This window comes from Hippichthys cyanospilos, chromosome 2, assembly GCF_059441005.1.
Source record: "Hippichthys cyanospilos isolate Australia breed blue-spotted pipefish chromosome 2, RoL_Hcya_1.0, whole genome shotgun sequence".
NCBI lineage: Eukaryota > Metazoa > Chordata > Actinopteri > Syngnathiformes > Syngnathidae > Hippichthys > Hippichthys cyanospilos.
In genome coordinates, this window is record NC_142370.1 from 17,630,725 (window position 1) to 17,768,598 (window position 137,874).

The 137,874-nt window shown below is 39.3% G+C and overlaps 9 protein-coding genes and 1 long non-coding RNA gene across 15 annotated transcripts in view; 2 read left to right on the forward strand and 8 right to left on the reverse strand.

Annotated features, from left to right (window-relative positions):
* pdyn (prodynorphin) overlaps positions 1-1,757 on the reverse strand; it is a 3,876-nt gene extending 2,119 nt beyond the window's left edge. The window contains exon 1 of the mRNA XM_088405252.1: positions 1-1,757. This exon is cut by the window's left edge and continues 910 nt beyond it. The gene's annotated coding sequence lies outside the window, so the exon portion shown is untranslated.
* Positions 1,758-8,746: 6,989 nt separating this feature from the next.
* LOC148427655 (uncharacterized) lies at positions 8,747-11,401 on the reverse strand. Its single transcript, XR_015864857.1, has 2 exons — positions 9,995-11,401; positions 8,747-9,574 (listed from the first exon to the last, which is right to left on the reverse strand). It is a non-coding gene; the product is annotated as an uncharacterized LOC148427655 (long non-coding RNA).
* Positions 11,402-12,280: 879 nt separating this feature from the next.
* Positions 12,281-23,460, forward strand: stk35 (serine/threonine kinase 35). Its single transcript, XM_088408083.1, has 3 exons — positions 12,281-13,059; positions 14,882-15,676; positions 21,470-23,460. Exons 1-2 carry the CDS (start codon positions 12,513-12,515, stop codon positions 15,622-15,624), a joined length of 1,290 nt encoding a protein of 429 aa, XP_088264209.1. The 5' UTR covers positions 12,281-12,512; the 3' UTR covers positions 15,625-15,676; positions 21,470-23,460.
* A 3,892-nt stretch (positions 23,461-27,352) lies between these two features.
* On the forward strand, positions 27,353-36,214 carry LOC148427657 (mitochondrial carrier homolog 1-like). 2 transcript variants are annotated; one of them, XM_088408724.1, is made up of 13 exons: positions 27,353-27,549; positions 28,567-28,651; positions 29,431-29,537; positions 29,614-29,673; positions 29,879-29,936; positions 32,345-32,396; positions 33,125-33,184; positions 33,279-33,372; positions 34,748-34,795; positions 34,882-34,949; positions 35,142-35,217; positions 35,292-35,397; positions 35,502-36,214. In XM_088408724.1, the coding sequence occupies exons 1-12, from the start codon at positions 27,394-27,396 to the stop codon at positions 35,355-35,357; spliced, it is 930 nt and encodes a 309-aa protein (XP_088264850.1). In that variant the 5' UTR covers positions 27,353-27,393; the 3' UTR covers positions 35,358-35,397; positions 35,502-36,214. The 2 variants fall into 2 exon arrangements, with proteins under 2 accessions (XP_088264850.1, XP_088264851.1); XM_088408725.1 differs by having other exon boundaries at positions 35,292-35,376.
* Positions 36,215-37,939: 1,725 nt separating this feature from the next.
* On the reverse strand, positions 37,940-45,690 carry LOC148427658 (serine/threonine-protein kinase 38). 2 transcript variants are annotated; one of them, XM_088408740.1, is made up of 15 exons: positions 45,633-45,682; positions 45,082-45,119; positions 43,933-44,070; positions 43,771-43,822; positions 43,553-43,675; positions 42,456-42,539; positions 42,260-42,383; positions 41,999-42,153; positions 41,709-41,811; positions 41,376-41,437; positions 41,120-41,237; positions 40,913-41,036; positions 40,760-40,855; positions 40,379-40,473; positions 37,940-39,642 (listed from the first exon to the last, which is right to left on the reverse strand). In XM_088408740.1, exons 3-15 carry the CDS (start codon positions 44,061-44,063, stop codon positions 39,506-39,508), a joined length of 1,404 nt encoding a protein of 467 aa, XP_088264866.1. In that variant the 5' UTR covers positions 44,064-44,070; positions 45,082-45,119; positions 45,633-45,682; the 3' UTR covers positions 37,940-39,505. The 2 variants fall into 2 exon arrangements, with proteins under 2 accessions (XP_088264866.1, XP_088264865.1); XM_088408739.1 differs by lacking the exon at positions 45,082-45,119 and having other exon boundaries at positions 45,633-45,690.
* A 2,530-nt stretch (positions 45,691-48,220) lies between these two features.
* On the reverse strand, positions 48,221-68,054 carry LOC148427659 (DENN domain-containing protein 2D-like). Of its 3 annotated transcripts, XM_088435903.1 has the most exons (17): positions 67,738-68,050; positions 66,459-66,522; positions 66,272-66,358; positions 66,093-66,158; positions 56,347-56,385; positions 55,973-56,065; positions 55,545-55,720; positions 54,283-54,395; positions 54,117-54,186; positions 53,968-54,045; positions 53,594-53,734; positions 50,592-50,740; positions 49,344-49,515; positions 49,185-49,235; positions 49,006-49,087; positions 48,682-48,927; positions 48,221-48,533 (listed from the first exon to the last, which is right to left on the reverse strand). In XM_088435903.1, exons 1-17 carry the CDS (start codon positions 67,762-67,764, stop codon positions 48,466-48,468), a joined length of 1,722 nt encoding a protein of 573 aa, XP_088292029.1. In that variant the 5' UTR covers positions 67,765-68,050; the 3' UTR covers positions 48,221-48,465. The 3 variants fall into 3 exon arrangements, with proteins under 3 accessions (XP_088292029.1, XP_088292021.1, XP_088292039.1); XM_088435895.1 differs by having other exon boundaries at positions 48,682-49,087; positions 67,738-68,054; XM_088435913.1 differs by lacking the exons at positions 66,093-66,158; positions 66,272-66,358; positions 66,459-66,522; positions 67,738-68,050 and adding an exon at positions 63,616-63,850 and having other exon boundaries at positions 48,682-49,087.
* A 5,882-nt stretch (positions 68,055-73,936) lies between these two features.
* igf3 (insulin-like growth factor 3) lies at positions 73,937-79,692 on the reverse strand. The gene is made up of 4 exons (XM_088407774.1): positions 79,528-79,692; positions 78,777-78,909; positions 77,440-77,645; positions 73,937-75,277 (listed from the first exon to the last, which is right to left on the reverse strand). The coding sequence occupies exons 1-4, from the start codon at positions 79,570-79,572 to the stop codon at positions 75,101-75,103; spliced, it is 561 nt and encodes a 186-aa protein (XP_088263900.1). The 5' UTR covers positions 79,573-79,692; the 3' UTR covers positions 73,937-75,100.
* Positions 79,693-83,496: 3,804 nt separating this feature from the next.
* lrif1 (ligand dependent nuclear receptor interacting factor 1) lies at positions 83,497-89,490 on the reverse strand. 2 transcript variants are annotated; one of them, XM_088409247.1, is made up of 3 exons: positions 89,207-89,490; positions 87,134-88,409; positions 83,497-85,888 (listed from the first exon to the last, which is right to left on the reverse strand). In XM_088409247.1, the coding sequence occupies exons 2-3, from the start codon at positions 88,349-88,351 to the stop codon at positions 85,193-85,195; spliced, it is 1,914 nt and encodes a 637-aa protein (XP_088265373.1). In that variant the 5' UTR covers positions 88,352-88,409; positions 89,207-89,490; the 3' UTR covers positions 83,497-85,192. The 2 variants fall into 2 exon arrangements, with proteins under 2 accessions (XP_088265373.1, XP_088265372.1); XM_088409246.1 differs by having other exon boundaries at positions 83,498-85,888; positions 89,196-89,490.
* Positions 89,491-91,287: 1,797 nt separating this feature from the next.
* On the reverse strand, positions 91,288-96,556 carry renbp (renin binding protein). Its single transcript, XM_088407761.1, has 11 exons — positions 96,412-96,556; positions 95,423-95,532; positions 95,237-95,312; positions 95,085-95,160; positions 94,010-94,188; positions 93,608-93,835; positions 93,398-93,479; positions 93,156-93,331; positions 92,020-92,151; positions 91,601-91,688; positions 91,288-91,508 (listed from the first exon to the last, which is right to left on the reverse strand). The coding sequence occupies exons 2-11, from the start codon at positions 95,521-95,523 to the stop codon at positions 91,435-91,437; spliced, it is 1,212 nt and encodes a 403-aa protein (XP_088263887.1). The 5' UTR covers positions 95,524-95,532; positions 96,412-96,556; the 3' UTR covers positions 91,288-91,434.
* A 1,488-nt stretch (positions 96,557-98,044) lies between these two features.
* On the reverse strand, positions 98,045-101,294 carry pex10 (peroxisomal biogenesis factor 10). The gene is made up of 6 exons (XM_088407809.1): positions 100,949-101,294; positions 100,740-100,820; positions 100,164-100,576; positions 99,770-99,942; positions 99,524-99,659; positions 98,045-98,401 (listed from the first exon to the last, which is right to left on the reverse strand). Exons 1-6 carry the CDS (start codon positions 101,058-101,060, stop codon positions 98,333-98,335), a joined length of 984 nt encoding a protein of 327 aa, XP_088263935.1. The 5' UTR covers positions 101,061-101,294; the 3' UTR covers positions 98,045-98,332.
* Between the last annotated feature and the right edge of the window lie 36,580 nt (positions 101,295-137,874).

The following is a 137,874-nucleotide window of genomic DNA, read 5'->3' on the forward strand; positions in this document are numbered from 1 at the left end:
TGCAAATTCACCTCATTTCCTGTATAGCGTACCACAATCTAACATATGAGAAAGACTTCCCTTAGGTCTCAACTGCACATATCCAAACATGAAAATGATGCTTGAATATTGTTTCAAAACACAGTAGAAAGTTACAGGAACAACAAAAAAATCATGAAGCAAGGGAAACACCCTCCAAAACCTTGCTTGGAGCCAGATGTTGAAGATGCCAATACCATTCAATAGTCAATGCACAACAATGAAAGCCTAGAAGAAGTCGGCTGAAGCAGAGATTTATAGATATTTGCACACTCCTATACACCTTTCACAAGCCTAAGAAAGTGCATAGACCTACGACTACTACAGTATTTACGTATAAGAGCAATGAACCAAGCTGGTGTGGTAACATTTCAGGTCACAAATCTAGAGGCAGACAATGTGAAAAAAAATGAATCATGTTCGGCCATAATCTCCACAAGATTCTGATGAGCATTTTTGCAAGATTAGAATTTAGATATCTACATGCTACTGTATGTTCGCTGTAAAGCTTTGCTGAAATCTCTGAGCAGTTTTTCACTGGGCAACAATGGCCAGACTGAATAAAAGATAGATGTGACGTGGCACATGTGTACAATAGATGTATCCAGCCGCCATTATCAAAGATACACAGTTATATGGGGACAGCTACTCTGTTGTCAGCGGGATGAAAGCATGCAATGTCAAGATACAAGATGCTTCCAATAATATGAAATCTCTCTCCAACGTTTTTACATGTGAAAATAATGGAAGAATCGATGCATCATGGTAATTGAAAGGAACCCCCTCAAAGGTGAGCTGAGGATGCATCCTGGGCTCCTAATAAAATGAATTACACAAAAGGCAGACAATGTTATTCCGTTGTTATTCTTGTGAATATCAAGGTAGTGCATATGCATGCACATACTCTAGTATATATTGTATTTTAGGTACTGTACGTACTGTATATCAAGTCTGCTCAAACGGGTACACGCAAAATGCAAGTTTCCCATTTCCACCTGTTTGTTGATATTTTTACCCTTCATATTTGCTTGTAGTTGCCCAGAGACATGCGTTCACACATGACATTGCACTGTAAAAATGGTTTAAGGGGAGCTTAAATCTGTCAAACACCTCGAAAAATTAATGGAAAGAGAAATTGTTGCCATCATCAAGTAAAATCTTCATCAGAGGGAAGTTTCAATACATACACAGTACTCTACTGGGATATTTGCTAGAAATCTCATTATGACTTGACATGATAAATATGATCTGTAAAGAAAAAAAACAAAAAAAAACAAGTCTAACAATTCTCATCCTGTTCACCTAATAGATATACAAGTAACCGCTTTGCCAGGGGAAAACAACAGAAGAGACAAGCGTCTAATATTGTCACGAATAACCTGCGGATCCCAAATGGGAATGGACCCCAACCAGGCACAAGAGGTGATGTTACAGAGATTATTAACAAAAGGAGCACGCAAGGCGTGAGATAAACAAAAACAGTCCGAAGGTAAAGTAGCAAACCAAAGTCACAAAGTACCAACACAAAGCGAGACGAGGACGTCTGGATCTAAAGTCCACGGGAAAGTAGGGCAGCAAGGAGGGCGTTCGTCCACAGGGGATGGCTGCAAACAAAGTAGCAACAGAAATCGTTCACAAGCCGGAAAACATAACACGCACAAAGTACAAACCAAGATGACTCGAGAAGGTAGGACGTGAGGTCAAGAGCGCTGGGATTCACGGGACAGCAAGCGAGCTTGGCGAAGGAATAACCCGGCAAAGGCTTGTAAGTGCCGGCCAGCTTATAAAGCCCTCTGACGAGGTGCGCAACAGGTGTGAGTGTCCGATGGCCCCGCCCCATGCGGAGGAAGGAGACTTAGTCTGCAAATCAACACTAACTAAAAAGGCAAAAAAGGTGACAAATATAATGGGCCATGCCAAAGTAAAATCAAGAACACCCCGCATTTGAGCAAATCTCTGACAGACAGGATTAATAATGTTTTATTTTATTGTTATATTTTCTCATTTGGTGACTGACAAAAAAAAAACAGCACCATTGATCCTGATTGTCGAAACTAAAGGTTGCAGCTAGGACTTGCTACTATTATTAGATACAGCAGAAAGTAAGTGATTGCAACTGCATCTGGTCTGTCAAACGTCTGTAAAAGACAATAAATGAAAGAAGCCACTCTTGTTGTTGTTGCTCATCTATCTTTTGATTGGATTGATTTGAGTCATACTTATATAATATGCAACATTTCTTTGTATACCTGCTATTGTTGTGGAGGACCCAAAAACACTACCCATCACTATACAATGGCAATCAAGCTATTCTATTCTATTCTATTCTATTCTATTCTATTCTATTCTATTCTAGTCTCTAAATTTCCTTGGCAACATTATTCTATTACTCCTTTAGCACGGGCCCTTTCTCAGGAATTGATTTTTGTTTGTGCGTCAGTCTTAATCTGCACTTTTACTTTGTGTGTGATCAGGTTAAAGAACACCAAGCATTATTTGGGCTGTGAGACTTATCAACAAGAAATTGGAGAAAGAAATAGAGTCACTACAATCTTTTGCAAAAGAGGGAAAGAGCGCCATTGTCTTCCGGTGTTCTCAGTCTCTCCTCTTCATTTTATTCCAAAGATTACAAAGAAGGCAGTTACAAGTTTCACAATAATACCACCATATAAGGACCTGTTTATATGTATTTGTGTGTTTGTGTGTGTGTGCGCATGTCTGCGTGCATGCATGCATGTGTGTGCGTGCATTTCAATAGGTATACGCAAGCAATGTGATTTTATGTGTTAACATATACATATGTTGCAGAGGGATGCAGAGGTGCAGGAGGTGTCTCCGCAATCTCCTATACCAGTATGAATGAGTCATGCAGTTTTTGTATGTACATAACTGAATACCTTCTTGTTTTGATTTTGTCAGTGGTAGTATGCTGGACCTGTGGTTAGCTGAATTATAAAATGAATTAGGATCAACATGAACATTCTAAACCATTTGAAACACCCATTAAAGCAGCAGAAGTGTCAGTAATGCAAGCGAAGATATAGGGCAACATATTACGCTTGAGTAGAACAACCATGACAGTGCAGTTTTTTCTGCCAAAACTAGGTAGCAAAAATAATATTGAACGTGATCATTTTTCCGTCTTACGAGTGCTACTCCGTAATGAGCAAGCAATGTGTTTTGCAGTCCTGATATCATTTAAGCGTCTGTTCAAGTAAGTTCCTTTCCCGATTGGCCTTAAACCACAGGAATAATTATTCTTCTTGGCACACTTGGATCCCCGCCCGTTCTCAGTGATGTCAAGTTAACACAACAGGGGCAATCTCTGCCATTGCCACGGCAACCTTGGCTAGCTGCTTTCTTTCAATTGTTAAACAGCCTTATTCCAATAATTACACTACACAATGTATGAAAGTGCAAATTGTAAAAGCAACAGCGCAAATATTCTCCTGCATATAGCTTTCATTCACATTCTGCACTCATTCCAAAGAACATGCTGGATTTACGTGCTTTATCGTGGCCGCACAAAGGCGCTTTTGTCTTTGAACTACTTCATTTTTTCTTTCATAAAGACTTTAGTGATGTCATTGACTTCTCAGATGGCAAACAAAGCAACTGTCTTAACGAATGCTCAATTCAAGTCACGTTCACATCCACAAATAATTATTCGAGAGTTTTCAAAGCAATCTATACGTCATACTTTGCAGGCATTTATGCTTTGTAACACGCTGTTACATTGTTACCATAGAATGGGTAAGTGGCTCAGTGAATGTTCAGAATGAATGAACAGTAATGGCAATCATAATGGTCATGAAAAATCAGTGTCCATTATTCACTTTTAAATTTGGGCCTACTGGTAACATTTTGCAAAACCAATTCCAATTCATTCGGGGTTAGGGTTAGATTCGAACTAGTACATTTTGCCATTCTTTGCAAGTACCGTAGTTCATTTGAAATTTGACGCCAGCAGCATGTTCCAAAAAAGCTCAGATGTGTGGCAAAAACGAGTGAGAAAGTGGAGAAATGCTGATCAAACACCTGTTTGGAACATCCCACAGGTGAACGGGCTAACTTGCAGACGTGGAGAGCCATGATTGTGTCCAAATGGACCTTTCCCGAATTGCTCAGTCATTCACAAGAAAGGTTGGTGTTGGGGCTGGGGACGGGGTTTACCTCTGTCGGCCACTGCGTGAGAAAATCGTCCAAGAGTTTAAGTATGATGTTCTAAATCCTTGTCTTTTAATTTAATCAATTAATGATGCACACTCAACGTGTTTAGTTTGCTGATTGGCTCTTGCCATTCAATGAATTTTAACGGTTGTCCATAATGTGAATTTAAACTGTTGTCCAATCGGGCTGCATATTTCCCTACTTCTGCACAACACAACTGATGGTCCCGACCCATGTGAAGTGAAAACCGTTTTAGGTGAGTACCACTTGAATATCAGCAGGGAAATGCCAAGAGTTTGCGATGCAGTAATCAAAGCAATGGGTGGCTATTAAAAAAAAAAAAAAAAAACTGCTACATAAAACATGCTTTTAGTTACTGAACCTTTTTTAAAGTACAAACAATTTCTTCATTCATAGTTTCGATGCCTTCAGCGAGAATCTACTCTGGAATCAGTAATGAAAATGAAAGAGAAGGCAAGCCAAACTTATGTCTTGTACTTTATGCTGCCATCCAAACAATGTCTTTTTCATGGATTGCTTATTTCAGCAAGACAATGCCAAACCACTTCCTGCACAACAGCCCGCCTGCAGTCCAGACCCGTCTCTCATCGAAAATGCGTGGTGCATTATGAAGAGTAACATACGACAACGGATACCCCAGACTTTTGAACGGCTGGACTTGTATATCAAGCAAGAATGGGAGAGTATTCCACCTACAAGGCTTCAATAATTAGTGCCCTCGGATTATTGAATATTTTAAACGGTGAAGTGACACAACAAGTCAACATAAACCTGTCCCAGCTTTTTGGAATGTGCGGCAGCCGTAAAATCCTAAATTAATGATGATATGCTAAAAAGAAAAATGTGATCTGTATGAACACAAAATATCCAGTTGTTGTAGTGTATTCAGTTAAATATAGATTGAATATAAATGACAAATTATTGTATCCCGTTTTTATTTAACACAACATGTCAACTGCATTGGAATTCCATTTGTATACATTCAAAGGCAAATTTTAAAACAGCCATAAATTTTGCTTACAACATCATTGGGTTCTGGTCTAGTTCAAGTTAGCTCATTTCAGGCAAGAGACAAGGTGCCCTCGACAGCACAAGCACAACATTTTTCACTTGTATTTGCACCCGTGGACAATTTAAGGGTCTTAAATGAACCAATATGCACGTTTTTGGAATCTGTGATTTTTTTTTTAAAAAACCAAATCGACACACGTATAATTTTGAGTAAATATGGTCCTAGGATGTTTAGCTTTTATCATCATAGAGTTAACCTTCCATAATTCATTGCACTAATACAGTATATGTGTCGGCACTGTTTCTGCGAGCTATTTCAACTTCTGTTAAGCGTGAACTGCCGTTCCAGCCCAAGAACAAACATTTTGAATCTTTTTTTTTTCTTTAACTTAACAACTAACTGATAACACGGCTTTTATTCCAACTGTATTACAAGATCTGCTTCCCCAAGTAATGCGTAATTGGCATAGTAGCAAATATCTTCAGCACTCAGCCTTGTCAGCCGTGTTTGCATTTACATTCCCCAGTAACCTGGAGACATCCGCATTTCACATTCAACATTAGCCTGCCACTCCTACATACTGTAATAAACACGCAAACACACACACCCCCGAGTCTTATCTTATTCATCATGGTTCTGTGTCTCAATATAAAATAAAAGCATACCTGAGATATGTATCGGTAAGGTCATCATGAGACAAATGTAATAGGGGCACGCAAGTGACCTTAGCGCCGAAGCTGGTGTTTATGTCACCATAGAAACAGTAAAGAAAAGCTTCCAAAGGCCTCCGAAATAATCCTTTCTGACGGACAAGGTGAATCATAATTGCAGAGAACCTGTTTTCTAGAAAAGAGTCTCAGGTTTTCATTGACGTCCTTCACACATCACACCCCGGCACTAGGCTAATAACAGACCTTGCGTGTGCACGAAACGAAATAGTTCACCATAGTTGTGCAGTGGCAAAGCTGGAAGACCCTTCATAGTTGGCCAGTGGCAGCCGTCATGTTGTTTGAGTCAAATTCAGGCTACGTTCAACCTCATCATAGAATTTCGACAGGAAATGATGGGATCGAGCATTATGCTGTCTGCATCATGTCACGCAAAGTGACATCTGTAACTGGCTTCGTGATCCTTGTTGTCTTGAATCCCAGAAAACCGTTGCGACAACACAAAGTGACAAAATGGCCTCCTTTAGATGGCTAATGATGGCTGCGTTTTGCTGCTTGCTACGTTGAGAACCAAATCGACCTAACTGAAGGCAAGAAAAGTCACAAGTGAAGACTTCAAGAGGTAAATGCATTGCACCCTCTGAATTAGCAGCCGATGATCTTGATTGCTGTGAGACAATGAAGATTAACGCAGCTTTAAGGCAGATCTGCTTTTTGAATGCTGTGTTTTGACTTTTAAAATTGACCACTGTGTGCCAGGCATAATGGCACACTTTTGAGTTTGTAAAAGTGGTTAAGCCAAAAAGGCACCACATTTGTCACCACATTTGGCTAAAATAGCTGCTTTTTGGGGGGGGTTGAGAATCCTGTACTGCATGCACTTGACAGTCACCTGCTTGTCATGTTCATTTAATTTCATGCAGATTTTCACTCAGCGTTAGTGTGCATCATTTGTTTCACTAAATATTGAGTATTTCTCTTCCACAGCTTTCTGTGGTTGCAATTACTTCAGGCTCTTGACCCCAGTTGATAGTCACTATCTTAGCAAACAGTGACTCTGCGACCTCACTAGTCTACCTTTCTGCCTTACTTCAAACAGCAAGGCAGACAGTTTTTTTTTTTTTTTGATGATCTTGCCCTGTTGTGCTCAACACGATATGTCTTGATTTCTGAAGGAGCTGTGGTTTTATGTGCACTTTCCATTCATATTCAACATTTTGTTGGGTTTTTGGTTTTCTTTATAACACATGAAAATTTTCCCTTCAAGAGTGCACACCCATCCATCCATCCATTTTCTTTGACTGCTTATCCTAACAAGTGTCGCAGGCGTGCTGGTGCCTATCCCAGCTATCTTCGGGCAGTAGGCAGTGGACACCCTGAACTGGTTGACAGCCAATTGGGGGGCGCACAGAAATAAACAAACATTTATTCCCCCAATCATACCTAAGGACAAGTTCGAGTGTCCAATACAGCTGCCATGCGTGTTTTTGGAGGAAGCCAGAGTGTCCGAGAGAACCCACACAGGTTCGGGGAGAACATGCAAATTCTACACAGGAATTGAACCCAAAAATCTGGGAACTGCGAGGCAGATGTGCTAACCATTTTCCCACCGAGCCGCCCTTGCCTACTACAGTATAAATACTGTAAGTAATACAGTGTAATAGTCATTACCTGTTTTCTTTTTGGACAGACAGTTTCAAATATGAGATGCTCCTTACATATTACACATTAGAAGTGTTTTTATTTTATTTTTTTGTCATTTGATCATTTCACTTATTGGTGCGGTCTACTGCCCAGAGGGTGTGCATCTTCTTCCCATGGAAAAAGCAAAAGCCATTGCTTCACTGCATCTGCTGACTTGCAGGTCTGTATGAATTACATTTTGAGTCTACTGGTAAACTCTTATTGATTTTCTTATCTGCTGAAAAGTGGTGAATGAGGTGAAATATTGCAGTACTTTATTCCCCTTTTCTGTGAGGACTGTCATGTCAATTTATTTTCATCAACTTTTTTTTTAGGTGTAGTGGAAAATGTATGTTTTGTCTGTTTTGCAAATGTGCTTTTATTTGCACAAAAGCTAAGAGTCCTCTCAGTCCATTTGTGCAGCCTCACTGAGGGGCTGTCACATTAATGCGTAACAGATGACTATGGAGTGTCATTCATTTTTGCTCATTTTTGTCTCCAAAAACCATAGCTGAGATTATTTGAATTCTACACCTACTGTAGCTCCCTTTAAAATGATATTGAATAAATAGTGGTAGTGCAAAAAATGACAACATTATAGTAGTTTAAGTGTTGCCAAGTTGAAATACCTAGTTTTGAAAAAACATGTTTAACGTTTTGGCACATTCATCTTTCAAATGTCCATAGCAACCAGTACCTTAGGAAAAAATATTGACCTAAAATTATCAGGAATTGTTGAATGAGCAGTGGAGCGTAAATTCCAATAGTGGGTGAGAACATCATCTGCGATTTGAACACTTTAAAAAAGAAAAAACAGTTAACCACTCAAAAGATGAAATTGGACAAAAAAGGTTCTTTGGCCACAACCCTAAAACAACTTTTCCTTACATTCCCGGGGCATCATCTTGCAAACTTTTCTTGTTTTAATGTTGCTACGTGTTTGTCTTTTAATGTCAAATTATCGCAATGAGAAACATGATTTGAGGTTTTTGTGTCAATTGAAGCATGATTTTCCATTTTGGTGTGGCCAATTGGTGACCAGAAAGTTTTATCGTGGATATTATATCTCAAATGCATTAGACCTCCAAAATCATTTTTAATGACATATTAATGGTTCTAATTTGTCCCGTATGTGATGTGTCATTAGTAGTACATAAATGACATTAGGGAGCAATTAAAGCATTTACTTGTTTATTACAATACGTTATATGAGTACCTGATTATTCAAAAGGCATTTCAAAACAAAAACAAAAAAACACTTTTATCCAAACAACTTGCTGTTCTCTCTGTGGACACACACACACTTACACAACTTGCTTTTTTATGCATCAAGGAAAGTATTAAATTAAAATTAAACAATACAAAAGAAGACCCTGGTTAATATTACACCACATTTAAGTGTGTGTCAAGCCACGGCACATCTTGGAGTCACAGGGAAAAACATGTTCAGCTCTGGCTCATGTTACTGATGTTTTGTTGGGTTTCTTTGTCATGTGAATTTGTCAGTATAAATCTGTCAGTACTGTGTGCCGCGTATTTCTTTCCACGGTATATCTCTCCAATACAAGACGATTCGATAGGGTTGATGCACTGCATAATACATTCTATTCCAGTAAAAAAAAAACAACAACAACAACAAAAACCATTTTGTTGTCATGCGCCGTATGGTCTATATATTTTAGTATTGGGAATTCAAATCTATTTAGTGTGGTTACGTAATAGATATTTTACTATATCTGAGATGAAGATACTGTCACATAAAGACCCACAAAGGTTTTCTTGTGTCCTGAGCTCGGATCTTTATGATCTACAATGGAGCAGGCACTGACAACAATATCTACCTCAATTCACCATCAGCAGTATTGGCCTTCATGTTGCCGCGGTAACGCTTGACGTGGAGCGCTGGTTGAGTCAGAAACTGAAGTGTGTGTCCCTGAAACTTGTGAAAGATATTCATCCCGAAGCAAAATAATGGCTGTGCTGAGCTACGGCGCAAGAATATCTGCAGGCAGACAAACAAAGTTGCGCAAGGTCACAGCCATGTGCATGCATATGCGCGCCACACAGACGTACTCGTTCGGCAACAGCGCATGAATATCCTCCAGGTGATCATGACATCTCGCACGCCCACATACAAATAATTCATATGCACAACACAATTTAGCTGTAATTTAGCGAGAAGAACGTACACGTAGGAACTTGAATAAAAAAAAAAAAGATTTTACTTACTTACCTTCAAAAACAAACATTCCGAAAAGTGGTATATAACATGAAAAGTCGATGTCTAAATTATACCTGTGAACCTGTGGCAGGCACATGTACAGACGTTTTTAAGTTTAAGTTGTTCGGGCTAGACAAAGGGGCACCTAAAGGGTCAAAATCATACAATTAAGAAAAAAAGTGTTTGATACATTAAACTCACCTTTTTATGTCTGCTAACGCAATTTTCACAGGCCACCAAAGGTGGTGCAGGAAAGCTTCAGTGGATCTGGGAAAAAAAGAAAACACCACCAACAAACAATACACACCCCGTGTTGATCAAGTTGCAGGTTTTGTTTTGTTTTTTGTACATACAAAACATTGCTCTTCACACTTTGACCACAAGAGGTCAGAAATATGCCAGCTAAAAAATGTAACGTGGTAATAACAGAATGATTTCCACTGAACTGCTGATGTGGTAGCTTGTCGTTGAAATGCAGCTTCAAAGTGTAAGTCTTCGTGTTTAATTTAAACATATAAATATAGATAATAATATATAAATAATTTGAGAAATAAGATAAAATACTTATGTATAGTAAACATTCCTTCATTATTGAAATGATCCTTGCAGCTCCCATTCAAGCCATTCAGCCTAAAAGCAGCCATTTAATTGTTGTAGACCACTCGATAGGAACGCTATTGAAAAGCATCTTAAAAGACTTTGGTGGAAAAAAAGATGAATAACTAGTTCTACTTAATGCAGGTGCAGTTAAGAACATAAACACACAAAAATCAGTATGTCACGAAATAGAAGGCAAACTTCACAATTACTGGTGGAGCTCCATAACAGTCAATCTTAATATTTGTGTGGGAATATAGATCTAACAAATTATATCAGCCAGTGGTAATTTACGTTGCCCACATTAGATCTGTTGTAGCAAAAGAAAAATAATTCCTCTGGGGATTTAAAGCTTTGCTGGTCTAACTAATTTTCATAACGTGTGTATGTTTATGCAGTATAATCCCTCACCACTATTCATGATTTATCTCCAATTTTTTACTGTCTTTATACATTTAAAATCTTTGGTCGGCCTAAATGAATGGTGATGAATTGTGGCACTTAGCATTTGGTAGATCGAGCTGCAGTAAAATATGAGTAAACTGAAGTGACGACAATGCAATGCAGGGTGATGTGTCAAGACTCCCCTCACACATGCAATAATCCCCCTTAATTTGCAAATTGGCCTCCATGTCACACAGAAAGTGTTGCACAAGTATTCATTCGCTGCGAGTAACGTCGTAAATAAGTGTTAGCAAATAATAAGATACGGTTAGCGAGAAAATATTCTCGGTCTAGAAAAAGAGTCTGTGGAAAGAATACCTGTATGTTGAGCTCAAGAACATTTAATTAAACGTTAATTCTCAACATTTGTTATAAATGGTTCGGGGCAGCAACGCAGACTGTCGAAGAACTGCATCGTGGGAAAAAGGTGGTGCTTTTTTGACATTTGGGATTCTGCTGATTGCAGTGAGTTAGCTTGGACTAACAAATACATCATCTCTGCATGGCTACTGAGCAATGACAATAGAACGTCTGCTCTACACTTAGTCGGCCTGGTATGCCGGACAATGACAGCCCCACAGTTGTCGTGTTGGAATAAACCCCCTGCTGGTGAAAACAAAACACAGCAAAAGCCACACAACATTGCAGTCGACGATTTCAACACGTTTCATTCACTGTTCTATGACTTAACACAAATATATTCTAGCATTTCAACAACATACAGTAGCCTGCATGCTTTCTTCTGAGTTTCACATATCCGATCTTGACTCCTTGCGTTTGGTTGACTACTTTTCTATTAGACTATTAGACTCCGAAGTTCAATTATAATCCAATGTATGCTGTTTGAAGCGCACACATTCGTTCAGAGGGATGTTCAGAGTGAAAGGAGCGTGAATGTTGCTCCACTCGGGCAACTGTTGTAGGGATAAAGTAACAACCAGTATTTTTGACAAATACGTGGTGTTAAGATGTGTTTGCAAATGTAGAGCCTAAACCGTAAAAGTGAACCAAAAAAAACCAACTAATGGAAGTCGAATAAATCTCCTTAAATAAAACAACGTAGTATTTGTATTTCGTTAATACTGGTACGTTCTGTACCCAAGCAGGCAATGTTGTGAGGGGGCGGGGTCCTCATGCCTTTGCGCACGTGCTCCCCACCTCTCGTGTTTTCCCACGCGGCTGAGATTCAGCGTGCACAAAAAGGAAGAATGGGACCGCGGTTTTTAATGGCATTCACAGTTTGCCCCTATTCCAGCCGTCGTGACAACATTTGGACAAAACAGTTACGTCGGATATGCTCCATGTGGGTTCTATTTTCAAAACAAATTGTCTATCCCTGCTCATTATACCGGCAGAATCACTGCGAGTGTGTTAAGGATGATAAACCAATCCGCATCGGTCTCTAGTGCTACGTAGGCGACAAACCACGCCTCTTGTTCTATGCTCGCTGGAACATTTTTTTTTTAGAAGCCAAATTACTTAGCAGTTAGCCCACTCGGTAGGCTTCAATGACACTTTGCTGACTTCAATATTTACGGCATCGCGTTGACACCTTGTTCGATCCTACCTGAACGTTACAAGACGGGCGTGAAGGCGTCAAATTCGACGAGTTTGGAGTTAAAGTAATGAAATGGAAACACGCCCACCATCCGTGCTCATTTCATACAAAAATTAAATAATGGATGCTTGCGACGGGAAAAAGAAGAGAAAGGTGAGCGACGGCGTCGGTAGGCTGGTTTGCCGGGGCAATGCGGCCGGGAAGCCGAAGAGAGAGGCGGCGAAAGTGCTCCGCTCCCTCACGGTGGAGGACAATAACAACTACGCGGAACCCATGCAGGAAGAAGACGACGACGACGACGACTGTTTCTCCATTAGTTTCTTCCGGACAGGTCGGGCAGAGCCTACAGTACTGGCGCCGCTTGCGGTGCCGCCCCGATACACCCTGATACGGGAGGTAGGCCGGGGTAGCTACGGGGTGGTGTACGAGGCCGTAGTCCGGAAAACCGGAGCCAGGTTGGCCGTCAAAAGGCTCCAGTGCGACGCCCCGGAAAACGTCGAGTTGGCTTTGGCTGAGTTCTGGGCCCTGACCAGCCTGGAGAACCGGCACCAGAATGTGGTCCAACTGGAGGAGTGTGTCCTGCAGAGGAACGGCCTTGCCCAGAAGATGAGCCATGGCAACAAAAGGTCCAAACAGTACCTGAGGCTGGTGGAGACCTCACTGAAAGGTACACAAATCACTGGCTTATTTATTTATTCAGCGTTTTTTACGTGGAAACCTCCCCCCCTAAAGCTTTATTTCAAACAAAAGCTGCTAACTTATAATCAAACAACACAAATGAAGTATCGTATTTCAAACCCAAGTTCAGACGGAAGCCATATACAATAAATATTACTGTAAAGCAAATACTGTGTCTATTGGATCCAGCCATGTGTTAATGCACAATACACGAAGCATAGTCACAGTTTTTGAAGCAATAAGTTCCCTCTATGCATGTCATGTATGTACAGTGTACATAATGACCACAAAAAGAACACAGTGTCTCCCCCCAGCTCTGAGAAGAACACAGTGTACTTTGCAGCATGTTGACCCAATTCTATCGTTGAAGAGTTGTTTGATTCGTCACTGTCAGATAAAATTTAAATCATTTATTATATGTGGTATAGGTTGTAAGTTTACGTACTGACTGTTTGCAAGTTTGACCTATTTAGCACTGTGCTTTTGTCCTGTCTCGATGGCCCACAATTGCCATAGCTTTGCTTTAGCTTTAATAGTTAAGTTCTTAATTCAAGATGAGTGAATACTGACGCCAGATATCAATATTAGGCCAGTGCCGGCCTTATTTTCTTTTTCTTGGTATCGAATGCTCAGGCTGTTACCATTACCAAATTTGACTTTGAGTTAAGTCCTACTCAACACAAGTTGTTAATGTTGGCACAGTTTCAGTTATTGCTTTTTAGAGCCAACTTTTTTTCCCCTCTTACATTCTTGCGCTTACCATAGACCTATTAGAAAAGAGATTGATGTCACCTGGACTGCTCCGACACATTTTTATTTTCTTGGAATATTTATGATGTAAATAAGAAGCAAATTATGAAGTAGTGTAAAAAGTAGAGCCTGGCCTATCAATCGACCGGTTGATTAACCCGATATATGGATTATGGTCTTTGAAATGTCGGCCAGAAGTAATCGGCCAAATGATTTTTGCCAATTGTTTTAACTTCTTACATTTAGAACCTCCATTTACAGCAGTTGTACATTCAGTAGGTAATGATTTATAGCAGATGGACACACGTAACACTGATGTCATTATTTATTACACATAAATCGATACCCTAACCCTTGTATCCCTAATTGTAGCTCATTAAACTTGTTGATAAGGTCATTCTATGGAGCCGTCATTCAAAACGAAGCAAATTTTAATTTTTACAAGCAATGCTTAGGTGAGTAAAGCAATGAACTGCCCTGACTGTTGTTCCTTTACATACACCCTAAAGTCAGCTTTTGTGTAAAAAACAAAAAACAAACAGAAAAACAACAACAAAAAATACAATGCAAACATAGTGCAACATAAATGTATGAAATGACACATTCAACAACTAGTAACACACATATATGTATTAACAATTAATATCCTTATAACCGCATTAATTGCACCATGCAACGCATTCTGGGAACTCAAAAGAAACGTTTTTTTTTTTTTTTAAAGGACAATGTGTAAGATTTAGACAGTTTTTCATTAGAAATGAATAAATTAAATGGTTATAAATTTCCAAAATTTGCAAATGTGTTCTTAATGACCAACGATATTTTTAAATATAATCGTAGGTGTAGTTATCATTAAAGTATATTACATGAAGGGTGGCACTTCTCTGGAGGCGGCCATGGCTGTTATAGCTACAGACAATGCTTTTGAATGAAAAACGGTCTAAATCTTACACACTGTCCCTTTAAGCCTTGAAAGGATGGCTATACCTTCTTCACCTGATCATGCACTCTTTAGTACTTTACTGTATAATTGATATGGCTATGTTTTTCTACCTGTGCAGGGGAACGCATAATAGGTCAACCATCAGAGCCATGTTACCTCTGGTTTGTCATGGAGTTTTGTGAAGGTGGAGACCTCAATCAGTACATCTTGTCTCGTCGACCCGACCCCCAGACCAACAGGAGCTTTATGCGCCAGCTGACAAGCGCTGTGGCTTTCTTGCACAAGAACAACATTGTTCATAGAGATCTGAAGCCAGACAACATTCTAATCACACAGAAATCTGGCACAGCAGTTCTTAAAGTTGCTGACTTTGGCTTGAGTAAGGTTTGCGCAGCCATGACTTCTAAGAACGCTGAAGAGTTGCCCGCAGCAGGTGTTGACAGCAAAGGGAGCAACCAGAACAACATTGTCAACCTTAACAAGTTGTGGTTGTCGTCTGCTTGCGGGTCTGACTTCTACATGGCCCCCGAGGTGTGGGAGGGCCACTACACGGCTAAGGCGGACATCTTTGCCTTAGGTATCATCATCTGGGCAATGATCGAGCGCATCACTTTCATCGACGTTGAGTCCAAACGGGAGCTGCTGGGTACCTACATACGTCAAGGCTCAGAGATTGTGCCCGTTGGCGAGGCCCTGTTGGAAAACCCCAAGATGGTCCTCCACATTCCTCAGAAGGCCAGGAGCTCAATGTCGGAAGGGGTGAAGAAGCTCCTCCAGGAAATGCTTGCATTCAACCCTCAGGAGCGGCCCGACGCCTGTCAGCTGGAGGTGCTGATGGACCGGGTCACGTGTGCCGCATGAGCGCCTCAGCTTCCCCTCGGACTAGTCAAAGAAGGGACCTCTATTTTTCCAGGTAAGATCATCACTCTCACCAACATTCTTTTTGTCACTTTTAACGATCAAGTATTGTCCTTGCAACTTATTTGGCTCTACAGCACAAAATTTGTTTTGGTTAGTTTTGTTTTAGTTTTGTTCATTTTTGTTCTATGCAGCCCCTTTAGTCTTATTGTGGAACATCAATTACGCAAGAATTTTCACCCTGTTTTAGTTATTTCAGCGGGCGGCCCTTTTGCCTTTTGCTGTCAACAGAAAATGCATCACGATTTCTCAGGGCTCAGTTAACGACCAATCCTGGCTCAACTTTCTAACGTCACATGACTAAACGTAGACAAGGGCTGATCCTTGTTTGATTATAACAAGATATGTTGGGGGGGTTACTTCCCTGTAAAGATAATAATGTTTCTTGTTGACCCCCAAAACACACCATGAGCATTAAGCTATACATTTTTTTACTGTCCATTCTATTACAACATGTAAAGCAAAATGAAAATCTGAAACGTTTGCTATGAATGATGTGCTGGCTGGTCCCTCTGCTTCATGGTTTGAACAAGTGGATCTGTTGAATCTGTCGGTCTGTGCTGGTTTAAAACTTCTGGATCAGACAAGCTTTTGTTCTGTCAATAAGCTTGTCCTCATTGTTGGTTATGTGAGTGTTGGACAACCTCCAACACCTGCAGAATTAGCTGCAGTTCCTCTCATGAGAGCTGCAGCTCCACTGATACAGCAAAACTGATTTGTGATTCATAACTTCAAATACTCAAACTGCAGGGTTTAGTACCAGTTTAAGAAAATGAGTGTTTTGTATTTTCAGCATCAGTATGCTATGACTGTTGTTAGCACTGGGTTTGGGTTCAGTATCATCATCAGAAGCTGACCTGACGAGAGTCACACAAAACTTTTTAAAACCCTGCAGTACAGTAGGTACTATCGATAGATGCTAGCTTTGTTTGCTGTACACAGAGGAGGAGTAGCTAGTGAAGTGATGCGATGCAGTGATACTTAAAATTGCCACAACACTACTGGCCTAAAGGAAATTTTGATCCTTGCAAACCAAGTTTATATTACAGTAAAACTGCTAAACCTGCTTTGAGTTAGCCTCATCAAGCACTTCCTTAGCAGGGGCCTACAACTGTTCTGTTAATAAACCTTGTTCCTTTATCCTCTGCAATAAAACATGGACTTTCCTTTGCTTGAAAATACATTTCAAAATCAACTTGCAAAAGATGCAATTTACTCATACAAAAAAAAAAAAATACTGCATTACCAAAGCAATGAAGAAGGGCTAGCAGATGGGTACGAACTGATCCCGAGTGTTAATGGCTGGGCTTTCACCACATGCTCTATTCTTGTGTGTTTGTGTATCCATGTGTGTTCATTTTATTTTGCAGGGTTTCAGGTAGAAAAAAAAATCTTTTTTTTTTGGGTAGTGATATTTTTTTTTCGTAAGTCATTTGAGGGATTTGCTCTTTAATTGGTGTTTTTTTTTTTTTTTACATATGTCAAGCGGGCTCTTTGCAAGTACATGTAAAATCTTTTTTTTTCTACAAGCTTCTACAAAATGTTATTGAGAAAGTTGGGTGCATGGCTTTCCAAATTAAAATCTAAGTGGCAGTTTAACCGCTAGAAAAAAAAAACCCCACACACATTCATATAATATAGAATACATTATATATATAATACCCTAGCTCTCAGATCATGCCACAAAACCCATCGAACCCCTCATTGTAAAAAGCCTTATGACATAACACTTCACAACACAACCGTCTGTGTCATTCCTGATGCACTTTGAGCACGCCATTGTGTGCTAGAATCTAGCAACTTCAGATTAGTTCCCTCGCAGTATGATGAGAAAGCATGTTATGCAACGGGCCTTGCATGGCTGCAACTGGTTCACTCAGAAACATGTCATCAGCGCAAAAGGGATTAGGACTGGAAATGTCAATGGAGGGAGGTCAGATGTTTATGCTGCCCAGTGGTATTTATGTCACATGTAGGTTAACTCAGGCTATAGGTGACGGTACATACTGTAGACCTTTTATATATCAGTAATGGGATTTGAAGAATGCAACGGAATGCAACATTTAATGACAGTATGTCCAAACAACATCATTAATTTGCACTTTCCAGTCCGGTTTAGCTGTTTAGAGTTATTGTGGATAATTTTCTCTGGAAACACTTATTACGTTGTCTGCTAATCTGCTGTTCAAAGTTGGATGCACTGCTATTTATTCCAGCCAGACCTCTTTGAAAAGTCTACGCAATCACCCAAGCACTTAATTCTGGAGTTTCACAATACTTTTTAATTTTAGGTTGGTTTAATCATTTGCATGGCTTCTTCTGTTTATTACTCTTTGTCATCTCTTGATGTAAATGATATTTCTAAGAAGTGTAGCATATTCACTGCCATAGAAGCGATGATTACTGACTTAATTTCGACTCCACGACGTGTTTAGCTGGACTAGCTCGGCACTTGAAGCCTAAGTAGCACCAAGTTTGCTTTAACCTCGTGCTAACTGCGTGCTGGTGACATAAACGAGTGGTGCTACGTTACTGCGTTTGCATCCAGCCTAGCGAAGCTTATTTGGACCGTAAGATAAACTTAAAAATATGTGATTCTCAGTTTTGATATTCAGCGTATTTTAATGAGGTGCAAAATTCTGATTCAGCCCCACCAGTGACAGCCTCCCTCATTATTGCAAAGCTTAAGAAGGCAGTGTCTGGAACATTTTGTGCCCTCGCTGCCTGCCAGCCGTATGGCTTCTCTGCAAGCCTGGCCAGGGCCACTTTTAAGCCCTTAGCCATGTCCACTTACATACATTGTTGCCCTTACTTGGGAATCCTCTTTTTTTTTCTCTGACAGCAGTATTAAAATTTGCCACTTTCAGATGATCTGTCTTTTGTATGTATGAAATGATAGGCTGTTTACGGCATTTTTCACCTTTGGAAAGCATTCTTACACCATCTGGTCACCATACCACTAAACCGCATGCAGTTTAATAAGGGCAGGACAGCAGGTTTTTTTTGTCTACAGGAAATTAAGTTGTTTTGACAAGTGCTTGAAGGCATACACGAAAACACACTATTTTGTAACAACGCTATCAGTCAGGGTGGTTGTTGCATCAAGACTGAGAAATGTCTCATAAAAACACAACTACATTTGCAAGGTTTTGGGGGTATATGTGATGACTCCATTGACAATTATGCAGCAATACAACACAATATGGATTATATTGCCTCTGTTGCTTAGATTTTTAAGGTTGAAAAAAAGTATTTCCTTATGTGTCCAACTTGATTTGCACGAAGAAAATTGTCACAATTGAATGCATTATGTTTATTAATAAAATACAATTTGCGAAAAGTAAATCAACTACAAGTCATTTCCGCTGACTTGCTGTTGTCTCATGTACAAACTGTCACTAGATTTTTCAATACCCTTGTGATACTATCGCTTTACCTCTGTTACAGCTGCCATATATATTTGTGGTGGCCGTGATGGCTCTTATTGCCTGTAAGTTCATAACACTATGCTAATCTCTCGCACGGTCATGTACTTGGTGTCTTCTGTTTTTAACCACATGGAGTACTCATGCAGACAAAAATCATTTTCACATATGAATTATAAATTAGAAAAAGGTGTGGTCACCATCTGTTGTAAAGCACATTAAGATGTCTGTATCCTCAAGAAAATTTGCTGATTGTACGTGTGACTGCTTCACACGAACGGAAAAGTCAATGAAATCGATTTTAAAGTTGACATTTGTTCACATTCGTGCTCTAAGCAATGCCATGTTTACATGAAGCATTAGTGCGGTTTTTATGAATCAGTCACCAAAAACAAGTGCATACCTTGGGTAAACAAGTGCACACCTTGGGAAGGAAGGTGTTAATAATCTGGCACAGGGAGCATGGTAAACAGAGAGTTAAATTTGGATAGCATCCTGCCAGTGCGTGTTTTAAAGATGAACATGCACCAATGAACTTGTCTGCATGAGTGAAGAGAGAGCCCAATCAAGCAGGAGGTACAGTTCACAATAGTAGGAGTTAAGTTGATGCTGATCAGGATAAGCAGTATAGACAAAGTGAATGGTAGAGATGAATGTATGTCATGCAAGGCTTGCTTTGGGCCAACATTATGTCAGGATTCCTGTTGAAAAAGTAATAGGCATCTTTGCCGTCACGCACCTCCACTTACATAAGAGAGAATTTAACGAGAACGGCATCCATGAAGAATGTGTGTTTTTTTTTTAAACATGCCACACCCCCACAAATACACCCTGAGCTTGTTAAAAAAAAAAAAAACAGGCCATCCAGTAATCGCTCCAGTAAAGTCCCCCAGTGTCTTGGCCCTACAGGAAACCAGCCCCCGCCACTTACTCCTAAATACCAGTCACCACAGGTTTGCACACTGTTGACTTTTCAGATTATGCAACAGCAAATAGCTGATGGTTGACTTCATCATCCCCAGAATTTGAAGCGTTGACGTTTGACAAGTTTTCTATGTTTTTCTGAAATACACATTAGATTTTGGTTTCGTTTCGTAGCTGCCAAACGTACACACGTCGGTCGTAGTGTCAAGTCTGACCTGTGATAGGCAGCATGGTACTAGCGGGCATTGCCAGTATGCGTAGACCCAGCCTTCGGTAACTTTTTGAATGGTGCTTTTTGTTTACAGCAATCGAAAAGCTCCACCTTAGCACTGACATAACCACTTTCCATGTCCCTGCACAGTCCATCATCACCAAGATGCGCGTGTGCTGCTAAACTGACCCACTTGTGTTCAGGCCATGTGCTGCTGAGTTATGCAACCTGAAAGAGGAACACACCACTGGCAGTCTGAGCTGTGGCCTGCTAGCTGCTGTCTTATTCTTAGAGCGCTCAACAGAAAACATTAGATCAAGCAGTCAAACCTGTTTTTTCCATTGTCTTTGATTAGGATTGATGTTATTGCTATACAGTACAAGTGCAGAGTTTGCGTTCATTTCAATTTGGAAATGTATTTGATGGCCATAGAACTCATTTTAAAAAATATTCAGTCATCCTACAACAAAAAACTTCATCACTTAAAGCGGAAGTTGAGGTAAAAATTTCCATTTCTATGTCTTCTGTGTGGACCCAGTAGTCTAAAAACGCGATTCAGATTACTATTGCACGTTTGGAATATTAATTAAGAAGTCAAATCCAGCTGGTATACGTCAAAGTGGGCGGCCATTTTGTCACTCGCTGTCGATTTGAAAATGACATCGCAGTTGCGCAGGTTATGGCCAGCTTGCTAATGTCACGTGACCAAACTCGGGAAAACAGGCGAGCCGTGATTCGTCATACCCTGAGCGTTGAGCAACTCTGTCATTTTTAATTGACAGCAAGCGAAATATTGGCCCCCAGGGGGTGGATTTTGCTGCCATATTTCAAGACATATTGTTTGAGAAATAACTTGTATCTTTACCTGAGTTTTCTTCGCATGATGTCTCATAATTGCATAGAAAGATATACATTCAGCCGCAATATGTTTTTACCTTTGAATTATTGGGGCATTTTGTGGCTTATTTCGGGAAATGGTAAACCAGTGTTTTTGCACCAGTCCCCGATCAGCTCAAAACCATATAACTGATCCCAATGCACCCAGTGCAGAAAAAGAAAGTCCATCACCTTTCACGTTTGGTCAAATTGTCGTGTCAGAAATAGTCTTATTGAGAACTTGAACTTTTATCCATCTCATTCTTGAGACACTCTGCCCATGTCAGAGACATGACCACTCATATAAACAGTAGCTCCTCATGTTAACCATCATTATCTTCTGTTTCTGCAGATTTTGTTTACCGTACGGATGTGGACTCTTGACAGAGAAAGGGAATCCAACGATGCGAAACTGTGAAAAACACAGCACCTTTATTTTGTCCTGATGTGGTCAGCTTCCTCGGTCGGGGACCAGTATGCACCAACTGTCTTCAAACACCACCCATAATAAAACATTTTCATATGTAGCTGTTGTTTTCTTCCTTCTAGGCTTTTTTTATGTGAAACCCAGCATTAGCACAGGTAATCTACGTTCTGGGATGACCCGTGTCCTGTGGTGGCAGCTTTGTTTCTTTAGTGAGTAGCCGATGCTATCAGATTCCCAATGATGTGCCTTAAACAGGTTCTTCTAACACCGTAACACAGTCACATTCTGAGTTCTCTTCACCCGGCTTTTCCACATGGATAGGGGAGTAGGCTGTAAGTGAATGAATGGATAAGTAATTCAGCATATGAGCACTGTGGAGCAGGGGGGATCAATCTGTCTTATCAACAGTGGTAGATCCCATGCCATTGTGTGACATGCAAAACATCAAAACAAACAAATAAAAAAAACAGGAAAGCCAACTGCTGATCCGCATATGTAAAAGCAATTCCCGATATAGCCGCGGTAAAATAATTACAATGCCTAGTTCCTAATTATTAAAGCAATAAAAGTAGTTTTACTAACAGTGATGCATTGATCAATACATTGTAAGACTATCTTGTGTGGTTTTAGGCTCATGTAGTCACTAGCTGATCTTTGGGAGCTGCTGATATTACTTATGCCAATAAACGTGCATTGTACTCACTTGTGGTTTTGAGCTGTATTGGCAGTGCATAGCTCACCAGTAGTGTTCTGCGACGTGTCACCCAACCACATACAAAAATTAGACTCCGGGAGGTTGGCTGAAAAGATCTATTTTTCAAGCAGATTTTTGCGCAACAAACATTTGGGGATCCCTGCTGTAGAGGAAAATTTGAGTCTGCAAGCTCTGAAGAGCTCAGCCAATCCTTCACTTTCCAATGTGCATCTGACCAAAGCATGACGTAGCATTTCAGTTCAGTCACCGTGCAGTAGTGTTGGACTTCAATACTGTATATGAGCCTTTGTGGTGTGGAGCTACCTCATTAGCAACACTCTTTACCTTTTCACCCAGTTAGTTTAAAACCACCTCAGGTTCTTGGCACGTTAGTCAATATTAAACAAGCATATGACTAGTTTTCTTGTACAGATTGAGCTTAGCGATACTTTAGAGCTCACTAACATCTTTATTGACGTCAACACAGTCACCTCATTGTAAGCTAGTTCCTACAAGGTATTGTTCGTGCATAGGTTACCTAATGGTAAGACAATCTCCAAAACAAAATCTTTCTCTTAGGGCAGTTCGCAAGCAATATGTAACAAAGTATGATCACGCTCCATGAATTAGTTCAAAGTCAATCAAATCAATCGGATTACTCTTGGAATTACTTAAATTATTAATTGTAATCTTCCACATCCAGTGAAGATAAAACAAAGACATTCGATTGTTGGACTTTTATAAGAATGTCATTTGAGACGTTTGTTTTCAACAATGTAAAAAGTCCAAATATTACTTTTATTGCAATACAGCAATGTTGAGAAATGTAGGGGGGAAACTACATGTTTTTACATTAATCTTTTTTTTTTTTTTTTTTTTGCGGTTGATGCACTGCTCAAGTGTGACAGGGGGTCCTGAAAATCTTAAACTTGAATTTAAAATTCTGTTTCATTCAGGTTCACTTGAAAAAAATAAAACCTCACACTATGCAAAATGTTTCACATTCAATGGGAACAATTCACAGATGCTGTTGTATGAAATATGTATGAACTATGTGCATTTTCCCCACCGTGTACTGAAATGTGTGTTTTTTAAATACAGTACATTCAAGTGTTTTTACTGAAATTGATGGGAGCCGTTTACTGTAGATGTTTGTGCTTTTTGTTTTCCTGTAAATATACGTGGCAAGGTTTCTTGAAATAAAGATTACAAGTTGTCTAGATGTCGCTTTTATATTCCTGTGTAACTGTCTTCAGGGTGGTCTAAACCCTGCCAAAGAGCAAAGCTGAGAACAGGTCAGGTGCTCTTGAGCGAAACACTTAGTGTAAAGCTTCAACCGCTCCTCTGTGAGCTCTCCTGGTCCACTATTTGGACACTGGACCTGGCCTCTTGCATTCACCATCATGGTAGCATCAGTATACATGGATGAGACTACGCTAATCCTAATCCACAAGCCTTTAATCCACTGTGAGAATATTCTGTGGGAAGAAAGTGCGTCATTGAGACCTGTCCTGGATCATGACCTCAATTGTGACGTTTACCCGCTCGTCCATACTAAAACCATGACCCAGCATAGATCCCAGGTCAAGAGTTTCCTGCCTTTGACCTGTGCGCTGTTTGTGACAAGTTGTTGGCTTTGTAGTGGCCTGTGGACTAATGCATTGGTTCTCAACCCTTTTTCAACAAAGTACCCCCTGTGAAATATGTTTTCAGCCAACTACCCCATAAGCAGTGCAAAGCATTTTTGGGTGAAAAAAAAACAAAAAACGACTTAAAACATGCCTTCGGCGTTTGATTTATTAAACTTAAGAACCTTTCAAACTTCATTTGCATTGGTCTACAAAAACCAACCAACAAAAAGAAATAAATTAACAAATATTTGTTCACAAAAATAATCAACATAAAATGTCAGACCTGTTGTCAAAAACAAATATTTTCCACAAAAAAAAATCAACACAAAGTGTCTGACTTTTTCTCAAAAACAAATAATTATAAACGTTTGCAAACAATAAAATATTAACCAGAGCATCATATTTGGGGATTACAGTAGAGATATGTTCACAAAATGAATCATTAATTATGATGAAATATTTGTCTATAAGAATAATTTTATATATAAAATATATATTTAGTACAATTCAACTTAAAATGGAATCAACTTTTACTATGGTTATTATAATTATTATAGTTATGATAATTATATTTATATCTAAATCACATTCCAAAAACCTATGTGGTCTTTTAAGGTTTATGTGGTATATTGGATCCTCCCTCTACCATACTCCAGTCCTCAAGGGCAGGCATCCTGCATTGTTTTCCAGGCTTCTCCCTCAAACCAACCTGATTTCAATTGTCAGTTCATCAGGAAGCTCTGCAGGAACTTCAAAAATGATCTTAATCATTTGAGTCAGGTGTGTTTGAGAGCTGCATCAAAAACATGCAGGATTCCTCACCAACTGGAGTTTGACACCTATGCTTGTACCTGGGTCTATTTGCTAGTGTGATTGGTGTTTTGTCTTTGTGTGCCCTGCGATTGAATGGCAACGAGTTCGGAGTGTACGCTGCCTACAGTCCATTGACAGCTGGGATAACCTCCAGCACGCCCGTGACCCTGTGAGGAAAAGCGGTTAACATTCTGGATGTATGGCTTATTTTAAGAAGTACGTTATTAAGGAAACGGGATGCCAAAAGAATGCGCACGCTTGCAAAACCGGTTTTAAGTTTTACAAAGAAACAAAACATGACACAATAATGCGTGGATGCACAATAACGACATTAACCGAATGTAATGGTTTATTCGTACTGAGCCACTCACGAGTTTTTCAAATGTCTATCTTAGTCTTGCAATACACGAATCCGACATTGGCTATAAAATAATTATATTTTCCAAAACGGATGCAACATTGACCGATCAAAAAAAAAAAGGTGCGAGGCAGTGAAATACCGTATTCGCCTTTGTGTGAGTTACCCGGAACACAATGTCCGAGCCTGCCAGCTGTTGACTGTTTGGGATTAAAGCGCCTTTTATGGAGCAGTGCTGCCCCCTGCAGATCATCCTCATCCTCAACACCATCATCATCATCATCATCAGTAAAATAAACCAATTACATATTTGGTCAAACAAAAGTACCCTGTGTGATACATTGTATTACAGTTTAAGACAACGGATATAACAAGAGTCTTCGTAATGCGATTTTGGTGATCTTTTTCTCACACTCAAAGACTCAAAAGAAATAATTTGTACTTTAACATGTCTTACAACTTGTATGTGCACCTGTGACAGGTGACAAAGTTGAAAGAATTCTGTATAATGCATGTTCAGATGCTTGAATCCATCATTTTCTGAGTGCATCCTCCACCACCACACAATGGACTCTTCCCGTTTGCAGATCAACAAGGCATTTTCTATATAAATGGAAAGATAACAGTCTCCCTTCTCTAATCCATCACACATTAAACCTAATCTCCTAGCAAATAAAATGAGATTTTCTATCCACCTGCATTGATGGCGAGTCTTTCTGATTTAGGATATGGCTCATCTCTGCAGTTCTCAAACAGTTCTCAGTGCAGCCTCTGCATTTACTTTCAGCAGAGGGATAGATGATGAATCGATCACAGGAAATGAAGTGAGGGCGCGGCTTTTGAATGGATTCCATTCTAATGTAAGGTCTTATCCAGGGATCTCATGTCTGATCCTACAGACCATCTGAAGTGTCATATCTCAACGAGTGGAATGCCTCCTTGGATGCAAAGCTTTTCTTTACACACTTCCTTGTTCCAAGGGGTTTATTTGGATTAAGGCAATAAAACTCACTGCATTTATTAGCATCTAAGGTCAAGACACAACACCACAAGCAATTGATGAATCCAATCCGCTTTGGATTATTCAAATGGTGCTGCTTAGAGAAAGCAAAACTAATAGATTTGGCATGGCTGAACTGGGTGTGGCGATGCTGCTATGAACACATTTGTGACTCCACAAAGACAAGGGCACCTTGACGAGCTGACGGCGTGTGCCTCCGCTGATTGGACATCGCCAGCGCCTAATTGGCCGATCTGTCGGACATGAAAGGGGCATTTCAAAAGGTCTGATAAGATGTAATTGCAACAAAATTAAGCATAAAGGCAGTGGCGAGATGATTGCTGCTTAGATGACGAAATGACACATCTAAGCTTTTGATTGAGACAATCCTGATTGCAGAAATATTAAAAGGATAAATCTATTTCATGCATAACAAAGCAAACAAATAAGATGTGACTGACTAGATAGCAGGGACATTTGGCTGGTTCCTTGATTCTGCCCTTGAGATGGACATAGCATGAATTAGGGTGACATGTGACGCAAAATGGTACGCGCCATCATTTACCATGAAGCATCTCATGCATATAAGATTAAATGGTTCCCATTTTTCAGTATACATTTTTCACATTTTTGCCTCACACTTTTGGACTAGTCATCTTGTATGGAGTTTGCTTGTTCTCCCCGAGCCTGCAAGGGGTATTAAACATGCTAAATTGTCCTTAGGTGTGATTGAGTTGTTCGTCTCCGTGTGCCCTACTATTGGCAGGCAACCAGTTTAGGGTGTCCCCTGCCTGGTAACTATTGTAATATCTCTCTATACTTGGCAATTTTATTGTAAACATTTGTCAAATGGGAAATGGAAATTCCTGAATAAAAAGTTGGAAACGTTTGCTCAGGTTGAATATGTGTTTGCTAAAATTTAAGCAAGACTTACATTTGGAACATGCGATTAATTATTGTGGGAATTATTTGAACAGAACATTTTGCAACTACGGGAAAAGTAGGAATTTTAGTCATGTCAAAAATAGTTCTTGAATGAAATAAGTGTGGTGAAGATGATCTGGTGAGAGTGTTGGAGAACTGGAGAAGGAGAAGAAAAGTCAAAATTGGTTACACCAACAACAACAACAGCAACAACAAATACAACAACATTATTATTTACAGCAACAACAACAACAACAACAATAATAATAATAATAATAATAATAATAATAATAATAATAATAATAATAATAATAATAATAATAATAATAATAATAATAATAATAATAATAATAATAAATACAGCGGAAATGATTACCAAGCGAGGAAGCGTAACTTCCGTCGTCTACTTCCCTATCAGGCAGCTAGCTAATGATGCTTTCGCAAGGGAACATTCCCACGCAGATAGGCGATGTGGAGCCGGACACGATCCCGACAGGCGCGGATATGGATGCGGCAGTTCTGTTGCTGGGAGCTGGGATGACGGCCGCCACACACCCATTGCTTTATGTGAAACTGCTCATACAGGTAGCGTTAGCTGATGGAGCTTATGCTAACCAAGTGGTCACGTGATCAGATCAACCCTCGGCGCTCAGCTGCACATTTATTTAAATCATACCCACCTTTTTATTCCGTACAAGATATGACATTTCAGGATTAACATTGATGACGACAACGACGCCTTTTCATTCAAAACGCCAATTCTTAAAAATGTTCCGTTTTTTTTGTTTTTTGTTTTTACTTCTCATGTACTAAAACACGCAGGAAACATTGTTTGGTTCCATTCATTTCAGTTTGTTTGATTGCTGATCTGTATTGTATTGTACTCATTTAAATGAAAACAATTCCGATATTAATTGGTGGGCTTAAAATATTGATTTTTGAACTTACTACTTTTAAACATGTAGACTGTGCCGAATGATGTAAATATTCTTCTATTTTATATGCCATATTGTATTGTATATTATTTTTGTTTTTTTCCCCCCTCTTGAATCAATCAGTCCATGAAACAACCTGAGACCAAATCACCCAGGGTCTTCAACACCATCCATGCATCCATTTTCATTCTTCCGTTATCCTCACTAGGGGCGCTGGCTTACTGATGCTAATTCCAGCCGTCTTCGAGCAATAGGTGGGGTACAACCCTGGACTGGTTTCCAGCCAATTGCAGGGCAGTGATGACCAACCATTCACACACCCATTCACACTAAAGTACAATTTAGAGTGCCCAATACCTCGGATACTCTAAGAGAACATGCTAACTCCACGCAGGAAGGCCGGAGGGAGCTGGAATTGTACTCATTATGTTCGAACTGCGAGCCGCTATTACGTTTTGATAGCATGCCCCCCCCCCCTAACAACACAGCAACGGTTGCCTTTTTATTAAATCCCCTTTGTGTCTCCTATTTACAATAAATCCAGCTGTTATACAAATTAAACAGTTGGCTTAAGTGTTGCAATGCTGTTCCTAGTGTTTTTCTATTACATCACATTACATACTGTAGAACAGACTTTAACACACACTTGTATATTCTCTCTTATCAGGTGGGACATGAACCTCTCCCAGCAACTGTGGGCACAACGATGTTTGGAAGGAGGGTTTTATACTTGCCAGGCTTCTTCTCCTATGGTGAGTGGGCATGTGGACTTTAAAGTGTTTAGGTGAGATGAGTAAAAGAGTGTGGAATGTTTTTTTTTTCTTTTATATATTTGAAGTTTTAAATGGATGCAAAGGAGGCATGGTGGCAGATTCGTTAGCACGTCTGCTTCATTGTTCAGAGATTCCGGGTTCAATTTCAGCTTGCCTGGCCTACCTGTGTTGAGTCCGCATGTTCTCCTCGTGCTTGCGTGGGTCCTCCCGCATTCCAAAAACATACCTGGGGACCCTTATGTGTGATTGTGAGTTTGAATAGTTGTTTGTCTCTGTGTGCCCTGTAATCGGGTGGCAACCTGTCTAGGGTGTTCCCCGCAGACTGCCCAAAGATGGCTGTGGTAGGAACCAGCAAGCCAGAGGCCCTAGTGAGAATAAGCGGCTACAGACAATTGATGGATGGAATAGAATGCAAGTCTAATAAATCAGCTTAATGGTCTGTGAGACAATGTGGAGAAGCACAATCCAGGGAAGATTCTTATGCACAGAAGGAGTGACTACTACAGAAAGGAGCAAACCTAAAACGAAGAAGTACTTCCGTGTTGAACAGAGTTATCTGTCAAGGTAGTCCCGTTCAAGCTTCACAGAGAATCCTCATATACTAGGAGTGAAAAGTTCTTTGTTCAAATGCAGATGTTCACAATATACAACAAAAATGTGATGCTGATGCTTGCTACTTTAAATACGTATTTTCCATAGCATTTTCCATGTCAATTTGATGACGTAATGCTACGTATAATTGCGCAATGTCTTTGCAGCGCAGCACATTGTTAAGGTGGATGGAAAGCGAGGACTCTTTCGTGGCCTGTCACCGCGTATCGCGTCTATTGCAATCTCTACTGTCATCAGGACCAAAGCGAAAAAGGTACCGCCTGGATACCCTCCTTTGTCTGAGCAATCCACAAAGTGCATGTTGTCTTCCTGTTGTATTTCCTGAGCAGACGGAGATTGCATCCAAGAAGGATGACAAGCAAACCCCTCTGAGGAAAGTGATGGAAGAGGTATAGTTTGAGACAATGTGACAAAGGCTTTACATTATTTCATATTATCAAAATGACGATGACAAAACATGTTGCTGACAACTTTATTTTCTTTGTGTATATTGTGACTGACTGTTTACCACCTATTGTATGTTTGTTTGCTAGTGTTTGCTTGCTTGAGCTTTTGGTAAAAATGAGCTCTCTTCCTGTTGTTTAATCTCTGTAGACCTCTCACGAGATGTTCATCCAGTGCCTGTCCAGAATAGCCACTCATCCCTTTCACGGTAAGACGGAATGATGAACTCGTGCTCTGTTTCCAGTATTGAAACAAGTGAGCAAGGCTTAAAGCCCTTACAGTGAGACTTATGAGAATACTTACAAATAATAATAATAAACTAAAGTAAATAAGAATTTAAAGAAATTCACCCAAGACATGGCTGTAACCTGGCACCCGGGGCAACACAGTTAACTTACCCGCTGAGTGCAAACCATTTGTATATATGTGTGTGTTTGTATATATGTGTGTGTGTGTGTGTGTGTGTGTATATATATATATATATATATATATATATATATGTATATATATATGTGTATATATATATATATATATATATATATACACACATACATATATATATGTATGTATGTGTATATATATATATATATATATATATATACACACATACATATATATATATATATATATATATATATATATATATATATATATATATATATATATATATATATATATATATATACAGTGGGCCCCCGGGTTACGAACTTAATCCGTTCAGCGGCTACGCTCGTATCTCGAATTGCTCGTATAGCGGGCAATCCAGACCCATGTTAATTCGTGAATGCGTGCAACGCGCGCAGATGCCTTAGGTAAAATCATCACGCTGTATACATACATTAATATTAAGTGACATAATCTACTGTTCAGTTGCATTAAATAACAAATACAAAGGAAATATGACTTTTACCTTTGGAAAGACGTGACTTGTGCAGAGATAAGCAGAGATGAGCAGAGATGAATGCTCGAAGTCAATACGGTAAATCAGATATGCTATTGGTCTTACAGTGTCAAAGTAACTTTTTCAGTCAGGGTTTTCTCTACTTCCTTCCATCCCAACCAGCTGTGCCATCAAGCTAGATAAAGGCGTTCGGCCAATAGCATATCGGCACTTCTGTGATTGACGTGTGACGCCGGCCAATAGCATCTCCGTGAGTGAGACCGGGTGACCTTAATCGACCAATAGCATATTGGCGTCTCCTTGACTGACTGATAATTATTCGCACTTTTTTTTTAAACGGTTGGAATGTATTGACATCTTATTGATAAACACATTTAAACCTGTGACGATTTTTTGTCCTGCAATCGGCACACTTAATTTCATGTCAGCTGTTTTTCCCGACGTGAAATGAGCTGGGTGGAGGCGGAGGGGAGGTTATGTGTGTTGTATTTACTAGGCACCACACTTGTTGCTTGTTCGAGCGTCAGTTCATCGTTGGTTACAACTCACAGAATTGCAAGATTGGCGCTGTCCCAAAGCATGTCGGGAGGTCGCCGACTAACATGACATGCAGTTTTGTCAAGCAACCATTATATGGCACTGTAATACCAGCCGTAACAGGGTGCAGAGATTAACCTCTTGAGTTAATACGGCAACGCTTATAGGCTATTGGTCTTACAGTGTTACAGTAACTCTTTCAGTCATGGTGCAAATCACGGAGATACTAAAACATCATCCTCTTATTTCTTCCTTTACCGCTGCTAGTAATTTTAGAAGCTATGTCTAACAGATAAAGTTTGCAAAGTCTTCAAAACATTCCGTTTTTCACTCATTTTGTCTACTTCCTTCCATCCTGTCCCATCAAGCTAGATAAAGGCGTTCGGCCAATAGCATATCGGCATTTCTGTGATTGACGTGTGACGCCGGCCAATAGCATCTCCGTGAGTGAGACCGGGTGACCTTAATCGACCAATAGCATATTGGCGTCTCCTTGACTGACTGATAATTATTCGCACTTTTTTTTAAACGGTTGGAATGTATTGACAATTAATTAAAAAAAAACACACATTTAAACCAATGACAATTCTTTGTCCTGCAATCGGCACATTTAATTTCATGTCAGCTGTTTTTCCCTTTAGCTGTACAAACACTACACTTAAATGGTAATATATTTAGACACCGTGAGTGAGACAGTCAGTGTGAGATTGTAAGAGCAATAGCGTTCACGTCACCGCCATAAGTACCTGTTGATGATTATAGATGACGCAACTGCTGAATATATTGACGCAGTTAGGCGAGAACATTTCTACATACTCAATGGATGAATAGTCGGAATGCTCGCAAGACGAGAGGTTTGCTTGTAAGCGGAGGACAAAATTCTCCCTGATCCACGCTCGTAAGGCGAATTGTTCGCAAATCAGGATGCTCGTAAGCCGGGGGCTGACTGTATATATATATATATATATATATATATATATATATATATATATACACATACATACATATATATATATATATATATATATATATATATATATATATATATATATATATATATATATATATATATATACACACACACACTATTCTAAAATGTATTTGTGCATGTACATTGCATACAGGCGGACAGAACTGAAGTAAACGTGCTCCTTGACCCCTATCCTTTCTTCTTCCAGTTATTTCGGTGCGCTGCATGGCCCAGTTTGTTGGCAGAGAAGTCAAGTACAGGTAGGACTTCATACTAAATATTCACATATCATGTCAAACCTCTGCAATTTCATTTTGTACAATTGCCATTGAAAATGATGAAAATGCCGATGAAAATGGTTTGATAAATTTGATACACGGAAGCTTGCCTCTTGTGAAAGTTAAAAATACTAATGGGTTGAAGAATTCATTTGTGCAGTCAAGAGATTCCAATAAGAGACATAACTCAATCAAAAGCAGTTGTTAATTGATCTAATTTATCTCTTTAATCTCACAAAAAAAAAAAACCATCTTGAAAAACGTCCTCACCCAGAGTGTTTTTGTTTTAGATGTACAGTTTTATTGTGGCAGATCAAAAGAGGGATATACAAGAGTGACAAAAAGTGGCTCCAGCCATTTATTTACTTTAACAGATGGAGTTGTAACATTTGCCATTGTAACCATTTAGTTCAATGACTGATTTATATTATTTCTAGATCATTTTGGTGTTCAAGAATCTGACATTGTATGTCATGAATTAATTTAATGCTTGTGTTTGTTAAAGAAAAACAGACTGGAAGAGGACTTTGAAAAAAAAATACAGTAAAGGCTTACTGCATAGAGGAAAAATAAATTACACCATTCCTTCGATTATTTTTTAAAATCATTCAGCTTTATGGCTAACACATTAGTAGCTGTAGGAAGTTACTAATAGCAGTTATTTAGAAGCCATTTGGAGGATGAATGTAAATTTTCCGCTATGTTCCCAGTGGCATTCTCAATAGTATCAGCAGGATTTTTCAAGAAGAAGGATTGGCCGGATTCTACGTGTGAGTCCCATTTCACTGCGAGTGCGTGTATGTGTGTGCGACTTAGCTAGCGAGCGTAATGAATGGAGCGCTGTGTGGGTTGTTGTGTCCGCAGTGGTTTCATGCCTCACATGCTGGGCGAGGTCCTCTTCTTGTGGTGTTGCAATCTGCTGACTCACTTCATTAACACCTACGCGGTAGATGACAGTGTAAGTTGATTCCCTTCACGTGCACGCCATTCAGATTTTCACATTTGCCTTCAATGTATACGTATATGTGAAGATTCTTGTCCAAGTGTGCATGCGTTCATCGCAGCCTCTCAAATGAGCTTTTTTTTTTTTTTTTTTTTTTTTTACCCGAAGGGACACGCGGGCAGGTTGTTGCTGTTTTATACCGTTAAGCGTCCAGAATGGCATCTTTTAGTAGTCTGTGCTACATTTTATAGCACCCGTGTGATATGTCCAACGAAATGGCCGGTAAAGATTCTGCTCACGTTTTCTCTAGCGTTTACCTACAGACCGATTCTCTAAGAGAAAACATCTATAACTCTTACTTTTTATAAAAAACAAAACAAAACAAAACAAAACTTTTTTTTGGGGGTCTAGACATTCAGTCCCAGCCATTTATTCTTTTTGTTTTAGTGTTTGGCTAAATGACGGTCTAAAAATGGCTGGTACTAAATGAATTATGCACTTAGGTAAAATAGATCACTTTAGTATTTTATAAACTAAAGAAATTGATTACTTTAGGTACTTAAGTGCTTAACTCGCTCACTCCCAAAGACATATTTTTTTTATTATTTATTCTTTAGGAGTCCACACATTCTATCTCAGGTACTTATTTATATTTGTTTCATTTTTTTTGTATTGTTTGGCTAAAGCAGGGTCTAAAAATGGCTGGTACTAAACTAGGAAATTAGGTACTAAAGTCTTACCTAAAGTAATTGATTATTTTAGTACTTAATTACTAAAGGAATCATTTACTTTAGTTCTTGTTTACCTTAAGTAATCGATTATTCATCGTTGGAGCTTCGGCGCGTTGTACCTAAAGCAATAAATTACTTTAATACTTAATTAGCTAAAGTAGTACTGAGTAGCCATTTTCCAAGCGATGGAGCCTCCTTTAGCCATTGAAAGAAGTTGTAAATGACCTGGGATTGAATTTATGGACTCTTAACACCAAAACCAAACAAAACAAACTTACATCTTTGAGATGGAATGAGTCAAGTTCTAAAGTAATCAATGACTTTAGGTTTTCATTTCCTAAAGTCATTGATTACTGCATGTACTTAAATGCTCAAGGAATGTACTTTAGCATTTCACTAGCTAAAGTAATTGATTCCTAACCCTAAAGTAATAAACTCTGTACTTTAGCACCTAAAGTAATCACTTTAGTACTGGATTACCCAAAGTCAATGATTACATTAGTTCTTAATTCATTCATAAAAACATAAGTGCTTGAATATCTGGATTCTTAAAAAAAAGTATAAATATGAGATTGAACGAGTTCATGACTTCTGCAATAAAAAAAGTTCCATTACACTTACTCTCTTTAGTTTTTCTTGTTTTTGTTGCGTGCGTGCAGTTCAGCCAAGCCTCTGCGGTGAGAAGTTACACCAAGTTTGTGATGGGTGTAAGTTGCACATTTCTACGCCACACGCAAAAGTGTTTGGTGTGCGACAGACACAAAGCCAAAAGTTTTTGTTTGTTTTCTTCCAGTTTGCCGTGAGCATCCTGACGTATCCGTTTATGCTGGTGGCCGACGTTATGGCGGTCAACAACTGCGGGTGAGTCTCCCTTGTCTCACAGACACAGACAATATCTTTGCGCGTTTGACATACTTGACCGATAAAGATGGTTCGGATCCGGATCCGGCGGAAGCGACTTGCCCCCCTCCTCTCTTTTGTGCGGTTAAATGGCGTGTGGTCGAGTGGACCTCCGCCTCTCACTTTGTTGTATTGATGTCCATTTGTTGTTAGTTTGTCTGCCGGTCTTCCTCCGCACTCGCCCGTCTTCACGTCCTGGCTGCACTGCTGGAATTACCTCAGCCGCAGGGTACTGTCTTCTCCTCATCTTCTCATCGCCCGTTGGGAGCCGCTTGTGCTTGAAGTCAAGTTTCTCATTGCCAGGGTCTCCTGTTTAGAGGATCCAGTTTCTTCTCTCGCCGCGTTCCCGCGCCCGCCATCCACAACTGATGTCGTCATTACCGCCAACGTGATCTGAACCGTCGTTATTGTAACTATATGACATTCCAAACGTTTGCCGTATTGTGTGTCGACAAAATGATGCCGACTCACAAAGAATAGGATATTTATCGATGTTTTGCTTTTCCTTTTAAGGAACGGCGAACGAGTGGCAAGGCCGAGCGCCTCGCACTTCTGAGGTTGGGAGGCTATACACGGGTCTTGTTCTCCCTGTGCTTGAGTACGTTTTCTCCGGGGTTACTCCAGCTTCCTTCCGCATCCCCAAAACATATGCACATTATATTTATAGCAAGCTCAATATTTTCCAAAGATTTAAACGTGGTTATGAATGGTGATCATCATGCGCTTTGCGATTGGCTGGAGACCAGTCCGGTTGCCCTGCCATCCATTTTTTTTGTCAACTGCTGCTGAGAATAAGCAGGAGCTATTATAACGATATGTTGAAAAGCCTCCTTTTGCTGTCAGTTTCAAGCAGTTTACTCTTCACTTGGGCGAAATGCTGAACATGCCGTTCCACCGGTCCTCAGGAAGCAGAAAACCATCCATTCCCATGTGTTGCATAACAGATTTGAAATGGGATTTAACTTTATGACTGAACAAAATGTGCTCTATCTATGTGGGCAGTGACGACAAAGAGGAAATGTGAAATGTTTGAGAAGATGGACAATAACCCCTGCTAGCTAAAAGCATCTACTTGAGCATGTTGGACTATATTGCTTGGTCTGCATGATGTGCGCATTTGAAGTGGTTGGGACCGTCCAATGTTTTGATCAAATGACACTCTGTTAGAATAAAGATGTAGTTCTGGCAGTTGAGTCAGAAATCCAATAAAAATCTGGTCAAATCTTCTCATTTCACCTTAACTCAGTCAGAAACTTTCTTACGTGAAACCTGAAGAAAATTAAAAAAAAAAAAAAATACTCGTTTCGTTGTTGAAGAAAAACGGTTTTGGTCTTCGCTTTAAATTACGGCCGCAATATGTACACCGAAGAATTGCCGCTTTACTGGTGTTACGTGAATGCAGCACTATGGCGTCAAATACAGACTATACTTTGCAAGCCGAGATCCAATTTGAAATTGATTTCAGACCGAACACTCCCTCGGCTGCTCACAAGAAGCGAAGCAAACCAACTTTCAAAACATGATTTTGATTACTTTCGTACATGGCGGCCTTCATCTGAGCGGCGCCCTCCTTGTAATATAAATAGCGAGTACTGGACCTACAATTATACATTACTACTAACACCACATTTATTTACACCTTATTGAAATTTATAGTAAGTTTTTAAAATGGGAAAGTCCAAAAATTACACACCGGGTCTTTTAAGCGAGTAGCCTTTTCAATGAGAAAAGGCACTGCAACGACGCACCACTGCCACCTAGTGGTACGTTTTTTTTTTCCGTACAGCAGTTAGTAGAAAATTGCAGGCAAGCATGTCGCGACATGCTAAATGAACTATTTCAACATGCTGGCACAACCTGCTCAGCTTTTATATCACCTTTAGTAATAGCCAACCATCCCTAAAGAATAATCTGTTCAAATATGCGGTGGGGACCGAACGTTTCGGGAATCCTTATTTAAAAAAATAAAAAGCCAAGGGGGAAAAAAATCTAAAAGGCATCCGATTACAAAGACGTGATGTCCCAAATCGTGATATTTTTGGTTGGCTCGGTGGAGCAGACGTCCGCCTCACAGATCAGGGACCCGAGTTTGACGCACCTCGCCCCGCCCTTCCTTTTTGGAGTTGGCGCGTTTGCGTGGGTTCTCCCCGGGCACTTCGGCTTCTTCCCACACTCCAAAAACATCCATGGCAGGTGTATTGGACATACTGAACTATCCTTAAGTGTGATTGGGTACGTGGACAGTTGTTTATCTCTTTGTGCCCTGCAATCGGCTGTAAACCATGTCCCCCGCCTGCTGCCCGAAGCCACCAGGGATAAACACCAGCAAGCCTGCGAACCTTGTGAGGATTAGCGGCTGTAGAAAATAGATGGATAGATATTTTTGGCGTTGTGTAGTAGCCAAGGTGTGTGGGAACATTTAAGGAACACAAAATCAATCAAATGTTTGCAAATTTTGGACGCAAACTTGATGCCATATGTGAAAGAGATGATAAGAGCGCCCGCTGATAAAAACAAACATGAAAATTTCAAGGAGGGTTACATAAGAGGCCTGGAATGGGTTTTACGTGGCCTTCACAATTTCCCGACGCAACAACTTAAAATCTAAGGACAGACCTGAAAAAAAAGCAAAGGGCAGTAAAAAGTAATCAACTCTGCAGGCTGCCTAAACTTTGTAGACACTATTTTGAAAATGCAATTGAAAATCAAACCTTTAGGGAAATATTACAAGAAAGTCTAATCTGTAATTAGATAGATGTCGAAACGTTCAATCTGTACTAGCATTTTTTTTCAGTCACCTTAACGGTAATTGATGTACCGGTTGTTAAGGAGACGACATGGGTACACGCAGAGCAAATCATTGTTGCGTAGGAGAAAAAAATAACAATAGGGCACAAAGTGGTTTAAATAATTATTATAATGTACATCCACCCCCCCCCCCCCCCCCCACTCATACTTCAAGATGACTACAGAAGCAAACATACACACAAGCATCCTTTGCAGCCACACAGTTCTTAACACTCACTATGGCCTCTATTGCTTTGAAGGCGACTAAGCACAACTACTCCAGAAACTGATGACTTCCTTTCAAAAAATGTACCCTGCCTAAAGGAAAAATGTCCACTGAAAGCTTTTTAAAATGCATTGTCCTCATTGTCTTCATCATAAACATTACAAGCGAAAACAAACCCTTACACAACTAGATATGGAAGCTAATTTGTTCTCAGAAAAATAGATTAAATTTTGCACGGATAATGTAAAAAGGCAACGCGATGGTACAGTCAAAAAATACTTTGCAATGCTAAAAAGTCACACGAGCAAGCTGCGGGTTCTGAATTTTGAAACCGTGATGATGCCTTCGGAATCGACGCTACGGTTTTGAATTGCATCATTTCAATCAGTGAGACCAACCCCGGTTTGTGGAAGAGCACATCCGACGAGTCCCACTTGTAAAATTGAACAAACCAGTTATTTTAAAGATGCGACCAAAACAAAAAGAAAAAAACCCCAAAATACAACTTGTAATGTCCGCTCGGGGACTTGAGTGGGGTAAGCGTTACAATTCCTCCCATAGCCATTCGACTCAAACAATCAGCATTCGGAATTACTGTCGTGAATAAACTCAAGGATTATTACACATTATGACTTACATTCATTTTAGAAGACAGCATGTTGGATTATTGTGGATGTTGGAGCGGTTTAGCCCGCTAATTACGGATCAAGAGTGAGCAATACGCCCGGGCCGAGCGCGTTTAAAAATAAAGCTGGCGGCACCGCTCCACTTTCAACTAAACGTACAAAGGCCTCGCTCGGGTCAACAGCAAAGCGGTCAGATTGCTGGAGTTTGCTCGAGAACGGACGCGTTTACGGGGAACTCTTCTATCAGCTTCCGTGGGAATGCTTTTCATTTCACCGTTTGTGCGCGCGTGTGTCTGCAGAACCCTCCCGGGGGTGTTCCACATGTGAGGCCTGACTAGATCACATAAGGTGCTATGACGGCGGGCTAAATATGCAACGTTAAATTCCCTCTTGTCATCATCATCAAGCAATTCTTGTTAAAATGACCATTCGCGGTAACCGTGCGGGGACACGAGGGAGAGGTCCTCGGCGCAGTCTTTGGTCGGACGCTCTCGGTCAACGCGATTGGACAAAATCCCTGAAGAGAGCACTCGACGCCTGTCGAGTGACTAAATGTGTACAAGTAAATGTGTACAAGCGGTGAGAAACAAAGAGGAAGAGCGATGCCGGCTTTGAAAGAGGGAATGCCACGTCGCTGGTGTCGGAGTTCAAAGCAAACATCCCGCCTTGGCCGCCGCCGCAACCCACCGGCGTTTGAGTCAAACGAAGACGAGAGAAGAGAACGCTCGAAGGCCGGGAAGAGGGAAGACGAAGCGGGGATGGAGCGAAATGAAGGCAGCGGTTTTGACGGCGCAAAGCGAGGGACGGCGGCGGGCCTTCCCCGAACAAATTCCTCGTCTCCGGACCGCTTGTCGGCGTTGGGACGAGGACGGGCGGCTTCATCTCTTGGCGGACTTCATGTAGGACGGGATGGCTCCTCGGGCGGTGAGGCCTTCGAAGCGCTTGTAGGTGTAGTTGATGAAGACCCAGTCCTTGTTCTTCAGGCCCGCGTCCGAGTGGTTGGACACCTGCGTGGCTGCGGGGAGACACATTTACGTCACGCCGCACGTCGTAAAATGAAAAAGCAGGAGGACAGCTAAATTCTTATTTAAAGGCAGTATGGCAAGTGAAAAGAAGGCGCCTTCATACATTCTATTTTCTTGACTATGATTTTTTTTTTCCTTCCCACTTTTTGACATGATTTCTTTACACATCAAAATCAGATTCCAATTTCAACATCCATCCATTCGTTATTTCAAGCGTGCATCCTTATGTGCTGCAGTCTATTGCAGCTGCGACACCATGGGGGCGCCCCTTTTTTTTTTTTTTTATTCCAAAAAGTCAAATTTTCATCAAATTTTCTCTTGACTCATTCAATCCTGAAGATGTGTTAATACTTTACAGAGCCCAGACATTCAATCCCAAGTCTCTTTTTTAGGGCAGTGTGTGAAAATAGCTGGCATCCAATGTGTTAATCAAGCTTAACTTCCTTCAAAAGTTTATTTACCGTTCATGTCTGCACATTTACTTTGTTCCAATTTAAAATGGAAAAAAATCAAATAAAAATCAGCTTATTCAATTCGACTTGGGAAGCCTTTTCAACATTTTTTCCGCCTACGTAAAATCCCTGATTTTGCACCCACACACACACGTGTCATATTAAGACACGTCTAATACTATTCACTCAATGTCAAGGAAAAAGAACAGTCCCCTTAACTTTTTTTTTTTTTTTTTTTTTTTTAATTGGACTCAAAGTAAGAACGCAATCCTACCCGTTGGTGTGAGGATGTCCGAATCGGGGAATTCGTCAAAGTTTGAAGTGTCATCGATGCTTTTGATCTCAATGGGGATGGCGGCAGGCCTTTCTCTGCAGATTCATACAGATTGTCGCGGTGGTTCATTTTGTATCATCCCACAACTTCTTCAGGTTGTCATTTCAAATGTATTACAATACCGTTGTGCCTCTTTCTAAATTCCTGCATGTCTTTATTCCCAATCTTGTTTATATCATGGAAATGTACTTTCAACATTCTACACTTATGGTAACCAATCAAATGCATCTCTGGTCAGTTGATCTTTACCACACATTTATAGTTTTAGCTACGAATGAGGAGGTGCTAATTACCGCTCCCATTTTAAATGAACAGTCACACCTGATATGGTCATAGTCCACGCCTTCGAAAAAGGGATTGGACTTGATTTCCTCCACGCCGGCAGCACCAATCCTGTGCTCTTCTTCGCAGCAGAACCTTAAAAAAAAATCTCTTTTTATCAGCACATATGAAGTATTTCCAGTTGTGACCTACCTGAGGATGAGGTCTTTGGCCTTTTCGGAAATAGGCACTTCTGGGGGAAAGGTGAGTGTTTCCCGCCAGTTCATCACTTTCCTGTACGTCTCCTGAGGCGTCTCCGAGCAGAACGGCGGGTAACCTGAACAAAGTGGAGACCGCGCACACAATTGGCACCTCATCTGGCCTGATGGGTGAGCTTCAGATGCTAATGGTAGCGCTTACCTATTAGCATCTCATACATGATAACACCCAGACTCCACCAGTCACAGAGCTTATTGTATCCGTTTTGCATAAAAACCTCCGGAGCAATGTAGTCGGGTGTTCCCACGGTAGAGAAGGCCTGAAAGAGAGGAGGTCCGAGTGAGCCCCAAATAATGACAGGAGCTGAATTTCAAGTTCTGTCTCCTGCAATTTGCTTCCATTGTACAATACTCAATGGAATATGATGTCACTGGTTCATTTGCTTCCTTCTTCGTACCAACTGCCTCCTATTTCTCTTCCAGGTCTCCGCTTTCCTCTTGGAGTTCATGTTTTGAAATGCTGTGAAAAGATAATTGATCAGTTTTACAATGTTTAAAAATGGTGCTAACATTTTATAGAATGAGCGGAACAACACCGAAGATGTGCTTAAACTTAATTGCTCAACAAAGCAATCTGCATTCCTTACATTCCTTCCTTCCGTACAATTATTGGATTTGAGAACCGTTTCCGAAATCTTGCACACCATTTCCACCCAATTCGAATAAAATTGCCTCATGACCCAATTTGGGCACAGACTCTGGAAAAAGAAAGCGGTTGCCCGACTGCTTACTGAGGTCAGTGGGCAAGCTGTGGTTCAGGTTCTTGTAGAATTCTGTACGATGTGCTCTCTTCAGGCCCGTGCAAAGTCCGAAGTCAGACAGCTTTACGTGGCCCTGAAAAAACACACACACACACACACACACACACACACGGAGCCTTTCTTAGCCACGAAAAGACTTTCCTTTTTTCCCGTTAGGCAAAGGCGATGAATTCACCGCTGCTTGCATCAACAAGCTCATTGCGGAAAGAAAGGAACTAGTTGAATGGGCCAATAACAAAGAAAAACGACGCGCAACTTACCTTGGAGTCAAGCAGGAGGTTGTCCGGCTTGATGTCTCTGTGGATGAAGCCCAGCTGATGAATGGAGTCGATGGCCAGCACCGTCTCTGCCACGTAAAACTGAGTGGCCTCTTCCGTCAGAGTGTCCTTCTTCATCAGGAGGGTCATCATGTCTCCTGGAAGAGTAACAGCGCGACCACGTGCATACAGTACTTACTAACTGTCTTCACGTTTGTGTAGGTCCTTTGTTTGCTTGTATAGTGTGAGCGGCAACACTCATACCTCCAGGCAGGAACTCCATGATGAGGTAGAGGTTCATCTTATCCTGGAAGCTGTAGAACATTTTGACCACCCACAGGCTGTCCGCCTCCACCAGGATGTCCCGCTCAGCACGTATGTGACCCACCTAATATAAGCCAACCCACCGCTCAAGCCATTAACACCAAATGAGGAGCAACCAGTGGCACCGCGACCTTACCTGTTCTTTCTCCAGCATGTCAGCTTTGCGAAGGATCTTCATGGCATAGATGTGGCCGGTGTCCTTCTTTTGCACCAGACGCACCTGCGAGAACGCAAGACAAAACCGCTGCTGATAAAAGCCTGGTGAACACTTGAGCTGAGCCTCTTGTTTTGATTTTTAAAGGCTTATCCCCCAAACTCAACAATCAGTGGCATGCTACAAGTCACACAAACCGGAACTGGAGCTCGAAAAAAAGCATTGCATCCTTGTCACTATATTCCCTGTGCTCCCAGAAGTCAGTTCTTCAGCGCACTGCGCAAAACAAGCGTGCTCCGTCCGCATCAGCACCAACGTCATAATTGTTTTATGTTGTCAGTGTGCAGCATCACCATCAAACAAGTTGCCTCATGCGGATCCGCTCCTCTGTGGTGACAAATAATCCCTAGTAAACCATATTAACAAGTAGCGCTTTCCACCAGAGGCACATGAGAGGACCCTGAGCATGCTAATCTCTAATGTGAAATGCAGATTCTGGAAATAACCAAAAGAAGTGATTCAGCAGGCTTTCCACAGAGCATTACAGAAATAAAAGTATTCAAAAGGACTGCCAAGCTCACAAAATCTGTTTCATGTCCTTGCATTATTAGAGCAATAGCTTTTAATGTTTTGATGGTATGATGCTATTTTCTGTCATGGTTTTAAATGTTGTGCTGGTTGTAAATTGTGAATATTACCAGGATGCTTAATTTGCTTTGAAAAAAATGAAAAAAACATAACAGCCCTTTGAGACTTCGGTGATTTAGGGCTATATAAATAAAATTTGATTGATTGATTGATAACAGGGATAAAAATGGCAAAATTTGTCCAAATTGCAAATTTACTTCCCTGGAATCGTGCAGCCTGATGCCACCTCTTCAATTTTTTTTGCAAGATTTTATTATTTTTTTTTTTTATTGTTCAGCACTAAACTGCAGTCAAGTGTCATTTGTTTACATCGCCACTGTTCCCTGGAACGCCTGCCCTCCCACCGCTGACATAAATGGCAGAGGAAAAATCGTGACTATGTAGTTCTATAATGGCTTCCAGGATTCAGTAGTCACAAACAGGCATTTTACCTCTCCAAATGCTCCACGTCCAATCACCTTGAGTGACTCAAAATCTTCCAAACCCAATCTGGTACGCTTCAGACGAAGAAAGTCGGTCTCTTTCCTCGCATGTTCAGTACGTCGACGACTTTTCTGCAAACACAACATTGCCATCATTAGAGAGGAATACAATAGCTTGACATTACTTCTAAATCTACCATTTAATATTAGATCAGCTCATAACTCACTTCTTCATCAGCTAAGCCTTCCTGATCCATCACCTTCTCCAGTTTCTTTTGCCTGTGTCACAATTTAAATGTACCATTGTTTTTTTTTAATGATTATTTTAGTTACTTCAACCAGATAAAATAGCTTACATTGAAAGAGACAGGTTACCCTGTCGCTGTTACCTCATCTCTCTCTCCTCATGCTGTGCAATGAGGTTGCTGTAGAAATTCTCCAGAGTTACCTTGGCCATGGTGACACGTTCCTTTGTATGGTTACTCATGGAGGAGCATGAGCTCTGGCCCGTCATTGCCATGCTTTACCTGAAACGAAGCACACATACATACGCAAATCCGATGTTAAATGATCAGCAGCCGGTGTCTTGAACCAAAAAGCCCAAGACTCATTGACTCTTTACCGCGTTACATCTGAGAAAACGAGACTATTAAATCATACGCAGACGATGCAAAAAAGAGGAAGGAAAGCGACTGACATTGTGACAGCAGAGTTATGAAGAAACAATAAGGAAATGTGCAAGAATAAGGTGGAGTCACTCATTGTACATTGTTACAGGAGAAAAAAAAAACTTGTTTATGAAAAGAACAAAAACAGCCTTTAGTCATTTGATCAAGTTTGATTCTTATTCCTCCTGCTGAATACGATGAAAATACATTTAGAGGCAGCTGCACTATTTTGAACTCATTTTACACGTGAAAATTAAACGTATATAGAAAAACATGATAGGTAAAAAATATTTTCACTGACTGCGGTAGTCATGGACAGGTGAAATGATAAGAGCACAATGGTTTATTAATGTGTGGTTGAATATTACTATTGAAAATGTTGACCAATATTGTGTGTAAAATAGCTCTCTTTTAGTACAGGTTTGTGACTGGAGCGTCTAATAAATTATTCAATGTCATTGGGACAAATACCCATTTTCACCTATGAATTATTTGGATTGTCAATTAGGCTAGAATAGCCCAAGATAGCGTTGACATGTCATAATGACAGCATCAAAACAGTAGACGAATGTAACTGTTCAGGCAAGACGTAGAAAGAAAAAAGGAATAGATTTTGACATGGGGATTGTCCTCGATGAAAAACAAAACTAACAGAAGCCATTCTGCATTCAGGACTTTGGATTTACACATCTGGATTGGTTGTTGTGAGAAACATTTGATGGCATCGCAAAATAATTTGGAATGACAACATTTTACGCATCTAAAAGTTTCTGTCACGCAAAACATTACACGTGCGTGGGGTTACAAACGTTTGAACGGAGTCAAGCGTGACTAAAAGCAATAGGACAAAAATAAAGAGCAAGCACGTACGTGGACACGTAGCGTCAACTCCGACGCTGAGGGTATAGCTAGAAGAAAAACATGGACGCGCATGTGACACCAAGCAAACGACCACGTTTCAAATGATAAGCAATCGTGTATTTGAATCGCCTCGATGCCTTGGAGCTACGTTTCAGAGATTAGGTGTTACATGCTAGCCTTAGCTGCTTAGCTTTCAAAGTTCTATACTGTGCCAAGTTTTAAAGAGTAAAACACGATGATCCCTAATATGCATGTCAGACATTTTCATCGTACACGGGTTTTACTGCTCGTCCATCAACGGGGTAATTGCTTTCAAAGTTTCGAAAACTCTTCTTTTCCATGTTACGAGAGAAAACACCTTGATGGTAGTTAGTTGGCTAACCCTCGTTAGCCACTCATTTGCTAAAGTAGATCGAGACGTTTGACTATTGAGACACTTTACAAACGAAACTCGCTTAACTTGTCCGAGAGCGATACAATTTTGACGTATAATCAAAATACGATAGTGTTTTTCCCCCTTTGATCAAAAGTTGAAAGGTTAGTCTTTGGACGTCAATTACCTTTATCGGAGGTGTTGCGGTTGCCCTTCTTCCTCTACTGAACAGCGCCCAATGAAATATCCAGCGTGGTGTCAGTGGGACATCTAGTGGCCAAAATCTCTACCTCTTCGCAAAGATTCTCCAAATGCGCCATTTAACCGATGCGTTTGTCAATTTAAAATCTGTTCTAACTCAATGATTAGTTTTCACGTTTGAAACATAAATTAATAATTTCGTTTGTTGCCAGTTACATTTATTTTATGCAATGAATAAAATCACAAAAATAAAAACAATAACTGGATGTGTAAGCCAGGAGCACCCTGAAAGTTCCAGTGTTAATACAATTATTTTTTTCAAACTCAGACCTTTACTCGCTCATCAATTCTGAAGCATGTGCCAACGATTGCATCAAGGAAGTGCCAGGTGGTGCCGATCTGAGGGCTTCTTATATTCAGCGATCCCATAAACCTTATGGTAAAACTATGCAACGATATAGCACTTTTGTTCCCGAGGTCCACAAGGCTCTTTTCACCGACTACGCATTTCTACACGCAGCTTCAGGAGCAACTGGGTTCAATGTTTTGCTCAAGGACACTTTGCCATGTTCACAATGGTTGGAGGATTGGATTCACAATTTCTCAAGCACAAAAACAACCAAGAATCTGGGTAACATGAAAAACAAACAAAGCAAAAAACATGCTCTGCTGGGGAGGGCTTCACAAACATTGCAGTTTCCAAAGTGCGAGCATTCCAAAGTGGAATGATTACGAGATGGCAGGTGAGAGGAACTGTTGGAGGTCAAGGCCAGCTTTTGAAAACAAAGGAAACTCTCTGAAATCAGATCATAGGCTGGTCAGAGAGGCGACTCACTTGACTTTGAAAGACCTGCAGGAAAATATAGTAGACTCAGGAGTGATGGTGCAGCCTTGCACATGGCAGACCATAGAAGAGTGTTCAAAAAAACCTTACCTGTGTCCTCATTATGCAACATCAAAACTATGCAACAAAAAAATCTATAGACGTCTGATGACTTTTGGATACAACTGAGGTGCACTGATGAAGAATTAACTCATTTGCCACACTAAGCAAAGGTATGAATAGAGAAAAAAGGGTAGCATTTCATGAAAGGAATACGATGCCAACTGGTAAATGTTAGAGTGGAGTCCTTATGCTTCGGGGTTGTGTGGCAGCCAGTTGGACAGAATTCCTGGCTCAGGTGGAGGGAAGAGCGGGTTCCATTAAATACCAGAAAATCCTGGAAGAAAACCACAGTATCTATTAATAAGAAGATGAAGCTGAAAAGAGGATGGCTGCTTCAACGGAATTCTAAAAATACTGCAAAAAATCCTTCATGGACTACCTCAAGTAAGGTGAGCTGAAGCTTTTTGGAATGACCTCCACTGTCTCTACGTAGACTTGTGTGACTTCTGGGTAGATTTGAAAACAACTGTGCATACACAAAAAGTCAAGAATATTGGAGAACTGGATGTCTTTTTTTGCAAAGTGGAACGTGGGAAAATCTTAAACATACAGTAGACTCCAGAGACCTGGCTAAAGAAAGCGTTGAGAAGCTGTGGTGTCTTCCAGACGGATTGTTAAGTACAGAAGGTACTGACACTTTTGGGTGCACCCACTTTTGGTTTTCCATTTTTGTAATCTTGTTCAGTTTATAAAATAAACATCAATGTTTCTGGATTACGCTTTTTATTTTTGAACTTGATACCAGGAGCGCTTTAACTGAATATTATTTTCTTCAATACAGTATGTGATTTTAGTGGACCACTGTACCTTTTTGACTTGTGTTTTCTTAAGGCTTTTTTTAACACCTAATTTTTCAGTTTACGACTTATTCTGGCTTTGTAATTTGAAATACTAAGTATCTTTTGAACATTGGCTTCAAATACCCCCCACCTCATTTTTCCTTCATTCATGTTAATCAACAGCTATTTCAATAACATACGAGATAATTTACAAATCAACATTTTGTTTTATTAGTCATGCAGTAGCTTCCCCTGCCAACTATGGCTAAAACACTACTAAATATTCTATCTTGCTTAAGCGTGACCGTTTAGTAATCGGTGAGGGGTTAGAAATGTGAAAATACATCATCTGGGTTCCCAGATTCAACTTTCCACGACCCGCACAGGGGCAGAACTGGTGGAAGAGAATTAGCACTAAGATTTGCTTGTTTCTTGTGCAACTCTGGATCATTGATGGTATTTCAGCCACATCCTGCACATGTGGTATTTGTTTTTCAGATGTGTAGTTGTGTGCCTGCAAACCGCACTACAAGTACATTTGCTTCTCACCCCTGATGCTTCCGTGTTTTTTTTCTTTCATGCTTGCGCTCTCATTTGGGGTTTGTAATATATTTCTTAGCCTTACCTATTGAGCCCTGCCTCCATTTTGGATGGAAGAGAGTGATGAAAATCCAGGGTCATAAGTGAGATGTACCACAAACGTGGAACTCGGTTAACACGAAATTTGCCTCTGTTGGAAATACCATCAAATCTTAAATATGTGGTAGTTTTCATGAGTAAATAAGTCAGCAAAGAAAAAAAAAAGGGAAAAGAAATGCCAAAAATGAAACATTCTGGATTGCTTCCTGATAGATTTTATGCAGATGGACTAGAAAAACAAGTCTTTATTGGAAATTATTTCCTCCAGAAATAGACTTTAAACCAGTGTGTTGACAAAGTAGGAACAATAACATATGTCATTTTTTGGGGGGCAAAAAATACACACATATACATATATATCTATATATCTATATATATCTGTATATATATCAGACAATGATAAAAACAGTGCAACATTCACTATGTACTCAACTATACACACTCAATGCGACTAACTAGTGTTTCTTGGACTTTTCCTTTTTCTTCTTGTTCTGGTATTCCACAATCTTTTTGTGAAATATTCCTACAGGGGAAAAACAAAAACTTCGTATTATTTTTACAACCAGGAAATGTACATTGAAGGTTACTATGCCAAGCTTCTTGGATCATTTCAGCAAATAAATGTTATTCAAACGGAATGCATTGAAACGAAGCCTCGTGAAGAGTCTTACCTTGTTGCGGTCCCGTCTGCTGTTGCTCCACTTCTTGGATGAACAGATCAAACATCTGAGTCTGGATGAACTTCTTGACAAAGTGTCGCGTGGTCTTTGACTCGATGGCTTTGTAGAAGCTCCTTTTCTCAAACACCCTTTGCTCTCCAGAAGGACCGCATTTCACATATGACATATAATGACCGACTGTTTTCACAAAGAACAACAGGAAGGCCTCCGATACCACACGGTTCAGATCTTCTGTCGCTGGAAGAGAAGGCACAATGTCTTGATGAATGAACGGTGAATTATAGGTACCACCTGTAAACACGATAGTTGACCTACACGAGCCCTCCTTTCTCTGACTGAGAGCCTCTCGGATTTCACTTTGGAGTTTGGGGGGGAGAATAGCGCGCTCATCACCGATCTGCAACAATTTCCCAGCTTTTCATTTTATTCGTGAAAGTTGAGCGCATTACTTAAAACGCGGTCGACAACAAATAAATCCAAAACTTGTATCTTACAGAGACAATGAAGGTTTCCTTTTTGTTCTCGGATAAATCTACTATCAGTAGCTGTGAAAACAGAAGAGTACAAGTGTCATTTCACTGATTCCATTACAACAACAACAGAACAACTGCTTTTGTCGATGAAAATGCAAAATATCATAGTGTCCAGCTCACATCACTTTGGTCGGTGACCAGGTCAAGCAGGCGTTTCTGTACACCCAGCAGGTATGGGGTAGGTGCCATCACAACATCGATTAGGATCTCTGGAACTATGGAGATAAAGGTGTGCTGCCAGGTAAAAGGATAAAGAAGGGCTGCGACTGCGTGAATGACCTGGGATAACGTGCTGCCAGGAAAAAGATCAAAGAGGAAAATATTACAAAAAAAAATATATTTTTTTTTTTCATTAACACACCACATTTGAAAAGGCAACAATGGTCGTCATTATCCTCAAATGTGGATCGTTTCAATGAGGAAAAAAATATTTTCGTTTAGTAATAATCAAATGCTAGTTTAAATTCTAACTTTGAAGAAGTCTGCAATGTGCTTCGTTGAGCAACGCTTGATATGATATTGATCTATCAATTTGCTGTGGTATAAACAGCATACTAGTAGCAACTAGCAAGCATTTGTTCATCAAGTTTAGACAGCACATTTTAGGAGTGCTCTTCGTGAACGTCGGGGGCTGTTTCCTTAAGTTTCCCCACGGGGGGTTTTCAGGCAAACAACTAGCAAAACTAGTTTTTCTGGTTTGTCTGTGTTACTCTGACAACAGCGCAGAGCAACAGTTTTGATATGCTGCACACAATATCAGGCTGTTCAGTTAAAACGTATTTAGCATTTCTTTTGATTCGTGGCAGCTTTTGCTTTTAAGGTTTCAAAGCAAATAGCGGTGTGAAAAAAATGACAATTTTCATACAGAAGTCAAAAACAAAGATGAGAAGAGATGAGATGTGATGAGATGTGATGAGATGAGAATCTGATGATTTGATGTTGTGTGTTTTTTTTCCCTAATAGTCGCTTGACGGACCAAATTTAAAGAAGCTACCTTTTCAACATTACAAGTCACACACCACTACTGCAATTTGAGTAAATGTGTCTAGCTGTCTATTTTGTTTGAGCGTCATAGAAAGAAAAAAAAACATGATTAATTACTTACAGTATTATTTCCCAGCATACCGATGGATAACTTTTTGAAATTAGAAAAGACAGCTATAGAATTTATCAATTGCACAAAGGGTTTCGTCAGATCAACGTTCGCTTGTACTTAGTAATATCTTAACGATAATTCAACCTCAAACACAGACGATTTTAACAAATTAGGTAATATTACTAATCAAGTTGAAAGATTTATATGAAGATGTTTGTGTGGAGTAAATCATAGGGGGGCGTTCAGTCGAGTACAAGGCAAGTGCATATTACCCCAACTCATCAGCAATGAAAACGATTCGTCTCTCAAGCACCGCTGCCGCAAACACCAGTAACACCTCCTCGTCTGTAAGGCACCCAAACAGCACTTCAAAGTTGACGTGTTCCAGCCAGGAGTCCAACGGTCGCGTCAGTCTGATAATCTGGGAAGGGAGGTGGCTACTGTCACTGATATGGCATGCTGCTAAATTGGCATTTCACTGACTTTCAATCGTCACCGAGGCCACTCTGTCATTTCCCATGACTGTGTTTATTCTCAGGGCAGCTGCAGGTCTTTTCTCTATTGTCATCATGTTATGAAAAACACATGCAAGATGCATATTTGGTTTTGAAGGTCTTCCGCCTTAGGTGTAGTAATTATAGCGCACTCATTGGCAAGCATCAGTGAATAACTGCAATGAGTGAGAGCTGCTGAAACATGGAACGTGGCCTCATGCTCATAGGCGCAAGTTGAGCAATGTAGGGCAGGTTGAGACATAACTCCGAACAAACACAGCCACCTTAAAGGTTGCGTACTCTCAAGTCATTACAACAGCTTAACCTCTCATTTGTGATAGATGCATGAAGACCATTTTGAGACTTACAAGACCAAAGGTTTTTATGAACCTAATTTGAAATTAGACCTGGGCCAGGGTTCGGCAATCTTTAACATTCAAACAGCCAATTTGACCCGGTTTTCACTGATAAGACAACACTGGGAGCCGCAAACACTTTACGACATCTGAAATGAAGATGTTAATATAGATGGGTGGGAGCGGTGGAATCAGTTCTGTGTTAGCAGCTTTTGTTCACCATGGTTTTACTTTTCATTAAAAGGAGCAAGCATACCGAACCAACGTCTGAATCCATCTATGGTCAGAAACAGGGGCATTAAGATGAGATCTATTCAGTGTTAAGAATTCATCAAGCGCTCCAGTTTGTATTGCTTACTTTTTTGTGTTATCCTTTTTTGCTGCTTTTAATCTGGACGGCCGCGCTGTATTTCCTGTTTACGTTCTCTGTTCATCATAGCCAAGGTTGTTACTTTCTCGATTTCAAGAAAAGAACTAGCGGACTGACCAAACCTTTGAGTCCATCCTCATTCACATGCGGGGGCACTAAGACGACATTTACTTTGTGTTTGCGCTCTTCAAGGGCTTTAGTTTTTAACGTTCAGTTATATCTTATTTTAAAAATCTGTGCTTATTATTTGGAAGGCCGCGCTAAACTTTTATTTTCTCTTTTTACCTTTCCAAAACTGACTGGCTGTCTTGCGTCACCTTTTTAAGTCCCAACACACTAAACACGTCCCGTAGTTGTCTCCCTATCACCTAATCATGCAAACTTCATTGACCGCAATTCAAACGCGTCGCTTGTTACTCCATCCATGTAGTTGATCTGAACCAAGCATTTTTTTTGTCTCTTCCCCAAACCACGGAAAGCCACAACATGAGAATGAAAGAGCCGCATGTGGCTCCGGAGGCACAGGTTGCTGACCCCTGGCCTGGGCGATATCTGGATATGTTCAATTACCGTATGTTTCTGACTATAAGTCATAATTTTTATCCATGATTTGAGACCTTCAAACCTGTCAAACTGCGAAGAGAATGAGACGGCATCAACCTACCAACCGCTGCTGTGGAGGAGTTGTTTAAACAAGGAAGCATGTATGATATGATGGAGAGTGATCAAGGAAGCGCATTGCACAAAATTCACCGCCCTTACGGATACAAAATGGGAAAGACTGGAGCCGAAGTCTCACCTGCATCAAGATAATGCCTCAAGCCAAAGGTAATGGACAGGGAATCTTTTTTTTTTTTTTTTTTTTTAATCAGAGATTTTATTTTTAGGCAAAATCTCCAAGCCCAACTTGAAATTTGATTTGAATCATTGCAACTAGAGAACATAATTAACTGAACTAATTATTGTCATTTTAATCTCACTTAAGAAAAAAATGTAGAAATGCCCGTTTATTTGTGATTACATTGTATTATTGTGACCAATCAAGTGTTCTCCAATTTGTTTTGTCATAGAACTTGTGCATTGTGTCTTGTTTGCTATCGGTAGCTGTGGCTGCAGGCGCAGCTGGCTGCTCTGCATGTATGTGGTGAGCTAAACTAGAACTGCTTCTGTGGTAAGCAAACTTCTTCTTACAAAGAATGCATATCCTTCTAGCTTTATCAAAGATGCCAACAGGGAGTTTTCTTCAAGTCAAATTTACCATTAATCTGGATGACAACATTCAAACGCTCTTCCGTTTTAACGTCTTCCTGCTGCTTCCACTGACCACAGCTTATGCCAAACACAGTGACAGCCAATCAGTGTCCTCTTGACTGAGATTGATCTTTATCTTCCAAGCCCCAAACAACTCAGGCACAAGAAGCCCGACGCATAAAATCAGATCTAATCAGCATACAGAAAGTGATATCAAAAATTAGAGTAACACGATAAAAAGACATACCACTTAGAATTACGACAGCAATTAATTGTTTGCAATTAAACTTATCTTGACACCTTTAATTCAAACATTTAAATAGAAGTCTGTGCACACCTGTCAAAGTTTGAAAGCACTTTTAATTCAGCCTAAATAGCTTAATTGCATTTTTTATCTGCATCAAAGGCACTTTAAATGGTAGGAGCGTGCTAACTTCCATTTAACACAGATGGAAATGTGATTGGTCCATTCTGAACAGTCACAATACCAGTTATAAGAGGATGTGCGCAACAGTGCGACCACATTATTTCCGTCATGTAATTTGACTTCCCCTCTTGAAAAGATTTAAATTGAGTTGGATGGCGAGCAGGTCACAATTGTGAAAAGAATGGAAAAAAATGCATCTGTCTCATTTATCAAATCACCAAAACCTAGCATTTGAACAAGAGTGTGTGGAGTTTTAATATCCACTGCATATTAGATTTTTAACATTAGGACAAATGTAATAATCACACTTCACACACTTACTGTAAGTACACAGATTTCAGATAACTGCTAGGGGAAGGCGTGGTATTGCTCTGACCTCAGTGCCCGACTCAGGAATGAAGCTTTTAATCTCCACAGTGTTTCCCGGAGCTGGGAACGGAGCCTCCCGCAGCTTCTGCATGAACGGGTAAATCATAGCCATGGAGATCTGCCGCCTCTTCTCCACCTCATCAAAAATCTGCTCACAAAGTCAAAAGAACAGTCATGAGACAAACTGACAGTAGATATTAGAAAAACACATGGACGGATAATGTGCTGGATTTGACATATCATTGGCTCTAGGCATACTTGAGCATGAAATCATGATACAATTGTGGCGCTATCAACTGAAAATTGAGGTATATTTGGAACGCAATTAGCGTTCATGAATTGTTTCTACTTTGTCTTTTGACAAACATGAGCTGAAGTCACCTTTGAAAACAGGCCAAAACAAGCCAAGCCGCTGATGATACAGTAGGCCTCAGGCGGACGAGCCCCCTTCCCACCAGGCTGCGTGTTGGAGAATGAAGTTGTTAAGCTAGATCATAACTACTTCCAGTTTATTCAGTCGACAGGCTAACCAGTAGACGCCTGCAGTATCCGTTTCTTCGGCTACCGTCAATCTCCGTTAACACAAAGGAGAAGGTCTCGCTGAAAACACGTGAGAAATGTTGTGTAACATCAAAGCAACTAAACTAAATAAACATTCGCAATTTACTGTCAGAGTTGGTGGGGTTAGAGTTGTACCTGTGATATTCCGTCAACGGGGCCCATTTGATACCCTCGGGGAAGCAGAAGAGCGTGATCGCCTTTAATGTTCGCTCCTCTTCCTCTTTCTGAAATTTGGCCATTCCATCCCTCTATAAACACACACATGACCACACAGGCATCCATATACTAATTCATTCATGTTGTCTTCTTTCACTGGGAAGCCAGTATTAGGAGTAGCGAGACAGAGCCTCACCATAACCAGCCGTCTGCATTTATTTATTTTTTTTATCCCCAATATGCACATGATTAGTATCGATCGGCCCTATGGAATCAGCTTGGTAACAAGTGGATATATGGCGACAATATGACGGGATAATATGACGAGATAAAATGTCTCATTTTACTGATATACAGTCCACTGGAAAACTGACAAAAATACAGTTTCTAAATCAAAGTTTAATTATGACTCATATTTTTTTGGTTATACAACAACAGTTAGGTTAAAATCAGGGCTGAAACTTTCAAACATTTTTAGAATCAATTATTCTATTATTTCATTGAATATTCAGATATTTTATTTTGCATAAAAGGGTAATACAAATATTTTTGGCCTGCAAGTATTGTTTGTTGACCAATTATTGTTGATTATTTGGTATTTTTAGTGAAAAAAAGACAACAAAAACAAATAACCAACAATTGAACAATATCACACGAAAGGGACTGTTTTTATTAACCTTTTGAAAATGACTCAGTTGCTGGTTTTCGGTCTGTTTTCCAAACTCAAAACAGAGATGTCTTATTTTGGTTGAACATAAAAGACAATCAGTCTGCTTTCACGAAAGACTACAAAAATCAACAAATAATAAAAGTTGAGAAATTCTGAAATTCAAAAATGTATACAATTAAAGAAAATGTATACAATTAAAAAATAATAAACAATTTAAACAAATTCTTATCAACTCCTGGTAATTGTCCTTGTATGTCAATCTTTTTCCAAATTTGTAAACGTAAATTTGTTGGCTCAATAGTAACTGCTCATTCACTGTTGTGAAGAAGAAAGAATTCATAGGTAATTTGAGTATGCCACATTTAGATCAGTCGACAAGATCTTTTTCCCCCTGTGTAGATTTCAACGTATTACACATGAATTAATGTATTCTGTAGCGATGGGATTTCATTAGTCTACCCCTCTACATGTCACAATGTGTCTCTCAATATTTATTTATATCGTATTCATGTTCAAAAAAGCTTATCATTCCAACCCAATTCAATTTATATACAATATTGGACAAACCGACCTTAGGGAATTGGTAGGTGATTTGAGGTTCGTAGCTGTTGGCATCTTTGTTCTTCTTGAGGCTGACCACCACCAAGTACTCGAAAAAGTATTGACCGCTGGCAAAACGTCGTTGTTTAGTTGCTTTGTCTTCTCCGATCAGGCCCAGTGGCTCTGGATGATCTTGGTCTTTCAATTCTTCAAAAACATTTGAAAATGGCACATTTCTTTATTTGGGATGAACTGCTTGATTGGTTCATGTAAGATAGCCATAATCATTTTGAAAAAGTTGAGCCTTCTCCCAAGGGCTTGTAAACCGTCTACACAGCATTATTTGTTTTAGGTTTTTGGTGCAAGATGGCGGTGTTGTATTATACCTGTAAATCCTACATAGGGGTAAGTCATCAATTAAAAAAAAAAAGAAATGACACATAATGACGGGACACGTACTATCTCTTTTGCCTTTACGGAAAGAAGACCACATGGCACTTAGCCTCTTGAGTGCTTTTGGTCGTCTGCTCCCATCTTCACCCGGGATGGTGCCTGTTGTGGAAATCATAGTTTATATATATATATATATATATATATATATATATATATATATATATATATAGAAAAAGTTTGTCATTAATTATTAATTAATGTCATTAATTGAGGGTGCGCCTTATAATCCGGTGCGCCTTATACATGGAAAAAGTTTGAAAATGTCATTAATTGAGGGTGTGCCTTATAACCCAGTGCGCCTCAAGTGCGGAAAATACGGTACATATGATCTATGTTTTGTAGTATATACTGTAAAATGTTTGGATGGATGAATGACTCACCAGCAACATCTGAGATTAAGCTACCTTTGGGTGGCTCGCCTAGAAAACACAGAAACCTCAGGTGAATTTCAGGCGGATTAAAAACGGCTTGTTTTGTTGCTTAACTGTCAGAGCATATTAATGCATCTGATATAATTATTATTAGACTAATATGGATTTTTCTAGGCTGATGTAGATGCAGCTTTTCTGGCAACAACAACAACAAAATACAGAGCATGTTTCCTTCTAATGCATTTCAATAGGTGTTAATTATTTTCAGATTTTTACTATTGAATTGCAGGGGTCAACAGTAAAGATATTATAGAAGACAAAAAAACAAAACAAAAAGAAAATCACCCCCCCCCCCAAAAAAAAAAAGAAAGGCAACAACAACAACAACAAAATACAGAGCATGTTTCCTTCTAATGCATTTCAATAGGTGTTAATTATTTTCAGATTTTTACTATTGAATTGCAGGGGTCAACAGTAAAGATATTATAGAAGACAAAAAAACAAAACAAAAAGAAAATCACCCCCCCCAAAAAAAAAGAAAGAATTTTTTTTTCAGTTCACAGAAGGCATTGGTAATAATTACAAGGACATTAATTCTTGTCATGTCTTTGTGCTATTTATTTATTTTATGGCACCAAAGGTTGTGCAAGTTAAAGGTCACAAACATTGAACTTGCAACGAATAAATGATAGACCAACAGAATATTAACTCACTCTGAGGTTGAGTTGGTTAAATTCCATTTACTTTGTTCAGCCAACATTGTTCATAATAAATAATAATGCTGAGCCAAAAAGAAGTAGAACAGACAAACTGTCGAAGTGCGTTAGGAAGGTCAATAGGGTAAAAGCAAAGAAGCTTTCTATATGGTTTGTGTGTTACGGCTCTGACAAGATTGATGGAGGCCAGCAGCGGGAGGTGATTCATTTTACCACTGACAAAAAACCTCAGTCGTAAAGAAGCACTGAATACATCACTACTAAGCGGGATAGTAACTTCAAGAGAGATTTGTGCTGTCTCCGTTAAAAGAAGCCTCTCCCGAGCTCTTCTGGGCCTTTCAATGTATATTGTTTCATTTCTGACTACAGTCAATACACATTCAGTGAGTGTGCATGAAGGTACAAGCAAGATTTTTTTTTTTTTTAGGGTTGCTGATTATTAATGTTCACAGGAGTTCCGTTCTAGCGTAGTATGTTTGGTTAATTGATGGGATTTTATTATCGAAGAATGTTTTTGGAGTCATGGCAACGTAGTACTTCACTGGTTTGTCCTAATAATTCTTCAAGTGTGCTTCAGTGTTGGCATGCTGCTGAAACATTTGTTTACTTCAGACTTCAGGGAAAGAATTTTCATACTTGTGATGTATTCACATCCCGTAGGATTACAACCAACCACCAACTCATACTTTAAATGGTAAAAAGACAACGTCCGACGTTGTTTTAAGGAGAACCAAAACAATTAATGTAGCTTTATAGCAAACAACAACCTAAAAGCTTTTAATGATGCTAAGAAGCATGTTTTCGGAATGTGGGAAGAAAACAGAGTACCCAGAGAAAACAAAATGCCTTTGAAGGAGAAAACTGAACACAAAAGAAAAATGTCCTGGAATATGTTCATTCACTGCAGATAAATACAAAATAACATTTTGCTGTGATTGAACTCGGCAGTTTATACCACTAGTCTGAAGGTGGGATATCCAATCCAATCAAGCGTAAAGCAATATATTTCAGAAAAAAGCAGTCAATCCTCCCAAATCCTCTAAAGGCGAATGAATACCCTCATCTATAGGAAAACTCTGGTCACGCGCAGAAACCTGAGTCTCTTCGACGAAACAAGCTCAAAATTATATCTGCAAGTAATCCAGTGACTACTAGTAATGTACAAATGTTGTTTGTTGACAGTGAGCTGATTCAGTGCGGGCTTTCCAATGAAGTGAAACTGCTCACATGAAATGGGTGGTGATGGCAAGAGATGACTCATTCCAAACAAGCGTCATCAAGCACAGACTACAACCTTAAACAAATGTTAACTATAGACACCTCCACAACATTTGAACTGTATTTCAATGGAAGGCAACGCGGAGCTCTATGCGGACAGCAAAGTCGGGTTGGGGGGGGGGGGGGGGGGGGGCAGTTTGGGGTAATATTTCATTGTAAAGTGCTATATGGTTGTTTCTAAAAAAAAAAAAAAAAAAACCTCCAGAGAGTTAAGTATGCGTGAATCACATCGGTGTGTGTATGCTCTTGGTACATGCTGTTTGATGTGTATGCTCCCGAGTGGGCATGGTTGCAGTCTAGTACTGAGGGAACACACACTGGGTGGGCATTGTGGTGTTTGATTGGTCAAACTTAATTTGGATGATTGAAACAAAGACTGTGTGAAGTTTAGCTTTTGCTTATTGTTTAAGTCTAAACTGTAGAGTCATGTTTAATAATGTTTTTCAGAAGCTTAAGTAGTTTTCTTTTTAATTATTTATTTATTTATTTATTTTATTTTTTGGTAGTAGGTCGACGGAGATTTAATTTCAGGGGAAGGGGGCAATAATGATGTGAGTAAGTGATGGACTGACGATTGACTGACATAGTGACAAACTGAGATTTACAATTTTAGGCTAGAAAAAAAATGGCGGACCGATGATTATGGATAGGGGGCAGGCCACTAACAACTGACGGTCCAGCAAAAAAATGTAAAATTCACACCTCTGGTTATTTGTATGCCCACACATAATATTTCAAATTCAACTCATCAAATCCAAAAGACTTACTTATATTTTTAAGTCCACATGTTCTATATGAGTATACAGTATAGTTTTTAAGTGTTTGGATAAAGGATGATCTAAAAATATCTGGTGTGATATTAATCAAGTGGTCAAGTGATTGATTACTTTAAGTAATTACTTTAGGTATTGAGGTAATTGATTACTCTGGTACTTTGGTACCTAAGGGTAATTGATTACCTACTTCAGGTACTAAAATATTAATGTAATTGATTACTATTTAATTCATATAGTACCAGCACTTTTTAGACCCTCCTTTGGCCAAACACTTGAAAAATATATGAAAAAGTACTTGGGATTGAATGGCTGCAAATAAAACAAAACAAATAAAAAACAGAAACAAAAATACACGTTTAGGCTTGAATGAGTTCTATAATATGTTCTATGCGGCCCCAATAGTGTAAACTCATATTCTGATTAATATTGCGTTACTGGAATGTCAGCAAAATTGACCTGCTTTTATTCAATTCAGAGGGCAGTCATTTTGGCACATGCCCTTGATTGAAAACAACCAATCACGGGGCTCAGCTGTTTTCCAAGTTTGGTCATAGATGTTCACTAGCTGAGGCAGGATTGGTTGTTCCCTGAAACCTAAGCAATTGTGGCGTCATTTTCATGCTACGGCCATTGAAAAGATGGAAGCCCCCTGAGATGGATATGAACTTTATTCTTGCTTAATTAATATTCATCAAAAACAATATTAAATCAGAATACTGCCTTTGTTTAGATGAGTGGGTCTGCGTAGAACGTATTGCAAAGAATGTCTTTGGTTTTACTTTCACTTTAAAATCTTGCAATGTTTTTGCTCTGTACAAGTCATTTTGTTTTGACTTCAGATTTCTTTTAAAATCGGGATAGTGCCAGTCATTTTGGTTGTGATAATTGTTGTTTTAAACTGTTCATAACCTTTCTTCTTTATTGGACACATACACAAATTACCAATAAAGAATGAAAAGCAGGTCACTCACGTTGGGACATTGTGTGAAATATAAATGTAAAAACCCTTAAATTAATCAGTTTAAAAATGAGGTATCTTGTCCATGTCATGTATTTATTGGAAAACATGGTAATAAGATTTTGCAAACCACTGTATTCTGTTTTTATTAACATTGTAAACAATATCTCGACTTTGCTGGAATTGGGGTTTGTAGTAGGGCTAGTGAAAGAAAAAAATCAGATGAGGTAACCATCACTGAATAATTTTGAACTGGGCATGATAAATTGCAGTGGCATTATGTAACATAACTCCGAATACAGCAAGGATTTCTCAAGTCTGAACTAAGTGGATCATCACCAATGGCAAAAAAAAAAGAAGGGAAAAAAAAGTCCTGTTTAACAGCCTAACACCCAGAGGCTCTGGAACAAGTCACAACAACGTGCTGACAATTCTAAAGGAGAGGGAATATCACAATCCAGAGCAAATCAGTCATAAAAAGACTGAAGTCACCTCACATGGCATTACTTCAATACCAATTAACAAAAAAAGAAAAACAATCTTTGTAATCAAGTGATATATCAAAAAGCTTTCCATAATTTTTCTTCATAACTTTTCATTTTGCATGTCAAAACATTCAATTGTTACACATAGAAATGAAGAAATTCACCTGGCTTTGCAGTTAAAAAAAAAAGCAACAATGAAGGAGGAACCAACAAATACCAGAGGCTCAAGCCTAACTCAATCACTTTAAGTTTATGGCAGCATTGTTGGTGAAATATAAAAACTTGTGTCGGCGTAAGTGCACGAAAACCTTGGAAGCAGAGTTTTTTATGACATTAAATTGAGCCCCTCGTTCATTATTTGTAGTCTTTTTGGCATATACACACATTCATAAACTCAACAGAACACGGATGCAGCATAACTTTGGACAAAATTAACTAGAGCTGTGTCGCGTGGAAAAGGAAAAATAACTACTCGGAGCGCGTTCAATGTTACACTGATGAAAATCTGAAACACACTGACCTTAACCCGCAACAAATATATAATCTAGGAATAAATATGAGGGAAATATGAAACATTTAGGAAGATGAGATTTATTCTGTTTAGCTATGGTTTTTACATTGTTGCCAAACTGTTGGCGTGACTTAAAGATGGTAACATAGAAAATACCAGAATTTTACGCTAAACTTAAGGGTGCGTAAAAAGCACAGGTTCGTCTTATATTTGGAGAATTACGCCATGCAGTATATCATTTTAATGGAAAGTGTCGAATTGGAATATACCAATTAAAAAAAAACTACAAACGAGAGGTTTATTCAGTGACTATATTCCAATCCCACGTTCTGATTCTGAAATAGATGTTAATCGTTGTAAAGAAGCAAGATCATAAACATGAAGCTTTGACACAGCATGTTTACATTGCATTGCACCTACAGTATTAGTGTCCAATCAGATTGCTCTGATATCACACCTTGCTTTTTTTTTTTTTTTTTTTAATATCGTGATATTGTGCTTAAAGATGGTTATCCACTATTTTGCCCTGCTTGAGGAGGACACGGAGACACGTTCACCAACAAATGAGTGCACTGAGTGAAATGACTCAGTCATCTTCAATGATTTAAAAATGGTCATCTATTTCTGAATAAAAAGCTAGGGTAAGTGAAACGTCACAAGATTTTTCATCACTGCACAGCTCTAGAGCTAGTTTTTTTTTTCTTTATTTGGCTTTTTGGGCCATAGATACAATGGAATACACAGGAGATATCCAATGCACAACAGTGAAACGCACCATCGGATGTTGTGAGAAGGCCAGCCAACGTTTCAAAATAAACCTTACCTTACCAAATAATGTATGCACATGAAACCTCAAGAACACTTTTATTTTGAAGCTCTCCCCAGAAGCATCTCACAACAATGATCACTTGACTTTCTAATGCACAAAATGTTCCTGTGATGTCGTGAGTAGCAACTATATTACACTGACATTTTATTGTACGGCACCTGTTGCCAGCGTCTAAAGCAAAAATTTGCTGCAAGATATCAGTTCAAGAGTGCCCCTGAGAGCACTTGGATTTTTTAATTGCCGAAAATGAGTGCACACTTTGATGCTAGCATCCTGGCAAGGGTTTGATACCGATCCAGCCTGTGTGGAGTTTGCGGGTTCTTCCCATGGTTTTCTCTGGGTACCCTCCCACAATCCCAAAAACATGTAATGTAGGTAGGTGTATTGGACATTCCAAATTGCCCTTAGGTGCATTTGTGAGGGTGATTGGTCGTTTGCTTCTGTGTGCCCTGCAAACGGCTGGCAAAAATTCAAGGTGTATCCCGCCGAATGCCCAAAAACAACTGGGATAGGCACCAGCACGCCAGTGAGGATAAGCGGTTAAGAAAATTGATGAATGGTTGAAAAACAAAATACTCAATAAAAGCAGCCCTACAGTAGAAATACAGCATGCTTTTATGTGTTTCAACTCACATGTGTGGCATTATTTTGGTTTTCCAGTTTCAGATAAACTGTAAAATATTGGCATATTAGAAAAACACAGTTTGTAAACACTGAGAAAAACTACACCAACCACTTAACCAACATGAACTGCACACTTTTTGTTCAACTTGCTAAGCTGCAGCTAAAAAATGAGCAGGAAATAAAAGTGATTCCAGTTTATGCTTACATTTGTATACAAAACTCTTTTGTCTCGTTCTTGTGAATTTAATCTTGTGAGAAATTCCGTCTCATGGAATTTGTGTCTTGTCCCATCCCTACAAATCATATATGTCCCACGTAAAATTGAGAGTATGAGCTGCTTTTTGAAAGTGAGTATAATCTTCTTATGATATTTTTTTTGGAACTATTATACAGGGAAATGTATAAACTGTACAACCTGTGACTGCATTTGATGTCACTTCAACTTTGACCTCAATAATGTTATTTTAAATAAAATTGAATATTCTGAAATGTCACATTTTTGCATTAATATTACAGTATGGCAAATTTCATCCTGATGTCATTTACTTCTGATTAATATTGTGTTACTGGAATGTCGCAGCACAAGAAAATTTGCAATTACCATAAATTGCTTAGTATCTAAATTGTATATTTTTCAGATAAAGGCATTATTCGTGCTAATACTTACTTTAATCATGACTCAAACGACTGCGTTTTCGTATAGAGACGAGGGGAGTCGAGCGGCTCGACGCGTGCAGATTCCGTTTGCGTCGCTATTTAGAACAGAACTCGGTCGTAAAACGAGAACCACTATGTTTTGCAGTTTGTATATTTTACGGTATCTGTCTTGATTATATTTACCAGTAATACACATAGCGAAAGCATAGTTTGTAATATAAACGGATGAGATGTGTCTTTAAAACCCTAAAAGTAATCTATAGCTAAGACGCCGAACTAAATTTCTTGTTGGCCACATCAACAGATAAAGGTGGCGTTCAGCTCATTTTTTTTGGCCTACTGCGGCTTTATGTTTTAGTAGTTATTTTGTTTTGTTTTGCACAAGCGCTGACAAAGAGAAAGAGAAAGCAATCATATCAACAGCATTAGTTTGTATCAACTTACTCCATCTGCTTCTGAAGTTCGTCAGATGGCGTCCTGTACGTCTTCTTGTTACCGTTTCACTCATCGCTGCTTCACTCCTTTGCGACAAATTTTGAGTGGTATTTTGCATAGAAGGGACTAAACCAAAGTAAGTACCGCATGTTCTCCATTCCGGTTCACGTCAAAGTTCACAATCATGGTTGTGAGTGTGCGTACTGTATCTCGCCGCCTCGTGTAGCATTTGGGCTCAAGCGGTGTTGCCTTCACAATCAACCTGCTGCTGTGGGATTTCTCACAATCAGCCACCAAATGACCTTGGTACAGGTGCAGCGGGTACCGTTTGAAATTGACCGGTACTGTTTGAAATCGACTTGGCCGCTTTTTTTTTTAAGTTCCTACAGCTTAAACACAAAAGTGAAAGGCGCAGCACACGCACTGCAGTGATGGGAAGTCCCTTTATTTAAGTTCATTTCCAGGACTCGGTACTTTTTAAGTATTTCCTCCACCCCTCACTTTTCTGTAGCCGCTTATCATTTTTAGGGTCGCAGGTGCCTATCCCAGCTGTCTATAGGCAGTAAGTGGAGGACCCTCTGAACTGATTGCCAGCCAATTGCAGGTTACAAGAGACAAACAACCATTCACGCACTCTATCACACCTAAGGCCAATTTAGCGTGTCCAATTCATCTAAGTATTCATTTTACTTACAAATTTTACTACAACATTTGAAAACATTTGACATTTACTTTGTACTGCAATTGTAAAAGCTTTTTGTAAAAGCTATTTTTTTCAAAAATCGCAGATGATAACGAACTAAAAAGAAAGGCACGTCATGAGTAGAAAACCACGTCATGGTGGAACTCTTGATTAATTTCTATTTGGAAACCTTAAAGGTGGACAAAAAATAACATCGACATGTAGGAATTAAGAAAAGCAAGGTATTTCCCATCTATCGTCTTCCTTAAGACTGCTAGTTCTTGTTAGCTACAAGAATGATCCAATTCATATGTACTGATTCTCTTGTGTCAGGCTAAAAAAAACACACATTTCTCAGTCCAAACATAATACAGTAATTCAGCAATTGCTGTTTGTCAATTCATAACATTAGCAAAGCTATTAATTTGTTTTCAAACTGCATAAACGTCAAGCTAACACTAGCTTGATGTTAAACAATATTGGTTTGTTTTGTGTGTGTGTGTTTTTTTTAAAGCTATCCAAGCTATTTCTCTAGAACATTAATGCATTTCAGTCTGCAAATGAATTGAATTGTAAAACGTGCCTTTGCACTGTAAAGGTAGAATGCAGTGCACCATGTGAGAAACAAACAATGACCTTAAAACCAAGGTACAATACATACCAAACAGTGATTTTTGGCATACCTTGACACGCTCAGTGATTATGCATTTATTCATGTGGTTTCAATCGTTATAAATTGTCCCCTGAGGGCAACTATAACAATGTGACTGATGACAATGAGTTTGACAGCCCTGCTTGAAATATTCTGTATAGGTGAGGATGTGTGTGTGAACGATTGCTTAAAGTGACAATATGTAAGATTTAGATCGTTTTTCATTAAAAACGAATACATTAAATGATTATAAATGTCAAAAACGTGCAAAAAAAGGTGTTCTTAACGACCAACAGTATGTTTAAACTATAATTGTAGGTTTAGTTACGATTTAATCATATCACATGATGGGGTGGCACTCCTCCGGAGGTTGCCATGTCTGTTATAGCCACGGACAGCCGGTGGGGGATGGTATAGCTGCATTTACCGTAATGCCCCTGTAAAGTTCCTACGGGTGAATGCGAAAAATTACACATTATCCATCCGTTTTCTATAGCCGCTTATCCTCACTAAGGTAGCAGGCTTGCTGGTGCCTATCCCAGTTGTCTATGGGCAGTAGGCGGGGGACACCCTGGACTGGTTGCCAGTCAATGGCAGGGCACACCGGGACGAACAACCATTCACACACCCAATCACACTTAAGCACAATTTATTTTGTCCAATACACCTGCCATGCATGTTTTTAGAGTGCGGGAGCAAGCTGGAGTGCCCGAGGGGAACCCACATGCAATCGGTAAAGACCAGAGCCAGCTGGAATTGAACTCGGGTCCTTTAACTGTGAGGCAGACGTGCTAATCACACAACCACCGAGTCCCCTATACTGAAGCCAATTTCTCATGTTCACAACAGATGTGTAATTCACAACAAACATGACCTGCTTCCCATTGAAAAGTGAAAATTCAAGGTGTTCATGGTTGAATTTGTTGATTTCATACTCAAATTTGTTGGTGGTGATGCACCATTGACACTTTCATACCGCCCTCCTGCAAAATCTGTGCAATAAGAGTAAAGATTTACATTTAGACTCTTGACCGTGAGCGGCAGACGGACGAATCACAAGCTTCACCAACACTCTGTTGTCAACTATCAGACTAAAAAACATTTATGTGTTCAGTTGATTGTCTGAAAAAGTGCCAGATAATTTTGGTTTACCTGTTTTATTGATTTGCACCTGAGTCCTTTGCAATTGTGAAGCAGCAGCTCCATCTTGAAATGTCCCTATGAAATTTAAGAAAAAAAATACCATTCAAGAATTTGAAAGCACTTGATCCTAGTGGTCTTTACGAAGATGGTATTATTTTGTGTTGTAGAAAAGAGATAATGGCATTGACCTCTTCTTGAGAACTCTCTAGCTGATGCAAAAGACCATGCACCTCTTTGCCGTGAGACTCCATCTTCATCAATATTGGTGTTCCTTTCTACAAGGAAGAGCTACCATCAGATGAAACTGGATTTTCTTGATGTGCGAAAAATTGTGTGCAGTGACCTGTACAGTCAGTGGTTCCCTCACAAGCTCACTTTTAATGCGCAAAGATGACAAGCTGAAGCTCCTCCTCCGGTTTCGGGGCAATTGCCCAGTGTTCTATAAGAACATAGAAAAAAAAGATAATATGGTGATTTATGTGTATATGGAAAAAAAACAACACATGGCAATATTTTACATACAGCCAATGGTAAACCCTCTGTGAAATGTCATAAAATGAGTCAAAAGTCCACTTAAATTGATTTCTATAGCCCATAATCACAAAAAAGGGCTTCACAGGTCCACCATATACCCTGATCTAAACTCACGGAATGGCAAGAAAAATACACACTCACACACACACACACACACACACACACACACACACACACACACACACACACACAACAATCAAACAAAAAACACCCATGGTTAAAACAATAAAAAAAGAGATATCTACTGTTATCCCAAAACAGGACACTTTATGTTTAATATTTTTCTGTGGACAAAAATTGATTTATAATTATTTATTTTCTGGACCAATACAAATGGTTTGAAAGGGTATAAAGTTTAATACAATTTTGTAGTTATTACATTTAAGCCAGTTGGATAAGAACCAATGATTTAAACCAGGGGTGTCACACCCAGTTGATTCATGGGCCAAACTGTACTTCTATTTTCTGACAGAAACTATGAATGTGAAGTCCTTTCAATTTTAGATGTGATTGTCACATATATACCGAGTTTTGAGATCAGAGGTCAATAAAAACTGTTCCAAGGAGGGAATGGTTACAAAAAATGCTTGTTGTTTTCACAAAACCCTTTTTAAAGTTGAAGATAACTTGCAAATTAGCTAGAACCTTAGAGTCATATAAAATGATGTGGCGGGCTGGATTTGGCCTTGAGTTTGACACTTGTGATTTAAATAAATACATGATTTAAGTGGACCAATTTCCAGTTACTCTCTGAGACAGATAATGTTATTCTATATTCATTCAATTATGTTCCTAATATGTTGTCTAAGATGTTGTTTGTTCAAGTCATTAGTATTGCAAAAAAAAAAAAATGACAGAGTATGCGGATTCTATTGCTATGAGGACTCAGCGCCAGTCTCAACCTCTGACATGTTTTTGAGTCGTCCACCTATCCACAACCCTCTCTGGTGCAAAATCAAGACTGCGCTACTGCTGCTTTTTTTCTGTATTGTGTGAAATTTGAGTTGGGTGCTGAAATGTCAAGGGTTCAGATCCTTAACCCATAACAGATTGAATTTAGGGCAGCTGAGAGCAAACCTAGCTCAATTCAAACAGCAAAGTGTGCGGCACTAAAACTCACCTCCCGTGCGTGCTGTGATGTTTCCATATCTGAGCTGCTTCAAGAGAGTCATCAAGAGGATCCAAATGTAAATACTGTCATAGACCTGTTACACGTGTTCTTTGCCGAAACACAGAATACATTGTTCTTTTCCGCAAAATGCAGGCAACGGTGCGCCTGCTATTAAGTACACACATATGAGGAAGTGCACTTGTTGCCGTTGTTGGACTTCAGCATCAAGCTGGGATTTCCTTTTTCACTGTTAAGTCAAAGTACAGTGATTAGTAAATCCGTTGAGGCAGGGCTAGTCCGTGGTGAACAATTATTGTTGCCCGACTGGTTTAACTGACTTGAGGCAGGCACAATGAAGTGCCCACAATGAAGTACAACACATAAAAGAGCTTGGGTAAAGTAGAGGGTTTCTCCCTGCCTTGGGCACACCTGGGCCGGTACAGCTCAAAAGAAAAACAAAACAGGTGTACGACTGCAGAGATCTGTCTGGATGAGGATGCATCAGACAGGCTTGGATGGAGGCAATTGATTCGCTGTGGCGATTCCTGAAGGGAAAGGCCAAAGGGAGAATAAACGTCAATAAAGATGATTCTGATCAAAACCAGTTTGCAATAAAAAAAACACAAACAAGCACATACGTGTGATGATTCAAATAAAATAAATACATATCTTTATTTGCTGATATTTTTAAAAACGAAATAAAGTGGAGAGTGATTACTGTATGTTTCAGTTTTGACCAGCACAGGGCAGCATAGAGCTGCATTCAAAAGCATTGGTTATTCATCAATTTTCAACTTGAAGTAATAAACATAATGTAGTCTTTTATCAAAATGGGTTGTCTATCCATCCATCCCCACTACACAAAGTCTGAGACCTTGCCCATAAAGCTTAGGTGAGTTTGGGGTTAAAGGGACACTTGAATGGGTCAAGCATCGGCACATATCATAGGATGGAGAACATAAATGCCTACGCTAAAATTATACCTCAGTAAAAACTCAGAATGAGTTTTTGTGTGTCAGCTTCTAACAAATTGTGGGACTCGCCCACATTTAGAAGAATCAGTGTGATTCCAGTCAAAGTCACTGAAGGGATAAGGCAAACATTTTAATGTCTCCTTGCTTGTTTTTCCTATGTTCATTTGTCATCTAAAACAGTGAGCAATTGCCACCGAAATTCATATGCACATTACCACAGCGGTCCACTTCAACTTGTGAGCAATACAAAAACGTTCAGCACAATATTTTGGATAATTTTCTTCAGCAAATGTTAGTTCAGATGAGGAAAAAAAAAACATCATCAGGTGATGAATCTTGGAGAAGGCCCCGAAGACATCTCCGTTGGACAGAGTGAGTTTCTCGGGTGACAAAGTGACTGAGGAGAGGGAAGTCTGAACTTTGCCGCTAAAGCTGCTGATCCTGCTACCTGACCTCGGAAAAGCATGAGAAAGATAATGGATGGATGGAAATATTTTTGATCGTTTTTATATTTTTACACATCGAAGTGGACAAGTGAAAGGAATGAGCGTGCGAATTCAGGTGGCGATTAGTCACAGTTTTCAGAAAACTCGGAACTAGGAATTTGATCTAAAACCAGCCATCGGCACAGCATATGCCTTACAGAAAAGTAACGTGATGCGGACTGCCACCGTTCATCGGAGGCTACAGAGGAGCAAAGCTGATTTGTCCATTCCAAGAAGATGCACCTCCGTTGTGCGGGGCCAATGTTTGCTCGTTAAGCGGCTGTTTGAGTGAGGCCATGTCCAAATAGTAAGCTGTTACAAGCTTCAGTTGTCTTCACAAAATTCTAATGTTGCATTTTGAAAAAAACAGCACATCCACACGCAACTACGTTGAGGATGCACACACACTCATATAAAGATGTCCACGTTTGATAATGATAGATCCCTGGTTTATGATATTAGTGGCCATGTATGTACAATGGTTTTGAATGGGCAAATTTCGTCCTGTTAATTCCAGCACGTCAAAGGGAAAAGGGAGGCGGGGAGGGTGTTAGGGGAGTTTTTGAAATTGTTAATATTTTACTGATTCCCCCCAAACAAATTGCAATCAAACTAAAGCTATATTCCTGATAATAAAATACATAAAGTTTACTGGCTTGACCTCATTGCCATCAACCACAGTTCCGACGAACAGCACATTCCTCACATCACTCGGTCTATTCAGTCATTTAACAACATAGCCGGCCCCATTGCGTGCATTCGTGTGAGAGAGAGCCACGCAATCTGGACCTCGGAGAAACAGGTCATAAACAACACGAAACATGTAGCTTGCATCTAATCACAAAGTCCTTGCCCTAAATGTTCGATTTATCTGTGACGTGTATTGCTGGTGTGATTTCAGCATGATGAAACATTGTTTGTCACATCATGTTTTGCAGATAGCTCATTAAGGCTAAACTGCTAACACAGTACAGGACATTAGTAACAATAATTAGATAGCGATAAATACATTAAAAATCACATATGGCGGCATTTCATGAATAAGGGCTTGTACAGTATCTGTCACTCTCTCGTGGATGACAGGCAGTCCAACTCAGCACCTATGCACACAAGTTTCTCTACGCATGAGGAGTCATTTTATTTTTAGGCGGCCTCCCCAGCACATGACAGCAAATATGGGAGTGAGCCTGATACTACAGACCTACAGAAAATCTGAAACATCTTCTTCCATACATGATCTTCACTCTCCTCCCAAATGACATTTTATCATTACATTAGTTCGTGTTTTTTATTTTGAAAAAAAAAAAATCTATCCATCAGCAATCCACACGTGCAGGTGTTATGATTCCTACTTTTTATATATTTTTCCAATTACTTGGCCAATCTAAAGTGTGAAAATGCCTTGCTCTTGCAATTGCAATTTTTGGATTCTCCTTGAAAAGAGATGGTATTTTAATTTTTATTTTTAGATGCGACGATTCCATCCGACACCAGGGATATACAGTAAAACTATGGCATCCGGGAACTAACATTTTGCAATATAACAATCCTATTTGCAACATTTATTATACTTTCCCATTACAGAGTGGAAATGGAAATAAAGAATGACATAAAACTTTTGTGATCCAACCTATTTTTTAGTGTACACTTTTATGTTCAATTGGTCTCAGCAAGACAGTAAAGTTAATAATCTATCCAACATGATACCATTTAGTTCCCTCCAGAGTCCAACTCTCAGGCAACCATTTGAATGAATCCTTAAATTCTTATGTCATTCTCAGCAGTAAAAACTAAGATTTTGTCCATACTTATTTGTTACCTGAATGATTTTTCATGGCAAATATATTTAAAAACACATTTGCGACTTGTTGTTTATTGAAAATGACTTCACACAGATTCAGAGCTCAGAAAATATCCAATCACAACTCAGCTTGTGAACGTCACCTAGCCAAATCCAGAAAACAGGTGAGTTGTGATTATTTCAGATATGAGCACATAACTTTCAGGTGACAGAAGGTGGAAAAAATGTTTTTAAAGACATCAATTATACTTGAAAAATTATTTAAATTAAGTGTAGACAAAATGTTACGTTTTCAATGCTGTAAATTGCAAAAAGAGTGAATTATTGTTTTAATTTTGTGCCAGTGAGATGGCCTCCAACTCTTTGTTGCGAGGTCAATGCTATCGTAATAATCCCTTTAAACACTGGCTTCATATATTGTGTCAGTGCACCATCTCCCTTATAAGTAAATGTCTTCTCTATCAGGAAAACAAGGTTTCCTCATTTTCTCCAGTTACTTGCATGTGTAAATATTGGCAAGATCATCAGGTAAGGAAACTCGCAAAAATGCCAGTTGGACAAGAAATACCTAAAATTGCATTTGGAAAATTGAACAGCCCGATCTTTTTTCATGGCTGACAGGACCAGCACGATGTAAATTTAAGACACACAACAGGTGCAGTGAATCACGTGAAACAAACACAAAGTGTTCCCTGATATTAGAGTGGCATGAAGACACATAGACATCACGTCCTGACGAAGACATTCCCCACTGCCTTTGTGTTATTGGTGGCTTCATCTCATCTTTCTCAACCCATTGTTGAAACAAAAGTGAGCAGGTGGTTGGAGGATGGTTTTTCCCACTGGCTGAACCATTTGTGTATCCTGCAGATAAGGAATTTCGGAGCTACACCACAGACAAGACAGGACTGGACGAGTATTCTCTCGTCTCACTATGAGGGACAAAATGTGAACGCATCGACGTTAAATTGCTCTCTTTGTAAATGTTATTAATATGGAGCAGAATACGTCCTTGAAGCGATGCTGATACGACAGACACCCACAAAGCGGTTGATCTAAAATACAGCTCACAGCTACAGCTGATTTGATCGTTGTTTATCATATGATTCTCTCGTTCTCAGGCTCATGGGAATTGTGGATTTAAATTTTTGTTACATTTTTACTTTGAACGTAACTTGGGAAGAAAGGGACATACTATCTTCTCTGGTCTCATCAAACCAACACTGAAAATTGTGTTCCTTCATTATGGACCTAGGTCTCCCCTCGCTTGAATGGAAGCTTTTCTAATCATGATTTTAAATCACACCACACCCTCTTATAGTTCATATTTTTTCTGTTAGTTGTACGTCACAGCAAGTAGTAAAATCAAATAATTACTGTCACAGTTGAAGCAATATTTTCATAGTTAAAATTTTAACCTCTTGCATGCTTTCTGTATGCTAAAAAAAGATCTGTTTTTTATGCATCAGGCCTCTTGTGGTAGAATTGTTGGTGCTTTGGACGAAAAAAAGTCAATCACACCCTGAAGTGGTCACTGTTTGGCTATCATGGTGTCTGACATAACCCGATAGGCTCCTGTTGTGGGTGGAAGGGCAGAAGGAAGACACGAAAATAAAAAAAGCAACATTGGGTGATGGAATGGTGAATGTAACTTTAAAAACGCCCTGGTGGCAATTTTGATAAAGGTGGATTTATTTGCATTCTTTGCTTACCACGGAAGCAGCTCAAGTTTAGCCTACTACATGAATGCAAAGCACCCAACTGTGAGTGCAGTCACAGCTAATAATAGCAACAAAGACACAAATGTAGCCAGCCATAGCCAAGCTCTATGACAAACTCAATTGGAGAGCACCCCACATTTGAACATGTTTGTGACAGACATGATGGACGATGTTTTATTTGAATGTTTTTTTCTCATTGTTTGGTGTTTGACAAAACCCAAAACCAAAGCATTCCTTCTGATGGTTGAAACTAACAGTTGCGGCCAGCACTTGGTAAATAGCAAAAGGAAAATAGATCAATTTTTAATCCTTTGACAGCACTAATAATGAGAGATTTATCACAATATTAGTATTTAAAGTAAGTCCTGATTTGTGTTTCACACATTGTGTTTTGCATCTCATATGACCACCCAAACAAACCCAATCAATCCCCATTTTTGCTATCTTTAGTACGCACTACAGGTGAGTAAAAAAAACTAACAAAAAAAAAAACCCATGCAATTAATGTAAAACTGCCACTGTATCAAAATAAGTTGTTTTAGTGACTTATAATTTTTATTTTCAAAATTCAATCCATTCCATTGCTATGGTGCGACTTTTACATAACCTTAATCAGGTTTAAGGGTTTAGTCAGAGACTTAATCAAAACACTGCTTCCCTTTCATATCCCTAGCAATAACATTGCATTAAAATGTACAAAACTACAGTATACCGCTGATCCTAGACCTGTCCCTGCACAACAATACATGTATATATCAAGAATTGTAAGTACAGCTTTAATAAATAAATAAATATGGTAGCTCATTGGGTATTGGCAATTTTTAGTGTAGACCAAGCGACCAAGATTGTAAAATTCTTACTTAGATTTGTTGTCTGCATTAAAAGTTGACCATAGACTTTAAACATGGATAAGGGATCGCAATTCTCTAATTTTCCGAGTATCGCGGCTTTCTAACAACTATACTTCTTTCTTTGCTAAGATGGCCTTCCTAACTGCGAGGGACTTGATAACTTAAGTCTCGTTATGAAATGATGAGCTGTTTTGCGTGTCACTGAGATTCAAAGTCAAAACATTAGGTCAAGTTGTGGTAAACAACATATTGTTATGAAGTGCCCGGCAAAGTAAACACCAAAACTTGTCATGCGGGAAGTTGCTCAAAATCAAATCTCTCAATCGTGATGTTTTAATTCATTGTTTTGGTGATAAGAATAAGATCAATACACAACCGACATCAACATCTTTTATTCTCAGCAGTTATATTAGTGCATATATTGTCTAAGAGAAATAAGTAGTGTTTTGATATACACGACACAGATATGGACTGAATGACAAGGTCTACAAAGTAGAGAAAAAAGGACTGCATAAACAATAAAATAAGATAAAACATTTGAGTTACGGTACAAATAAGAAAATTAAGAAAAAGTGCATGTCATAATAATAAGCAAATGAAACATGTTTGAAAGACACTTACGAGTGGGTAAATATAGTAATAAATACACAAAATAGGAAAAGACCAGCAGCTAAAAAAATTATTCACGAATAACTAAACCCGCAATCCTGGAAGGAAGTCTACTCGAGCCACTCCAATGTGGCAGGTGTCAGCTACGGGGAAAATGGGGAAATGTATGCACTAAATGGTCAATGTACCACTTGTAGTTGATAAAATCTGACTGTTTTAGTCAGAAGGAAGCTAAAACCAAAGTTTCCAACCCCAATTAGCGCAATATTATATGTTGTGTCATCAAAATAGATTAGTTAAAGTGTGTTTACTATTACTAGTTGCCCACATGGTTTACTACATATAAAGGGGAGGTCAAGTCAAGATTTTTTTTGTTTACAGTAATGTGCTCTTTGCGCCACAACAACTCGAAACACTTTAATCAAGCGGTAATACACACTTGTTTTTAATTCATCTCAGTGAGTGGCCAATTTGCCAAATGCTGTCATGTGAAATGACCTCACAGCTGCTAAGGTAATGAAAAATCACCTTATTAAAGCTATATGACCAAACTCGAAAAACAGGTGAACCATTATTGTTTTTTACCTGAGCCCTGAGCACCCGTGATGTCATTTTCATTCGACAGCAAGCGGCAAAATGGCCGCCTTCTCGTATTCCCCAAATATAATATTCGTAAGAATTCCTTGTTCAGACGAATGGGGATGCGGAGAACATGCTGTTGTTTTCTTGACTTCCTCATTAACACACACGGAAGTCATTTTCACTAACTTAACTAAAGTGTGAAAAGTCTGAAACAAGCAGCAGCGTTTTCCAAAAGTACGCAAAAGTCGCACATGACACAAAGTCAAGTCTCAAGTCAAGTGTACAAATAGAGTCCATGAGACGGGCTTATTCAAATGGTGGCAGAAGAGCACTGGGGGAGGTGAGCCAGTTAAAAGGATGTCCTTGCAGCGGCCATGGAGAGGGCCTCCCTTGTTTTCTGCTGTCGGTTCACTTTCTTGAGCAATGAAGGCTTTATACTGTTCCTATAAGCCTCTCTCTTTGGACTGTTGGGTGGCCCCAGGTGCTGTAAAAGCCTTTTCTGAAATACTGCTTGGAACTGATAGGCCTGCAAGACAAAGATAAGCAAAAACAGAGCGTTTCAAGGACTTGGTAAGCAGCGGCTTCTCTGCATCAGATGTCCTTGGTCCTTTGTTTGACCTGAACTAATTTGATGGGTTGGCACTGACTTGTTATGGTTCAGCACCAATATTATTTAGTGCACACGTTTACTGACATGCTTTTATCTGGTAAATGATTATTTTCCATCAACATGATCATTTCATCATACAGATGTCATTGAGATGTGTTTCGCTCACTTATTAAGAAGGAGGCTTTGGATCAGTGAATGTAAAGAATCAACAGCTTTACTTTCAGAGTTTTTTGAAAATGAAGTGACACATTTGCATAGCTTGCTAATTGCAACTAAAGTGATTCATAATTTCTATATGAGCTGTTTCTTTTAGAATTTTTTTCAGCAGGTGTGTGTGTGTGTGTGTGTGGGGGGGGGGGGGGCAAACAAAGAAATGCTCAGAATTAAGTATACTGTATTTCCATTCTGAGCAAGATATTTATGTAAGGGCTGTCCACTAACTTTTGCACTCATAGCACGGGCACTGCCAACTTTTTCAGTTTGTCGCACAGGCTTTGGTCACACACTTTTGCAAGGTAATTAACCGTATTTGCTGATATATAGTCGTCCTAATTTGAGTGTTGCAATTCCTTATGATGGTAAGATTCAAAGTGACTTCCAATATTTTACTGTAACAAAAACTGTTTGCAACAAGCAATGGCTGTCAAAAATAATTATTTCACATAACTTTAAAAACTGACAATGGAGAAAAAAAAGGGGGGGCCAGCTCCAATGCAGTGTTTCCCGACAAGATGTACGTGAGCACATTGCAGGGGACACAGTATGTATGTACTCATTTAGGTTTGTATGGCATAACACAGCTCTGAATACTGCTGTTGTTTGGTGTTCTCATACCTGTTTAAAGGACCATTTTAAAAGTGTCGATTTTTTTGTAGTAAGTCTCATAAGCATTATACAGACCAAAGGCAGTTTTTTTCTTTATTTTGATTCAATGATGTAACAACCACGACAATGCAAGACATAAGCATAGTTAATTGATTTGGGTATCGTAAACAGAAAGTATTATCAAAGTATTTTAATCCACACCATTCAGCTTGATACAACATATGTCAGCATTTATAGATTGAAATACCACATTGTTTAATATTTGCAGGTATTGTTTATAGCATTGAGGGACATTTTCTCACTTTTAAATGTTTGAATGCATTCGAAAGCACCATGTTGGTGGCTAGTGCTAATGCTGTAGACTTGTGCCTTATCATTTAAAGACAGCGGACTTGATTCATATTTTAGAGTCCCGAATCAGTGACTGAATATGATTTCTTTTAACGGTGGTGTTTGATGTTGATGGATCTGTAATACGATGGCAATAAAAATGGAGTTGCAACGAATCAAGCTAGCCACTCTGATACAAAGGGGACTTTCAAAACAAAGGTGTCCTACAGCTATTGCATTGACGTCCACGTATGTGTTGTGGTGTGTTTATTTTGAAGCTGGCCTTGGCAACACACCGTTTTCATGTGACTCAATGGTGTTTTTTCCTATTTTGACCAAACTTCTTTTCACAGAGCGCATCATAAATAAATATATGAATCCTGTCACATCCGTGTACTGCATATGTTTGTGTTGTATGAAAACAGAACATTATTAAACATGTGCTCTTAATTTAGAAAATAAAACCCCTATTTCTCTGAGAGCCAAAAGAGTGCTGGTGAAGGTAACAAACAGCAATGCACGTCAGGGGCTTATTCAAGACAGCACGCGTTCGCCAAATGGGTGTCAAACATTCACCCACAGGTAAAATATCCATTTTTTTTTGTCACCAGGAAGACAAGAGCAGTACAGGTGAACATCCGGTGAACGTTTGCAAACCTTGAATGAACCCTGATGAGATTAAAGAGGCCACTAACTTTGCCAGAACTCACCAACATTTGCCCTTCAGTGGAATAAGGACTTGCTTTATGATCAATATTCTTTACCTACATGACACACCCAACCACTGACTCAAAATCAATTTGTGTTGTGCTTTCATGCACTGTCATGGGATATTTGGAGATATTTTTAGTTTTGAGACATAATAAATCTTTACTTGTTTCACGGGAAATGTGTGTTTTACAGTCAATAAATTCAGTTCTTACCGTGTCAGTTTGTTCTGCGGTGACGGTTTCCATGCTTGTACTTAAGCTTTTGCTTGTGCTTGGCCATGCTGTAGTCTGCTCTTGCGTCTTTGCCTTAGCACAGTATTTCTCCAGATGATGCAAATCACAGCCATTTGCCCGACAACATTTGTCCACGATCCCCTTCCCTCTGGGTCTGTAACCATAACCAGACCATGTACCTTTACCTGTCATAATAGAGGAGAAAAACAAACCCATTAGGGTCAGGTATTAAAGTCTGCATATCATCAATATCACTGTTATTAGACTACTAGGCTGATTTTGGTAGAGTGCTGAGTAGCATAATAATTCAAAGGAATGTTGTCTTTGTGGAAATACTGGTCATGTTTACATGCAGTTATTTACTTACAGTAATTACCCGAGTAGGACAATGCCGAGCAAAAACCATCATTCTAACCCAAGTGCTTAGCAATCAAATGATTTAGATGTCGAACTGTAACGATTAGTCAGCAACTAATTCTATAGTTCTCACCAGCAAATATTTGCCTGCTTCTGCAGTCCTTTTATCTATGTAGACTTATTGAATCAAAGTAATATATTTGCTTTTGCTTTGAAAAAAAAAGAACAATTTTGCCCTTTTTTCCTTTTTAGTTGACTCACGTTATGTGGTCACATTTATGAATGATAAATGATACTTTCCATGCTGATTCAATGTTGTAAATTGCAACAAAACTGACACCGAATGAAATATTTCACAGGCAACCAAATTCAAATAGGGTCTTTATAAAAAGGCTTCAGCGTTGAGCTATTGCTGTCCACTCAGAGTTAGTATTAGCAAGCGCACTTTCTCCCTTTTCCCTGTACCTTTCGATGAAAACAAAGCTGGTCTCAGATAGCAAAGGGTTGCAACAATAACACTATCAAACAATGTGGCACTGTGTACTGCTGGGTATGCTCCCATTTTGAAGTATTGCCACCACTTTGATACCAGATGGAGACAGCGGCCTCGGGCAGAACAGGAGAAAGGTAATTAGGTGAAAGGGCTTGCCGGTGTCTTTCAGTGTGCAAATATGAAATTAGCGAGTCCTCATATTAATGAGTATGGGTAAATATGTAATGAAGGTAACACTATAGAACACCTGACACACAATCTAAATTCAACTGTGCTTTGTAAGTTGCTCTAAAGACCTAACACATAGTGGACACCTGTCGAGTTAACAACCAAGCAATAATTTGAACATATGTAAACAAGACACAAAATATAGCAAAATTCTTGACATCCCTTACCAGTTGTGTGTTTTGATTCCACCATAAATTATATGTGGATATAAAACTAATAAGCCTGAAGATGCACTTACCTAAGTAGAGTCCTCGATCACCACAGACAAACAGGAGGTCGCTGATGAGTTCCGAGCCACAGCGAAGCTTGGCTCCCTCCGAGCACAGAGGCCCGCTGACCAGGCACATGGCTGAGCAGAACATGCACAGCATCTGAGGACAACAGGAGAAGGTGTTTACCCTTTTTTTCCGATCAATTACGTGGCAATTGCGATACCACATTTATTTATTTTAAATGGGATTCTCATGAACCTGTCTTGTAAGATTTGACTCTACTACTTTTGATGTTGCTTTAGATTCCAGTTCCAACACTGTCACGTTTTGTTTGTGTTCTCTGTATGACTCTAACATATTTTCATTTATGTATAATTTTCAACAGCGTATCCAGCGGATATGGTAGTTATGTTAAAACACCACAGATCAAAACACAAAGAAAGAAAAGAACTCGCGCTGCAAAACGGTAACATTTTAGACACATAGATAAGGACATCGTTTGGACATAATCTACATTTTGTGACCAAAAAAATGGAGCAAAAGACAATGATTACATTCATGCCGTTTAAACATGCAAATATTTTATTTCAGTCCATATTTTTGACTTTTGGTTTGGATGTTATAATTCAATAGTTGGATCTCTGGAAGATCACTTTAGATTCTGTTTTGAAACAGAACCAAAAAGTCAGCTCTATACTGTCTGTATATGCTCCACCGACTACAAAATACAGTTTGTTCGTTGACGTTCATATTTCACAAACAAAGACAATCTTTTACCTTCAATGGCAGTGGTCTCCCTAAAGGACACGGTGAGGCTTTCATCCTGTCTGTGCGGGGCCACTCGAGCGCACCTTCAGTATTATAGTCAGACTAGAAGAGGAGGAAGGACAGCAGCGCACAGAGATGGCCTCCCTCCGCTGCTTTGCAAGTTTGTTTTCAAATCTCATCTGCTTCTCATATCTGATAATTCAACATTCTGTTACAGGGACTGGACTTGTTCGAAAATCTTTCTTGCTATCATGTTGATACAATGGATATAAAAAGTTAACAAGTCGTTGTGTTAAAATTTGTTTTGAGAAATCACTGACATGAAGATTAATCATGTAGGAGCTGTTTCTGTTTTGGACTTCAGATTAATTGTAACTTCGGGGATGTCGGGACCGCAGACGTCCCATTGTAATAATGATCACCTTGACTAAAACCCCCCACCATGAGTCTGGCTCGGGAATGGTCTTGTTTAAGTGATGTGCTGTGCTAGACCAATTTGAAGCATTTGGAATGTTTGAAAACAATATGCAGGACTGACTGTATTCCTCCAGCTCTGTATAATCACGAACAGCAGCATCGAATAACAGTAAGCACATCCCTACCCTTTTTGTAAATATTTGTGCAGTCCAGCTATTAAAAATTAATTTAGATGTGTAATTGAGTGATCTAATTAATCTCATTTTAATCTCACCTAAAAGAAAATTTCTCGCCCAATTTTTCTTTTTTAAATTTAGCGGTATTATATTACTATGGCAGATAAAAAAAAGAAGATAAACAACAACAAAAAGTGGCTTCAGTCCTTTATTTTCCTTAACAGACGCAATTGTAGCAATTTACCATTTGGCTGCAACCTTTAGTTTTAACCCCCAGGAAGATTAGTGCTGTTTTCTTTTGTCAGTTTCAAAATACAGTACTTGGAAATGAACATTAAAATAAAACATCACCCATCCTGCCCATCGCAGACTTGCTCAAATTTGGGGTACGTATTCTTGAATTTAGTTTGACAAAGAGCTTTGCTACGGCTCGCTACGTTACCATCTTAGTCGCTAACTTTAGCTGTGGCTACTTGCTCAAAGTGTCAGTCTGGGCAGTTAATTTACCATTAATCGGGTTGACAACTATCACATGCTCTTACATTTTTGCGCCACCCTTCTCCTGACAGCCAATCAGTTTCCTCTTCGATATATTTTTGTTTTTCAACACCCAACGACTCAAGCACAAGAAGCCTAATGTTTAAAAATAGATCAAATCGGCATGCAGAAAGCATACATTTAGAGTTTAAAAACTAGATGATCACAATTAGAAAAATGATTGAACTGTGACTGAATCTGTTGATGTCATGCAAGTACTTTTTTTTTTTCGCAAGCTTTTTGTTTTATTATAATATGGTCATTTCTTCATACTCTCCTACAATCAGTTGAATGGATTCTGAGTAAATATCACTATTGCACACCACTTGCACAGTAGCACGTCCCAAGTGTTTTTTTTGTGTGTTTTTTTTGGGTTTTTTTTTGTTTTTCGACAAACACAATATTAACACTGATAGTTTCCGTATTGACCACATGTGCCAAACTTATGGCTTACTGGCCTTATTCAACCCTCTGCATTATTTTATGTGATCCAAGAAGGCAGAAATTTTTGTAGATTTCTCTCAAAACTATTTATCTGCGCATACATATTTTCGTTTGAGTCAAAGCAAAATTAATTTGTCTTTTATAGCTTCATATTTTGTTAATAAATTATAGAATACATTATTTTACTGCTGAAAATGGCCAAATTAGTTTAGTATTCCTTAAAAACCAAGGTACAGTAGCTCATAAAAGTCTATTCAAATGCCATAGTGACTTTGTTACTATTGTTTAGCAGAGAAGAAAAAAAGGTAAATAACAGTAAAAATTAAATCAAAGAAGTTGCTCAGTGTGCTTGTTAAATTGGAGAAAAGGGCAGGTTCGTATTAGATTGTCTGCCTTGCTTCTCATCTCTGACGATTATTTGATTGTTTATGTTCTTAGCTTGATATCTGTTCGAGTGTTATTGAAGATTCGAACAAAGGCATTTTATCTAAGGATAAAAACCACAAGACCCAGTGTGTGCTCTTAAATCATGCTTGACTCAAATGATGACGTTCAACATTCGCACATCGAACAACATGTCAAACTTGTTTCATTAAATCCGGACTAAAACAAATTCTCAGTTCCTGACTCAGATATACTTTTTTTTTCACATTCCCAATGCTATTTTGAATATATAAAATGTTTTCAGTGTTTTTAAACCATTAATCCAATGTGAAAGTTATTTTTGACCAATTATCGTATCTGCCTAAAAATTTTAGAACATTTAGCTAGGTGCCAATTGAAAGATTGATGTGGTAGCAGTACAGAAAATGTTTTGTGGTAAAGGCTCGTACAGTGGCCCTGAAATGCAAATGACACAAACAAAAAACTAAGCAAACAAAAAACAAAAACACCTTCCAAGAGAGAAGCACACAATAAAAAAAGGAGCAAACAGGAAAAAGGTGCAAACAAGAAAAAACAAGCAAATAAAAAGAACCAAACAAGAAAAAGGAAGCAAACAAGAAAAAAGACGTAAAAAGAAAAAGACACAAACAAGAAAAAAGATGCAAACAAGAAAAAGACACAAAACAATCATAAAAGACGCAAACAAGAGAAAAGAAGCAACGAAGAAAAAGGACACATGCAAGAAAAAAGAAGCATAAAAGTGAATGGAAGCAAACAACAACAAATAGCAAACAAACTTTCGCTACTGGAAGTGGTTGGTGTGGGTGGGGGAGACGGGTGTGGTCTCACTCCTGATTGGATGACCGGGGGTCACTTGAGTGGACGTGATCAACAACTTCTCTCTTGTAAGGTGTTTTTTTTTTTTTGTTTGTTTATTTGCTTACCTTTTTTTGATTGCATTGTCTTCCAATCAGTTTTTCAGTGTTGTGAACAATGCCACGATTGAGGTCTCAGAGACCCTCTTTGCAATATTTTAGAGGGGACAGTGGCATATTAGGAGATAAAGAACATCAATCAAGCAGTTTCAGAGCAAGGCAAAGGTTAGTGATCTTTTTAACAGAGCATTGTCATTATTTATGTTTTACAACTCCAACATTGAGTTCATTCATCCCCAGCCCATCCGACTTGATCACCCGCTATTTAAGTCCTTCCAGACGCACCAGATTTAAACACCGTACATTTCTCTCGCTCACTTTAATGTTTGTTTTTCAGTTAAGTTTAACTGCTTTGAAAGCAACCTTCACCACCTTGTGGAATATTTAGGTATTTCATCTGTTTTTAAACCCAGGGCAGGTGAGTCGCAGCCTTCAAAATCTTATGCTCATTCAATCTTGAGTCAATTGCAACATTTTCCTAAACAATTAAGGACCCTATTACATTTATAGGCTTGGTGTGAAATACATACTTGTGTGTTTATTGCGTATGTAGTTACAGCCATCTGTCAGCCCTGTGCCCTTACTTAACATGCAGCCCCATATCATCACCAGCAGTGGAAGATTTTTTCTTCCGGCATCCTTCATCATAAATCTCATTGTAATAACACCAAAATAACCACAGACAACGGAAACTCCAAACAGGTACTCTCACCATCTTAGGCTCTGTTGGGACATAAAACTCCACTCTATCGAGAGTGCAATTTTTTTGTTTTTTCCTGAGGACACAAAAGACAGTCAAATGGAACTTTACGAGAATTTCATTTTTAATTGTTTGTGTGCAGCCAGTTACGGTTGGTGTGCTTGCCAAAACAATCAATCTTAAATTATCTGCTTGATTTGGCAACACTGTCTATATGTGAGTGAACCGTGTGGCAGTTACTTGAAAATTGGATGAAAATGCACAGTGGGTTGTATGCTTGTTGTTCACAGACAATGGTATTGGGGAAGTCTGTTAGTCCCTCTCCCACTCCCAATAAAAAATAAGTTTTTCTTCAGAATAACTTTGAGCAGACCAAATAAGGCACCTCTGTATTAAAACTCTATTAGAATTTCCTGTACGTAATGAAATGCATGAAAGGTAACACTCAAGTTTCTTTCACTCCATTTTTTTAAAACCTAGTTTATTCATGGGGATTTTATTCAACATATTGAAGACATACCGTCTATTTTTTTGGAGGAGGGGGGCACTGAGTACAGGCACAAAGGAGGAAATCAAGTGTCTTTGCCATAACTTGTTTTCACTAGTTTATTTTTTAAAATAAACTTTATATAACAAAGTAACCATACAATATACAAAATGGCAGTAGTATAACAGTTGTTACTTGTATAGTTGCGCTGCAATTATACTGCAAGAAACAACCGATAGCTTAGCAAGGCAAACCAATGCATGACGTCATTTTCTGGCGACACACGGGGTCGTACATGATCCACTTTTTACGATTTTAACATGTTAGATTATTTGCCATATAGTTAAATAATCCATCGTGGCAAAATAAAAAAAAATGTACTAATTTGCAAGTGTTACTACTCAAGGATGGATGGGAAAAATGTTAACATCCACCAACTTTATCTATACATCGATGACTTTTGTGATTCTTTCACACTTGGCACTTACTGTAGGTAACGTTTTGCCTCTTCTAAAAACGAAAGGGCCTCTCAACAATTTAATGGCGTGACTGTGGCAAAAAGGTTCCAACATCAGAAAAGACACCGGACACTAAAACTGTTTTATTTATTTACGTTGAGAGTCCCGTCATAGAACCTTAAGTGTCACAGCCAAATCAGGTGACTTTCGGGGTTTACGTTTCACACATGAATTGCATCAGTGTTTTCATGAAAAACGATCTTTTCTTTGGCATGAAACCAATGTTAAGAAAAGTGCCCCCTGTGGTCTGCACTTTATTCTTAATGAGATGTTTACATTGAAAAATATTTTAAGTTTTCTATCAGATACTACTTTGAATTTGTTGACAATTGCTTCAGTCCCAAATAATTGTAGATGCAAAAAACCAAAAACAACAAAACAGCATGTATAAATTCTCTTTGCAAAAACATAACCAAGCAAAATAAATAGCAATCGTAACGACGACTCAAAGGGATACTGTGTCATTCGCATGAGCATGTGGGCGCTTCAGGGTAATTACGGTAAATGCAGCTACACTACCCTCCTCCTGCTGTCAAGTTATAACAGGAGTGATACTCCCCCCTCATTGTAATATCATTTAATGATAACTAGACCTACAATTATTTTTAAAACACGACAAGAACACATTTATTTGCAAGTTTTTTAAATTTAGTATAATTTATTCATTTTTAATGATAAACGGTCTAAATCTTAGTCACAGGCATCTAAATCACATTGGTTCAATTCCTTCAAATTGGTTCAACTAAAACAGCAGTCGCAAATAAGACAGCAGTAATTATATTTCAGATTAGTATTTAATTCAAATAATGATTGTGCGTAGTAATCCAATACTGAACAACTTTAAATGTTTGTAACAATAAGCAGACTTGACCGTGGTAACATTCTTTAAATATGTACCGGTACTGTAAACTGGTTGATATGAATTTCTTATTTTATTTATTAGTGAACTAAAGTCCTTCCATAAAACTAAATAAGAAATAACTCAAAAATACATGTTAAAAAAAAAAAGAAAATCACAGTATAGAAAAATATAAGATGGTGCAAAGCCATGAATTTCAGTCGTACGATTGCTTTTATCATTTCAACTTTTTCAAACGTCCACTCTTTTTACTTGTGTAATCTCTTGTCCATGTTAACCTCTCTGATTGTTCTACCCCGGCACTGCTATTCGGGGAACCAGGGACACAACATGGACACATTGTGCGCTTCCTTGCTCTTCCCATTCTACTTGTATTTGAAGCAGTACTCTTCGGGACCTGGGCATTTGAGTCCGGAGAGTTAGGAGTGTCATTTTCATCCGAGTTGAAGATTTCATCATCGATTGGCTCCACATAGCCAACCATAAGCCTTGCGTCCAGATCATGGAATATCGGCTTATGAGAAATACTGCAATTTCTTTTCTTAGCTTTTCTTTTCTGGTTCAAAAGACAGCACTCGCCTGAGTCATTACCTGCATGGGGACTTGAAGAAACATTTTTTCTTGATGAGTTCTGTTCATCTGATAGTTTTGTTCCTATAATAGAAATTGGACACTTGCTGCGATCGGGGTCTCCTGGTTTGTAATTGTAACGCATAGAAAGTTCACTGTCAATTAGTTGGTTTGAGGTTTGCTGAAGATCCTCTGCCGGTCCAATTTCTGCAGATTTGTTGAGACTAAGCCTCGATGATATTGGGTTAATTCTCTGCAGGCAGATTCGCACATCATCTGTAATCCCAAAAATTTGCCTTAGAAAGTGATCAGACCTGCAAACTGGTAGGTCATTTGAAGAATTCTGGAAGAAAAACAACGTCACGCAGTTAGAATATCACCTTGGTTGCATAGTCCATCATAAAAAAGAAAGAAGTAAAAAAGGATGAAAGTAAAAATAATCTTTGAAAAGTTAACTTTAACTACTACCCATATGAACATTTTATAGGTTTTGATAGCCTTGTGAAATCTACTACCAGGGGCAGAGCTACATGGTAGCCAGTTGTGGTCTTGCCATCTTTTGGGTTACCCCTGCACCTAGAAGAAATTTGGGATATCTTCTTTTTTAAGCCCACTGATAACATTTGTCATTTATATTAACTGCATAATTAAATGTACGCACTAAAACATTTTCTTTCATGAATTCTGACTGTGCATGCTACATGTTGTGAAACCATGGCCATCCCACAAAAAAAAAAAAAAAATCTGGCTACAATTCTGCATATAATGTAATCATATATTTAAATTGTAATACAATTTGTACCTAACTGAACAAAAACTGTAACAAAACCCAATAATGTAATAATTTCATGACAAATATTGAAAAAAATCCTGACTGATATTGTAACAACATTTTTACCTGACTGATATTGTAACAACATTTTTATGTAATGCCTCATAAAGAACACAGCATCATTAAATAAAAACAGGTATATTCAACAGTAACACTTCGCACTCCCAAAAGCCTTTGTTGCAAAGCACTTTTCAAAAAGGCGTCACTTACTTGAATTGACTGCAGAGTACAGTACATTTTTAACTCTTGTCAATTAACTCCAACAATAAACTTTGTTTCAATCAGACAATATTAAAAATACACAGGCAGTTTGAAATACACTTATGAAATATTCAACACCCATGTGTTAACGCCACAATTGTTTTGTGGATGTACATTGGTTTAAAGATACCCAAAACATAAAAAGGAGAACATTGGACTCAAAATTAACATGTATAGATTACATTGTCATGTTGTTCATGATCAGTTTTGAGGGAAAAAAAAAATACCCACCTCTAGATTTTATTTCATTTTCTATTGAGTCAAGCGTAAAACAAAATATTCCATGCATTATTACATTTGAAGAAAATTATTGCATTATAGGGTTGAACAAGATCTTGTTCTGTTTGGCTTCCAACTTAGGTGTGCTAACAGCGTTTACTAGTACACACTTTGAGAAATGTGCATTCATTGGCAAAAAGGAAAAGCACTGGAAAAATAAGGAAAAAAAAAAGACGAGTGTGGCTCTCAATTTGACCCCACCGTCTATTTACTCACCCTTTTGTCAGCAGAATTTCCACTAGTGAGGCCTGAAACATCAGGATGCGACAAACTCTCCATTCTTTGAGAAAGCCTTGCACTGTCCAAGTGTTTATGGGCCGAGTCGCTGTCATCGTTGGCAAGTACGCTTCCGCCCACGCCGTGATTATGTTGCTTGATTTGACCAATGGAGCTTCTATTACAGCTTTCACATTCAGTTTGTTGATGCCGGCCAGTATCGGCGTGATCGAGGGTTGTCCTCTTAACTACATTCGCGTGGTCAAAGGTCCTTGTTTGATTTAATTCCGTTTTTTCTACCGGGCTTGGAATTGGGGCGTTTTCAGATTTGGGGGGAATATAAGATACGAATATGACATTATCTTCATCCAACGAAGGGTCTGTCTGCAGTGCTGGACACAAGTCACCAGAGTTATCGTCATTGCAAAGATCAATCACTTCATTTGGCTCATTTGGAGTGATAATACGTGAGTGCTGTGAGAGTGACGATGAGCATGATGTTGCTGCAGAGTTTGCCGGCTGGTAACGCTTTTCCTTGCTCACCACTGGTGATGAAAGGGCCTCCTTTTTGGCAGCAAAAAACACCCTGCCATTGCACATGACCATGTCTTGCTGACGTGTTTCACTTGCCGTCAAGTTGGACAAGGGAGCAGGCATCACGTTTTTAAGAGCTTCAAACTGGTTGTTGCTTTCCGAGTTTGGAAAGGGCTTTGGTGGAACAGCAGGACAATGTGGACGGTCAACAGAATTGTCATCAGAGCTGACTTCTTCAATCACCCACTTCATTGGACTGTTGGGCCTCTGGGAGACCTTTGGAATTAATTTCAATTGTGATTTGGGCAATCCCAGTGAAAGTGAAGGCATGGGCGATGAACAAAAATTCGGAACTTCTGAATCATATGAAGAAACATTGTTAGGGCAGACAGTTGTCTTAGACGATATGGAACGCACACTGGTCGAGTGTGAACTTGAAAAAGAGTGGCTTGTTGGTATCAAAAGCTGATTTTTAATATCATTCGGAACTTCGGGAGGTGAAACCGCTTGGGCTTGATTCACAGGGGCTCTGAGGAATGTTTGTAGAGACGGGAGAGCAGGGTTTATTCCCAAGGGAATAGGGGCAGCTGATAGAGTATTTACCGGGAGTGTTTCTCTTGTTTTAGGCTTGATTTGAATTTGAGCATATTTCCCATTCACCATCTGAACAGGAATCAGTGCCATAATATTTCTTCCATCAGCTCCGATGGCAGGCAAGGCCTGGTAGAAAACCCCAGTGCCTCTGAAGAAAGTCAAATGAGCAAAAAGACAGCACATCAATTAAGAACACAAGTTAACGTGGTTTCCAAATAAGTATTTGCAAGCAGAGATTTTTGCAGTATTGTTTTGAATACTTATGCTGTACGTTTTGACTTGTCACTGGATCCAACTGCCCTGCCCATTGTGTGCTTTTGTTACATTATTATTATTATTTTACAGCTAATACTTTGTATGCTGGACAGAATCCATAAAAAAAGGTTTATCAATGCATTTTGATTTTACTTTTGTGCATTGTTAAATACATGTAAAATATGCTTATTAATCCTGAAATCCCCCCCCGTCTAATTCTTGCAGTATTTGAGCCAAGGGATTGCACTATCCTGGTTGGTGTGGTAACTTAGTGGTCATGCCATGTTGAAATTTCAGCTCCCTACTGTCTTCTTTCAAAGCGTTCCCTCTGATATTCGATGCCTTTGCTGTACAGATCAAACGTTTGGGCAAAACAGCGCACACGGGTTAAACGCAAACAGAACAAAATCAAATTCTTCTTTCATCCCAAGTTATGAGGGCTGAGTTTGAATTGATACGGACAAAAATTATCAACATAACAACATTGTGGTTGTAGTTCGAAAGAAAGCTACTTAAATACATTTTAGACTTTGCATTGTCATTTGCAGCGATTGCACGTTTAACCAGTCTACACAAACACGGAGATATAAAACTCATGTTAAACGATACCGCAACGTCTTTTCGTGACCCTATAAACAGTACACGCAATAATGTCTTGTCATTCAACTTGGTACTTTACCTTTGACCCACATTGTCTAGCTGATGGGTGGAATACATGACTCAACCATATGTGGAGTTCACCACCCGTGCCGTGATGGATAAACAGAGGCTCGAGAGCGGCATGCTAAATCACTGAAGAAGCTAACGATTAGAGGCGGGCAGTTCACGAGGCAACTCTGGCGTCCGCTTTTCTTCGTCGACCGGTGTTCAGTGAGTGGATCTGGAAAGTTCCTCCTTATTAAGTGGAAAATGGGGAACCCCGACGAAGGAGCACTGCTTTCCTTACACCCGGTCTCGGGGTTGTCGTGACTCGAGTTTCTTGATCATTAATGTTTTTCTTCTTTCTAAATATATAATTTTAGTGAAGGTTAGCGAACAACTTCTGGCGCTCGTTACTGCCACCTTCTGATCAGGAGACATGGCCGGCACCGCTTTAAGAAAGCAGAGGTTCGTGGGCTTCAAAGGAACTTGCCTGTTTATGTTTATTCGACCACCATGGATTTACATTTACATATCGGTCACATTAACGTATGTTTTTTTTTTTTTCCTCAAAGTTGGCTCATTAAAAAATACACAGTTGTTTTTAATCAATGTATGTATTTTACATTTTAATAAATGGTAAATATTTTAGATAATAGGCATTGGATAAATATATGTATCTTTATTCAACAGAAGGATTTTTTTTAGATTTTGTTATAAATAACACATTCGGCAAATGGCAATGTTTTTTTCAAACGTATAAAACAATTTGGCATATATATTTATATCCTGATCTTCTTTATAGCCTTTCCTTAATGGATGTAGTGGAGGAGGATGTGGCTTCCATGCTTTTGTCTCCTCACAAAGTTGCTCAGCAGACACTCCCTTGTGTTTACGACCATAGTCAAATAGCGGATGACCTAATTACAAAGACCTGTAATGCTTGTGTGCGATCAGGTTGAATTGACTAGCCCGTGTCTCACCTTTTGTTCGTTGCCATGGCTGTGGGGCGGAAAGGTGATATGGAGTGTGTCTTGTCTTTAGTTATGGCCTGTCTGCAAGCCTTTGCCTTTATGGCTCAGGATCACGGGTATTAGATTTCATATCTGGTGCAGCCACATGGGCTGCTTTGATTTTAGTCCTCATTGACTGAGTCCACTAAGCGGGTTCTTTGTGAGCTCCCTCTGGTTCCTGGGTTGTTTTTTTTTGGTTTCAGTGCATTGGACATACTCTGGAGTGGTCGCTCAGGGTCCATGAGATCTGTGTGCAGCTCTCTGACAGTGACAGGGATTCAGACATTTTTGGTGCTCCATTCCCGTGTCCCACTGAAGGGCCACTCGCATGGGGGTGCCAGCACCTGTTTGCTCATGGGCACTGGCCTGCAATGGACAGCACCGCCCATATCAACGTTCTGGAACCGTGTGCAGTTCATCTGGCTCTCATATGCCTCCTGCCGTTTCTTGAGGGACGTCCGATCGGACAACACTTCAACAATTTTCCACATGGACCATCAGGGCGGGACAAGGTCCATACAGTTGATTCTCAAGTGGTCTGCCTCCCAACTGGACAATCCACAGGTGGCCTGTCTTCCAGCCATCTAGAATGAGATGGCAGATTCACTCTCCCGAAGGGTGCCAGCGCCAGGGGAGTTGCGTCTGCACATGGAGATTGCACTTGCAATAAGGACTTGTTTCATTCGTTCGTGTCATCGATTCCTTGTGAACTCGTCATTCCATGCTTTAACACCGCATCTGGCCATTTGGAGGGGCGGCATAATAAGATACTTATGTGACCAGTTCAATGAGCCCTAGATGACCGCCGGTGTTTTGTCACTTGAAATCTTCGTATCCCAGTTCGCATGGCACATCTTTTTATGTGCACACACGGGGGTCATAATTGACGTTTGTTGGTATGCATTCTTGAAATAATACTGTGCTTGATGCTCTGTGTCTGGCGGTCAATCAAGCTCATCAAACCGCCATTACATAAGTAACTGTTGTTCAACTCCCTAAACCTACTGTGGCAGCAGTTGAACCGTGCAGTAGTTCTGTATAAAGTCATCTGTTATATGCACCAGCTCCTCGCATGACCCTGAAAATGATAGTGGTCTACAAAGTGACAGGATGGACAGATTTATCAAAGGAGCGTTTTATTTCATAATCTGCAAATTAAGGTGTAAAATCAGTCACATACAATGTTTTAAAAATACATTAATTATATTTTGATTTGCAACAGTTTAAAACATTGTCTCTTCCAGTTAAACACAATGGAGTGCAAGTTTACACAGCTTCATTCAGGAGATCATCCAGAATTCGCTCACACATATACAGGCTTCGTGGTACGTGAAAGAAACCTTTAAAAAACAAAAGTGATACAATTATCCAGAGGCATTTAGTTCATTGACAAAATTAGGAAAGTAATGTTCCAGAGCCATCTTATTCTTACCTTTGTAGGGGCCTCCTTTAAAATCCAGAACTACTTTTCCCTCTTGTGACAGATAACCATACCATTCACCATGTTGGTCATCAGAAAACTGCACATACAGGTAGATGTAATTCAAGAGATGTAAAACAAAACAATTTTCACAGTGTGTGGAAAAACTCTACATTCCTCATACAAATGCTACATTCCTATGACGTGACCACGCTATTGTAGTAAGACTAGTCCAAACAAAAATCAACAAGGCTCTTTTCACTCTTTGCTAACTGCATCTCTACCCCGCACATATACAATATGATTGATCATCCTCACAGAAAAAAAAAAAAAAAAAACAACACCATGATGAGGAGTGTTGTTTGTCTGTATGTGCCCTGCGGTTGGCTGGACACCAGTACAGGGTGTTTGTTTTTTTTTATAATACTTACATGAGTAAATGTGTAGTCATAAACCTGAGAGAATTTCTCCAGAAGTCCAGGCCTTTTGGTTTGGCTGTAGGCCATGAGGAAGGCAATGAGAGCCTCACAGTGAGGCCACCACAGTTTCATACTCCACTCCAACTGCTCAAAACCATCAAAAGATCTGATTTATTAGCATGCAACAAGGAACTACAGTATACATGCCTTAAAACAATCACAGCAATGTATACATGACCAAATAGGAATGACAAACATTGTGGTACTGTATTTACGAAGAGCACAACCTTACCCTTTTAGATAATTGTCATTCTCCTAGTTTGTGTGAGGCCTAATGTTTAATGTAAGCAGCAGCAGCAGCAGCAGCAGCATAAAAATACAGTTGCATGAAAAAGTATCTGAACCTTTGGAAAATTCTCACATTTCTGCATAAAATCCCTATTAAATGAGGTTTCATCTTTACCAAAATTACACAGATGGAAAAAAGAATCTGCTTATATTAAAAACAGCCATTTTAAAAACAAAATATTTTGAATGATAAAATGCAAACAGTGTCAGTAGTGGGAGGAACAAGTAATTGATTTAATGGCTGGTTGTTCCCCCATTGGCAGCAATAAATTCAACCATTCACTTTCTATTGTTGCAGATCAGTTTGGCAAAATGATCAGGATTGATCTTGGACCATTCCTCTCTCCAAAATTGCTGCGGTTCAGTCAGATTCTCAGGTGCCTAGCATGAGTCACCGTGTTGACGTCATGCACATACAGGCTGATGTCAATTAAAGAAATGGCCATTGATTCTCTCACATATATTTTGTACCTCGGAAACCATTTTCAAGTTGATTTGCTTTTGTATTTTGGATCATTGTCCTGTTGCAGTATCTAGTTGTTGTTGATGTTGGGGAGCTGTTCCATTTTTCCTCCACACATGACATTGTGTTCCTCTCAGTCCAACTTTAGTTTTATCAGTCCACAAAATATTTTGCCAAAAGTTCTGTTCATTGTCTTTTGCAAGTGTCTTTTGCTAACAACGTTTGGTTTGGAACTCTGCTTCTCATTTAATGCATTCAATGGCGATTTTATGTTGAAATGTGTATATATTAAAGATTTGGAATGGAATAAAAACTCATGCAGCGATGACTGACTGACCTGTGTTGGACAGTGGCCATCCACATCCAGGAAGTAGAAGAGGCCACCGTGATCTTTGTCCCAGCCATATTTAAAGGGTAGCTCCACAAACTTATTGATAGCTTTCTCCTGCAGCTCCTTGTCCCCCCACTGAGTAGCATACTGAAGCAAGAACCAGCCTGCTTCCAATGCATGGCCTACATCGGTAAAACATAAACACGTTGAGTTACACAGTATTAGGAGAGGTGGGGGACTTCGTTTACCTGGATTCTGCAGTCGGCCTTGACAACCCGGCAGTTCTGCCCCCTCCGATGACACGTTTTCCAAAATCGCTGTGCCATCTCTCTGTACGGTAAGAACAATTGTGGGTTTTTATTTCTTAGATAACAAAGACACTATCGATACACATCGGTTAGAACAACATTATAACGACAGAAAACACAATGTGCAATTACGTGACAATCGGTTCAAACCTGAACATGTTGGAGAATCTGCTGCACACACCAGCTGCTCAACTTTTTGTACTTCAGGACTGCCTCCTCGTCGCGGCCTTCAGTGAGTTGTTGCACTAGACACATCAGCATCATTGGAACTGCCATACTGTTGGTTTGCGTGTCACCGGGTAGCGTGGGTCGGCCCAAGCCCGTTGGGTCAACCTGAACCCAGAAGATGAGCTGCGCCATCATCGTTTCAGCCTCTACCTGGGAACCAAAGAAACACCCGAAAGTTTGATCAATCACACTTCCAGGGGTCTTGCAGGTACAGTTGCCATCAATCTTAGAATGTATTGTATGCACGAAAGGAGAGAACTGACAGTTTCCCAATATCCATATTCAAGTAAGATAATTGGCATGCGAAGGTTTTGGACGTTATACCTGCATGTCCTTATCACCGGTGACTCTGCTCAGCTCGTCTAAGGCCATGATGTAGAAACACTCACTGAAAATGGTCCTCTGTACTTTTACCGCTTTACCGTCTCGTGTTAAACAGAATGCACACTTCATCTGACCATTGCTGCTGGAAACACGAGCAAACTTCCTGAGGAAAATCCCTCCTGAAATGGAAGAGAAAATGGCTAAGGCACGACCGAACACACTGTATATAATCAGGTTTTGTCATTGCAGACACTTGAACGACGACTCACATACAGGCACACACACAATTTACATGATCTGCGTTGAAAATGATCAGTCAAGTAAACCTTTGAAATAAAAAGAAAACATCTCATTTTAAAACAAATCTTGCAAAATTAAAACCCAGGACACTGTTGTCAAGTTTATTTGGACAGCCCAGAATCACCACAGCCTCAAAGTTACTTTGCTGGAAATCAAATATATAACACAGTTTCGCTGGCAACTATTTTAATTAGTAGTCAATCAGATGAGCGGTGGGTGTGTTATTGCTTTAGCCAATGCTAAATGCTATCTTGCGTCAACGGTTCAACGGCACTAAACAAGTCAATTCACTGGCCATTATCCAGCCTTTTTTGCTTTATCCCAGTGTTACGCCAATGTAGTAAATTTTGTATCCCCTGCCTGCAACTTGAGTTGACAGGTGGCTTTTCTCATTTAGGTGTGCTACATAAACTATTAAATGTTTCCAAGTACCCGCTACAATGTGCTCACATACTAATTATTGCTGATGTGCAAGGGTACTTGTATTGATGTTGCACTTTGAATGGTCATTGAGCGCACAACTAATGTACTGAGTATAGTACTTGCGCTCTTTTTTGTTCCCCCCCAAAACCTTCTTTATAAAACTGTGAAAATGAAAAAAAAAAGAATGTACATTCTGCAGGTTCAAGATTTTAACACCATTATGTTGTACATTTTTATGCAGGTTCTGTCCAGAAATCCCCCATTTATTTATTTTTAGTCTAAGAAAATTGAAAAATAAATTCCATATGATCATCAACAATCATCAAACATCTCAAAAAGTATATGTACATACCAGTTTTGGCTGCTTCAAGAATTTCAGGCCGGTGGAATCTATCCATAGTTCTGTACAAGCGGCAGTACATCCAAACCTGGGAAAGTGCAAAATGATCCGATGGACAATGGAAAAGTGGAAAAGTGTAAACACATGCACTTATGAATGCTAACCTGTCTTCCCTGCAACCAGACATATTTCAGCTCGTCATAAACCCTCCCATTCTTCCCAATACAATTGAAGAAGCCCCTGAAATACAGAACACATGGCAATCAACAGGACAGGTCATTTGACATTTACATATTCATCCACCCTTAGAATGAATTTCAATGAGGAGCAAGCAGGGGTGAGTACAGCACCCGTAAACAGTGTCATGGGAGTATTTCAGCCAGAAGTCCATAACGTTGTTAAGCTCTTTGCGAATCTTCTCTCGATATTCCTCCAGTTTCACGACAGACATGGTGCTTTTCTGAAAAAAAAATGTTTGCGGAAGAAGAATTACTGAACTGACTTAACTCTCTCAAAATCTTGTAAAATTCGTCCTGTGGCAGTTCTCGAATACAGTAGTGACGTGAGTGTAATTGGGCGGGAGGGTCGGGGCGTGAGGTTTTCTATTTCTATAGGTTTTCTAGCGTGTGCTTCGCAAAAATATAAGTGAGAAGCCCTGATCTGTGGCTACAATGAATATGGCATTCTGGTTTATATTGCACTAGTGGAGTATGAATCACGCAGTAAAATGTCACCGTTTAAGGCGATTCTACCACTTTATTAGTTGAAAATGATCACAGTTGCCGAGGCAAGGACTTACCTGTTTTATTTGGTCATGTAAAAGTAAACTTTCTCTCTCGCTCGCACACGCCACCCATTTGTGAAATGAATTTAATTTTTTGACAATTAGCCCTGAGTGCTCAACTTTTTGAACATTGAAAAAAGGTGTGTGTGTGTTGGCCTATGTGTGTGTGTTTTAATGGTACGCAACTTTTTTTTCCTTCTATTTAAAATTCTTGCGCCCATGCACTTTAGACATCAAACGATAGACATTGCTAATTCGCTCCTCTACTGAAATCCCACTGTAATCTGCCTTTACGGTATTTATTATACCGCCTGCGCCTCCGCAACGACCGTTGACGAAGTTCAGGTGAGAGTGGTCTGTAAGTCTAGATGCCTTTTTTTGTCAGTTTGCAAACTACGGGCAAGCTAGTTGTGTTTGAATAAGTAGATGTGATGCAAAGCTGTCGTGACGACATGCTGCTCGACATGTTAGCGGCTAAAGCGGCATGATTCCGCTTAATCGGTACCGTAGGCAAGAATCAACCCCAAAACGCGCGCTCGACAAACGAATCGTTACCTGCTGCCAAAACTGCAGAGAGAGAGGTGAAGTGGACTTATCCGTGAGCTCTGCAGCCTCACCACTGCTCCTTTACTCACGAGGGCTGTCACGTGATTACGCACAACACGCAGACGAGGAAGGTAGCTCAAACAGTGAATAAAACGTGACACATGGGAGAGCAGCGCTCGGATACAAATTATGACCATGGGGAGCAGATGCAGAATGGCGTTTACCTGACAAATAAGAGTCGAAGAATTTTGTGCTAAGCTTCTTTGCAAAATGTACGAATGTTCCATCTCTTTTCGTGGATTTGGACGGTTGTTGTAGTAACCTTTACTGAGCAAATAGGCACAGAAACCGATATAAAAAATACAACCTAAAGGCACTCTGTGTAAGATCTAGACCGTTTTTCATTACGGACAGCATGATGTGCTGTATTTACCATTGTCCATAAGTACAACAAACACGGCAGCCGCCGGAGGAGTGCCACCCCGCATGTAATATATTTTCATGATAACGAGACCTACGATTATATTCAAAACATGGTTGGTCATTAAGAACACATTTATTTATAAAGCTTTTTTTTTACATTCATGATCATTTATTTCTTTTTAATGACGAACAGTCTAAATCTGACATTGCCCCTTTAAGGGTGAGGCATGATAAAGACTCAAGATGATGCAACCAGAATAAGTACATACATGGTAATTACAGTGAAGGTCATAAACCAGTTTTTTTTTCTTGTTAACCTCTCAGCTATGAATTAAATTACAGTAATATGAGGTTGGTTTTCTGATAAATACATTTTTTCCAGGCTGCTGTTTGGAGTTTCTTAGTTTTTCCAAAAACATTTATTTTTGTTTGCATGAGTCTGAATGAGCAAAAAAAAAAAAAAAAGGCAACAATATCCCCAAATAATGGAAGGTCATTTGCCAGCTGTGCATCTTCCATGAGCAGGATGACTTCTCAATCTGCGAGAATGAAAAATAAAATGTTTTATTTTGATTTTTTTCAGCCTGGAAGCTTGTTGGTTGAAACAAAGATTTGTTTGATTCTGTAACTTTTTCTTGTTTGAAACCAAAAGTTCTGTTTGCTTCTCAGAGGTTTTTCATTTGATTGGTTCTTTTTTTGGCACAAATCTGATTCCATAACTTTGACCATAAATAGTTTATTTCGAATAATTAGATGGCTTCCTCATGTTTGGCTTTTACTTTGATAAAATGACTTGACAGGCAGCGCATTGTCCTGTATGTCTTGTACCGCATCTCAAAATATAAACAGATCTCATCCCATTAGTTGCCTAGTTCAACCTCGCCCGTTTTTGTGAAAATGCATCTAACACACACGTTTGTACCGCTACAATTGTGAGGACATCCACTGACATGATGCATTTCACACCTCCTAATCTTAACCATCACAAACCCAATGCAAACCTATACTCTAAAAGCAAGTCCTGACCCTAAAAAAAGAGAGCTCTTGAACAAGTGAAGACCGGCCTAAATGTCCTCAATTCTACAAAATGTCCCCACTATGCTGTATGGAAAACTCAAAATGGTTCTCACAAGTATAGCTGTACAGGAGCGCATACACATACTGTATTCGTATTCAACAGGTCACTTTAAATATGCTCTCAATCAATAATGACAAGTCATTGTGGATCGGCAAATTTATTAAAATACATGAGCTGTCATCAAAATAGTCATTTGAATATTACTGACTGATGCAATCAAAATGGACTTCTAACATCTTTTAAAAAAAGACAAAAAAGCGAATTTGGACATCATGTCCAGCTAATCATTTTTTTAGACAGTGAAAACTACAGAATGGAAAATAATATATATCTGTTAAAAAAAAAAAAAAGGGGGGATAGGCTTTATACGTCTTTCTTTAAAAATTAATAACTTATCAAAATAATATCCACCAGAACTGTATGCATCTTCTAGCTGTAATTCCTCAGGTAAACTAGACGGTGAGGCAGGAACTTCTCACGGCACAGGGGGCACTCCGCCTGTATGAAGTCATGCAAAAAGACATACACTTGGATACTACAGTATACACACATAGTTGTAATAGCATATATTTACTTTCAATGACCATTATGTGGCCACTGGATAATTGTGTGTTAATTTTTTAAAATTTTATGCTGTGCATAAGGTACCGGAAATTTCGGACTGCAAAACGCTACTTTATTTTCATGCTTTGAACCCTGTGGCTTATAGTCCGGTGCGGCCTATACATGACACTTTCATTTTCTTTTAAATTTTTGTTGGTGCAGGTTAAAATCCGGTATGGATTTTATGAATAAATGGAGGAGAGTACAAAGATAATTTCCACACATATCCTGTGAGTCCCTTGTCCTATTTGTCTATATTGAAATTTTAAACTGGCAGTATACCACAAAATATGGTCCCATAACATTTTAATGTAATCTCAAACTAATTTTAAACATTTCCCTGTGACACACTCATATATATATATATATATATATATATATATATATATATATATATATATATATATATATATATATATATATATATATATATATATATATATATATATATATATATATACACACACACACACACATACATGCAGCATCGTCTATTTGAAAAAAAAAAAAAAATTCAAAATGCCCCCTTAAAGCTGCATTGTATAGAATTAAGAATTGCCGTTTACCACACTACGGTGTCTCAGAGAGACCATACTTTGAAAGCACGCGCCAAGTGAGAGAATGAACAAATACAAATTAATTTTGGTTTCACTGCATAACAGCGTGGAAGACGAAACTTGGGCAAATATGTCAACACCGGTTAGTAACCCCAAGCTTCAGTTTCGGTGGGTAAACTCAAATGTGTAGAATAACTAGTCACCCTAACTCCCAAACCAGTCGTTGAGCACGGTCGTGAAATTTGTTCCGCGTGGAGCCGACCCTCCCTTCTCTCCCTTCATTTATTTACGAATGGCAAACAAACCTTATATTTTTATATATTAAAAATGTCGATTTAATAGAAACAAATATTTACACCTACATCGAAATTTATAGTGGGTTTTAAAAAAGAATAACCGTCTGCATATTACACATCATCGCTTTAAGTGATTTTAATAATGGTTCTGACATGAGCCCTACTTTGGTGTTGCACCACTCTGTGATGCACTCCCAGCAGAATAGATGTCCGCAGGGGGTAGAGGTCGGATGCCTGCGCTCCTCCAAGCACAGAATGCAGCGAGTAGGTAAGGACCTTGACTTTTGGGTTTGCTGCGGACTGACAAAATACATCGGCATTTCATCAGGGTTTTGCTCAGTGACCAATAGTTAAGATAAAACATGCAGTCACTTGGGACACACATGAGCAACCCATGCATATTAGCTTACCTGCCAGTGAGATTTCTGTGGAGCTTCCACTCCTGCCTGGCTCTCTGTTTCTGCCTGAAGTTGTTGAGCTGCAGACATACCGTGATGAGCAGCTGGATAAGGGAGACAGCTCCCAGCAGCCTATAGCTGCTCCTGATCGTCACATCGTCACTCCGAGGTTCTGAAACACGCAGCTGTGCGCACACAAGCATTAACACTTGTATGTAAGCGGCCAATGCAATCTTTTTCACTCATGAGCAAAAAAGCACTCCTTTCAAGTGCAGCCAGCATTTTTCAATTACAGATTGATTGAGAATCTTTCATTATCTGCCCATTTGTAAAGATGTTTGTGAGGCTGACGAGTACTTCGCAGGTAAGCACAGCAGCAACATCATGAGCACACAAAATGACTTACATAGCTGATTGCAGAAATCCTCTTGGACAGTTGATAGAAAACTCCACTGAAATAAAAGATAGCCACGTGGAATCTGTGTAGGAGGGCTAATGTCTGCTGGAGGACAAAGACTGCTGGCAAACACTTTTTCCTCTGGGGCTCAGACAACAGTTGCACCGCCTTCCGTATGCATCGCCTCAACCACAGTTCTAGGCTCCAGGGCCCCGACGCAGCTTGCCGCCGTCTGACACTGCAGCTCAGCTCTTGTGTGCCTTCGAGCTCATTCTCCAAACAGACCAAGACCTTATCCAAAAAGTAGGGCAGGAGTGTATGGTAGAAAACAAGGAGGCCTCGTCTTGTTAGTGTGGGGATGCGTCTTTTACTGGGGTCGACTTGGATGATATTCACATACTCCTCACCTAAGGTCTGGTTTCCTGAGAAATATGGGATTTAATGAATTTGGGTTCAGCAAAATGACAACAATAAAATCTGCAATTTTTGTCCCACAAATATTCTGCTGTCAATATTTAACATTTATCCCAGTACACTTAACAGCCGTGGTGACACGACTATCTCATGTTAAATTGGTCAGCCTACCTATGAGTGTTGTTAAACCAAAATAAGCCACATCTGAAAGTAGCTCAACTTCCTTCCTCCAGTCCAGCCACCTTTTGGACCCTTGGAAAAAAAAAAATCATGACGAGAGCTAGAACAGAATCCAGTGTTGATACACACTTAAAATAAAGTATGCATTGAATCAGGTAAACAGCCCTACTTCCTACTTGCCTTTGATGAAATGAACTCACCGGCAAACGTTTGAAAGGCTTCATTTGTGTTGTTTTTCAGGATGGTTTGATAGTAGTCGTCCTTCTGACTGGCTCGAATTAGTTGAGACTGATTGGCAGGAGCGAGGGGCATCGTGAATTGTGGTTGCTTGCGTGTGATGGATGCTTGTGCACGTCTTTGTTGAAAAACTCGTTTGTATTAAAGCAACTGAAAGCCTTCGCCGAATGTATATAAATGCATTATTTCGCCCTCTTAAAAGTTTTCTAAGCATGTACTGCTGCTGTAGCACCGCCGCAAAAACAGGAAATGCGCCGGAAGTGGTAGCTGTCTAAATCAATGGATGGATGGTTAGATGTTTCACAGCGCCGCTCAGCGGTGATTCGAAAAGTTGCAACCGTGTGTACTATAGTATAGGCAAGTTGGTTTTGAAATAAATACACTGTACTATAAAACTTAAAGAAAGTGCAGTCTAAGGGGTTGACATGTCTTTAGGGCAATATATTGTATGTTTTAACATCACATATTTCTCTTTTTGGTGACAAAAGCCCCAACCTCTGCTAAGGTACTGTTGTAATGGTAAGCAATCCTCCGGACATTTAACAAAGGCAGAGAGATTGAATGGCTTCGGTGAACAATTATCTTCTTGTGGGGAAGTAGCCCACGAGAAGTAATCTGTTCGTTGCTTGTATGTGTGAAATGCCCCCCTGTAAATTCCCGCGTTGTGAAACTCAAGAAAGGTGTTATCTTATTTTTAAACTCTTAGGCGCATTTGTAGTATTTTTAGGCACCCACATTTCGAAAAAAGGGGACACTTATTTCCCATTTTAGTTTGTTTTGCCTATATTTTGATTTATCCAATTTTCCCAGCTTCATTGACCATCAATTTGTAGAAGGTGGCACCATTTTGGGGGTGCACGTGCGAGGGGCATGTCAAAGGGCAGGAAGTTAGGATAAGTGCATCATACCTTTCTTTCAGAGGCAATGATAGAATAAGTTAATTTCTTTTTATGAAATGAATTTTGGTTACACATTGGACATTTACATTGAAACATAATTGCACACTAATTTGGAACTGTCAGTGCAGCAACTTGTGTATAGTGTTTTCATCCCTGTACATTAAAAAAATAATCATGCACTCTACATTGATTTTCTTTAAAAATAAAGTTCAAAGTGGAAATACAGCATGGCACTTTCTATTTGACTGCTATCTGATATCCGATCGTAGTATCATGTGGTTTTTACAGTATGCCACAAAGAATCTCTCCCAACAGGGAAAGTAGGTTAAAAACGCCCATTCATTCATAAAAGCTCTTCTATTATCAGACTGAAAAGTTGCAAAACCAGTTCCTTTGTCTCTTCTCATCTGTACTGGCTCCCGGGCCAGCAAGGTGTACTGTATCTGACAAATAATGCATCCCATTATAAGTCCACTCTTGTGCCTTATCTGTGTCTACCTGTACACTATCACTAATACCCCTTGGACTAAATCTATTCGCTTTCCTGCCTACCAGGAAGTTGAACTTTGCTTTTATGTGTGAAGGGAGGAGCTGGAGTCCGTATTCCTTACTTGGCCCTAAGTAACAACAACTCACAAGTAGTTAGTTTCAAGCAAAAGTTGGACCATGCCGGTGGGAAATGTGCTGTTTGGAGCTAAACCACCAGGTAAGCTTGAACTGGATGCACAGTGGGTGATGCACAACTGTAATTTTGTGTGTACAAGATTATAAATCACCCATGACGGCTAGGAGCAGTGAACATCTTGTTTTCCATTGATGTATTATATTGTTGTTGTATTAGTGGATTAGTACTTAAAAAAACACACAGTCACTAAATAAGCACTGTAGTGAAGCACATCCGATGACACTTGCAGATAAATAGCACATATTGCATAGTGTTTTTGTCACACGGTTTGCGATTGTAGTGGTCTTCTGAGCTTTGGCTTTATCAACCTTTGATTTTAAAACCAAAGTAACATGGTCAGATAATTCCACATTTTAATTCACTGGAGTTTTGGACTATGTTCCCTGCTGAAAAAAAAATAAAAAACAGGAGCTGCTGCTGGACAGCTGTAATAGCGCCACCGAGTGTTTCAGTAGACATTACTGTGATAGGGTTGCTTACACAAGCAAATCTGAAGTACACTATATAGTAGTTGAAAGAAAAAAAACTGTGAAGGTTTCTGGAGAAAATGTGTTAGTATTTTGTGTTGCAGTTACAGTTATGTTTTTAGTAATGCAACATGAGTTGGGTGATCGTGTTTTGGAGAACAGTTCCACTCAGACAAGTGAAGTTTATTTGTTGCCCACAAAAGAGTATCAAAGGACACTAAAATGTCCTCAGGTGTGATTGGGTGCGTGAGTGGTTGTTCGTCACTGCGTGACCTGCGATTGGCTGGCAACCAGTCCAGGGTGTCCCCCACCTACCGCCCGAAGACGGCTGGGATAGGCATCAACAAGCCATCGACCCTGGTTAAGATAAGAAGCTACAGATAATGGCTGGCTGAATGGATAATTTTAATTTGATTTGATTTGCCCTATATATTTCTCAACAAACCTCAAAGTTCCACGAGTTCCAAACATTTCCAGTTGTCAATACGTGGCAAAATGGCCACGACCAGAGATGATATTCAGCAATTGCAATATTAATCAGAATGTTTGACTTGAATTTCCTTTTAATTCTGTCTTCTCCTGTGAGGCTTCAATTCAGTCCCTGTCAAGTCCTTAGTGAATGTATGCCTTGTTGTGTTTCACTTGACACAATGTGAAACTTTAGTCATGGCTGCAGCTGTGCAATGGAGGTGTTTGGACTTGTCTCTAGTTTACCGTCAGAAACACAGGACAGGAGCTCTTCGTTTCATTTCACAGTGAATGTTTCTTGAAGTAGCCGTGCTGTATTTATAAAGCGAGTTGACAGACACAACGGATGCTTTTAATTTGGCAGAGCTGCAACAAATTCTCTCTTTGCAGGATCTTTGTATTCTTGGTTTACGGAATCTGGGTTTGGTTATTCAGTCAGTATGAAAGTTAAACAGAAGCTTAAATAACTGAGACAATGTCCCAGTATATTGATACAAAACATACATACGTACGTACGTACGGCATGTCCCACCGGGGGAAGACCCCAGGGACGACCCAGGACACGCTGGAGATACCATGTCTCTCGGCTAGCCTGGGAACGCATTGGGGAATCCCCCGGAGGAGCTGGACGAAGTGGCGTGGGATGGGTAAGTCTGGGCTTCCCTACTGAGGCTGCTGCATTTGTGACCCAACCCCGAATAAAGCGGAAGATGATGGATGGATAGATGGATGGCTCTGACTAAGTCAAACAGATTAATCGTTTATAATAATTTATGAGACATGATGTCTAAAAATCCAATATCCTCTTATGAATAGAAACATAAAACATGTGATATATAATCACAAGAAATATACGGTAAATCTTCAGTCTTTCAACATGACTAAACTGATAACACCACACCAAACTAATTGCTGACACCTCCAGATGTGATATCATCACTCAATTCAAGTTCAGTGGGCCATCTTTCATGCAATTACACAAACCAGCTGTATTGTGCATTTGCGGTTGTTGTGTTTGCGATTGACTGGCAAACAGAAAGGATAATATGACTTTCAAAAATAGAAGAGCATTAATAGTGAGAAAAGGATTTTGCATTATGAGCTAATTTCAGGATCAAAGAACTTTAAAAACATAAATATAGAAAGAGGTCACCAATGTTTTCGGTTACTAATTTATGCGATGGGTAGTAAGATAAGACAAACTCAAACTATATTGGAATAAATCATCTCATCGCTTTTGCACACCCTGGGGGTGCACCCAGAATAATGTACAGGATGTGAATGAATTCAGCGCTAGAAAACAACATTTGACAAGACTGATAATGCTGTCTAAAGATTTTAAGGCAACAGATTAGATTTGTTGGATTATCTCAAACTGTTTTTTTTTATGCAATCCATGAAAACAGTAAATATGCAGCATTAACAACCCCCAAAGAATATTTGTACAATGTATGCAAAACTGTATGCAAAAAGGGTCACAGTTGGGTGATGTTGAAAAACATCCATCCTTTTTCCTGTTTTTAATCGCCCTGTTTGCTAACGAGGCAAGTGACAGTGTTGTTATTGGACTAATAATTGTGGTAATAACCAATGATCGTTTTATGTTGCACTTACTTGCTGTTGGGACTAGCTGGGGTAGAGCCGCAGACAGACAGTTTACGTCGCCATATGTCCATGTATGTCTGGTCACACACTAATCATTGACTGGATTGTCAGTAAATATAGACTTCCTCTCTTCGATACAGTGGAACAAACTGTATAACCATGTCTATTCCCGTCTATACCCTTTAAAAAAGAAAAAGAAAAAAAAACAAGCAGTATATACACAAGGCTTCAAGATTTGATACCTACAAAAAATAAGAATAAACTAAAGTAAATGAAATAAGTAAAAAATAAGACACATTCAGAACATCTTGGCACACTGGGCAACAGCTAATTTATTTGAGTGCAAACCAATGAAAACAATGAAGCCTACTTAGAACCAAGCACATTATTTACTGCAGATTTTAATCAAAGGAGTCAAATTTTCATTTTCAGTCATTTCACACCGAATTTATTCAAATTTCGATCTCAGTTCCATTTCACACTGGTAAATAATATATTAGGGCGATTAAAAAGCAGAGGCTTTAGTCATGCAATCATGTGGCAACCATTGCCATTAAAAGATTTTAAGGCGGAATTGAAAGCTGAAATCTCGGGAGGGTTCTGTAAAGCCAACTTCAGCGTCTTCCAAGCTTTTTTTTTTTTAACACTCTTTATCTCTCCCCAGTATGCATGCTTGCCAGGAGTTGTTTACGGTATTTTGGTCACTGTAGCCTTTTTCACCCAAATCAGGGGTTTGTGCAGACAAACTTCTATGAGCAAGAGTTCGTTCGCCATGTTTTCCTTTCGGTAAAGACATTCTGGAAGGTACGCGTTGTAGAAGATCTGGCAGCGCAGACGCCGCATGGTTGGCAAAATGACCTCATTTGACGCGTGGAGCTGCGTAGTTCGCGCGGGGCGTGGCAAACATAAATCAAGCCTTGCTGCCACCCTTCTAGCTGCTGCTGCCGAATTTGCTTGCTTGCTATTTCTTAAGCTTGATGAAGTCTTAACCATGCGTTTGCCTCCTGGTGGTAAGATGACAAAATGGTTCATTTGACATGTATAGCTAGGCAACTTTTTAAATACTAATATTGCAGAGGATCATCTTAATTAATCGTAACAGCCAATATTGTGATCGTGATTGAAATTCGATTAATTTTGCAGCCCTATAACCACGCATACATAGCAAAGAGCGCCTTGAAGAAAAGGGGAAAGATAATATCTTAGAAAAAAATTATGAATTGGGTATATAATTTTATATCCGTTTTATATTAATACTTATGTGTACCCCGATTAATTGATATTAATGATTTGGTCCTTTCCACATGAATGAAAGAATGAATCAATCAATTAGTTAAAACAGCAACCAAATTATTTAGAGGGCCTTAAGATTATTTGGGGGTTTACAATTGTGTATTACTGACAACTTATTTCTGTCTGAAATGCCGCTTTACATTCAGGAGAGGTATTCATGTGCACACTTCTCCAGTGGAGAGTGTGAATGTGTGTGTTTGAGGGTAACAAGAACATGCCCTGACCTGCAGCTTAAACTATCTGCCGACCAAGCTTTTACAAACAGCTCTCAACATGCTCTTCAGTTTGCCCATGACATCAAGCAAACCCCACCTTCATCAGACACACATACATTCATTGTGTGGACTTGCTGTGCAAGGTGGTGGATCTCACAAAGCCTACTAAAGCCTTCCAGCAGGGTGTCTGACCTTTTCATGAGACAGACCACATAATAAGGTATGTGAAGAAGAGGGAAAGAGGGTTGTCATGTTGTTGTTCATCCACATTGTATTTTTATTGTACATGCAGCATCTGAGTGCCTTTCCGAACTTAACTTCTTCCTCCAAGTTTTTTCACACGCAAACGGTAAAATGTGTCTTCTCTATGTTCTGGTTTTCCTCACTGTGTAATTTAAATTCCTGGTATCTGCTGGAGCCATCCATCCAGCTTGAGGGTAACTGCTTCCCGCGCTCCAATTTATGCTGGTACCACTGTTGTTTTTACCATCTCCATTGTCTATAATTCTTCCCTTCAGTGTAGTTCTCCAGCTTTTCGTGTTCCTTTTTCCGGACGTTGCTATCACTCAGAATTGCTACATCTTATCGCAACTGCTGTTTTCTGATGTTTATCTACCACGCCTACATCAGATTGGTTGGCTCTCAACTTGTCAGTCTGGATCTGGAGATCCCACAGGATCTTGGCCTAGTTGTTCTCCACCACCTTTGGAGGTATCTGCTATCTTGATTCTGGGACCTAAAATCCAACATGGTACACTATTCCTGCTACCTGATTATGTCGCTCCATGTATGCTGTGCCCGCCAGCATCCTACACCCTGCTGTGATGTGCTGTACTGATAATACAATCTGCACATACACGCACGCAAGAACACACACAAATCTCTCTCTCTCTCTCTCTCTCATATAAAAAATTTCCTTCTCACCCCGGCGGTTGGTAGCCATGTCATCCTCAAGCTCGGGTCCTCTCCTAGAGTCCTGGGAGTTTCAGGGTTCTGCGCAGTATCTTCGATGTTACTAGGACCGCACTCTTCAGGACTGATGCTTTGGATGTTTTTCCTGGGATTTGCTGGAGCAAATCTCCCAGTTTGGGGGTTACTGCCCCAAGTGCCCCCACTACCACGGGGACCACGCAACCCTTGACCTTCCACATCCGTTCCAGCTGCTCTTTCAACCCTTGAAACTTCTCAAGTTTCTAATGTTCCTTCTTCCTAATGTTGGCATCAGCTGGGATCACCACATTTATCACCACTGCCCTCTTCTGTTCTTTGTCCACCGCCACTATGTCTGGTTGGTTAGCCAGGACCTGTTTGTCAGTCTGGAAGTTCCACAGCACCTTGGCCCTGTTGTTCTCAGCCACTTTCTGTGGTATGGCCCATCAGGATTTAGGTACTTCTATTCCATACTGGTTGCGGGTTTTCCTGTATAGTATCCCAGCCACTTGGTTGTACCTCTCAATGTACGCTGATCCAGCTAGCATCTTACACCCTGCTACTATGTGCTGGACCATCTCAGGGGCCTCTTTACACAGTCTGCATCTTGGGTCTGGTCTACTTTGGTAGATCCTGACCTCTACAGCTCTTATGGCCTGTTCTTGTGCTGCCATGATAAGTGCCTCTGTGCTGTCTGTCAGGGGTTTGTTCCTCCAGGTTGTCTGTTTCTCCTCCTCTGCACCCAAAGTATTCAGTTACATTACAATATTACTGCTTTTGAAATATAATGAATTACACTACTAATGCATTACTTTTATATTACGCTCACTACCATAACCGGAAATATGGATTTGCCATTCTAAATGTAGCTCATTACGCTGATTACACATCCAGTGAAAGTTTGGGTTAAGCCTAAAACCAGTACAAAACATTTCATCTGTATTATATTGTGAACCTTTAAATCAATACTCACAATTTGTTTTTGTATGTTGATCCCTTTATTGCTTAGCTTCACAGCATAGTAATGCATTGTTCATGCTGTGGGCAAAAACAGTGAGTGTATTTCACAATTTCAGTGTTAATACTGTATTCAAATTCAAGTTCAGTCGGCTACGTTTGGGACAGATGTTTGAGGGGGCTCGCCTACATGTTAGCAGCTAGTTAGCAGCTAGCCTACATCATTCTTATTGCGTAGCATCTTGATACACATTGACCAGAACGTTTTATAGACTATTATTAATAGCAATTGTACTGCGAAAATTAGCGTTATCTTATCTTGCCAATATTGCTAGTTGTGACATGGATCTTGCTGATAAGGTTTCCAAGTGCTAGTGAATCCACTGTGGGAAGCGGCAGCATATCTTCTACGTACGACATACTCCTAACGAATCCCCTAACCTCTTTAGGTAGTCATCCCTCAGTGAGAGAGCGCAATCCTCCATGTGTTTTCTTTTTGCTGACTTCACGTTACTATGGCACCGCTCTAAAACAAAACTAAGCAACTGCTTATTATTTATACTGAAGTTTTGGAAAACTTTACTGTAACAACTTTGCAGCAGAAAACGTCAGGGAACTGTTTGTTGTTTTCATTTCAAATTCATGTGAATTTATGAATAGCGGACAGCAAATAGTTAGATGTGTATCCGTTAGTTTTGGTGCATCATTACACACCTTAATGATTATATGAGTACATTTCACCAAAATATTGAATGGTTGTTTGTCAGTGACAGTGCCATGCATGTGATTGCAACTGCACTGCCCAAAGTCAGTTGGAAAAGACTCCAGCTCGCCTGTGACACATACAGCATAAACGTTGCATTGATGGGATGGAATCATGTACAATTTTGTTAACATTGTCATCCCATATGAGGAAATGGAAAAATGGTTGTTTTGAAATGCTGCTAGATGGTGGATGCTGCTGGTTGAACATTTTGAGCTCTGATTGGGGGAGAGCGAGTGAGCTATGAGTGTAGTTTTCTCACTCTTTTTGTTGCAGTCTCCATTAGACATCATCATTATTATTATTATTACTATTATTATTAATCGTAAATGTGATACTTTTGTCTTTTTTACTTTGTGTTGCAGGAGACTGGAGCAACTTGATGTTCAGAGACATTCAAACAAAGTATCTTTTCAGATCAGAGAAAGAACTTGTCAAAGGCCCACATATTTACCAATAATACCACAGAGGGAAGAATTGAATCCAGTTTTTTTTTTTTTTTTGAGCCCCTAATTTGATTTGAAATTCTGTTAGAAGGTTTGCACTCTATCCCTACCATTAAAGGGGAATATGCATAACAAATGTTTGATGTTACTGCATATGAACTTCAGTTTGGAGTCCTCAGAATTGTTACGCCCATGTTCCAAACTTTTAAAATATTTTTCTCAGTGAAATCATGAACAAATAATTACATTTTTTAAAATGTTTATCTTTTACTTTTTAAATTAGCATCAACAGGCAGGATTTTTCGGGAAGTGAAGTCAGCTTCAAGAACACAGTGTCAGTCAACTTGTCAGTGTCAGTCAATTTGTCACAGTATCAATTTGAATGGAACCTGGAGGAGCCAGAATCGCCCTGGTGAATACGTCCCCAAAGCAGTCGCTAAGATCAAGGACTACCATGACCAAAGATGGTGAAACATTCCTGAGCATGGCCAGGCTTCCCTGCAGGCACTTCCTGTCAGCCAATGTCATCAATGTTGGTAAGTGTTCACCTCATTTTCCCCTTGTGTTGCTAGCTGGATGCCGGTTCCTTACAAGTTTTCTTGTGTTTAAATGTCATGTGTCATGTGGTGAGCTACAATATTTAAATGGTGTCTGTTGCTGCTGGTATGTCTGTTAAAATGTTGTAATAATTTTAGTGGTTAGCTGTTGATTTAACCTTTTGTTAAATTAAGTACAAGTACACTCTTGTATCAGACGAAGTAGACTCATGTATCAGACAAAGTTCTCACAAGTTCAACTCTCCCCAAAATACAGACTGCTATCTTTTTTTTTTTTTTTTTGCTGGGTTGTGGGCATAAGAAAGCATGTGCAGATCATGGGTAAATCATGAGGTAATATTACTGGTAAAATAACAGTTACTTCAATTCAGAATAGCAAACGGTTAACTGGCATTTGAACAGGGGTGTCTGGACTTATTAAATCAAGGGGCGTGGATAACCCCAGGGAAAATGCTTTGTTTTTGTCTTGTGAAGTGTAATTGCAATAAAATAACAATTTTCATCTTTTTTTTAATTTTAATTTCAAACACTTTGATGCCGTAGGGGTTTTTTTTTATTTCTGTTTTATCCTAAGCTGTGACCCATATAAACACTTTAAAAGATAGCTGTTGTTGAAAGTTGAATTATATTGCTTTTTCTTTTGTTAATGTTAAAAGGATGCAGGTTTAGGTCTATTTATGCAATTTTTATAGATAATAACCTTATTTATAGTCAGCGGGTCGAGTGGGCGGGTTCCCTTTCTTGGGGGAGGCTTGGCAAAATATAACTGAGAAGCACTGCCTGAAAGTGAGAAAAATACTGAATCTAAGGACCCATGACAGGAGCCTGAGAAAAAATAGAATTTTTCAATTTGTAGTATTATCGTTGTCAGTGCCAAAGTGATTTTTTTTCTTTTTCTGGGATCACCACAAAAAGAAAAAAGTAAGCCATTGGGATTTTCATATACATTTCCCGAAAGATATAACATCTCAGCATCCCAATGCCTCTGGCTGGACATTCACTATTAATATATTAACCCTTGTGCAGTATTTATTTCTTCCACATCATTCTCGCAGTATTTTAGCCAAATGATGAACCACTCCTGGTCGTGAGATAAATAAGTGGTCATGCCATTCTGAACCTTAACATGTTGTCACCATTTAGGTGAAATTTCAGCTCCACAGTGTCTTCTTTCATTGCTTTCCATTTGATGTGAATTGCCTTTAATGTAAAGGCAAAGAGTTGGACAAAATACCACACAAGGGTTAATCTTGCTTCTGCTTCTGTCTGACCATCAACTGAGCTGTGCCAGAATACAGAGGAAAGAAATTGGAGGAAATTGCTCTGTTTGCTCTTCACGTGAATAAATTGTATGCAATTTATTTTCTGCTGGCCCATCCTGCTCCAGCAAGTAAAAGAAGAAGAAATGACCTCCAAAAGTATTGTTCATCTTATATAATTACATCACCACAGTCAAACGTCTGCTAGTCCTTGTTCCTTTTTCCCTTCTGGGAAAAATTAAGCAATTACGGTCTTGTAAATTGTACAATAACACCTTTTCGTTCTAGGGGTTTGATTTATAATGGGTGAGCTTGAATTCAGCTTCTTGATGTCGGTTTGTCTACCAGTCATTTCTTCAATACAGCCTTATTATCGCAAATGAAAGGGATTTTTTTCAAAATAAAGGTATTATTACTGGCACTGCATTAACAACTAAACGGCAAAGGAACACAAAGTATTAGCAGTTAAACACGAACAGCATTTCCTTTTTCTGCATCGGTTTATTCTGTGCCTAGCTAAAATGGTCACAAATGTCATGTTTTTTGTTGAGCTTAACCTCAACAAATAAACATTTGAAATTGTACAGTCTTCTGAATGTGTAATTTAAACCTATTTATTAAATTCTGCTGCTGATTGTAAAAGAAGCCGACTTATTTCTGTTTGTGATATATGTACTGCTTTTTTTTTTTTTTTAACAAAGGCTACTGCTTTTTGCAAGGATGCTTTAATCAATCCCCTTGCTGACTTAAATCAGTAAGGTATAGTTGAGCTGTTTTGCATCCAGGTAAGCTTTGTTGCTAGTGACCTTTATCTTAACAAGCCTGAGCTTTATTTAGAGCAAGTTATGAGCTGAATTGTTAAAAGTAATGTTATGCTCAATTCATGCCCACACGCAGCCCTGCAAAGGCTTCAAAATGGGTGTAATTTGGCGCATGATGGTGTGTGTTATCACTGATGGATAACGGGAGCGCCAGTATGAGTAATGAGTGGAACAGATTCTGCACAAATGAGTCATTTATCACTGTCTTACAGTCTTTAAGTCAAGTCATTGAATATATGTAGTTACGTGTGAAGCAAGCATTTGCAAAGTAAAAACTGTGATTGACTGAGGTCCTGTCATACATTTCATCAACCACTTTGTTTTGCTCCACAATTACATACAGTAGGTTGCATCCCGATGTCACCCTTTTTCATAACCAGAGAGCCATTTGTTTGGGCTATTCGTGTGTCAATCACACAGTTGTCATAGTGGCAACAACATTTTGTTGTTGACATATTATTGTCTCAAAGCAAAAAAAAGTTCTGAGTTGAGGGGCTTGACTGTTTAAATTTACCACTGGGTTTATATTTGAATTTGGTTTGACCTAATATCGTTTGGAAGGTAATTGCATTTTGCAACAAACATTAACTTGAGAGCAATGTAACTGTACTGTACCCCTTATCTTTACACTCCCATGTATTTATTTTGGGAACGTATGCATTGTATTACAAACATAATTTTGCCACATGATGTAATAGCATTGAAGACACTGAGGAGTATAACTGGCAATTACTAGTATTAGCCAGGTTGGCTTTTGTAAGCGTAGAATTTGTAATGCATCAAAAAAACATGCAGATTCAGTGCGCCGAGCTGCTCTGGGATGTCAAAACACATTTGGGATTTCATCAAAGTCCTAAACTGTGGCTTAATTTACCAATCTACATAGCAACCAGGGCACATCCGGATACATACAGTGAATGTGTGTGAAGGATGAATGAATAAATGAACCAAGCCCAAAACCTTCCAATTTATTCTCAGCAGCAGACTGATGCTGCCTTTAACTACAGTAGGAAGCCATCTGCTCTGTCCCAGGGTGTTTAAAGAACTGTCAGTCAAACATTAACATCTGTTCATTTACTGTATGTGGAAAGTGAATGATACAAACATTAGCGTAAATAAAGACCTGGTCCAGTCACAACAGAAAGTGGAGCATCTGCGTTTAACTATTTGGTATTTAGTAAGTGAATATTTTTTCTGACGTAAATTTGTGGGTCAATAATTATTATATAATTATTTAAATGTACTTACATTAGTAGTTAGCATGATAACTTAGACAAAATGTGTTGCATATTGTGGTATTGTATGTTGTAGTATGATATGGTGTGGTATGCTTTTATTGCCAATTTGCAAAAACTGTGAAACATGCACACATAATTGAAATATCAATAGGTTGAAAATCAATTATTATGATTAAACATCTAATATTTAAAAAGCACAAGATGAAAAACAACAACAATCATCATCATCATCATCATCATCATCATCATGAACAAAGACCATTGCATTGTATCGTAGTATATTGTATCATATTGTATTGTGTTACCTTCTGCTGTACCTATTTGAGATTAGTCCCAAAGCGCATACGGGACTGACAATCAGATTGTCAAATGCTCTTCCATTTTGATGTCTGCCTATCAGGTTATACCAAACACGACAGCCAATCAGTGCCCACTTCTTTGTTTAACAACAACTTGCAACTTTATTGACAAACATTATGGTGATATTCTGTGATCCACTGTTCACATTACCAGAAGGGGGCAGTGCAATGCTCTTCTTACATTCAGAACCTAACAGGATCTTGCCTCAAATTTAAATGTAGTATGTGCAATTGTTTTGGGTGGAACGGGGCATTGCAGTAAGTACAGACCTTTTCTATCTGTCTCGCTGAAGAGAAAACACGTCATATAGTAATATATTTAAGAATAATAGGACACAAGTGAGGATAAATTTAAATATTCACTTCTTTCAAGCATACTGATTTGGCCATTTACAGTGAACGGTTGAACGCAATCCATGATCTATGATGTTTGTCAAAATTTGGAGCAGATGTTTTCCTTAGGCCAGGCTTTTATGCTGCAGGGAGGTTAACACATGACTGGAGGAGGAAGAGCAGGAAAGTCTTCAACCGCTCTGAGCCAAGGCACAGGAATGACAGGCAGGGCAAACGCATAACAAGCAGAACTGGGGAAAGCAGGAGAAAAGGGAAACAATTGGACACTGTTAGTTTGGAAATATAGTCCGTGCTTTTAATAATGTGGATATACTGTACCATGCATTATCTTTAAACGCAAATGATCTTACGATCACGTCACAGAATAGGATGTTAACCAGCATTAAAACTTAAAATGTCATTTCAGTGTTTTCATATGTGCTGGAGACCAGTGCTTCTCAACCTTTTTTCAGTGATGCAGCCCCTGTGAAATATGTTTTCAGCCAAGTACCCCTAAACTAGTGCAACAAAGAAGACTTAAAACATGCCATCCGTGTCTGATTGAAGTTTCAAACTTCATTTGTATTGGTCCACGGGGAAAAAAAAAACAGCATAAAGTGCCTTCTTTTGGATCATGCAAGGGATCTGTTATCAAAAAGAAATAACTTAATTATTAATAAATATTCCTCCTCAAAAAATAAGCAACATAAAGTGTCAGATCTGTTCTCAAAAAGAAATAATCAATAAATATTTGCCCACAGAAAAATATTAAACATGAAGCATCCTCTTTTGGGATTAGAGTAGAGATCTGTAGAGATCTGATCATTAACCTAATTAATAATAAATACTTGGCCACAAAATAATCAACATGAGGTGACATGTGACGAGTTGGGCCAAACCATTCTAGTATGGGGGATCTGGGTTTTTAAAATAATTACATTCAATAACCTGCTGAACACAACATTTGTTCTCTGAACTTATATTTTGCTGAAACATTTTATTACTTTAACAATGATTTTTAAAGGATTTTTGCTTGTTTGTTTGTTTTATTTAAAATATCAAGCACCCCCTGGAGTTCCTTCAATTACCCCCGGGGGTACCCGTACCCCCATTTGAGAACCACTGCTATAAACAAGTTGTACGTATACAATCAACTAGGATTGAACAATAGTGGAATAGTGGAATAGTGAATTAAAAGATTTCTTTTTCCTGGTCATTTGAGATTTTTGCCGCAGAACCTCAGTGCCTGGCACATACATACAGTTGTAAGCCGTCATCTGTTAGGCGTGCGTGATGTTTGTTTAGATTTTGAGGGGCAGAGGTTGCACATTGATAATTAATAATTGCCTGGAAATTTCAATGTTTTTAGGATATACTTTGTGTTTGTTTTTTTTTTAACTTGTATTCCCCCCAATAATTAAAACATGAATTAAGCAATCATTGTATGTGATGATATTTTGATCGACAAAGAAAAAATAGTTTAAATTTACAAGAGTAACCTTCCATTTCCGAATGCCAACTGAGAAGCGCTTTAGTATTATAATAATTAATTGCACTGTTATGTACAAAGTATGAATGATGACCATGAGGCTGCATGGACTTCTTGGGTGATGAAATTACATTTGTAATGGTTGTTGCCTGGAATTGACGGGTGATCAATCCAGAATGACACTACGTCGGGATAGATAATAGCTGGACGTGTCTGGGATCAAGAATTACATTTCGGTGTCAAAAATTATTTTGTGATAACTGTTACAAAGTGGAATAGATTATGCCAAGCAAAAATGAGCGACTGAATTACTGTATCACGTTTTAACACATGATTAAATGATTGGGAACAAACACTCTCCTGTACTGTACTGTTCTGTAATCATATTTGTGTTATTAGGTTTTATAACTAAAATATTGATGTAAAAATGCAAATATTTGGGTGCATGTATGCTGATGTGAATTCTTTAAACATAACATTATGCTCCCTTCGTCCACACTCCCTCCTAACCCTGAGGATACTCTCCTTACATTGACAGTCATTATAAGCGATATCCAAGGCAATTAGTACCTGTGGCGCCTTCCATCTTGCTATGGCTCCAGTGCGACCATCTGCCCGCTGCCACATGCAAGAGCCTAATAAATAATATAGCATAGCACAATTGCAACATATCCTTATGTGCATAATATGGATTGATTTTCGTTGGTGAGTTTGGTGCTAAACTGAGGCGATAGGGAGAGATAATGATGATGGTATGCAATATTAAAGAGCATCTTGAAAAGGCTGGTCTAACCTACATTCAACAACAAATGCTCCAGGGATTTTTTCGTTTCAGTCCATCAGAGGGGAAAGGCGTGTAGTGGACTATTAGTGTAATGTATGCATTACGATGATTTTTAAAGCAGTTGTAATTAGAGGCCAAGTTTAAGGGTGCCAAACTAAATCGCTGCACACGTATAGAATCTAAATTCGAAAGGAGAAGGAGTAAACGACTCATACACTCACATCAGCAACTGAGTGACAACTGGTCTGGAGTATACGCTTCCTCTTCTCCAAATCTAGATTGGGATCTTGAATATGATAAGAGGCAGGGTATGGATGAATGGATACTCAGAAAAGACCAGTACAGAAAAAAGTGAAAATGTGGGTAATTTTCACTTTTTTCTTTGCTTTTACATTATCTGCAGTTTGGGCGGTCACAAATGAGTATATTCAGAGGGCGCTGAGAAAAGCTGACTACTTTTTCTTTCTTTATGCAGTAGAGAAACGAGGCACAGGCTCAGAAAACGTTCTGTAACCTATCATTGACATTGTTATACATCACCTTTCCCCGTTTAAATATGGATTTAGCAGACCCCTCTGGTGGTATATTTAATTTAGATGTCAGCCCCCTTTCCGCCGACAAAGTTAGGTTGTAAAGTTCAGCTCTCAAAATGTTTTTTTTTTCTTTCTTCCTGGCATTTACTTGTGCAAGATGACCAGTGTTAAAAGACAAATGAAGAGGGAGGAGAGTAGGGTTGGCCATGAAATATGAAATGGACATGAGAGAGGCAGAGAGTAAGACGGTGAGAAAGTGAGGGAGAGGAGAGGTCTCTGTATGACTGGGGGGGATGGGATGCGTAACATCTGCAAGTGGAGCAGAGAAAGAGAATTGTCCTCAGCTGCACCATTGCTTTTATGAGAGCAGAGCTGCAGCAGGAGACAACAACCCTGATTCCTAATGGACTGTGCATATGTGTGGATGGTTGAGCTCTCTCTCTCACACCCACGCACACACACACGCACACACCCGCACACGCACGCCTACACACACGCACACACACTGGAATGGAAGAGACTACATTTAATCGCAGCTTACGTGTTTGAGTAGCCGTGCAGTCACAAGAGATGAAGCAAGACGGCATCATATCAACAACAGTTTTTCATAGTTCATATTATTGCTAGACTATTAATATATTTTATTGACTGCACTGTGAATATTCTGACAAGAGTATGCAAGACAATTGTAAATTAGGATAATATCTATATTTTTATGGAATGAATATGGTATACCTGTGCAGTCAAATGAAATATGCATGCAAATGACGGCCACAATGTATCCCACTGGGCATCATTTGCTTGTTCATGTAGGTCGGTTTCAGAGATATTTTGCTCAAACATGCAGTGAAGTACAAAAACTATTGTTCAATTCATACTGTTAACTCTTTCAATGCCAAGCCTTATTGGAAAAGGTAACCCGATGATCATATCCTTGATAGTTATCAAGAGCAGCACTCCCATCAAATTGTCACACTTATTCACTGCAGTGCTCAGTAATCTTAAAATTAAGAGGCGTGCTGGCCACGAGTGTCCTCACTCTTCATAAAAGGAAAACAAGTCAATGGCGGACAACAAGTATTTACATGACAAGAATTCTTGTTGCTGGCAAGGAAGTTAATTGCTTCAACCGTGTATCTTTTTTCTTAACATGTCAGCATTGCCTGTTGAAAACAACCAATGATAAAATATCAGCACCAAGTTTTATTTAATCGTTATTTAAGCTTGTGTATAGAAATCCTTGGCCTTCTTCCCTGTTGTGATTGCTGGACGAGTCCTTGAGGTTGTATGTATCATTGGTCCTTTATTTCGTCACATAGGGTTAAACGCGGCATGGTGTCATTTAGTATTTAGGTTTGAGGTGCTCCTTGACTCGTCGTCAGAACACAAAGCTGTCAAGCTGTCAACTAGTCTAGTTGTCCAAGTCCAATCATGTCTTCCAAGTCAAATTTTGAGTGTGTCTTCTTAGCATATTAGTGCCATGCAACTCTAGGTGGGCCTTAAAATATGTTGCTCTGAAGCAAGCACAAACAAATAAAATAAAAGTCACATGGAGCGATGGAGTGAAGAGGGAAGGGAGAGAGGGACGCAGGAGGAGCAGAGCTGAAAGCTTGCGAGCAAGTAGACATGAGGGGCTATAGGCTAGATTTGAAACATGTGATGGGTCTTTTCAAATGATATTGGATGCAGTCTACACTGTGTGCTAGGTAATGTGTGTAAAGTGTTCTGCATGTTTGTATTATGTTCTCAAGAGAATAAATGTATGTGTGTGTGTGAGGCGGAAAAGTTCCGACCAGATATAGTCAGATTCGGCTCCTTCGACTTCTTCCACTCTGGAGTTGCCCGTGGTGAGGCGCAGAGCAGGTGTGGGCATACTTATTCACCCTTGTACATTGGGGTTTACCCTAGTGGTAACTAGTAAACACAACTAGTAAACATTGATGATTTAAAATAAACTAAAACATTTTTTCAAGTAGAGCCTTTTAAATGGCGTTTTTAGTCAACGGTTCAATGAATGAACCGTTGCCTTTAAAGAGCCAAAAAATCCCATCAGTAACTCTTGCTACAGTAGAGAGAAAAACTCCAAATTCATCTCACTGTATGATGATCCTGTTGGTAATTACAGTAATGCTCAGTTTTGTTGACACCATGTCAAGGTTTGCTTCTAGTGACTTTGTATGACGCTAAAAAAAAAAAGAACAAATCTGCAGAAAGATTCAACAAGGAGGCATATTTACAAAAAAAATACACAATATAAAAATGACATTTTAACTACTGTACAACTGTAATGCGATGCATCACTAATACGTGGGTTATTATATTTAGAAACATGAGTGAAATATAATAGGCACTTTTCAGCACAATGCACAGCAGTTTTACACCTTTGCAAGCGAGTACAAAGCAACATTCTATCACTGTCAGTAACGCACGAGTACCTGCTAAATCACCCGTGGGTATGTAAAAGCCAAGAATGTATTTCTTTTCACATTTCCTTTTTGTGTTCTAGGTCGCTTGATATTTCTCTTGCTTATTTTGTTTGTGTCGTATAAGCGACATATTTATTAGTATCACAGAATCAAACGTCCATGCAAAATTTTAAATTGCTATTTTCGTAATACAGACAAATTTAAGTACAACATTATCACCCATCTGCTCCTTGCAGATTCAGCTCGGGCTTTATGCATGCGTGTCATGCGTACTTTTCTCGGATTGTTTTTGTAATGTTGTCACTGGAAGGTAATCCAGATCAACAAAAAGTTGAGGTCCACTTTTTCTTTCCGATATAATGTGATGCTTGCGCCAGTCATTAAAAAGTGTGATTTGGTTTTAAAGTGGTCCCTCCTGGAAAAAACACACTTTACTCTGATTCAAGAGAACTGTGATTGAATGGATTTCATCAACTTGATCTAACGCCTTTGTAAACTGCACTCAAAGAAACATCACTGACAAGCAGCTCCTTCCACAATTCAAATCGTTACCACATGAAATGAAAACTATTTCCCATTCCTATGAATCAATCGCTGCTCCTAACGTTCTGCTCTCACCTTGCCCTTGTTAAAGCTCACTTTAGAGCAAGCCTTCATCTGAAGTGTTAAACCCACACTGAAGCCACTGAGCCATTCTGATTTGAGTGTTTTTTTTTTGTTTTTGGTTTTTTTTACCGGTACAGTATTCCTACTGAGGGTGGAACCTTTTCTGTCAAAGACAGTGAGCAGCCAAGTCAAGAAAAAGACAAAAAGAAAACAATAAACGTAATGCTTCTTTAATCATGCTCATCTTGTGCAACATCTATGAACAACTTTGTTTGTTGTCACTGCAACTCCTTAACCAACAGGACATTAATGCAAAATTCAAGTCTTTTTTAAGACCTCCCCTTAAGCTTTTGGTCTCCCTTTTTTCTGATCTTAACGCTGCCGTTACTTTCCTCATAAAAATACAACTGGAGCGGCACATGTACGATGTAAAACGCCTCAACGTGAAGATGGCCCATTTTGTAATGGCATGAATATCCACTTATTCATCATGCTGGAGTAGTTTCCTCAGCATGTAATGAGCAGAACAGCAGTGGAGTATTTTTGTACTGCAGATGAGCGCATCAAGCTTCAATGAGTCCAGCAGTGAAATGGATGGTTCACGTTTACTTAGTGGTACCAGAAAGATGGATCATCCAAACTAATAGCCCCCTAAAATAAATGAAAAATACCCAGTTTTTACCTTTGCTCCCCTAATAAAATGTCACCCAATTGTAATGCTTTATAGAAAAGAGAGCATATGCAGTATGCAAAAAAATCACGTTAAAAGGTTCAATCACAAACAATTCCATTTTTCTTGGAATCCGTAAATCTTTAATGTTTTTTTTCATTTACTTCCTGATGAAATGAACTACAATAGCTGTTGAGTAATATCAAATCATATCATTGATTTGCTCACAATGCATGCAGTGGGACTCATTGATGAAGTGAAAGTGGGAATCATTGCTGTCTTTGTTGGCATAATTCTTGACACAGCTATTTGATTTGGCTTGTGTCCATATTGCTGTGGTCACTTTACAGGTATTAGTTACCATAACTCGTTCACTGTAGCCTAGTTAAAATGTATCGATGATGTCATTTCATGCCCATGGCAATAAATGATTTCAGTTATTCCCAGTAAAAATGGATCTTTGACATCTACACCCGTCAATGGCAGCGAATAGACTCAAACTGAAAATTTTAATTGCATTTTTCGAGCTAAGAAAAATAAATTCCAATGTAATACAGTAAACATAAATGCATTTTATAGTGCATACTCTGTGAATAACTGCCTGACAGACCCACCATCAGATCTTCCATCTCCAACCTTCAGCGTGTGTTCACCATCACAGAGCTCTTCAGTTCACTGGACCGGCATGCTTGCAACATTAACTCAGGCATCCGCCACCTCTGGTGCTAAACGTGGTCAAGTGTTATTGACGCAAAATGGTGGTGGTGAGCATGAAACGGCTCATTTGTCCATTTTCGACAACGCTTAATGCCTCTTGATGGGGTTCATCAGGCACTACCTGATTTTTCATAGGCTCATTTGACCTGTGAAGTTTTAGCCAATAGGCACGGATATCCCATGTAATTTATGCAGGCCCACCTGCCTCAAATAAGGAAAAATAAATAACCCTCTCAATTTCTGAACAATAATTTTTCTGAATACAGCCATCCTTATTGGTTGCTCTCAAAAAGCTGGTAATCTAAAGTGAATCAAGGACGTCATAAATAAGCACACTGTTTATCATAAAGCCCTTTCACTGTGTTTTTGATTGAGCAGTAACGATGCTTGGCCAAAATATATTTTCACAAAGACAACTAAGATGCTCTCTGACTATTTGCAGTCCGTTGCTAATTTGGACTGTTAGACTCATGACCACTAAAGACCTGGATATTATTATAAGATTAAAACTACTAAGAAATTGTCGTAGCATAATCTGGCAGTCAAATAATCGTGCAGGATATGGTAGCATGAGCATCAAGTGATAAAACGAGTTCCTCACATCACTGAGATTCACCGTCTGACCTATGAAGCTGACCTGTAGTTCCATGCTCAGTATTATTTAGTTTTGAAATATCGCCTTCCACTGACCTATCGCTTGACACTTTTAAGTGATGGTTCCCAAACAACTTGAAATGTAGTGTCATTTTAATTAGATGTACATGTTACATTAAGCATCAGCACAGTTAATGAATGGTTGGGATGTCCGCCTCACAAGTGGAGGTTGTGCATTCGATTGCATCTCCGGCCTTCCTGTGTATAGTTTGCATGTTCTCCCCATGCCTGTTTGAGTTTTCTCTAATCCAGACCACATTCCCCAAAATATGCACGGTAGGTATATTGGACACCCTAAATTATGCTTTGGAATGTTTGTGAGTGTGAATTGTCGAATTGTCTCAGTATGCCATGCGATTGGCTGGCAACCAGCTCAGGGTGTCCCCCGCCTGCAGCTCAAATACTGTTGGGATAAGCACCAGCAAGCCCGTGACCATCGTGAGGACAAGCGGTTGAGAATGGATGACAGCAAAACTATGTACGATACAGAGGGCCCCCCCACTAGATGTTCTCTTTAGTCTGTCTACTTCAACTCGAGTTAATTTTTCCACTCGTTCTGTTTTTTCTGATCAGTAATGAACACGCAAAATTCAGAACATGCTTTTCTCACAGTTATGGCGACACGGCGACCTGTCCTTGATCTGCTCCAACTGGAAAATGAACCAATCAGGTGCAAGAGCACAAACAAATGCTAACAATCCTCAAACGAGAATGTTGAATCATGGGTTGAGACCATTGGACAGAGGATCACTTGTTCAAGACATCTGCTCAAAGTATTTTTTTTTTTTGTCCGTAATATTCTTTCATCCAAATACCCAAATGATCATTCATTATAGTCACTTACACACCCTATTTCTTGACTTGTTGAAATTAGGTCATCTTTATTGCAACTCAGCAACTGTCTACCCCGCCCAATATACTGCACCGCTTTGTTACCATGACAACCAAGGCTAGAGCCTGAGTATTGCAACTACAGCAGAGCCCAGAATATGTGTGTGTGTGTGTGTGTTTCTGTGTGTCTCTCTAACACGTTTGCAGATTCTGCAAGAATACTAACAATTTACTACAGAGATACTCAAGAGACATAACTCTTTGTATAGTACTAAAAAAGGGTTTGGGCTTTATTTTGGAATAACATACTTGTAGTGATGTTATCCTTACTACCACTGTCCTCCCGTTCTACTTCCTGTTCTTGCCAAGAAAATAAGGGAGTGATGTCACATAGTTGGTTGCTGCACTTTTTGATCCGATTGTGACAAGCCTGAAAGGGACTTTAAAATGTTTGGAGAACTTATCCTCTTTGCTGTTTAGTCAGTGTCTAAAAGTAGTCGTGTATCTCTGTCTCCATCAGAATATTTCTCTCACATTAGCAAACCTTCACATAATTTCACCCCACTGTCCCATTTTCTACAAAGCCGTCAAGACTTCAAAGGCGTCTTATTATACCTTGCTTCAGTTGCGCATCAGGTATGCGTATCAAACACCCTGCTTATTTTTCTACACTTCTGTACGAGGTGATGCAATGCAGTAGAGATGTTGACTACTTCCAAATGAGCACGCATTCATGTAGACAGCCTACAAAGTAAAGTACAGTGTGCCGAAATATTATTACAGCTATTAGCAGTGCCGCACTCCTCACTGGCAAATGTGCGCAGTTATCGGATCAACACTAATTTGTGCGATGTTACTTCCTCATTACAGCCTGTTAAAGAAGCAATTTCTAGCAAAAGCAATCCATGTGACAGATTAAAACCATCTAAATAATGGTTTGCAAATGCCCTGCTTGCACGCATTCTCGGAGGGTATTGAAACTGATTCCTCACTTGCATACACATGAGCAATTGTTGATACTCGAGAGTTAAAAGACGAACACATTCATAGAAAAATAGCTGAAAATGAAAATGAGCGTGACATCAGGTATTGCAGTTTAGGGGGAAGCAAATATATATATATATATATATATATATATATATATGTATATAGCATATACTACTACTGCAAAAAAATATAGAAAAAGTAACGGTTTATTTTTCGAGAATTTTGAAGCTTAGATGTCCTCCAATTCTGGAATGACCCACAAAAAAAGAACAAACTTGATGAAGAAATATGCTACCCTGAATTTAAAACGTAGGCCAATTCAAACATATGTTCTATGCTGATTAACATTGTGTTTGCAGAATATAAAGTAAGCGGTGAAATCCACCTGTTTTCACCAATCTCCTTTTGTCACTGAAAATGACCGTCCCTAAAATCATTTGTTTCACAAATTCATAGTGCATGTTTGTGTGTCCCCCAGATGATTTTTTTTGGTAGAATGTTTTGATTTTGATGCAGAGCCTTGTTCCTACTAGATAGAAACGACTGGATTTTGCTGCTTGATTTGTATTTCACAAATGCTAAAATTAATCAAAATACCGCATAGACCAGTGTAGTGGTTATCAAACGGAGATTCGACCACCCCTGGAAGAATGTTAAGGCACTTTGCAGGATATTAGAGCTTTCCACAGTCTCTGTAGGTATCAGTAAATCTGACTTTAATGCTTTTTAACATGTAGGAACAGTTTGGTTTTTTTAATTAAGAGCAAATTAACTGGAACATGACATCTTATATCTAAATTGTGTTCTGGTGACTCCTTTGCAAAGGAGATGAACCAGAATTCAAACAGATTATGTTAAGTGATGTTGCTTCTGGAATTAAAAAAAAAAAAAAAAGATACGACTAAAAATGTGGACTTAAAGTAAAAAAAAAAAAAAAAAAAAAAAAAAATCAGATATGAATGGCACAGCACTCTTCTTGAAGTCATTTTTTCCCCCATCTAAAAATGCTTTGCCTGTGTGGGGTTGGGTTCAAGGTAGGTGGTACGTGGCAGAAAAAAATATTTCGTTGAAGGTACATTGATACAAAAAACCACTAGTGGAGCTTTACAGAACACAGTGTAAAAGTACATTTTAGATTGACTTTCCATTTCATATTCTGCCATACACTTCTTTGAGGCAAAGAATTTCTGCAACTTTCAATGAGTCTCAGGTTCAATGGGTTCCTTCTCCGGACTGCGTGTTTCAGTTCCTTCCACACATAGTTAATTCGCAATACTGTAGATTAGAGCTCAGAAAACACCATTTCACCACATTTATATTTGTGTTTTTGTTCTGAGCCATTCCTGGGTGTTTTCAGTCTCAGTGTTTTGCGTCTTCTTGATTTTGTGAAACAGGTCTTGGCTTGTGCAGCACAAGCTTTTTCACAGCAGGCTGCACTTTTCATTTCAAAATGCCTTTATTTGTCTTGAGTCTTTTATTGTATCCTGCGCATTCAGTTGACCCTGTGCCATTTGTGGCAAAGCAGCCCCAGAATATAATAAGCTACTGTATGCCCATGTTTTGCTACAGAGTTATTTTCTTTGTGTGTGTTCTTGTTGTTGTTGTTTTCTTTTATCAATACACACCAGCGAATTGCTGGTGTGATTTGCTCAAAAGTTCCAAATTGGTCTCATTTGCCCAAGAACATTGTCCTGGAAGCTTTGCTGAGTTACACTCATTCATTTTGGCAAATTTCAGTCACATCAGTTAAGATTTTTTCAATGACCAGTATGTGGAAAACTTCATAAATAAAATGAAAATTGGGTGAAGTGGTTTGCATGTCTGCCTCAGAGTTGAGAGTACAGATCCAGCTGGCTCTGGCCTTCTTGTGTGGAATTTCCATGCTCTCCTTGTGCACGGGTTGGTTCTCCCCGGACCCTCCGACTTCCTCCCACACTCCTAAAACATGCACTCGAAATTGTCCATAGATGTTATTGAGTGTGTGAATGGTTGTTCATCCCTGTGTGCTCTACAATTGGCTGGCAATCAGTTCGGAGTGTCCCTTGCTGACTGCCTCTACACAGCTGGGATAGGCGCCTGTGAGCCAGTGACTCTCGTAAGAAGTGAGAAATGTATGGATTAATGGATGAATGAAAGTCATTTGTCACATTCTACTGAAAGTACACATTGACTGAATCATAAAAATAATTGCATTCTCCTAATAGCTATTGTTAAAATTGTGTTTTAAAATGACTGCCAACAGAAAAAAACTTTTTTGTGTGTGGGGTAACATGTCATCATTATTTGTCACAAGCAAGTGCACACAGAGGCAGACAGGTGTGATGAATAACCGGTTTACTTAACAGCAACACAATGGAGCCAAGTGACAGAGGCTGGCTGGAACATTTAGACGAGGAAGCCAGGAGATAGGTCGACTGAGGCAGATTGTCTGTTCTGGGGCAGGTAGAAGCGTTGTTAGGCAAGCAGAGTGAGTCCTCTTACTGGGGAAACTTAGCAGTTGGGGACAGTCAAGGTTGGAACATCGGCAAGCAAAGCAGGACGGCAGTCGTGGAGATAGTTTGGAACACGCAAAGGCGAGAAACAGGCAAGCAAGGCAGGAGTAAGTGCAAGAATGCTTGGAATGGTAAGCAAGAAGATCTTGTGGAGACTCGCAGAAAAAGGCAGGCTTTTATGCAGGGAAGATAATCGGTTGCACCTGGTGGTAATTGGACTGATTGATTATAATGTGGACAAACAGACTTGTGAGGAGAAATCAGCATGTTATTTTCTGTTGGTATTTGTGTTTTGGTGATTGTTTATTCTTTTCGATTGCAATGTTGTTGTTGTTGTTGTTTTTTTTAAAATGGTCTTTTTGCGTTGTGGACTTTTGTAAATACGTTTAAGTTCATGTTTTTGTTCATCTAATGTCAGTGTCCTGGCAGTGTGATTGGTTCCACCTGTCCACATTGACCCATTTAAGACCAAATTTTTCTGGGACACGAAAACATCCAAATCATATGCCATTGGTAACCTTTTGAAATAATCAAGAACGTTTTTTTTTTTTTTTTTAAGTGAAATAGTTGAATAAAAGGTGTGTTTTATGACTGGTCACAACAATGTAATTATTCATTGTGAGAACACATCAAACCAATTTGAGTAAGTGCAAATGCATATATCATCTAAAAGATCATGTGTACGAAAAGTCTTTGTTCTGTTTATTTTAACATACTTTACTAACCTTTTGTTTGGGAGCTTTGAGGCTGTCATCTTTCTCCAACCACAGAGTAAACAGCTCTGGTCATGTGACAATATTCTCTAAACATGTGACATTGCTCACATTTAATCTACACATTGTCGTATTTCAGTACTTCATGAAAAATTATTGAAAAATCATTTATAGAGCCTCATAAATAGAATTTTCTTTACGGTCACTTTTGTGACCGACGCGTTGAATTGGGTTCATCTGCATCCCTTGCGTTGGCCCATCAGCTCCCTGTTCTAATGTAGTCTATTCTAGGTGCTCCTTGTTGTAATGTCAGTTTTGAGTGTATTTAGTTTCCCGTTTCCTTACAGCTCTTGTCGGGTCACCGTCGAAAAGTGTCTTTGTTAATATGTCTTTCAGTTCCTCGTCATCCTTGTTTCCTGTGTTTCTGTTTTCCTGTGTTTATGAGTTTTATGTTGGTTACTTTGTATGCTGTTTTCTTCCTTGCTGTTTTCCATCTACACTTTAAATTATTTTTGAGGGCACCTTGCATTTTTCCTCCTTGCATTTGGGCCCACAATTGTTGTTTCATTAGATGGACCATACATAATAATTAAGTAAAATATCAAAGTAATTTCACCCCATCAGAGACACGTGATTGGCTCCCAGCATAACCATCGACCAGAGGGCAGGAGTTATAATCCACTCCCGCCCAGGTGTTGTAATCCACTCCTCATTGGTCGATGGTTGCGCTGTGAGCCAATCACGTGTTTTGTAGGAGTGCCTGTGAGCTGATTGACAGATTGGCAGGGCAGTCTTGCTCATGAAGTTCACAGGCAAGAAAAGAGCAGTGAGGATGAAAAAGAGCGTAGGAAATCTGTTACCTACATGTTATTATTACCTATGCTAATAATTTGGAATTTCAAGTTTAAACTGCTCGTTATCATGTTTGTTCAGCTACAGGCGCCACTCTAATTCGATGTCTGAGGGCCATTACTCGAGGGCAACTCCGGCCCTCTCTGTTGCCCGACTACAGCCAAGGATTGGAAACGAGAAGGGATAACAGTGCAGTTACTGTATACGGTTTCTTAACTTAAGATTTAAGAAAATATGTGTACTGCAGTAGGTCGACGTCCGATGAGTGCCCGTGACATGTGCCCATACAGTTTATTCATCCGTTTGGCATGCAGGGAACCTTCGTAGTGCCTCCCTCTGCAATGTAGCTGTTTTTTGTTGTTGTTGTTTTTTTTTAAATGGGAAAAAACAAACAAAAATACAAGTCTCTAAGGGTGTGAAATACGAAGCGCTAAGTAACGAGGAAACACTGCATATGCCAGTGCGGCTTGTAGTCCGAAATGATTACGGACTTATCATTATACAGTATTATTATTACAGTATGTTAATATGCAAGTCCTTAATGATGATATTTACACTACCTTTAATCCATGCAGCATACTTTCCCCACATCTGGTGTGCATGGCAACCAAGGCTGTTGGAATTGGGAATGTGTGCTTTTTTGTATGTATGCTTAATTGAGAGAATAAGAGACAAAGGACCACGGTGAAGATTGATGAATAAGAGAAATGAAACACAGGTGAAGTGATAAAACTAGGTTAAAAGCATCACGTGTGGTGAGTCGCAGACAGACAGGAGAAGAAGAGAGACAGGAGAGGGGAGGTCGAGCAAGCTCGGCGGTGTATTCTTCCTCTGCCTCTCGCTTCTCTTTGATATCACTTGCTTTTGGAACTCAGCAGCAAGCAGCATGGAGCGGGAACCTCCAAGATTCAGTATGTAATGCTTTTTTTCTTTTTTACTCTCTCTTTGATTGCTTCAGCCGTGACTCTTTGAGCTATGACACTTTCTATTCCACTAACTATACACTGTGGTTGGGTTGCATTACTTTTGTATTGAGAGTGCTTTTATCAGGTGTGTATTTGTGCGTGTGTTTAAAAGTTGGGTAATGATTGAGATCACCTTGCACAATGGGCCTTTGGCTTCATATACGTACACATCATACCTATCATACCTGTCATTTCAATTGATAAATGCATTTCAGATTTTTTTTCAATATAATTCGTATATAAAGCATAGTTAGTTCTACATTTGGACGTCTATGCAAGGAATTAATCATAAAAAAATCTGGCTTGCCTAGGGGACATGAACAATGAAGAAATTGAACTTACAATGCCAGGATAGGGCAATAGAAAATAAACTCATGTTCAAATACCTGTTGACTCAATCGCCTCCTTCAAGGCTTTCAATTTTAATGCAGCAGAAACCATTTCCATCGAGCTTTGTTTGGTGTTTTGATTTTTTCCACACCCAATGTATAAAATGGCAGACTTTCAATCTGCTTGTCTGCTTCAGCGTGAGCATTTTTCTGTGTCTGTAATGTGTCTCTCTGTACCAGCTGACTCCCAACACTGATGATGTTCGGAAACATACATTCTGTGACAGAATTTTTCGGATCCCATTTTAAGGGGACAACAATTTTGCTACACGAGGAATGACAAAGTCCACACATTTCAAAATGTTCTATTTTGCAGTGCATTTCTTTCTTTAATAGGATGTTAGGTTTGTCTTTGTTTCTTCTACATTCATTCAATTTCAATATTGGCTTCGATTTGACCGTTTCTTCTGTGAAGCAGATATGTTGCAATGTAAATGTTGTTTTGGCACCTCATTAACTTTTATCGAAGGTTCAAAGCGATGATTTGTAAGGATCCGCACAAGCTAATGCAACCACAAAATATAAATGGGGACTTGCAAAATCACAACTGAAAAATAAATGTTCAAAATGCTTTCATCCCTACTAATACTCAAAAATTGTCATACACCCTGTGCAAAAGTGCATTTTCAGCGAGTTACAGGAATCTAATCTTCACTTTCAAAATGAACTTGGTAGGCAATTGGATAAATGTTTGGTCTGAAGAAAGGGAACGACAATTGTGAAATCATCCTTCCTTTTGGTGAAAATAATAGAATAGCAGAAACAGACACACAGTGATCCAAGCTAATGATGGAAATAGAAATAGAATAAATGAAGTTGTTGAATTAAAAATAAAAATTCTATAGCAGTCATTTTATTTAGCAAACCAGGTTGATTTCAACAGAGCTAATCTTCCCTAACCCTAACCCTAACCCTTGTCATGAAATACCACAATAGAATTCCTCAAAATGTAAAAGTAGCCCATATGGCTTTATAAATGTGGGTTTAAGCAAGGTACAAGTAGAGTTGTGGTTCTGAAAATCCCAGGGGGAAATTAAATGCATCTCGTCTGTGGTCCAGGACTATTGAGCATGGCAAGTGTAAGCAGATGATGTGTTTGCACAGTTTATAGAGCGTGAGCAATGATGCTTGGCTTATTCAATAAATCCATATAACACACATGAACATGCTGAAGCTTTACCCTGCAAATCTATTCGAGATGTGTCAAAAATGAAAATTCACAGGAACTGCACACACCAAAACTCAACTTTGTGAACAATGATGTACAAAAGGGCTCATGTATAGTACATTAAACCCATGAGACGCAAATGCTCTTGTGTGCATAATTAACTTATTTATTCCATTCTTTCATCCATTGTGGGTGATTTGTCTGTCTTTTGTGTTTCTACAATATGGTGCTCTGTTAGACTGGTAATTATATTTTCTGAAAAAGAGCCTGAGTAAAACAAACATGTTTATCATAAAAATGTTCACACTTTACGGATATGTGTACAGTACATGCACAGTTAAGGGTACAGTTAAGGGACCCGAGTTCGAATCCAGCTTGCTCCGGCCTTCCTGTGTGGAGTTTGCATGTTCTCCCCAAGCCTTCTCTGCAGGCGTGGCAGGTGAATTGGAGACACTAAATTGTCCTCATTGATTCTGAGTCTGATTGGGTGCGTGGATGGTTGACCATCTCTATGTGCCCTGAAATTGGCTGGCAACCAGTTCAGGATGTCTCCCACCTACTGCTTGAAGTCAGCTGGGATAGGCACCAGCAAGCCTGTGACCCTTGTGAGGATAGGCCAGGGGTGGGGAACTCCAGGCCTCGGGGGCCGGTGTCCTGCATGTTTTCCTGTTTTCTCTCTCAAACACACCTGAATCAAATGATTAGGATTATTCTCAAGCTCCAGCAGAGCTTGTTGATGAGCTAATGGTTTAAATCAGGTGTGTTAGGGAGAGAAAACTGGAAAACATGCAGGACACCGGCCCTCGAGGGCTGGAGTTGCCCACCCCTGGGATAGGCGGTTAACACACACACACACACACACACACACACACACACACACACACACACACACACACACACACACACACACACACACGCATGAGATGTTAAGTGAGAATGGAAATAAAGACTACACCTTATTAAGTAACCATGATTTAATATTTAATTGATTTATTTGAATGGAAATTTTCACAATGTTTGTCTGTTTATGTGGAAGGAAATGTTCACCACAACCCTAAACCAACTCATAGGTTATGGGATTGATAACTTGACTATTGTGACAGTTTCGAAGTGTTCTTTAGTAAGACACTGAACCACCAGTTTCTCCTGATGCTGCGTCATCGGTAGGTAAATGAGCAGTCAGTGTAAAGCTCTTTGAGTACCTATGGAAGAAAAGGGTTTTATAGGTCATATGTACAGTAAGTAGTCCATTTACCAAAAGAAACAAAAAAAGAAAGCTAAAATATATGCATGTGCCAAAAAAACTGCAAAAAATACATTTTGTATACATGTGGGCTTTATGCAACGAGAAAATTCATGTTTTTCAACAGATCTTTCATTAAAGTCAATTTTTGAGTAAAGAAACCATTTCAACGCAGACAGGTGATACATTTTGTATGCATATAGTTTGCCACAAAACAAACCAGTGGAAACTATTAAGAATCAGGGCATTAAGAATTTTAGAAATGTGCTCATATCCATGTCTTGAAGTTCCCATGGGTCGGGTGAAAGCTCGCTTCTAGGTCACACAACTTGCGACAGAAAGTGTAGATTGAAAAATCTCCTGTTATCTGTTTTCTCCATTTTTGATTTGTGCACAAAATCCATTTTTCCCCATTCCTGTTGAACTTCAGATTCAAACTCTGAATCTTAAACCCATGAGGCAGATGCTCTAACTTCCACCAAGCTACAATGATGTGTGATGTTTGGACATCTACCTGGCAAGCTAATATGAGCTCAGTGTATCGACTAAACTTTACACCATTGGCAACCTGCCAGAGACAAACGAGCTGCAGAGACAATCTTTATGTAGGCTACTTAATGTGTTTACTGGAGGAATTTGTTCCGTGTGTCTGCTGTTTTTTTACTTGGGTCTGGTGTGACAGAGCCAGACTTTACTTAATTGCAGCCTGTATGTGTAAATTATTTGTGGAATTTGTTCAAATGTATATATATATATATATATATATATATATATATATATATATATATATATATATATATATATATATATATATATATATATATATATATATATTTAATGATGCAACATGAATCTCTTTAAATGGCATGACATTTGGCTAATATTACTATTAATGCCCCTCGAAAAGGGCGGCTCGCTGGAAGAGTGGTTAGCACCTCGGCCTCACACTTCAGTCAAATCCAGCCCGCTTTAGTCTTCTTTGGCTTCCTCCCACATGCATTGTAGATGTATTGGACACAATTGTCCTTAGATGTGATTGGGCGTTTGAATGGTTGTTTGTCTCGGTGTGCCCTGCAGTTCATTGGCAACCAGTTCAGGATGTCTCCGGCCCACTGCCCTTAAACAGCTGAGATGGGCACAAGCAAGCTGACGGCCCTTGTCAGGATAAGCGACTTTAGAAAAAGGATGGATGCCCTTTTAAAATTCATAGATGGATTTGCCATAACAATTAATAATTTAGCTTTCACATCAACATACAGCATAAGAATCTGTAGCATGTTGCTCTCATTTTTAACAACAACTCTCATCAACAACTAAACACACTCACGATTAGTGACATTACATTACTGAATTACGGATTAGTACTGAAAAAATTTGGAGCAAATTTTGAGAGCAGACATTTAAAGACATTCTATTGCATCTAGTACATTCACACACAAACACCAACACTGTGTGAAGCTGTTTTGTGCTATTGTGATTTTTGCAACACAGTTAATGGATGTACCCTGGGGCAATCAGATTGCACTGCAATCATGAAGAGGGTTATAAACACACACACACAGACACACACGTGCAAGCATGCACACCGTCATACAGTCTACTTCTCTTGATTCACTTTCCCAAATATCATCAACCGAAGAATACTTAGATTCCAAACATTTACCACACATCATTTATTTTGCAAAAAAAATGTAATTTCTCATCTGAGGGATTAATAAAGGGATTTCTTCTGCCTTTCAATAGTTCCTAGAGCTCTGTAAACTGAGCGCAGTCTCTAATTACTTTGTGCAGCAATCTGCTCAAGCGGCCATGTGCAAAGAAGCTCTTACAAAGTCAGGGTACTGCATATAAATGTACGGAATACAGAAGAACAAAGCTAAAGAGACTCCTGCAAAGCTTGACATAAAGCAATTCTTTGCAGGTTAATCCCACAGAGATGCAAACCTTGAACATTTGCTTAATAAAAAGTCATTATAGTCATTCGGTATCTGCTAAGGCTGGAAATCGTTGACTGTTTCACGATTCGATTCAATTCCGATTTTGCTGCAGTTTGATACAGAACCGATTTCGATACTAAACGATTTTTGATTCAAAACGATTCAATTAAATTAACAATTTCTCCACTCGATAGATGTGCAAAGCATGATCATAGTACTTCAGTTTGATTTGCAAGACAGAATAATAACAAAAAACTAACTTGTTTTTTTTGAATTAATATCATGACTGAAATGTTGGGAGAGGGTGCGGACCCAGAAGCAGGGAGGCAAGTTGCGCTCAAAAATAATAATTTTATAATATGTTCATGTGATCAATTGAATTGGCTTTAACTTTTTTTGTTAACTGGCGATTAAATAGTAGTGTTATGTTTAACACATACGGAAAAGAAAAGTGTCTTCATTTTCCATACTCAAATACGCTTTTTTATTCTGTGCAAACCAACACACACACATGGATACTTTGATATTCGTCTAATTAAACAGCCATGTGCTGAACTTTAATACTTCTTAATCATATTTTGTTGTGCTCATTTTGCTTCAGCTGAAGTTGATATTTTTGCTGTCACAGGCACCATAATAAAGTGTGGGTCGGCTAATCTGCTGTGTTTTGCAGTTTGCTGACTCGCGTTTACAAGTGTCATTTGAACATACTGTAAAGTATTTTAAGAGTAAACATACATGTTCCCGTGGACTGCTGTGAAAAGCAACAGGAGTAAATAAAGTTAATTCATCTGAAACCTCGAGCCAGACATTTTGTGGCAGCGCTGTCACATCCAGAAAATATCGTTGACAGGTTGAATGCTGCATATGGTCTAAGCTCTCAAGCAAAAAAAATAAAAAAAAATCTCAGACACAGACAAATGAAGACACAGGCCGGGGCGACGGTATGATAGATAGATGGGAAATAAATGTTGCTATCTTCCTCATGCACTCACAAGCTGCTTCATGATCTGAAAGCTGTGTTTTTCCTGTCAAATTTGGGAGACACAGCATGGAAGAATGTGAAGCTGCAGTCTGTGTCTATGATTCTATATTATTCATCATATTCTGCTATACTGCGCCATAGTTAAGATAGAAATGCTCATCTTTGATTAAAGCTGTTCCAATCACTTCTGCTGAGCAGGATAATAATTTATTTGACATGGCGGCGTAGGGACGACTGGTTAGCACATCTGCCTCTCAGTGCTGAGGTTGGAGGTGCATATTCAAATGCTGCTATAACTGCATGGGATTTGCCTGATTTCTGTGATTTCCTCCCACATTATAAAGACTTGCCTGTTAATTACAATTCCTTCCTATTGCGTTTACACACCGCTACAACTTCTTTGAGGTTCCGTGACTAAGGATTAAGGGAAATGTAATCCTTCTCTTAATGCTGCAAACAGCCGGAACATCACACGAGTGGTCCTGGCATTGCATTTCTAATTTCACGATGTGGGATGAGTGACCACGTTTTACAAGTTAGAAACCGAGATAATTTATTTCCAAAGAAAATTTACTGTCACCAGCAATAAATTCTCACCAGGAACTATATATAACAAATATACTGTAATCCACCAAACACAATATGCACTTTTTTTCCCCAACAAATGAAGGTCAAAAGTATGGGTGTGTCTTATGAACGATAACTTCTGAATTAATTCGTTTTTTGTTTTATTTTTCTCGATACCATTCGGAGACAATTGATCCGTCAACCACATTAGCCGAGTTTCGACGCGTAGATGTGTATTTTTATATTAGCCGTATTACTTACTTACAATAATTAATGTAATGGTACGAGCAAGAGGGCGGATATCAGTTGACTGTTAGCAGAAGGTGCCTGTTGCGCCTAACAGCAGCTCACGTTAGCCGAGGTTGTTGCGGCATTATTTTCATTTAAAGAAGCAAACAGACTGAACCGGTGTCGGAGTTCATTCATGTTCACGCACAGGAATATTACTTAAACGGAGAGGATCGTGTAAAATTTCTGATGTCTCCAGATTAAGAATGCACCGGTTAGAGAACATGAAAAGGTATTCCATTTGACTCGTTTATTCACTGTGGTCAGCCCAAACACAAGCTGGGTCCTTGTGGGGGGCCTTTTTTCAATGTTAGAATATGGGACAATATCAATGCACACATGTACTTTTAAGGACCTTGGGATTTGGGAGCATATACAGTAAATCTATGCATAAAACATCTGCATCTTTCTTGTGATGAGCTTTTGCAGCAGCCCCCTGCTGTTAGTAGTGGCGACAAAAGAAAGCAGAGCAATCACACTGCGAGGCTTTAATGTACTCACGCTGACACACACGCAAACACAGTCAAGACTGATGTGCCGTGATGTAGTCTGCCACACAGCATGGAAGACATTTTCATTTTTTACCCCATGACAACTTAGCATAGAACCACGGTACAGCTACCATGAGGCTGTTTTGGCCAATCACTGTCAGCAGGCAAGCCACCTCATTTGGACCCACAATGCCACATTGTGGCATGTCTGGTATTTTTTAAACGATAGCACCTGGGTGCACTGGCTCTGCAAATACATCCTGTAATGAGCTTGAGATGTAAAATATGGTCTGTAACCGGATTTTCTAACCACGTGCCCTTTAATTTTGACAAGTATTTTGCAGTGTGTGCAAGGACCCAAATATGATTACTGTATACACCTCTCAGTGAGTTCAGTCCACACCGGGTTCCAGCCCTAATTGGCAAGCTCCCTGAGGGTGTGGTGGGGCCATGGAGGTGTGTTTGTGAGCATGCACTCCCCTCACCCCACCTGCCAACCGCTCAGTAAGATCCCGCATGAATTCAGACAGAGATCCTTGCTCTTGGTGAAGTCTGGGTGTCCCTCGCTGAAGAGCAAGGAAGGCTTAAGTGGAGGACAATCTGTAAACTCTGTTCACATGTTTTGCACTCTGTCTTTATACAGTACATATTGATGTAATAACTTATTCTATTGCATCTTGGAACGATTGAAATGACCAAAACATGTCTCATAATTGTGAACTGTTAAATGTACAATGTTACCGTTGGACTACGCGTACACATCGGACCATTTCAGAATCGACAATATGATAACCTTGAGCAAAGATTTCCCGGTAAATTCGAGCTCTAAAATATATACCGTAAATTTAAAATCTTTTTTGCTAAAGAGACATTTTTCTACATTATAAAAACAGTTTTATTTTTCAACAAAATATATGATATAGCATTTTTTACAATAACGAACATTTACCATGCTAAATTAAAATAAATATGTAAATTAAGTTAAAACCAATCTTCTTGCATAGCCATGCTAGATTCACCTGGTTTGGTGACAACTAGGTCGAGAAGTAGTTTTCAAAGTCCTTACCGTGAGCAATCATCATTTCAAATAGGTCCCCTAGTATCGCGCCTGTTCAAATCTTTCCTTTTTTTCGAAGTTGAAAGCTTGTCTGCTGTCCTGACTGAGCCGTTTCCCCTTCCCAAAGACATCTGTTTCTTACTCATTGTACTTCCATGTGAGTGAAATTTTAGTGTTTAAGTGACCGTATCCAAGACAATCCGGCCAGTTTTTCCAAATAAAACCCGTTTCAGACTCAGATAATACATAAAATAGAAATAATTCATTATTTTGGATGCGGCCCATGCGGACCGGTGCTGCAGACCGGTCCCTCATTTGGGATGCTCCTGCAGTCACAAAATTTCTCACTTGCGGTGAAAGCAGGACAGGTTGTTTGCGTGTCAAATGTGCCATGGTGTACCTGTTTCAAATGATTACACTCTGTTTACATAAGAGGAGGCGTGCAGCTAATCGCTGACACATTTTGAACCGCAAGAGAAGTGTTTGAGACAAGCAATAGAAACAGTCCCACCCAGCTTGTTAAGTGTCCAACTTGCAGAGATTTTCCACAAAGAATTTTACACAACTCTGACATCTTGATCAATTTTCTGTACTACACAGTGATGGAAAGAAAAACGCAACCACTTGAATCAAGTTACTTTACCAAGCACAGGCAGGCTTTTGATGGGTGGCATTTACAGTTCTTTGTAAACCAGCCATTAGAAAGATCCCTTTTCGATAAATGTCGAACAGAGAGTAATTGCTTTGTTG

Bases quoted from the DNA above. Each gene is read 5' to 3' on its own strand.
- renbp (XM_088407761.1), bottom strand. From the start codon at position 95,523: ATGTCTGTCGTGAAACTGGAGGAATATCGAGAGAAGATTCGCAAAGAG. The intron at 93,480-93,607 runs GTTTGAACCGAT...CTTACCGTACAG, and splicing joins AGATTCTCCAACATGTTCAG to AGAGATGGCACAGCGATTTT. The intron at 93,332-93,397 runs GTAAACGAAGTC...TTACCGATGTAG, and splicing joins AGGCCGACTGCAGAATCCAG to GCCATGCATTGGAAGCAGGC.
- LOC148427658 (XM_088408739.1), bottom strand. From the start codon at position 44,063: ATGGCAATGACGGGCCAGAGCTCATGCTCCTCCATGAGTAACCATACA. The intron at 42,384-42,455 runs GTAAGGTCGCGG...GGCTTATATTAG, and splicing joins ACATGCTGGAGAAAGAACAG to GTGGGTCACATACGTGCTGA. The intron at 40,856-40,912 runs GTAGGTCACAAC...TTTTTTTTTAAG, and splicing joins GCCAAAGACCTCATCCTCAG to GTTCTGCTGCGAAGAAGAGC.
- lrif1 (XM_088409246.1), bottom strand. From the start codon at position 89,233: ATGTATTCCACCCATCAGCTAGACAATGTGGGTCAAAG. The intron at 88,410-89,195 runs GTAAAGTACCAA...GACTTTCTTCAG, and splicing joins CTAGACAATGTGGGTCAAAG to AGGCACTGGGGTTTTCTACC. The intron at 85,889-87,133 runs GTGAGTAAATAG...TTTTTCTTCCAG, and splicing joins GAAATTCTGCTGACAAAAGG to AATTCTTCAAATGACCTACC.
- stk35 (XM_088408083.1), top strand. From the start codon at position 12,513: ATGGATGCTTGCGACGGGAAAAAGAAGAGAAAGGTGAGCGACGGCGTC. The intron at 13,060-14,881 runs GTACACAAATCA...CTACCTGTGCAG, and splicing joins GGTGGAGACCTCACTGAAAG to GGGAACGCATAATAGGTCAA.
- LOC148427657 (XM_088408724.1), top strand. From the start codon at position 27,394: ATGATGCTTTCGCAAGGGAACATTCCCACGCAGATAGGCGATGTGGAG. The intron at 29,674-29,878 runs GTATAGTTTGAG...TAATCTCTGTAG, and splicing joins TGAGGAAAGTGATGGAAGAG to ACCTCTCACGAGATGTTCAT. The intron at 33,185-33,278 runs GTGAGTCCCATT...TTGTGTCCGCAG, and splicing joins GGATTGGCCGGATTCTACGT to TGGTTTCATGCCTCACATGC.
- igf3 (XM_088407774.1), bottom strand. From the start codon at position 79,572: ATGAAAGCCTCACCGTGTCCTTTAGGGAGACCACTGCCATTGAAG. The intron at 77,646-78,776 runs GTAAGTGCATCT...CTATTATGACAG, and splicing joins TGATCGAGGACTCTACTTAG to GTAAAGGTACATGGTCTGGT. The intron at 75,278-77,439 runs GTAAGAACTGAA...TTTGTCTTGCAG, and splicing joins CCGCAGAACAAACTGACACG to GCCTATCAGTTCCAAGCAGT.
- pex10 (XM_088407809.1), bottom strand. From the start codon at position 101,060: ATGCCCCTCGCTCCTGCCAATCAGTCTCAACTAATTCGAGCCAGTCAG. The intron at 99,943-100,163 runs GTAAGTCATTTT...GTGTGCGCACAG, and splicing joins GGATTTCTGCAATCAGCTAT to CTGCGTGTTTCAGAACCTCG. The intron at 99,660-99,769 runs GTAAGCTAATAT...GTATTTTGTCAG, and splicing joins CACAGAAATCTCACTGGCAG to TCCGCAGCAAACCCAAAAGT.
- LOC148427659 (XM_088435895.1), bottom strand. From the start codon at position 67,764: ATGGAAACATCACAGCACGCACGGGAG. The intron at 49,236-49,343 runs GTGAGCTGGACA...CTGTTTTCACAG, and splicing joins TGGTCACCGACCAAAGTGAT to CTACTGATAGTAGATTTATC. The intron at 48,534-48,681 runs GTAAGACTCTTC...TTTCCCCTGTAG, and splicing joins GCAGACGGGACCGCAACAAG to GAATATTTCACAAAAAGATT.